The following is a 126,105-nucleotide window of genomic DNA, read 5'->3' as shown; positions in this document are numbered from 1 at the left end:
TCCAGAGATATGATATGTTTGTGAGTGACTTGGTCCAGTTTATACACCAATACATTTCTTTAAAAAGGCGTTTAATCCTTATAATTCTTTAAAATTGAAGATAGGGAATCTATTTTTCACACTCATTACCTCTATCTAATAAATTTGGTAACGTCGGTGTTATTATTGTCGTCATCTTGTTTACATTGGTTACGAAAAAAAAATTCTCTAATTTTTGTGCTCTTTTCACATTTCCTGACCGGTGTGAGAAAAATATTTCTCCTCACCAGTGAAAAATCTGTTCTCGGCAAATGATTAGTCGAAATTTGATTATGACTTCTAAATGTTTTGTTTTCTTCTGAATTTTCCTATTGTGAAGTCATGAAAAAAGGCGACAATGCCTGATGACGTCGCATATAAAGAACACAAGTTTCTGAAAATCTTTGAAAAAGAAGGATAAAAATCATTAGAGAAACAGATTCCTACACTATAACTCGTGTATTACGATATTTCTCCACTCTCTACAGTTAAATTTTAGTTATTTAAAGAGCTCGGCAAGCCTCGCGCTTTAAGGATGTACTTAGGTGAGGTTAGGTGAAAATTAAGAAATCAAGAAATTAAAATTGATACTATAAGCTGGTAGAGCATCAATTAAGGATAAACATAAGCTAAAAATATTGATAGGTCATGGACCTCCTTTTCGAGATATTTGAGATTTAAAATATGGCGGGAAAAGGCTGACTCGGACTTTTACCTTATATTTGCATTGGCATTATTAGGTCTCAAAACAAAAGAAAGAAAATTAAGAATCTTCTAAAATTTTGGTAAATAACCTTTCATGAGCTATTAAGTCTTATATGAAAAAATAAATGGGTGTTATTACGGGGCGCCGAATGGGACTCTTGTGGTTTTGTACTCAAAATTCAATTTTGTACGGACAAAAGTGACTTTTGTTCAACAAAAATAAGTTCAGTTTAACAAAATTTGTATCATACTACAAATTTAAAATTTTGTCATACAAAATTATATATCAGCGGACAAAAGTCACTTTTGTCATGACAAAATTCATTTTTGTTACACAGACTTGGATTTTGTTACCTAATTTGAAAATTGGGCGACAAAAGTCAATTTTGTATTCAAATTAGTTTAGTTTGGTTTCTGTGAACTAATTTGCATACAAAATTGACAAAAATTAATTTTGTCTCAACAAAATTGACAAAATTGACTTTTGTCTCAACAAAATTGACAAAATTGAATTTTGTCTGAACAAAATTGAATTTTGTCTGAACAAAATTGACAAAATTGACTTTTGTCTGAACAAAATTGACAAAATTGACTTTTGTCTGAACAAAATTGACAAAATTGACTTTTGTCTGAAGAAAATTGACTTTTGTCTCAACAAAATTGACAAAATTGAATTTTGTCTCAACAAAATTGATTTTTGTCTCACGAAAGTCAATTTTGTCACATAAAAGTCAATTTTGTTGTTACAAAATTGAATTTTGTCGTCACAAAAATGAATTTTGTCGTCACAAAATTGACTTTTGTCTCAACAAAATTGACAAAATTGACTTTTGTCTCAACAAAATTGACAAAATTGACTTTTGTCTCAACAAAATTAACAAAATTGACTTTTGTCTCAACAAAATTAACAAAATTGACTTTTGTCTCAACAAAATTGATTTTTGTCTCAACAAAATTGACAGAATTGACTTTTGTCTCAACAAAATTAACAAAATTGACTTTTGTCTCAACAAAATTGACAAAATTGAATTTTGTCTCACAAAATTGAATTTTGTCTCACAAAATTGAATTTTGTCTCACAAAATTGAATTTTGTCTCACAAAATTGAATTTTGTCTCACAAAAGTCAATTTTGTCTCACAAAAGTTAATTTTGTCTCACAAAAGTCAATTTTGTCTCACAAAATTGAATCTTACCTCACACAATTGACTTTTGTGATTTAATTTCCATATCAGGTAACAAAAGTCAATTTTGTATGCAAATATGTTTATATTTGCATACCTTTTAGACAAAATTGACTTTTGTCATGACAAATATGAATTTTGTCATGACAAAAATGAATTTTGTCTACACAAATGAATTTTGTCATGACAAAAATGAATTTTGTCTACACAAATGAATTTTGTCATCACAAAATTGAAGTTCTCACAAAACAAGTCTGTAGCACATAGTTTTGTAAGACAAAAATGATTTTGTTATGACAGAATTGAATTTTGTACAAAACCACAAGAGTCCCATTCGGCGCCCCGTAGTTATGGGGCAAAATATTTTACATTGTATTGTATGGAAAAACACCAAGGAGGCCGAACATTTGACACAAATTCCAAAACCTCACCTTAGTACATCCTTAAATAATAAAATTTAACTGTCTCGAGTGGAGAAATATCGTAATACACTTGTTGCTGCGTAGGAATCTATATGTCTATCGAAAAATAACCAACGTCAAGATCAACTACTGGAAGTTCTCTCGACCAATCATATCAACGTATTCCCTAGTATGCAAATCATATAAGAATTATTCACTTTTAAAGTTTCGGGCTTATGCTCACTGATGTATTAGGAAAATTGCACTTTTTGTAATTTTAATAACTTATGAACCCTTCCACAATTGGTTTTCAAAATATAATATGTTGTTACTGATGACATAATTTAGGTCAAGTTCAATATTGACGATTTTCACTTTTAACGTTCAGTAGTTAGGTTCCTTGATCAATTTGAAAATTGTATTATATGATTTTTCTCGTGCAATCATTTACGAACCACTTGACCAATGCTTTAAAACTTTTTATATGTCTATAGTTCAGTAGTTTTTCCAGTCTCTGGGTCCTTAATGCTCTTTAACTAAACACTTGCTTTATAACTATTTTGATCTGAGCGTCACTGATGAGTCTTATGTAGACGAAACGCGCGCCTGGCGTTTTAAACTATAATCCTTTCAGAACTATTGTCACCATGGATCGATGACGCTGCTGGTGGACGTTTCTTCTCCGAGGGTATCACAAGCCCAGTAGTCAGCTTTATGGTGTTGACATGAATATTAATTATATGGTCAATTTTATAAATTTCCTAATACAAAACTTGAATTTTTCGAAAAACTAGGGATTTTTTTTATCCCAGGCATAGATTACCTTGGCTGTATTTGGCACAACTTTTGTCAATTTTAGGTCCTAAATGCTCTTTTCTTCAACTTTGTACATGTTTGGATTCATACTTATTTTTATTTGAGAGTCACTGGTCTTGTGTAGACGAAACGCGCTGCTGGCGTATTAAATGGTATTCTTGGTACCTTGTAATCCTTTGATAACTATTTGATGTGGTTTTGTAATTGTTTGATTTTTTTATTTTGACCAAACTACTTTGAACAAAAAACTATTAATAATCCGATTTTAATGTCGTGTGTTTTTTTATGTACGGCTGCGTGTTGCTATTTAATAATTAAGAGTTAAAGTTAATGTAACAGTTTGAGCAAACATTCAACTTATGATTCGATTTCAAGACAGGGTTCAAGCAAAAGATATAAGCACCCTTTCGAATTATAATTTGGTTTGAAGTATGATTTCTGGTCAGAGTTTTTTTAAGGAAGAATAATCGTGTCCTTTTGTCTGTATTATTTTAAGATAAATACTTGATGTCAATTTGACGTTTTACTGTTAACCATCTCCAGTATATGGAAGAAGCGTATCGATAAAAACTTTTCTTATATCACATAGCGATATTGTCTAATATCAATTGTAAATATGCAGACATTCCTTCGGAAAATGTTGTTTTCGGCAACGAAAAATTAAGAAAATACTAACTTTAAAACTTATTGTTCAAATATAAACAACAATTGAGTCTAAATATACAGTCAGAAGTTAGTTAGAAGCTAAAGTTTATGTCCGTGTTAAATTTGAAGTGCTGTGTTTTTCTTATATACATAAATAAACAAATGCTTTTAGTTCTTATATATCAATGCGATACTTTTAAAATATCATAGCGGTGTTTTTGTTATATCAATATTTGTACTTATTAGTATTAATATTAGACTGCTGTACCCATATTTTGACAATTTTACCTATTATGTCTGTTTTGTTCACGCATCGTTGTAAATATGACAGAATGTGTTGAGACCAAGTTCAATCCCAGTACCGAGTCAGAAATATGACAGTTGTTATCCATTCGTTTGGTGTGTTCTATCATTTGATTTTACCATTTGATAAGGGACTTTCTGTTTTGTATTTTCCTCGCAGTTCAGTATTTTTGTGATTTTACTTCTTAGTAGTATTGTATGTAAATAAGCAGTTTTAAGACCATTGCTTAAATTCGAATTGTTTTTTGGTAACATCTTACAAAGGAGTAGGTTCAGTAGGACCCCTTTTTGGTCCCAAAATATAGCAGTTTTAGAAAATTGTGAAAATGTAATCGTTAAGCTATATATTGGAAAGTAGAATGATTCTGCTACATAAATATGGGTACTAACATCATTAATTCATGCTAATTCACTGAAATCTTCACAATTTCAGCATTTTAGTTAAATTTTAGACGGTTTCCGTCTTAAATAAAAGTGTCCGCATTCGTGTTCACTCATAATATTTAAATGTAAGTTGTATTTGATGATAATACATAATATATATAAAGGTTGAGGATGAAGACGGATGCGACCACTTTCATTTTTGACAAAAACAACTGAAAAGGAATGATTTTTGGCAAAATTGATAAATCTTTCATATTTAAGCTTGAATCGGAGTCATTTTAATGACTTAATCAGTTAAAATCTCTCACATAAACTAATTGAATCAATTGAAATAGACACTAAAAAGTGTCTAAAATATTTCGTTAGATGAACTTGAAAATTGAGGCCAAAATCGGCCCTTATCGGACCTACTCCTTTCTCAATTGGTTTTGGAAGCAAAACTAATCAAATAAGGGTTTAATAAACAATGTCGTAATCAAATAGCTAAGTATCAAAATGATTGTTCACATATATAACATTTAGCAAATTTTATAATGAACGCACCGAAATATTATATATCCGATATGCTCGCAACGCACGCATGGAAGACTTTCTTTATTGATAACAATGAAACTAACTTGTGACAAAGATGAGTCATACTGTCCTCGATCAGATTGATTCGACAAAATCTGACCTGTACTTTTGAATCTCCTTTTTAGATACAAATTAGACCGTTGGTTTTCCTGTTTGAATGGTTTAACACTAGTAATGTTTTTGTTCCTATATAGCGTGGTGTTCGCTGTGAGCCAAGGCTCCGTGTTTAAGGCCCTACTTTGATCTATAATGGTTTACTTTAAACAAATTATTACTTTGATGAAAAGTTGTTTCATTCGAACTCATGCACCATCTTCTTATATCTTTAAATCTTTAAAAATTTCCCCTTATAAATAAGTACTTTTCAGTCCTCCAACTAAACGATCTAAATTTATAAATATAGAAAAGACATATACACATTTCTAACGTTAAAAGACATTTACATCTTATTTATTTGTGTTCTTAACACTTTTTTGTAGTACTCATTGAAGAAATAAATTTATAACAAGCGATACGGATTGTTATTTTGCATTAAGAAATGTTCGCGTATTTATACGATCGGTTACTAGTCAAAAACGAAAGTCAAATCTCTACGGCAACAATACATCGGAATGCCCTCACGGTCATCGGATGTACAAGAGCGTCCACACGGCGAGCTGATAATGTTCATAGAAATCTCGATTTCCCAACGGGAAAAGTCTTTGATATAAAAAAGAACTGTTTTCCTTCTCAATATTTTTTTCTATGTTAATAAGAAATACATTTTCTGTTTGACAAGATTTTTGATTTTCGTTGTATCTGAAGTTGTCCAATTTATAGTCTGAGGCTACTCAGTTGGTATCTTCAAAGTTCGGGACATCAGCATTAATTTTGTACATTTTAATTTGTTTGGATTATTTATTTTACCATTTTAATATTCGTTGTAATTTGGAGCTGTATTGGATTGGATTGTTTGAATGAATGTTTCTTTTAAGTAATGATATTTTTTGTCTATTTCGATATGACCAAGGCGGATAGGCTATAGCAGTGTGACCAGTATATTAGAATCTAATAGGTCGGTACACTATTTGCAACCGCATTTAAATTCCGCCATTGCATCATCACTTCAAATAGAATTAGTCGGTTAAACCATGTGATTGAAAACAATAGACTGAACAGGTTGTTAACACTTTCAACTATAACAATAGGGTCAAGCAACATTTTCGAAATGATAAGTTCTAAGCTTTAATTTTGTTACAGTTACGTGATATTGATCCTAAAACATTAAACTGGCCATGATCTAAGTTTGTGAATTATGTTTGCAGTTTTCTTGACATGCATTGTGACGTGTCATCGTATTCATTTTATATTAGAAAACTATAGCAGTTATATTAGAAAAGTATCGCATTCATAAATTTTTGATATTAAAAAATCATCGCTATGATATAAGACAAATATCGCATTGACATAATAAGATATAGCAGTATCTTTGACTTATAGGTGATTTTGGCTTACCAAACAATTGAATTCATCTCAATTGCATTCCACTGAATTTGCTACATGATATTTATAGAATGTGTACATCTACAAATGATAAATCGTGCATTTATGTTTCATTTATTCAACAATTCAATTCAATCTGCCTTTCTTCGTATAAATGCTAACATTCGTCTGAAATTTCCCACAATGCAACTCGTTGATATAAGACAATATCGCTCGTTGATATAAAAAAAGTTTTGATCGAATCGCTTCTTCCATAGACTGATCTCATTGACTTAGTCTTTATACATTATAAGACATTTGCGGGACAGAACCCGGACCCCCTAAAAACTAAAAAAAACTAAAATAATAATATCTACGCACGATATTGGTGTCACTTTGGAAATATAGGTTAGAAGGCGGGTTATTCAAATTCAAGCTCTTATCCTATACCATAAATATCCATGTTATGCATATCATTCGAAAGGAAATAACCCATAGAAAACAATAACATAGATGATTTTATGCTTTGTCTATTTTTTAATGAAAAACTTTGCTCATTTCGATGCCTTTAACGTCATTTCAAGGGTGTCCCGCTGTTACAATTTTGTTTTATGTGCGTCTTTGAAATCCCAGTGCGGATTCATTAGTAAGTAGAATGGTTTAAAATTTTACAACCTTTTTGTATACATTTAACGTTAAATGAAGTAAAAGAAGTTTTTAACTGTAAGAGAAGGAAGATCGTCAGAAGAGTTTAAATAAAAAAGAGAAAAAATGTCCCATCTAGCTGCTCAACCCGTAAAAAAACTTCCTGTCTTCACTTTCATAAGATATAATCGACGAAAATGGATTTTAATAATATTAGAAAAATTATACATGTCCCAAAGAAGCTATCTGAAGTCATCATTATGTAACTGCGGTCTTTTTTAAAAAACATCGTCATTTTTCCCGTGTCCAATAAAATGTCCCGATGGACAAAATAACACAAAGAATAATTGAGAGGCTTTTTATCAAACGAAATTCTACTACATCTCAAATTTTGAACACCTGTTAACTGATATGAATGGAAAATACATTTAATTTCCTTTAAAATGATATGATATGTACATTTGTTTGAGTTGCTGGTAGAAAATTCCAAACGATCTAAGATGTCCAATGACATGTCTCCGTAACCGTAATTTGACGTTCGCGTTATAATAACGTTAAACTGTATACGACTTTTCTTGCATATTTGGCATAACATAGTTGCATGAAATGGTCTGATCTATATAAAAAAAAGTTCCCGTTTGATATGCATTAAAATATAGATCTGCATTGTTTCAAGGATATAAGATGTCGAAATATTTAACTCGGATACTTCATACAGACAAGGCCCCGGAGCTACATGTATAACAAAGAGATAACTTACTAATGACCACACTCCCACTTTATAAAAGCAAGATACATTGAAAAACAAAATGCGATCAAAAGTGAGATCTATTTAATAATCCTCCTCAAACAGATATTATCTGTAATTCCTAGCGTTGCTATTAAAAGATTCGAAGCTATACACACGAATGAAAATTCTCACAAAAATCTTATGAGAAAAAAAACTCCTTAGTCGTGAACATTTAAGTAAAACGTGCAATAATTTTTTTTGTCGCATCGACTCATCTTACAAAAAGTTTTATCAGAGAAATTATTTTATGTCATAAACATTTCAGTATAGCTATTACGATCATTTTTTTTTATCTACTGAGTAGAACAACTCCTAGTCATCTACCTAGCAATATGTGTATGAAAAATAAGGTTATTACATTTAGAAGTAGTGTGACAGAATGAATTTTATTTTCTCGAATCTCCAACAGAATTGCCTGGTACATAGGCATGTGATGAAACTAGTATTTTGAAATTGAAACTTTTCTTTTACAAAGAACGAAAGAGAGCGAGAGAGAGAGAGAGAGAGAGTAGTTGTCCGACATATATGATGGATGGCACACAAACATATAGGAGCTAGATCTAAGGTATTAATTTACAGACACTCCCAACTCTTTCGAGAGAAAAAATTCAACCAATCAATCTGGTGTGTGCAGATTATTTTTTTGTGTGTGTAAAGTAGACCTTTTTTATCTTTGCAGAACGCCACAAAACTTACTGGCTCGAATATTGATTTTTACATCACGATGACCGTGAGGGCATTCGATGTATTGTTGCCATAGAGGTTTGACTTTCGTCTTTGACTGGTAACCGATCGCATAAATACGCTGATATCATCGAGTGCAAAATAACATTTTCTATTTCTTGTTATAAATTCATTTCTTCAATGAATACTCATAAGAACAGAAATTAATTATACGAAAATATTTTGTCGTTAGAAATATTTGTATGCATTAGAATATATGCACACGTACAGAAAAATTGTGTTAACGCATGTGGAAGAATATCGCAAGAATGTTTTGTGGGAAAATATGAATGATTACTCAAATCCAATCTATTGGAAAAATCGAATTGTTATAGAAGAGTGTCCACCATGCACTTGTACTACACTTTTATTAGAATCGTAGAATAGAATGATATACAATAGATAGACAATAATAGTGCATTGACTTGACATATCAACGATATAAGGATGAGGCTTAGAAACGGGGAAATGCGAGGCTGTGCCGAGCATTTCCCCCGTTTCGGACCGAATCCTTATATCGTTGATATGTCAAGTCAATGCACTATTATTGTCTTTATACTACAATCTAAAAAAAAACATTTTTAATTGTTGTTTATTGTGTTAATGTTATTTATTTGATTTAAATATTGGGAAAAATCCCCCTTTTAAAAGGCCTCATATCACACAGACGGAGAAATATAAAACACGATGAAATGTACATCATTACCGCAATCAATGATGAACGAATTCGTTGCAGACTAAAATATCAACAATAAACATAAAACATAATGATTTATAGGTTGCAAACAAAAAAATATTAATAAGTGAAATATGTTTTCCCAAAAATTGCAAAAGAAACAAGTTTGATTCGTTAAATGCATAATAAAATTGAGAATGGAAATGGGGAATGTGTCAAAGAGACAACAACCCGACCAAATAAAAAACAACAGCAGAGGGTCACCAACAGGTCTTCAATGTAGCGAGAAATTCCCGCACCCGGAGGCGTCCTTCAGCTGGCCCCTAAACAAATATATACTAGTCCAGTGATAATGAACGCCATACTAATTTCGAAATTGTACACAAGAAACTAAAATTAAAATAATACAAGACTAACAAAGGCCAGAGGCTCCTGACTTGGGACAGGCGCAAAAATGCGGCGGGGTTAAACATGTTTGTGAGATCTCAACCCTCCCCCTATACCTCTAACCAATGTAGAAAAGTAAACGCATAACTATACGCACATTAAAATTCAGTTCAAGAGAAGTCCGAGTCTGATGTTATATCGTTGTTTACATTGGAAACAAGAACAGGTTGAAGAGGTCGTATGAATAATTAAATATAATTTCGACAATTTCTATTTATGAGGAAAAGTGATATCAGGTCAGTGACCGTATATGGCATAGAAATATACAGTCAACGCATTTTGACTGCTCAAATAGAACGAGTGCAGTATAAATGAAAATAATACATACATGTAACTGCTAAATAAAAATATTATGATAATATAATATGTAACAACAAAATAGAGTATACTGATTTGTATCACATCAATATAATAGATAATAAAGCAGTGAGGTTGAATTCCCTGTCATTTATCAATCATCCACGCACGAACTTGTCTCAGAAAAAAAAACATATCTCTGTACATGTTCCAGACCATATGAATATTTGGACCGTACGCGTACGGTCCGGACAGTATACGTATGCTCGTACGGTCCGACCATACGCGTACGGTCGGACCGTATGAGTATACGCATATGGTCCAGTAAGAGCTGACCATACATGTTGTTGGATCATATGGGTTAAATTTAAACAAACATTTATTTTTAGTTTTATAAATTGTTATCATTGCAATTAGATGGATAAAATGAACAATTGAAATTAAATATTTGTTTAATTGTATATCTGAATCCTATTTTGGTATTCTCGCCCAAGGTGACACTTGCTACCACAAGTAATGTAATATATTTTACAATTACATGTTTGCAGGTCATTCATGTTCCTTTGCATTTGCATTTTTTTGTAAAGTTTCTTATATTCTAAAACAATTGTCCTCCCACATTATGTTTACTTCCGATATCGTCAATTTAATGATTCAATTAATGTATTACTGATCGACATGCTAAACACATGATAGTAACAGATTTAATTAGCGTGAATTTTTTAAATAGTTAAAAAATAAGGTTTTTATTTCAATTACAATTGAACTTTTCCATATTAATTTGAGAGTTAAGTTATGTTGATCTGTTACATGCATTTGTAACTTATAAACTTAAGCTACTTCTTAATCATATTAATCAGACCGTACGCGTACGGTCCGACCGTATGAGTATTTTGAAAAAGTACGCATACGGTCCAGACCGTACGCGTACGGTCCAAATACTCATACGGTCTGGAACATACATAAACCTCAGTTTCAGGTATACAAATGTGATCTTTTTTTCTGAGACAAGTGCTTGTGACCATCCACAAGAACTTGCGGTCATCCGATGTTCAGTACTTCTGTACTTTGATTATTCTTGTTAAAACAATTTTAAAAACGAAACCAAAAAGATTGAAACCGAAAACATAAAAATAATCAGTTTGGAAACGGTTTTAAAAAAATTGTCAAAGAAGATGTATCTTGTAAACCGATACTCATTTATATGTTAAACATGGAAGCGCTGAACCAAAAATAATGTAAAGTAAAGTTGAAGTGAATGAAAAAATACTGATCCATGTGAACATGCACATAGAGCAGTTACTTAAAAAATCACATCTAGTCAAATAAAAATAATTGTATTATAGTAATCTGTGAGGTAGGTATTGGTCTGTGTAAGAGTTTGCCATACTTTGCAAAATTCTATAATTTCAAACATTATCAAAAAAGTATTGATCACCGACCCTGTTTTTGAAGCTTAGGTTTGTGAAAAAATGTCAGATGAAAGGATAGCTGGTAAAATATGTTTCCGAAAGCAAAAACAAAACAATAATACATAATCTCCGTTCTCATTTTCATAATAAAGTAGAGGATGCGGCCGTATAAGACCAATTGATAATTTCTATATGCAATCAACAAAGAGCAAAACCATACCTTATAGTCAGCTATAAAAGATCCCGAAATGACAAATGTAAAACAATAAAAAACGAGAAAACTAACGGCCTGATTTATGTACGAAATGTGAAAATTCCTACATAACATGAATTTTCTTAATTTTTGTGCCTGGGAAAACAATCCTGATTTAAAAATTGTAATCAATGACAACATTTTTTCTTTTAAAAAAATATTTAAGACCCCAACAAACTTCAATCATTGAAAATTTGCAACGGCAGCATAAGAGCACGTATTTCTTTTGCAAACTTGATGCACATCTTATAATTTTTTTTGTGAGAGATTTTTGAAAATATGCTATTTATAACATTTTCCATAAAATCGGGATTGATGTTAAGATTGTGGACTTACTTATACGTTAAAATAAATAATATGAATTATAATGTAAGTATAAGTCACTGTTTAAGAAAATTAAAAATAAAACCAAATTCTGGGACTATTATATTAACGTTAGTAGAATAGTCCCAGGATTAAAATGGTGATAAAATAAGATTTTGAAAAGAAAAATAGCTGGCGATATGCTACCTACATCTTTCACATAATCAAAGACAAATCAAGAAGCATTTGAACATTAACGTAAATTGAGGGAGCGAAATTATCAAATTACAACAAACATATATAAACGTGTATTTGGCGGAAAAGAGACAGAAACAAGAAACGAAATATTTACAATTTTACTAGCAATGATAGGAGACGTCTTCTGGCAGAGAAAACATTGCCTGATTTTAAGAAATAGAAGAAACTGATAATATACACAAATAGTAAAAAAAGAGAAGAAAACAAGACATCGAAGGTTATAAGAAAAGACAGCCAATAAAATATGTTGTATAAGCACGCTCGTCCTAAGAGTAAAGTGGTTAGCCTCAGATTTGTCCTGCATTTGTTTCACTCATAGTATCAAACTAAGTTTTAAAGTTTTAAAACATTTTGAAGATAAAAAAAAAAAAACGTCAAAAAATATACAACACAGACTTTTTCGTTCATTTTGTAACATGAATTAGGCAGTTAGTTTTTTGTCTGAATTGTTTCACTTGTCATTTCGGGACCTTTTATAGCAGACTATGCGGTATGGGCTTTGCTCATTGTTGAAGGCCGTACAGTGACCTATAGCTGTTAATTTCTGTGTCAATTTGGTCTCTTGTGGAGAGTTGTCTCATTGGCAATCATACCACAATCTTCTTTTTATATATTTAAATCATTTTTACAAGACATCAAATTGTTATTTTGTGTTATTGTTGCATGCATTTAAAATTTTGTTTTAATTCAATGGAATTTTGCATTTGTACCGGCTTGAAAAATTAAAACCATATAAAGAAGCAACTTTACTTTAAGCGGCTTTTTCACATGAGTAGAATAAAAGTTCAACGTTTGAAACTTTCCGTGGAACAACGTCAAAATCGTCGTTTTATTAGGAACGTCGTGTAACGCTAAGTACCAATACCGTGCGTAACGTCAGATATAATAATAGGATACACATATTAAGATAAATATAGACAAGTGTGAACATGGTAATTGAAGCTCTGAATCGTTTCTAGTATAGTATAAGTGTGACTTTATTTAACTGGCTACAAAAGCGGTGTACAAAAGATCTGCTATCATAACGGAAAGGTCTTAAAAGCAATGAGTTTTATGTATGATATGTTCGTTGTAGCATTTTTCTATAATCACTTGGTGTGCATTATTTTCACGATTTGCTAATGTTCTCGATGTATTAAGACCCATATGTTCAATATTCGTATTATTTTTCTACTTACGGAATTGAAGATAAGTTTGTTGCCAGTATGTGAAAACAAAACGACAAATGGAAACGCAAATGGATCGAAACAATCATTTTATGAGTCCTAGACAAATAAGCCACATGACCTAGTTATCAATGTATGACTTAGCAGCTTAGTCCAAATGGTCAATCAAGTAATACATAGAAATACACAGAATGCTTTAAAAGCAGTAAGAGAACTTAGACCTTGCTAGATTTTACTAAGTATTTACGGAGGCATCTGACTATATGATAATGAACTTCCACAAATATGGAAGGAGATTCAGAACGACATATTTTGTTTGTCATAATTATGATAGCAACGCATGCAAATTTTAAAACATGAATTACTAATATCAAACATTTGTTGACATATTTGTTTTCTTTTATAGTGATTAAACTGCTTTTAAAGCATTCTGTGTATATAACACAATCACTATTATGTTGAATGATGTACCACTAGCGTTTTATGTCTGGGTTGTTTTTGTTCGCACGTTGTTGTCAATATAAAGGTTTTTTTTATGAGACTGTCATACAATTGAAACCCTATTGTCTACATAATGAAATGCCTGTAATAAGTCAGGAATCTGACAGTTGTTTTCCATTCTTTTGTTGTGTTTGAGCTTTTGATTTGGTCATTTGATGAGGTTAATACAACGTATTCAATATTTAAAAAGAACACTCCAAGGGTGACTGGGGAATATGGTCACTACAGGTTTACTTCCGACAACAGTAAGACTCTTTGTATAGTTGGGCGTCCGTTTGGCTGTGCGGGATGTACAAGTACCCACCACGTCCGGTCAGAATTGGGACGTTACATCTGATGCCTCGTGTAGATAGATGGTAACACCCTCTGCACGTTTAAAACCCTTTTAACAACTCTGTAAGGGGTCCGGATGGGGCCTATTGCAAACAAAATTTCTGTCCCTTTCCAATATAGCATCATTTCAGTGGAAGTTCTCGTCTTGAAAATGCTAGCACTACTTACAACTGGATGTTAAGCAATCAACAATCAATCAATCAATGAAAAGTACCCCGTTTTCAATGAAAAATATGATACTGTATTGCATTTCCTGCATATATACCGGTTTAATTTGGCTCTTTCGAATTAGTTCGACTATTTCCATATTGTCTAGCCTAAGCCTAAACATAATCTAGGTCCAAGGTTTATCCAAATTTATAGATTTGAGCCTTTTTGGTGATTGTAATTATTTTAAGTTATAGTGAGCGATTACTAATATATTGCATGATCAGCCTATTCACTTATAAATTTTCTAGAACCAATGCTTATAGAGTTTAAAGATATGTCATATTTACTGTGGGCCTGTTTAAAGTTTGCCAGGTGTGGTGAGGGTTAAGCAGTTTAAATATGCTATACCCCGTCACATTTATTATCTGCCTGTACCAAGCTTTAGGAACTTGTAACCAGTGGATGGTATTAACTAGAGAAAAGATAGGGACAAACGGAATATCTTTTATACATTATTTAAAACGTGTACAAAGAGGCTGGAATATTTTTTCATATACCTTTTTTATTGATTGTCAATCACTAAAAATGGTGTTTTGGGGTTGGGCGAATTATTTCTGTTCTATGACTTCAATTTAAACGTTCATACTTTGTCCTGCCGGGACTTTTATAGCTTACTATACGGCATTTTGGATACTGGTGGATAGTTTTTCAACATTTAATTGTTTTTTAATATAGCATTCATATTACACCGACTCGGAGCATGATCCCTTTATTCATGAAAAATGTAATATCTGTCATACGATCTTAAACATATAAAAACCACAAGACAAAATTTATTTTTTCTGTTTTCATTATAACTATACGTATAAGGATCACAAAATAAATCAACTCTTTCATTAGTCAGTGTTCATAGAAAAATGTCCTTCGATCTTTTTGGAGGCATCCGTGTCGACGTTAAAACCCTGAAATATAAGAACAATATAATTAGAGATTCTATTACCAACAGCCCTTGCCCCGAAATCATACTCTCAGTTGCATTAAAAATTAAATCATTATGTATTAAAGGCCAACATCACATTGAAAGCTGGATATCCAGTATTGCTTTTATGAATATACCTTTACATATCTAAAAAATTACTGAAAATAGTGCTAATCCGAATGTATATAAATTAAATCTTATTTAAATAAAACGGGCATTCATACAAATTAGGTTACTAAGTTTATGTATTGCAAACCAACTAGACTTGAGGAAAATAATAATCAGTTTGATAGATTTTATTTCCAGCTGTTGAAGACTGTATGTACCTCCCGACTTTTTTCAGTTGTGGCGACGCTGCCTCACTGACGTACACCATTTCATATAAATTTACTAACGCCCTTGACTTCGTTAAAGTAATCTATCAAGATCTATCAATATTCAAACTTACTTTTTACTGTTTAGTTGTTTGGTAAATTATTTGACAATCGAGTGTATTCCTCATTTTGTCCTCGCCTTTTCTTTATGTAGATGGTCAGCACAATTGCAGCAAGCATCACTGCTCCTACTGCAACCGTTGATACAACTATAATTGTCGTGCTACTCTGTCCGTTGGATCCACCGTTATTCTGGGTATCAGGTACCTCATTGCCTAATTGTTGGTATTTAAGATCAGCCTTTTGAAACGCCGTAAGCTTGGAGTCTGAACCTTTCAACGATAACAACTTGATTGTTGCTGACTCCATATCGGTCATTTTTACCATGGCACTTGTTAAATCGTAAGGTTTGATTAGAGGCCTCTTCATGAAGGGTGGTCGAATGGCTTCTCTAGTCTCAAAGACTGTATCTTTTCGATGAACGCTGCAGTAATAAATGTCAATATTTTCATCAACTGTTGCTAGATATTTCGAAAATGTCTTCGGACATTTTTCTGCGAACTGATTTGTTTTGTCAGAGACATTTTTAGGACTAGGTCCAGCAAGAGGATTCCCAGACATGGAACTAAAAAGGCCACCAAATGTAACGGCCTTCAGTCTGTTGTCTGAAACATCATTACCATAGCACAGATTTAGATCTACCCCCAAGGTAACTTCAGAAAATCCACATGGACAATAATTTCCACCAGTTACTGGATTTTTTTGGTAGGACGGGTTCCACATTCCTCCGAACAGAAATCCTGCAGATTGTGGTGGTTTTCCTTGTGGAACATTTGGAGAACACCAGTAGACGGAATATTCAATTTCTGTATATTCGTTGATATTTTTATGGTTCAAGAACGAACAAGACAAACTTTTAACTTTCATGTCACGACAAAGTGCACCGTAAGATTTTCTCGCTTTCCAAAGACGAACTGTCCTAAAACCGGCAGGACAAGAATATTGGTTTGTGCGTGGATTAACAAAGCTGAAATGATCACACAAGTGACCTTCGCCCTCTTCACAGGTTTGAAAAAATCCCCCGAATGAGAAGGAATCGCTTTTCAATCCGCATGTCCCGTCATCTATATTTGCTTTGCTATTGAAGTTGATTGCCTTTGGATCGGTACAGCCATACACGCAATTATGTTTATAATAATCAGAGGACGACAACAATGCGAGATTCTCTACTTTAAATACTGTTGTTGGTGACATTTCTGGGAGCGTGTATGGGTTGATAAAATCAAAGAGAGATTTCCCACTCCTATCTATAGCAACCAAATTAGATTCTAGTCCCTTTTCCCAGTTCTCCATACTAAATTGTCCCATATTAAATACAGGTCCTCCATATGTGGTAACCTTTGAGTATTGTAAACTGGTCATGTACTTTTCGGTGTCTGTTGCTGATTTTGAATTGTTTTGTGTAAAACTTCTACCTTCTGCTCCCTTCTTGAAAAAGAAGTTATTGAAAGATTGTCCGGCTTGAAAGTTCATGCTACTTCTATCAGATGCAGACCCAGTGGAAGATTCGCTTGATTTTATAATATAATCATTTTTCACTAGTAATCCACCTACCAATACCTCCGACAAAACATGTGTCCCGTAGTCGCGAGTCAACAGTTCTGATTCAAAGGTTGCCATTTGATCTTGCTTAGTGTCTAACATGGCCGCTATTTTCTGTAACCGTCTACGAAAAACAGGGTCAAGAGGAGCATCTTCTTTTAATGTAATTCGGTAACGTGGGAAACTAGCAGTAACGCGTACCAGTGTTGAATTCGTTTCAAGTTGCTTATTTACTGAAAACTGAGCGTCATTAGAATATGAACCACTTATCTGCGATTTTTCGAACAGAGTTGAATCACTGGCGCAAAATTGCTTGTTGACAGATGCTGCCGTTGCACTTGTAAATGAATTGTGGGTACTAAAAGTATCTGCAAAAATACTGATTTCGCTAGTTTTGACTGGCTCAACAGTAAATCCATCTGGAATCAGAAATTTACGGTCTGCAGTTGTTTGGCATTCATTGTAAGAAATATCAAGTACTCGATATTGCTCAGTGTTCTGTAAATTGTCCCAGCCAACTCCAGGAAGAACTTCAAAAAGTTGCTTGGTGTCAGGAAGTGTTTTCAAACATTCCTCTGGACTCTTTTTGACACCAGCTACTACGGATACACAAACAATGGCAATCAAAGCTAAGCTATGACTTTCCATTATTGTTTTGAATTGAGAAATAAACTAGAATGGAGAGTGATTTGTTTATATATATATCTAGCTCGTTATCTTTGCTTTGATAATAAGATTTAATATACGGATACCTCAAGGTACATTATTTGATAAACGAATGGGCTATGTAATTTCCCATGGATTGTACGAACTTTCGATTCAGATTTGAAGTACATGGGTCTTCCGAGAAAAAACGACAAGGACGTCATATGAGATATCTGCCTATAGATAATTATAGATCAAATTCCAAAATTTCAGTCATTCGATGATGTTGATCTTGTATAATACTATTAATAGTTAATACAAACTATCTATGAGAGGGGTACTATTGGATAATTGCACATAATGGTGAATATTTTCCAACTGATACAATATTATATGCCACGAGCTTGTTAGTTCTGAAGATATTCTATTTGGCTGAGAAAATAATCACTATCAAATTTGCAATAATTTATCTTTGCATTGTAAGACATCACCTTAACTCCGATGGTTGACTTGTGCAAAAAGTTGTATAATATACACTATACAAGTCCTTGACTGGGGTTAATAAATATGGTCACCCAGGCTTTCCCCATCCGACAGTAAAACGATGAGTTCGTTTCGTCGTGGGATATATATTGAATTCGATGACCTTTGAAGGGAGAGGGTCACGTTCTATGCACATAAAAAAGAAATTTTCAACATTTTATTAGGAGTGAGTATAGTGGTCTTTTGCATGATAAATATGTTTCCCTTGTTTTTTTTAGATGACTTTACCCTGTCTTCCATTCCTGAGTTCCGGTCGACCCACTTGCAGCATCTACCTCACAGATTTACTGTGTATTTGTTATTGTCCTAAATATGTATAAAATATTTGCAACTGTACTTTTTGCAATCAACAACAACATAAAATTATAAAAAAAAAAAACAATGTTGCGTCCTAATCCATTGTCAAGAAATAGTGCCCTTAAGTGTTATACTGTTGAATACACCACATTTGTTTTCATTAACTTTACCAACGCAACGCATTACTTGCAATGGGTCAAAATGTAACAATAAAAGGGGAGTGACACAATCGTTTCATTGCCAATACGACAACTATGGTAAAAATGTAACAATAAAGGGGGAGTGACACAATCGTATCATTGCCAATACGACAACTATCCACCTAAATGACGCGATCAGTGTTTAGTTCTTGTGAAATTTAAAGTTAAGTCTTTTCGTGGTTTTTGGTATTTTTTTGCCTTGGCATTGTCAGTATGTTTTCGACGTATGAGTTTGAATATCACCTTTGTATCTTTTGCCTCTCTTTTATGCTGATATTGTGAATTGATGCACTAACAAGATGGGTGAATTGATGCACTAACAAGATGAGAAATTACTGGGTTTTAATTTAGTTTCAAAAAATCATTTATTGACTTGTTTCATAGACAGACATTTTGTCTTGCAGCCATTGTTTTCTTTTTCAAAATGTAAATCCTAATAGTCATGTTAGTGTGTAACTGCATTTTGGCGTGCTATCAACATAATTATACTCAGATATATTTGAATTTTATCTTTCAAAAGTATTAAAGAACCTTAGCCAATATGATTTTAAATGTGTTGCCAAAGTTGTTTAGTGCAAATAGCAGCTCAGGTCGTTGAAAAAGCCATGATTTTATATTCATATATACATTTTTTTCAACAATTGAATTATATGAAACTCTTTAATAGCCATTGCTATCATCAGCTAGAACTAACGTGAACATGTCAGGAGTTATCGTATATATAATGTAACTCCGCCAGGATCCGTATGAAGGATGTCATAGGATACATCTTAGTACATGTGACAGTTGCATAAAATGTGAATTTCTGGACGGAAAATTTAGTAGTGATAAATGATAAACATGCAGTCTATATATATACAATCTGTAGTTATATAAATATTATGATAATATATAATGACCCTTTATTGAAAGTTTATATCTTCAAGGTTTCAGAAGTCACAACTTTTTAACCCTGCTGAAGCGTAGGTTTTAAAGTCTTGATTGGTTGATTCTTTATCCAATCATATATACAATTTAGGCGAGAGACATTAAAAAAAAAGATTTTATGTCACAACTTTAATGCACCCACCTAGCATACGGTTATATTAACAACATTCAGAGGGCTAACGTCTGTATTTTCTGTTTTGCTTGATCTTACGGTGCAATATCCGTTAAATCAACGCCAATCACGTCGAATGAATACACATACATTTTTAGAGTAAGAGTAAAACAAAATGCGTTTTTTCTGTTCTTGATCTAAGCAAAGTGTATATGACACAAGTAAATCAAATCCAATTATTAAGATAAATTATTGTACTGCTTTGAAAAATATTCTATCAATTAAACACAAGAGTGCTTTTGCACGATAGCTCTCCTTAGAATAAAAGCTGGAAAGAATGAAAGAAAAAAATCCAGAAGAGGACATGTTTTAACTGTTACTCTATTATTGAAGACTATTTGTATAAAGCTTTATATTACAGAAGTGCAAAGACATGTATGCTTCATACTTTGTATACCTAATGTCTATCATATGTCCAGTGTTCTTAGTCTCATTCTCATGGTTCAGTGACTGTTTGAAATAAATTGTTTTGTCATGTGATATACTCTCTTATTCTGAGAAACAGGATAACTATGATATATGGTATATGAATTCCTTGCCGAATCTACATGTCTGTCAGGGAGAGTTTACCTGACCTCGACCTCATTTCATAAATCAGTGATCAAAGTCAAAGTTATGTAGTCAAGTCCGTATCTCAGATTCTATAAGCAATGAAAGTTTAACATGTCTACCTGGAAGGTTTCATATAACCTTGACCTTGGTTTATTTGACAATGTTTAGGTTTTTTTTTGTGGTTTGGTCTGTTTCGCATACACTATAAGCAATTACAGTAAATAAAGATAATTATTGTAATGAAATTTATCTTTTATGTTTCAATGGACAATGTTTATTTTTTGTGATTTGGTCTATTTTTCATACACTACATGCAATTGGGATAATTAAAGATAATTATTGTACTGAAATTTATTTTTAAAGTTTCATCTGACGATGACCATGACGTTCATGGTTCATTGGTCAATTTTAAAATTTTATGATTTGGTCTATTTTTCTTACACTTTAAGCAATTTTGCCACTATTAATTCAGTATGGAATGATTGTAAGGTGTACATGTCCATATTGCAGGGTTCTTCTGACTTTTATTGCATTCTCATGGTTCGTTAAACAATGATAATTTTTTTTATTTGTTTTGTTTATTTCTCGGTTAATCATTTTTGGTGTATAGAACGATTGGAAGGTATTACATGTCAAAAGTGTGTATAACTGTATAACTACATGTATAATATTTATTTAAAATTTGTTAAAAACAATGTCAATATCTGTACCTTCAAGGGAAACTACTACAGCGTTAATAGTTATCAAAGGTACCAGGATTATAATTTAATACTCCAGACGCGCGTTTTGTCTACATAAGACTCATCAGTGACGCTCATATCAAAATATTTATAAATCCAAACAAGTACAAAGTTGTAGAGCATTGAGGACCAAAATTTCCAAAAAGTTGTGCCAAATACGGCTAAGGTAATCTATTCCTGGGATAAGAAAATCCTTAGTTTTTCGAAATATTCAAAGTTTTGTAACAGAAAATTTATGAAAATGACGCTATAATTGATATTCATGTCAACACCGGAGTGCTGACTACTTAGCTGGTGATACCCTCGGGGACGAAACGTCCACCAGCAGTGGCATAGACCCAGTGTTGTAAATGGTAGGATAATTATTCACTCGACATTCAGAATAAATGTATTCAAAGGATCAGTAATTTTCGTGTATAGTGTTTTAATTGGGATTTTGTAAACAACATATCAGTAAATTTTAGGATAGAAAAAAAACGTCAAAGACACCAGTCTTGTGATGTACGCCTGACGCACATTTCGTCAACTAAAGAATCATCAGTGATGTGCGCATGCAGAAAATATTAAAAGGTCAAATTAAGTACATAGCGGTCCCAAAAATTCCGAAAGGTTTTTCCAAATACAGCCAATATAAAAAAGAAGATGTGGTATGGTTGCCAATGAGACAACTGTCCACAAGAGACCAAAATGACACAGACATTAACAACTATAGGAGGTAATATATATACATGGAATAGGAAAATCGAAAACAATTTGAAGTTTTGTAAGCTGTTACTATATACATGTAAATTTGACCACCGTATGTGTAATATGGTTACAACTTCCAAACCAAATCTGTGTATCTATCATGATAGATTTGTCTAACGCATGGATCAAAATAAGATATATATATATCATTGTATTGAGACGGTCATCCATGTTTTTATGTTTTAAAGATCATAAGACCATTCTTTTTAACTTTCAATTCTTGAAATAAGGTTTAAATTACAATTTTCTAATTTTTATGCCTTAAACGGTTGTAAAAGTTCGGATTTTTGGTTAAAATTTAGTTTTTGAAAATTCGCAATAAGCTTATAAATTTTCGAATTCCAACAAGGATTTTTTTCTTGTATCAGTTTTCAAGATTATAAGACCTTCCTTATTAACTATTAATTTTTGAAATGTGGTTATGATTACAATTTCCTAAAAGGTTATAAAAAGTGTGGATTTTGGGTAAAATCCAGTTTTTGAAAAATTCAAATGAAGATTTTTTTTCAAATTCAAACATGCATTTTTTTTTCTTGTATCAGTTTTTAAGATCATAAGACCTTCCAATTAACTATAAATTAATGAAATATGGTTCTACTTTTTTTTTTATCTTTATTCAATTCTTCAACATATATATACAACAGATATATTACATATTACACAAAATTATCACAAAGCAATGTTTTAAGTATAATCACATATATATAATCAGCACAATAATTAGAAATTAAATGTTATGACACCTTCGGTTTCTTGTACCAGAATATTATTTTTTAAAAAGTGTTTCTCAAAAACATTTCTCATACATTTTGCATCACACAAATATTCATACAGGTAAGTTATATAATGTTTTACAGTGTATTTAAATAGTCTAATAAGATCAACATTACTGTTTAAATTTTTAAGTAAATTCCTTCTTCTGAAGATACAATATCTCGCTACAGATAACATGAAATTGACAAAACTTACATTTACGCCTTTGATAGATCCAAATAAACCAAACATAAATACCTCTTCATACACTAAATTATCAATTTTGTCAGAATCAACATTATCAAATAAAACTGACAACTTCTGTTGCATAAACAGATGAAATTCTACTAATTCAGAACATAATAGAAATAAATGAGTGATATTTTCTACTTCCTTTTCACATACATCACATACATTGTAATTTATAAGTTTCATAGTCATAAGTTTAGAATTTGTGAAAATACAATAATGTGCTATTTTGAAATCTAGATCCATTAAAATAGATGGTTTCCAATAGAAATTAACGTTTTTCCATACTTTACAAAGATCATTCTCTTCAATCTCAAAAACTTCTGTCCACTTTTTATAGCAAATAGGATGCTGACATAGTTTACTAGTAAGTAACAAATACAGTTCTTTTGTCGAACACATAGAAAACTCTGACAATTTATCTTTGAAAATGACATTAATATTTATAGAGCGAGAAACATTTCTCCTATGAATATTTTTATGAATAATTTCTGTCCATTCTTTAGGCAATACAACTTTTAAAGTATTATATCTTTTTACAATACTGTTAATATCACAATGATTAGTTACATTTTGTATCATCTCAAATATGGTTCTACTTACAATTTTTTAATTTTTACTACCTAAAAGGTTGTGGGAAGTGTGGATTTTTTAGGTTATACCATGTATACTGAGGTGGCGCTGAAATTTATCATCATTCTGCAAAACAAGTATTAAATTCTTTGCAATTTGACAATTATTTATACTAAATATTATGAATTGTAATTGATTTATTGTTTTATATTTTATTCATATGAGATTTTTTTATTTAAAGGTGGAGGTATTTTTTCTATTGAAAATGTGAAGAATTACCTCCCTTTACTGATTGTATGATAAAAAAAAATGTTGACATGGATTTCTTAATTAAACATGAAAACATGTTAAAAAGTGTTATTTCTTTATTTTCTATGCCATTTTGAAGCATTCTAATTACATGAACCTGAGCAGCGTACTCCCTTAAACTTTAATTTTCATTCATGAAATTATCACAATACTAGTAACTGATTTCCATTCATGCATTTCATTTTATTTATTTATTTTTAAGCAATTTATCAATATTTAGGACTTTATTTGACGTAAATATGTAACACGAGACATATCATATGATTGTATTTGATTATTTCAGATCAAAGTCTAACACAATATTATTAATTAAGATGTGATATTGTGTCCTAGCTTCTGACCAGTACACCGTTTGAGCAAGGACAACAGAACCTATATAGTTGCGTTATGGCGGAAATCAGGAAATCTAAATTACAGAAGACATAAGAGATACACCAAAACCAACAATCAACAATCAATATTTATAAAATGAAAAATTACAAGTCCCATCTTAAACTCGACTCTTATTATTTGAACAAAAAGTATACGCTTTCTGGTTTTCCTTCGAACGCATATTATGTTATGTATGTTAGTACTAACATTTATCTTTTAGGTTTTTTTTTTTTTGTGTTTTACTCCGAGCTCTAGAGGATTCCGTAATGCGATTAGAAAGCAGGAATTATATATTTGACTTTTATGTACATGTATAACGCACCCCGATAGGAAGAAAAAGAGAACTGTGGTAAACTGAATGTGAATATAATTGAAAATAAAAAAAGATGGGATATGAAAAAAAAACAACAACCAAATAATACAATCAACCCAACACAATAAATGTGGACATTATATAGAAACACTAACAACCCTTCATAAGTGTTTTATTTTTACTTTGGCCAGGTGCATATGTACATGTTATAGGTTAGAAAGTAAGTTTTGTGTGTATTAAATCCTAGACAATGCATATAAATTAACATATGTCTCAATCCGTGGAACAAAAAGCACAACAATAGATGATGAGTATAATGGTTGATGGCTGTTTATGTCTATGGCAAATTTTATGCATATTCAGGACAATAACATGTTAACGTGATATAAATATGAACCCTACTTTATATTAGACCGACATTCTGAACCGGATTTTATAAGGTAACAGACCACGTTAAGAAATGTCACATTTTCTGACTCAAGGTCATCACGCGTTTGCTCAGCCATTTTTGAATCTTTTGTTTGGACCGGCAGAGGATCAAACTCGTGACCACCCGCAGTCGAGACAGGACGCTACCACGAGATTACCGATGTGGTTTACAATAAGTAGACTACAATACCGTATCAAAGAAAGGTCACAAATATTTTCCCCACGATAACACTTTTTATATGTATTACTATGGATAGTAACCTATATATAGCAGTTTGTTATATAAGATTAGGTATATGCGCTCACATATACACGAGATGCACTGAAATCTATTTTGTTTGGTTTAAGGCCATCTGAACTGAGTAACCTGGATGAATTATTTCCATAACTTAACTAAGTTGTCGTATTTCTGCCAAGTCCTCTGAGTCCCTTAAACATGAGGCTTCCATACTTGACACGATCGCTTGCTATCGTGTGTAGTTGACCAAATTGTACCGCCATTTTGATTCGACCATTTTGATTGTAGTTATTGATAGTATTATTCAGTATATGTCTTATAACACCTTGCAAACATAACTCCTTTGAGATTATTTTCCATGCAGCTCTCATACTTGGTCGGATAGTTTGCCGTCATGCATGATAGTTGACCATATTATACCACAATACTTTTACGGGAGTAATGGGACTTCCAATTTTTTATTTTAATATTGTCATATGGGTAAGGTGGTTTGCCGTCGTAAATAAATGACCACTACTGTTATTTTGAATTGAACATTTTAATTACAGTTGTTTGGGATTTATACCATATTTTGACTGTTGTACCACAAAAACATATTGTGACACACAATTCCTCACTTAAATAGCACGCGGGCATTTCGCTATACGACGTAGCTATCTTCTTTGTATTATTGGTATAGCAATTTTTTATCAGCTGGACACTTCATTACAATTCATGACATCTTAATTTTGGGAGAAATCCGTTTGCACCAAAAAGGCTTCATTTAGCACCATAGCCAATTTTCGTCAATGCTACATTTGAACCAATATTTAGAATGAAGTATATAATAGTATAATTTGAGCCAAAATAAAGTATACATTAGCACTAATTTAAGAAGACATTTTCTGTCAGCATCACAACCAACTTGAAACCGCGATGCCATTCAAAGTATCATTTACCACAACAAATAGAATTGAGCATGGAAACAGGGAATATGTCAAAGAGACAACAACCCGACCAAAGACCAGAAAACAGCTCTAGTCTACTCATGGGTCTGCAACACAGCGAGAAAACACCTCACCCAAAGGCGGGCTTCAGCTGGTCAATACACAAAAATGTGTACTATTTCAGAGAAACTAAACCTCACAGTCAACTCCGAAATATATAAATGATCAAAAAAAAAAAAAAAAAAAAAAAACAACATACAGACTAACAAAGGCCAGAGGATTGGGACAGGCACAATAATGCGGCGGGGTTAAACATGTTTTGTGAGATCTCAACCATCCCATATACCTCTATCCAATATAGAATAAACAAACAAACAACAAAACTTACAGTCAAACTCAGTTTAAAAGTCCGGTGTTGGAAAAGGTAACAGAAGAAACTAAGAAAAATGTCATTATGACAATGATATATAATACACAAATTAACAAAGGACTGCTACTTAAAATCTTCATCATTAATTGTTACGATTCAAACTTCATAAAACTTTCATGAAACTCTTTTGACTTTTTGACTGAGTTTTGTCTAATACATTTAAAAAAATGTCTTTCTAGGTTTCCCTCTTCAATATGAAACATCTCCGAACCTATGTTCTTATACTTTTTTTTTTATTGTATACAGTTACTCAAACTTTCACTATTTTTTAAAGCAACACTTGTACCATTTATTATAGTATTTTTTATGAATTATACTTCTAAGGTACTGGCCTGAATTTATGTATGATTATTATTTATGATAGATTAAATTTATGTACAGATGAACTGGAGCAAATGAGTTCCGTATTTTGCCGCCGCATTTATTACATTTTACCTGTCGGGTTAGATAAGTCTAAGAGACGATGTCGCATGAGTAATAAGCCTGATAACTTATCCTAATCATTTTAGTTTATTTTTAATTTTCAACTTAAGCCGGAAGAAAATGTAGTATATGATTATGATAATCTGACCATGTACCTTGAAAATTAAGTACACGTTCACTTGTCCGAGAGCTCAAATAACAAAGGTGTTGCATAAAACATTAGTGTAACTATATACAGATCTTAATCGTGAACCTGTGTCTTCCTTGTGGAAAAATATATAGAAAGACTGAATTGTTGCCAGCTCTATCTCAATATAATGTCAAATGTCTCTCCGTAATCTTATTGCAAATTGCCACTGGTTTGAAAACTTATCGATTTGAATCGTTCTTTAACCTTAAAAACAAATCAACTGAATGTTCTTGCATTTAATTGTATTTTAGTCCTGTCATGTAATGTTGTCATTTTAGTGCTACATTCAACACTGTCATAAAAGCCCGAGGTTTGGCTAGCCACATTTCGTAAAATGTCCTGTACCAAGTCAAGAAAATGGCAGTTGTTATCTTATTGTTCGTTTCTGTTTTTTGTTGCACTTCAGTGTTTCTGTTGTTTCGTTGTTTTCCTCTAATAGTTGACGTATTTCCCTCGGTGTGAGTTTGTAACCCGGATTTGTTTTTCTCTCAATCGATTTATGACTTTCGAACAGCGGTATACTACTGTTGCATTTATATAGGAGGGGCATTTCAAAATCAAAAGCCTTTTTTCGCCTTTGATGCATAACATCGTGAAATATTAAACATGTTCCAATTACAATAACATTTCTAAACAATTATGTTTCACCAAATACAAACGAATAGAAAAAAAAATGAATTTTCTGAATTTACAAAAAAACATTTGAACATAATTATATGAATTTCTTCAGTTAGGCAGAAACTAGTGCAGATTTACTCTATATCTCTAATGATTTTAGAAGAAAAAAACCCGTCTTTGTTGACCTCTTGATATCCATGATGGTAAAAAAAATGAAAGCTGCATGTATACCATGACACATTTTTTATAAAACAAAATGATGATCATCAAACAGTAGGTTGCACGAATGTATGTCTACGTCGTCGTAAATATCATTTATAAATATTAATTTAAAATTGACCTCTTTCTCGTATCTTATTCAACAGTGGCCTTTAACCATGGACTATATCTTTAGTAAGATCATGATATTTAACTATTCTCTAACTTTTGTTATGTAAATTCTCTTAATCACTTTTATTTAACATTTAACATTTAGCGTTTTGAAATGATGTTAGAATAAATGTAAACAACTTTGTGAAATATTTTTACAGTGACTCATAATATAAAAAGATTTGATTGCCAATGAGAAAACTCTCCACAAGAGACCAAATGACACAGAAGTTAACAACTATAGGTCACCGTACGGCCTTTAACAATGAGCAAAACCCATATCGCGTATTCAGCTATAAAAGGCCCCGAAACGACAATGTAAAACTATTTAAACGAGAAAACTAACGGCCTTACTTATGTACAAAAAGCCAATTTGTCTGGCGGGGTGTTGATTATTTTAAATATTACATATGTTTTATTGTATATATATTGTTCAACTAATAATCAATATTTGACTTTTAAAAGATATTTATTCTTTATTTATTATTTGTTATTCATGATGATACTTTATTATTTGTTATTCATGATGATACTTTATTATTTGTTATTCATGATGATACTTTATTATTTGTTATTCATGATGATACTTGATTCATAATATTTACAAGTGACAAACTGCTGTAACGATTACCTGCAATGTGATTATGTTATAACAAAAACCATGATTTGATAACGTATTTAATCTGAAGTTCATCATTTTGCTGTAAAACTTTTTTGTGAAGTAACAGCGTTGACCGAAGCGAAGCACTCTTTAAAAGGATTCATAGTAACAATGTGATCATGTCAAACCTTTACAACCATTTGAAACTGTAAAAACGTATCAAAGTATTTAGGAAATTCCAGGTTAAATCAATTTTGTTTTGTATTGTTTTACATATAAATATGAATTGTTTTAACACAAGAGTCACATGAGACTTATGCAGTAATGGCTGTTAAATTGTTTTAACACAAGAGTTACAGGAGGCTTATGCAGTAAAGGCTGTTGAATTGTTTTAACACAAGAGTTACAGGAGGCTTATGCAGTAATGGCTGTTGAATTGTTTTAACACAAGAGTCACAGGAGACTTATGCAGTAATGGCTGTTGAATTGCACGTTCCTGTGAAGTAGCATTTCAGCATATGGCGTACATATCTACATGATCATTGGATTGACCAATATGGAGATATTTTATATATGTGTCGTTACAGCAGCCTCGTTTCCTTGTCTTAATTAATTTTGACATCACTGGATGCAACTTTTTCCCCGATTATATTGGCGGTCTTAGTATTTTCTTCAACTTTCTGTTTTGGTATCTTCTACCCCTTTCTTCATGGAAAATACAGACCACGACAACATTTCGAGGACAAAAATTTCCATTCTAACATCAAATTAACCATATTGTATTAATTTGCTTTCTCAATATCTCCAAATATGCTCTTTTTTTCATTTCAACAGTGAACAATGATCAACAGTAATAGTTTATGCATTTTTAACTTAATTAGTGTTAAATCAATTTATATATAAGAATTTTATAAATGGCATCGATGAAATATATGCGAAGCTACATACTTTAATTTCCAAGTACTAATTCATGATATTGTAGCACATCAACTCCAAAATAGGTCGTCCGATTTTTCGGAAATTTTTAGGTAGATAAATGTTGTTCTGCTAATTAATTTTGCAATACCATTAGACGAACACGTGATATGAAGCATCCATCCATAACACATAATCAGTTCATGCACAATAAAAACCAACAAAAAGCAAAGGAACAACGCTTTTATTGCTGTTTTTTTTTTCATCTCAAAGACACACTGATACCTTCAACACGAAACAAAAAACACTTGTACATCTATCTTCTATTACAAACAAAAATTGCGAGACTGACCCAAGTTAAAGCTTTTTATTACAGTATTTTGACCTCAAAAATGGTTGCACATAAGTTATTATAACTCTCCTAGTCTTTGGTTCACAAACCAAAATGCAACTATTCAAATTTGAACTTATTTTAAGTAGTAACTGTTTTAAAGAACAACATTATTTAATAACAGAATACGGATGAAAGGTTTACACTAAACTTATTATATACTATCCTCGACTCGACACATATTTAAAAATGACATTCATCCGATCATACACATCAAAAATGAGTTAATTAGGATCTGGTACCCGGAACTCATAGTCAATGTAATCTAAATATGCTGGTCTCAGTGTTGTCTCGCGGCTTCCTGTTGGTCTCGATGTTGTCCCACGGCTTCTTGTTGGTTTTGATGTTGTCTCGCGGCTTCCTGTTGGTCTCAGTGTTGTTGAAGATTCCGTAGTTGATATTGTTGTCATTTCCACCCTGTGATGCGTTGTTCCCAAGTTTTCGTCTACTGTCCTCGATAGCTCTGATATTGGCGGAGAAGTATGTAATAATATAGGAGGTAGAAGGGATGGTAAGGACCTTGTATTCCTAGAGTAGAAAATTGAAATGTATACATTATCTTTATGATGGTTTGATTTATTACGAATATTAAAAATAAATATATATAACATTAAATTATTTGTTTTCTTTCTTTTTGTTTGTTTGCTTTTGTTTTTCTTGTTTTTTTTTTGTTCTTTCGTGATGTTTTTTTTTGTCTCTTTAAAATGATAATAATTACACCTTTTAATAAATATATATATGATGGAAATGCGACTCGGGATTACATGGAATATGATTTGGAATAAAATGATAGACTTTACAAAACCTTATAAAATAATGTTTTCTGTTTACTAGATTAAAAAAATCAGAACGAGAGGCTTATCCAATTTGTTAATCAACAATAGAGGCTCTGTCAAGGCAGACTTCCCAATTAAGCAGTTCCAACAACTTGAAATAGGTATAGACCTGTCGCTTTATATACCATATCAGTCAAAGTACGAATGCAAGCTTTAAAAAGTTTCATTTTCTGTCGTTTAGAAATGTGTTATATGGAAGCAATCGTAATAAGCACAGCCCTATTCTGTGGTAATCGAAGAGCAGGAAGGATGCCAAAAATCAACGTCATCAATACGTCTTTCGAGTTGTTTCATCAAATTTTACCAGACTGAATGATTAATTATTGTTCCACATTTGAGATAAACTATGTTATGCCATGTGGACAAATCGCGGGGGTACTTACGGGTATTCACAGAAAGGTTTCTGAAATCCATGCTTGCTGTGACACATGTTAGGCTTAATGCCATGTGGACATATCAAAGTTCGCGGGGGGGGGGGGTACTTTCGGGTGATTACAGAAATGTTTCTTGAATCCATGCTTACAGTGGCACACGTCAGGCTTAATGCCATGTGGACATATCAAAGTTCGCGGGGGTACTTACGGGTGATCACAGAAAGGTTTCTTGAATCCATGCTTGCAGTGACACATGTTAGGCTTAATGCACGTTCCACCATACTGACATGGTCGATCACAAATAGCTGAAATTAATTTTTTTTTAAATATCGAGAAATATATATTCAAAATATCATAGTGTACGCTAAAAGTCAGCATATGACATCTCTGGGAATTATGTTCCTGTTTTTATTTTTTAAACATAGATGTTATGCATTACAAAAATGTAACTAATTTCATTGTACTAAAAGCAATCAAAAACAAACAACCATAAAGAATTAAAGTTAAAGGAAATGTCCTGAATAATCAATAATTCCCGCTTTGACTTTGAAAAAAAAATCTATGATCTACATCACCATTAAGGAAGTATACATACGTGATTGGCAGCGTGACCCCCGGTACCCGGGCAGACAGGAACACAGGTAAGGAGAAATACAGGTTCCACCATTTAGACAAGGAAGTATGCAGTAAGCTACAAAAATACAGACGTATGTTCATTAGACTAAACTTCTTTGTAATAGTAATTTTCTACTACATTTTTAAACAAAATACTTTGATGAGAAAATCTCAATTTGAAGTTTACAATTATCACAATTATCATGCCAACCATTTGTAAGTAGACCTAGTTTGGGTCATTGTTTTAAGTTCTATTTTTACTAAAGATGACACGAACTGTGACATGAGCAATGCTGAATTTGTTGTCGTGTTAAGAAGTGTTTATGCACATTTAATGCAAATAAAACATCTCAGTTCTCTCGTTCTCCAATATATTCCTTTCAACTTTATCAGCTGCTAACTTAAAAAATGGTATTTAGCTTATTTCAAATGCAAATAAACACCGAAATATTTTACCCAGAAACCGTTCGGACGGCATGCATGCGCCAGGCTCAGTAACATATTTCTTACCTCTCTCACAGTATTTCCCTCCAAATCCAGCCGGACATTTACAACCATATAATCCAAGACACATGCCACCATTGTAACAACCTCCTTTGCATGGTACTGAAACAAACGAAAAGTGTCTATAACCCTCCTGTTTGTTATACATATATACATGTATGTGTAAACACACTTTTCATTATTTTTTCTTCTGTTTAAGAAGAATAAATACGAAGAACCCGAAGTATACACGTCAGCAGGAGTGCATCCCCTGTTGAAAGTTACAACACAAGTTTATGTCTAATGTTAGCTATTGAGAAAAAATTGAAAACAGCACGTTTAATAATTTCTTGCGTCCGAGGCGCGTTTCTGGATTTACCTTCATCAGGAACGCTCAAAGCCAAACATTTGAAATCCGAAGATGTATAAGTACCGAAACCGTTGAAGAGCTTTATGTCAAAAATACATTAAATAAATAGCCAAATTCATCTAAAGCCAACTTTGCCTGAGGGAGTTGAAACCTTAGTTTCTTAAAAATTTAAAAACGGACAATTTCAGTAAAGTTTGTTAAATCATGTCAGTACTGACTACTGAGCTGATGATACCCTCGGGGACTGATAGTCCACCAGCAGAGGTATCGACCCAGTGATGTATAAAATTGAAAACAACATGTTTAATAATTTCTTAGGCAATAATAAGTTCGAAAAATGACAATAAAACACTGTTACAACTTGGATTATACAGTAAGTCATGCCAAATCTGCTTCCAACGTACATGCGATTTGATCCTTTTGCAAAAATCAAAAATCACAATAATAAATGCACGCAGTACTTCTTTGAATTCATAGTAATGCAAGTATGGACATTGGAATAACAATAATTGAGATTTTTTTGGACAAAAAGATTAATAAATTTGTGAAACTTTTTGATTTTAGTGTTAACATAATAACTGGATTCAAACATTTTTATTCATTTTCGTTAGCCTGCATATTTTTTTTCTGTACATGTACCCTTCTTTGCGAAATAAAATTTATTATTCAACAATACATTCATGCATAGCAACAATCTCTTAAAATGAACAGTACAACAGATAGACGACACGACACCACTAACGACTCATTCGAAAAAAAATATAGGCATACAAATAAAGATAAACAACAACAATAGACAACGCAATGAATATGCAGATTTTCACAAAGAATAAAGAACGTAAAAACTATCGTTGAATGCTGAGTTTTACCATAACTGAACCCCTATTGTGTTGACTATAAATCGCTAAAGTTTAAGTTTAATTTGTTCACAATCATAGTATGTTAATATGAGACAGGCATTACCTGTAAATGGGGACGAAGTCTGTATGAATTATTTTTTTGTAACTAAATATTTGTTAAAAAAAAGAAACGGAAATACCGTAACGTTTCCGATTTTGGTTCTGTTGTTAGGGATTTTAGTTGTGACGTTATTTAAATTATGACGTCATATGCAATGTAAACAAAGAAACGCTATCATCAGGTAACGTTTTTTTCATATCAAGGAATGAAATTGGTATTGCGCGTTCCTTCCTATTTTATACTAGACTGATAAATATATATTTTACTCAAAGTTTCATACAAACGAGACCGGAAAAGGAAGTACATTGTACATTTCTGCGCAGGTCCGGGATTTCAAAACACGACATAAAAAAATTGAACGATTTTGAGTTCATTAGTACAATGAAAAATTTGGGAAATTTTCCCGATTTTTTTTTTTTTTTATTGAATTTTCTACTGTTATTGGGGACTTCGTCCCCATATAAATTAATCCGCCATTCAATCTAAGTACAATAGGTGACCAGTTTAATTATGTAATTAAGAGGTTACTTACAAGAGCATGCAATGTTTCCATCCCAGGATCCAGACTCAGTACATGTTAGCACTGGTGGAATTTTGACAGGAAGTATTCCTGGTCGACACCGGAAACGGATCTGATCGCCGTAGAAATAAGAAGAGCCTTGCACGCGAACTACATTCACCATATCAGTTATTCTAGGTTTTCCACAAAATGCTCCTATAAAAAAGGTATATTTTTATAAGTCATTGGAAGATAAGCCTAAAGACAAAATTGAATATTTTTTTTTTCTACATATGTTATTTATGTTGCATTTCTATATTTTGTTTGATAATTCAGCTTACATCGCACTAATTTTAATAGTAAACATTTATATTGACGCTTCCAAATGTAAAAACTAATAATGTAAGTCGCATGAAACTTCAAACGAGTTTTTCTTTTAATATTCAACAAATTGACAAATACACTATGGAGACAATATTCTTACGTCTACAGTAACCAGTTGGTTGAACCCATGACTGATCAGAGGAACAAACAGCAGACATATTCCCTACACTCTGATATCCTGTTGAACACTGGATATCTACTGAGCTCCCTGAAGGTACTGGTATCCCAACTACTTTGCTATGAGTAATTACTTGCACTGAAGGGCATACTTCCAGAATAGTTTGTGATATCGCTGGAATATGATGGACTATAATTGAATAATAATTTGAATATAAATAATCACCATCGGTCAAGTATAAAAATATCTACATCTCTAAATATTTCGTTAAACTTCGTTAAATCTCCCTGCCCATCTTTCGCCCCTCTTTTAGATACCTGGACATAACGATTCGATTTTTCAGAATGTAGGTCTCTTAGTTTCGTTGAATACAGTCTGATTTGTGTTTAGTGTGTGTATCCATTAATTATGACTCGTGTTGTGGTGTAGATTCAGTGTGACTGTGAACCATGCTGCTTGCTTAAGAATTAAATGCTTCTTTTTGTAACTTCATTGGGATGTAAAAGCGTTGACCGAAGTACATTTTGTATGAAGCGCGGAAGCAATTCAACACTTATAATTACATTTATTTAGCTAGGATCATGAAAATACAATTTTAATCAAGTTTTTATTCAAATTACCTGTGCACTTTATTGTGGGACCTCGTGTCATCATGAATGATGAATTTTATTGTGTAATGAAGTTGCTTAAGGAATAATGTGAGACTGCAGTGTAGCCAATCAGAATTACGTATTATAATGAAACATATATCTAATGTTATTATATAGAAATAAAGGAATTATTTAAAAAAAAAATGTGCGATTCATTTTTTTGAAATAATGAATCATCTGCTTTATTTCTACATACTATTACTCAGATTCCATAATATAAAAATAAAGGGATGTGGTACGATTGCCAATGAGACAACTATCCACCAAAGTATAAATGAAGTGGATGTACGCATTTATATGCAATCGAACGGCCTTAATCAATGAGAAAAACCCATACTGGTTATAAAATGTTTGGAAACGTTGCAACGTTTTTGTTTGTTTGTTGTATTTCTATAAAGATTCGTTAATTCATAAAATGTGTGATTTTAAATTTATAACTTGATATAATATAGATTTATATTCGATTCATACGGGTTATTTAGTTTGAACTTTCAACTCACCTGTAGGAATCGGTGTACATGTTGGAGCGTTGGCACTCCATGTTCCATTGGTCTGACATATGCTAAAGGACTGCCCTTGTAGTCTATACCCTCTTTCACACTCAAACTGCAGTGTATCAGCTAAATGATATGTGCGGTTCTGGATACCTTGTATCTTTAGCGCATGGTCGTGTATTTGTAAAGGTCCACAAGCTACATCTGTGTTTAGAGTTGACAAATTATTTTATATGAATGAATTCTCAAAAATAATAATTTCAAATAAAATTGGTAAAACCCATCAATTTATTGCTTTAATTCAACAGCAATGAAAATAGTCTGTCTGCTGAATAATGAACTTGGTTATTCAAACGACGTTTTGCTGTAGAAACTTATTTCAGGGTTTTGAAAACTCCATGCACTTGTTCAAACACTAAGAGTGTTTGCCGCTCAATTGTCTCAAATTAATACGATTTAGTGTCACAGGTGAGGCTAGTAACTAGTTTATTGTGCAAACGCATTTTTTGATATAAGTTTATTTGTTCTGAAAGTGTAAATAAGGATGTTTTTTTTTCATGAAAAATACTGAGACTTTTCAACTGTGTGATTTCTGCTCTTGGATTTTTTTTTTCTATCCTCTTCCTTCACCAACCAAAACATATAAATTTTATGCATCGTTTCCAAAATAAAACCTCCCTTAATTCCATAAGTTTTATATAGGTGCCTGTCCTAAGTCCGGAGCCTGTAAATCAGTGGTGATCGTTTGTATTTGTTTTTCTGTCATTATTTTGTCCATAAATTAGTCTCGTTTTTAATGTTTTACATACGTCTTTTCGGGGCCCTGAATCTGTCTATTCTGCATTGGCTCATTATTGAAAGCAGAACAGTGACCTATTGTTGTTAATTTCTGTGTCATTTTTTTCTTGTAAAGAGTAGTCTGACTAACAATCATACCACATCTTCTTATGTTTATATTATCTCTTAACAAAACTAGTTCATATACTTACATACACACTGAGGTGAAGTTCCACTCCAGTAACCACTTTCTAGACAGTCACTTTTAACACTTCCAACTAAAATATGACCTTCTGGACATACGTATCTGACAGTTTCTCCTATAGCATAGTTCCCGCCACCAACAATGTTCACATTTCCGGAAAGAATTGGTTCTCCACATGTGGTATGCTCACATATTGGAATGTCACCATCCCACAATCCTCTTCTATTGCAGTGAATCGTTGATTGGCCAACTAACGAAAACATATTGTCACATGTATATGTAGCATTTGATTGGTATGTGGTTGATCCAAACTGAACATTTCCATTTAAGACTTCGACAGGTCTTCCACAGTCGACAGGACGACAAACAGGGTTTCCTGTGGACGTCCATCTGCCATTTTCTTCGCACATTGCTATAGGATCACCGTTAATTATGTATCCATCATTGCAGACGTAGTTGACCGTTGACCCATAGGTCAAGCCTGTAACTGTAGTCGTGGAGAAAGGAATCACAGGAGGTGATCCACATGATATAAGCTCGCATGATGGCAAATCACCAAGCCATTTACCATTTAAACCACAAATCAATGTCTCAGTACCAGCAATACTATAACCGGTACTACAGTGATATATTATTGTTGACCGATATGTAAAATCGGTTCCCAATCTTATGGCATTGTTCAGATCAGGTGGAACCTCGCAGCTGATAGCATTACAAACTGGAGGGTATCCACTCCATTTCCCATTAGATGAACACGTTCTTGTTGAGTCACCAGCAATAGTATACCCATTTTGACAAATGTATGTAACAATGTTTCCAAAAGTATAAACATTTCCGTTGATATCAGCAAATGGAACAAAATCCGGTACTCCACAGTTAACAGAAGTACACGACGGAGCAGATTTATCCCAATTTCCGGATTCTAAACATATAAGCTTATCATCACCTTGAAGTTCATATCCGGGATTACATTCATAGTCAGCTTCGTTATTATAAGTGACATCTTTATAATTAACGTTTCCATTTAAAATGTTAGTTGGTTCAGGGCAGGTCACTATAACACACGATACAGGATCTCCTTCCCACCTACCTGTTTCGGAACAACGAAGAGTGCTACCACTATTTGCAATATAGCCACTGGTACACGTAAAGCTTATTACATAATTGTAAGAAAATGAAGCATCCGATGAGTTCCATTGCCCATTGGGTATCTGTTGTGGTACGTTGCAAGTGATTTGATTACAGAATGGTTGTCTTCCAGACCATCCACCACCTTGTACACATGTGCGTATGTTATCTCCTGTGAGTGTAAATCCAATATTGCATACGTAGGAAATAGTGTTTCCATACGTATAATTATTTCCCTGAATAAATCCATAAGCCAAACGTTCTGGAGGTGGGCAAATGATATTATCACACGTTGGCATCACGGACGAGCTCCAAGTACTTGAAGATAAGCATGTCATCTCAGAAGTACCATTTAATGTGAAACCTTCATTGCACGAAAATGTAACTACGTCATTCAAGCTCAATCCGGTTGCAACCATGTGACCATTGGTAAGAGTACCTAATGGCGGACACTGCATTTTGTAGCATTCTAAGAAAGATACGGACCATACACCCTCGCTTGTGCATATTGATGTTATTGATTTGCCTGATACACTTGTATATCCTTCTATGCACTCTAATAAAACAGTGGATCGGAATGAAAATGAAGAATCAGTCAAAACAGATATTGTTGCTTTATTTATTTCCTTTGGTGGACCACATTTTACAATAGAACATGAAGGCGCAATACCAGACCATTGACCGTGAGCAGTACACTGTCTTTCAACTTCATCTGCTGTTATATAGCCTTCATCGCATTGATACTGTATTTTATCACCAAAAACATTTTCGTTTGTACTGTTGATGATCGTCCCATGACTAACAGGAGAAGGCCTCTCACATCTCACTGGTATACAAATTGGATCGGTGCCTGACCACATCAGTTGATGAAGACAAAGTCGGAATGGTATGCCTTGCAATATGAATCCCTCAGCACAATAATATTTTATATTCTGTCCTATGACATATGAATTTCCTACAATTGAACCATGTTGTATTGGAGTCGGTGGTGGGCACCTTAGTTGGACACAGTGTGGTTCTTCCCCTGACCAAAATGCAGTATTTAGACATATTCTTGTAGGGTCTCCTGTTAGTTCATAGGTTTGTTCGCAGCTATAAACGGCACGGCCACCCACTGTAAACGAGTTCACTGAAACTAATCCATGTGAAATTTGCGGTAATCTTTCACATTCTATTATCTCACAATATGGCACTGTTCCAGACCACGCACCTGTCGATTGACAAGTCAAAATCGGATTGCCTACTATCTGATAACCCTCATTGCACGTAAATGTTAAATTTGATTTGTAAACATTGTCCCCTTTGATTTTACCATTTACTATTTCAAAACTACCAGGACATCTAACTATCAAACAAATTGGCCATGTTCCAGACCATGAACCGTCTGCTAAACATCTTCGGCGATTTGAACCGATAAGATCATATCCTTCATTGCAAACAAAATCAACGGTATCGCCATACAAAAAACCTGTTTGTGCCATGCTTCCATTTGTAAACACTTCATCCGTCAAATCATCACATTCGACTGTAACACATATTGGAAGACTATTGATCCATGAACCGTCTTGGTGACACTCCAGTTTGTTATTGCCGATCATGTTATATCCTGTGTTGCATTCATATGTTGCTATTTTGCCATTAATGCCAACTGTTCCATGTGACAGATTAGGTGCCCTTTTGCACATAATGCATACAGGATCTGAACCTGTCCAACTACCATTAGCCAGGCACAGTCTTTCAGATTCACCAAACATAACATAGCCTTCATCACAAGAGATAGTTACATTGCTAGCATATTCATTATTATTTGAAGATATTGATGCATGTAATAATTGTAAAGCATCGCAATGTATTAATTCACACGAAGGTAGCGGTTCATCCCATTGCCCAGATTCAAGACAAATTATTATTGCAGATCCTTGTAATTCATATCCAGTATCACATTGATATGTAATGTTTTTTTGATAAGTATATTCATTCCCCAATACCCTTCCGTTGGGAATAACATTAGGAGGTGGGCTACATTCAATTTTAGTACAATTAGGTGTAATTCCTGACCATACACCGGAGGCTAAACACACCAATGTTGGCTGTCCTACTATCTTGTAACCTTCATTGCAAGTGAAAATTAAACTAGAATTATATGCATTGTAACCCTCCACTCTGCCGTTTTCAATATATGACTTAGCAGGGCATGTAACTGTGGTACAAACAGGCCATGTTCCAGACCACGATCCATCGTCTAGACACTGACGTTGATAAGGGCCTATACGGTCATATCCTTCGTTACATGTAAAGATAGCAGTATCATTATAAAAATAACCTGTCTGTGATATAATTCCGTTTGCAAAATCTTCAGTTGACAGATCATCGCATTCAATAGCAACACAAATTGGAAGATCGTTGATCCATGATCCGTCCATTTGACACTCCAGCCTTTTATTCCCAAATAAAGTATATCCAATGTCGCATTCATATGTAGCAATTTCATTGTTAATATTAACAAGTCCATTCTGCAATTCCGGAGGTTCATTGCATTTAACACAAACTGGATTTGGACCGGTCCAACTCCCGTTAGCCAAACACAATCGTTCAAGCGGACCAAAGAGAACATGTCCTTTCCTGCAAGAGTAAGTTATCCGTGTATCGTATTCATTTTTAAATGTAGATGTTAAACCATGAGCAATTCTTGGACGAGAACATCGGACTATTTCACAGACAGGAATGGGTTTGTTCCATTCTCCAGTATGAAGACATGTTCTGTTTTCTGATCCTGACAAATTATATCCAATATCACAAGTGTACGATACTGTTTCCCCATATGTAAAACTTTCGCCAATCATGCGACCGTTTGATATCACCCGTGTTGGAGTTTCACATTCCTTGATATCACAGGATGGATATTGACCTGACCATTCTCCTGACTGTGTACATGTAAGTTCACTATTTCCATTTAATTGAAAACCCATGTTACATTTAAATGATGCAACAGAGTTATATGTCAGCCCTGTGGTTGATAAAAACCCGTCTGTAATAGTTGGTGGTTCTTGACACCTGATTTCCTCGCAGGATGGTTGTAAACCACTCCATGTCAGGTTATTCATACATCGCCTTACATCATCATCACCGACAAGTCTGTAACCATCATTACAAAGGTATAGAGCTACAGACTGGATATCCAAATCTTTATATGAAACTTCACCTTTATCTAATGGTGGTGGAGGGGCACATGTTTTAGCAACGCATTCCGGTGTTTTTCCTGACCAATGTCCGTCTGACTGACAAATCCGAGTGTTATTGCCCTCGAATGCATAGCCAGGGTAGCATGAATAAGTAGCTATACTGCCAAACGTCTGACCAGTTGTTTCTACCTTTCCATTTTCTGGGTCATATAAAACTGCACAAACGATAGAATTACAAGTTGGTGGTTTCACAGACCAAACGCCATTCGGTTGACACATTCCAATAGTTTCTCCCTCTATTTGAAATCCATAATTACAGAAAAATGTGACAACGCTTCCTACCGTAAATCCCGTTGTGTTGAAGCTTCCCTGATTGGGACTTGTTGGGATTGGACAATTGATAGGCGTACATCTCGGTGCTAAACCGGACCAGACACCATTTGACTGGCATATTCGTATATTGTCACCTTCCATGGTAAATCCGATTTTACAGGAATATGTTGCTACTCCACGAAATGTGAGATTATTTGCTTCAATGTTTCCACCATTCGGTTGCGATAACGGAGAACATATAACAGGACTACATTCTGGAGCCGAGCCAGTCCACGAACCATTTGTCTGGCAAAGTCGGGTGTTTTCACCTTCCATGAAATAACCTTCGTTACATGAATATTGTGTAATGCCATTAACTGTCATATTATTTGTGTAAAAATTGCCATTATTTAATGATGTCAAATTCAGACAGGTAATAAGACCACATGTTGGGGACGTTCCAGACCAAGTTCCATCTGATTGGCACTCTCTCTCACTATTTCCATCTATCTTATATCCAGCATTGCATGAGTAAGTAGCAGTCCTCAAGAATGACTGACCTGTTGTAGAAATAATCCCATTATCTAGTGCTTCTAAAACTGGACATGAGACAGGTACACATGTCGGTGCCTTACTGGACCAGAATCCCTGTGGTTGGCACACTCTCATATTTTCTCCTTCCATTAAATATCCTTCATTACAGGAGTATGTTGCAATACCACTGACCGTTAGGTTAGTTGTAGACACATTTCCTCCTGCTGGTGTTTTCAGAGATGGACAAGTTGTAAGACTGCAATTTGGTGTTAAACCTGACCAAGTCCCATTTGACTGACATATTCGTAAACTGTCCCCTTCGATGGTATATTCATGGCTGCAAGAGTAAGTAGCATTATTACGGTACGTTTGACCTGTGGTAGAAAGCTGTCCGTTTTTTGGTGCCGTTAAAATAGGACATGAGATTAGGGCACAGGTTGGTTCACTGCCTGACCATGCCCCATCTGGCTGACAGAGTCTTATATTATCGCCTTCAATAAAATAACCTTCATCACACACGTATGTCGCAGCACCATTTACAGTTGAACGTGTGATAGAAACACTTCCTCCTTCTATGGTCAAGGATGGACATGTAACCAGTCTACAGTTTGGTGAATTTCCGGACCAAGTTCCATCTGATTGGCATACTCTTATACTGCCACCGACCAACGAATATCCATCACTGCATGAGTATGTAGCAATATTGCGGAATGTTAGACCCAGTGTATTGACATTACCGTTATCTGGTGATTCTAAAACTGGACATGAAACAGAGACACACGACGGAGCTTTACTGGACCAAAAGCCCTCTGGTTTGCATACTCTTATATTTTCACCTTCTATCAAATACCCTTCAAGACAGGAATATGTTGCAATGTTGCCAACCGTTAGATTAGTTGAAGAAACACTTCCTCCTTCTGGGGATTCCAAAGATGGACAAGTTGCAAGACTGCAAATTGGCGAAGAACCTGACCAAGTTCCATTTGACCGACATATTCTTAATCTTTCTCCATCGATTGTATATCCATCGTTGCATGAGTATGTTGCATTATTACGGTACGTTAGACCTGTAGTAGAGAGCTGCCCGTTATTTGGTGCCGTTAAAAGAGGACATGAGATTGGAACACATGTAGATGCACTGCTTGACCATACCCCATCTTGCTGACATACTCTTATATTATTGCCTTCAATCAAATACCCTTCTTCACACAAATATGTCGCGACACCATTTACAGTTAAACTTGTGATAGAAATACTTCCTCCTTCTATAATGGTTAAGGATGGACATGTTACAAGTCTACAGTTTGGTGAAGTACCGGACCAAGTTCCATCTGATTGGCATACTCTTATACTTCCACCGACCATAGAATATCCATCACTGCATGAGTATGTAGCAATATTGCGGAATGTTTGACCGAATGTATTGACATTGCCGTTATCTGGTACTTTTAAAACTGGACATGAAACAGGGTCACATGTCGGTGCCTTATTAGACCAGACCCCGTTTTGCTGACACACGCTTAGAGTTTCTCCCTTAATTAAATAGCCATTATTACATGCATACGTTGCAACACCTTTCACCATCAAACTGGTTATTGAAATACTTCCTCCATCTGGTTCGACTAAGTTGGGACAGTTAACAAGTCTACATGTTTGAGAGGAACCGGACCAAATTCCATCTGATTGGCACATTCTGATCATACTTTTCCCTTTAATAGTATATCCATCGTTGCATAAATATGTAGCATTGCTACCGAAGATGTTGCCCGTATTAATGATATGTCCATTTTCTGGATCCGTTAACGTAGGACACGAAACAGGGACACAGCTTGGCGCTTTGCTGGACCATGATCCATCTGGTTGACAAACTCTGTCACTTTCTCCTTCCATAATATATCCAACATCGCATTCATATTTTGCAATACTAGGATACGTCTGGCTAGAAATGGAAATTCGGCCGTCTTCAGGGGATGATAGATTAGGACATAACACGGGATCGCATGTTGGTACTTTACCTGACCAAAATCCCTCTGGTTGGCAAACTCTGATGTTTTCTCCATCCATTGTGTACCCATCATTGCATGAATATGTAGCCACACTGCGAAATGTCTGTCCAGTTGTAGAAATTTGTCCACCTGTTTGAGCGGTTAGATTTGGACAATGCACTATCTGGCAAGTAGTTTCCAATGATGACCATTTCCCATCTCCCTGACACTGAATTGTAGATTTGCCATCAATGTTATATCCATGTTCACATTTGTATGTTACTACATCCTCGTAATAGAAGCTTGATTCTGTGTAATCGCCATGGTCGATGTTAGGAGGTATATCGCATTCTAATTTTGAACAAGTTGGTAAAGTAGATGACCATAATCCAGTCGCCATACATATTCTTTCTGGATCTCCTATTAAGTTGTAGCCTGTGTCACAGGTATAAGTCGCAGTATTCTTGAATATAAAACTTGTGCTAACAACATTGCCATGCTCAATTCTATCTGGTTGTCCACAAGAAACTGGAAAACAGCGAGGAGGGCTGCCGCTCCAAGTGCCATTGGCTAAACATTCTCTCGTTCTTCCACCATTAAGGTTGAAACCTGGCTCACATTGATAGTTAACAATGCTTCCGTAAGTTGTAGTAGCAGCATTCGCTATAGCATTTGGAGGAGAATCAGTCGGTCCACATTCAACTGGGTCACAATCAGGTGGTGCTGGATCCCAGAAACCACTTTCTATACATTCTAAAACATTTCTTCCATTTATAATGTACCCGCTTTCACAGGCATACTCTGCTATCGACAGATAATTTAATGACTCATATGTCCGTAGAGCATTAGGCACTGTTGGTGGTCTTTGGCATGTGATTATTGTACACCGAGGAAGGTTGTTCTCCCATTCGCCGGACGGTAAACAATGTAATTTTCCTTTCTGGTTCAGAGTTTCTGTCGATAATTTATAACCATAATCACATGTGTACGTCACTTCAAATCCAACTGAATAGGAATCAAGGTCTTCATTAATCCAACTATCTACTACGGAAGGTGGGGATTTGCAAGTCTGAGTGTCACAAGTTGGCATATTTTTATCCCATGTACCATCTTCCTGGCACGTGACAGAATCGTGGTCCGTAAACAAACGATATCCTGTGGTACAAGTAAACGACACAACGTCTCCCTGCTGATATGACTGCTTGTCTGTAGAGACAACTCTGGTATTTTCGGACAATATTGGAAGGACACATCTTATTTCTACAAGAAGGTATAGAAAAGAAAAAAATATATTCAAACTATTTAAAGTAGAATATCATATAAAACGAATTTGAAAATGAAGTGCGATGCTAGTGTCATAAAACAAATATCAATTGTACAACATTTTAATAATATTTTCAATAATATTTCATTTTATTCATAGTCTTTTCTTTTCGGGTTTCTATTAATATTTTTAACTATGATCATGCACAAGAAAAATATATCTTATCTTAGTGCATATTGTTATGCAATAAATTTTCAAATCAAGTATTAATGAAAATTGGTAAGATGACCTGCTATTTGTCATGCCTTGGTAAAGACTTTAACGAAATATTTTGACAGTTCATTTTCGTATGTCGGTTCTGTTTATCAAAGAATGATGCAACTTATTTCAACCTTTTACTGAATGTTATTCTTCAACGAATAAAACAATGATAAACATTTTAAATCACATTTATAAAATAGTCCTTTTCTATGTACTAGTATGTTGGCGTTTGTTTTTGTTGTAGTTCAGTGTTTCTGTTGTTTCCTTTTGTTTACATCTTATAGTTGCTGCGTTTCCCTCGGTTTCAATTTGTTACCCGGATTTGTTTTCAATCAATCAATTTATGACTTTTGAACTGCGGTATACTACTGTTGCTTCTATTCATATGGTTTAAAAAAAAAATATCACCATAGAAAGGTGTGGTACTCTAGATTTCTGCTAATTTCCGTTGTGTACACTGCTAGTGTACATGTATATAAAAACAAATAAAATATTGGTCATACCTTCACACGTTGGCGCTGAACCTTCCCATTCACCTTTTTCAGTACAATATCTGGTGGTATTTCCAAACAGCCTGTATCCAGATTTACATTCGTACCTTACTCTGTTATCAAAACTATATGTGCTCCCTTTGATGTATCCGTTACGAATCACTCCGGGAAATCCACAATCTACACCTAAAATAGTAAAAAAGAGTACGATCTTGACAATCGCATATCAAAATTGAATCAGCTACTATTGTTTGCTGAGGAACATTAGTATTCCATTTTCTTTCATTTGAGATCTCTTTATTTCAATTCCTTTATCTCGAATTCATTTTTTTATTAAACATCTGCTGTAAGACGTTTGTTGCAACCGATTGTATTCGTGTTTACATCTTACGACTGATGAATATAAGTTGATCAGGGTTTTCCTGTTATTTTTTTAAGGTTAGTATATATAGAGCACATACGTAAACATACTGGTTCCACTTTTTCCCATTGACTGGTTACGAGACATCGCCTGGAAGATGGTCCATCTAGATCGTATCCTCTGGGACAGGTATAACTGACAGTATCATTGTTCTTTGTACCAGCATATTTTACAGTACTGTACAAAGGTTTAGATGGGATAGGGCAGTCTAGGGAAAAAAGAAGATTGCATTGATTTCATATTTCTTAATGCATACGGTTTATTTAGACTGCTTTTATAATTTATAAAATTGAGAATGGACAATCTAGATTTTCATGTATTTGATAGATAGTAAATATCTATTAACAATGTGTATAATTATGTTATTTAAAAAAAAGATTTACGGCGTTTGAGTTCTTAGTGACATCTGCATTGAATTCCACGATACAATTCATAATATCGCGAGGTGGACCAGGCAGTGGCAGGGTAGAAAATCCAGAAAATATTTAGGAAACAAACATAAAATTTAATATGGCGTACAATTTCTACTGTGATAACTCATTAATAAGTGAAATAAACACACTTCAATATCTGTCAATTTCCGTGTTTTCTGTTCAAGGTTGGTAGTTTACTCTGAGAACTTGGACAGTTGTTTCATTGACAAATTAGTGATCATCGAGGACTAATCGGTAATAATACTTTCAGATTTAACACCAATGTATTTTTTAATAATCTTAAACGGAATGTTATGGATAGATATTATTGTTATATATACATGTCCACTAACGAAGTTCTACAATCTATCGATACCTACAGTATGACATTGCACAAGGTCATATTTTATTCTGACCGTTTATGACGGCTTTTTACAAAATTGATTGGATGTGTACTGATTGAAAAATAGTCTCAGATAAATATCTTTTAACTATTTGTTATTGGCTTTAATTTGGTGCCATTTATTACGAGTACTCTCAGATTTTCACTTTGTGATTTGTTTGTTTAGGTTGTGAAGGAAGTATAAATTCCCTGCCAGGTCTGTGTTTTTGTTAGTCGTTTAACTGTCGGTCTGACGAGTTTAACCCTTTTCAACTGATTTTTATTTGTTTTTATGTTTTGGTTTCATACAACCACCCAAGCTTAGGGCTGGCTTTGTCGCCAGCAATAATATTAAACGCCGCCACATTCTGTATGTACCTTTTCAAAGTCAGGAGACTGCAATTTTAAAAAGTGGTTGTCGTTTTGTTGCTATACTTTTTACAGTTTTGCTTTGAATCAGGCTGTTTATTTTTCTCCTTCAAATTATTTTACATTTTTCATTGCATGACCTTTTATAGCATACCACGTAAGCGGCATGGGTTTTATTCGTTGTTGAAGACTGTACGATGATATTTAGTTATTAACGGCTTCGTCAGGTGGTCGTTATGTCATTGACAATTATATCAAATCTTTTGATTTTTACATTTATCAATATGTACGAACGTTGTATGTTTGTTACGGATATTGCAACCAGTAATAATAAAACCACCCGACCAATACTTGAAAAGATACATCTATTTAATGCATGAAAACTTTAGATATTTGAATATTTTTTAAATCGGTATGAATATTGATTTTATTATCAATAGACAGATTATTGTTATAAACGTAGGTTCATTAACTGTACATTGTTCGACAACTGTGTTTACTGATAGATCAGTACAATGCACATTAAGCCTTTATCGTGGATGTCTTTATTCAAACCTGTTAGTACTGTATGATATGTACCTTACTCCTCTATTTTAGATGTCCCTTTTTTTTTTATTATTCGAGCGTCACTGATGAGTCTTTTGTATACGAAACGCGCGTCTGGCGTAAGTATAAAATTTCAATCCTGGTATCTATGATGAGTTTATGTACAACCACTGGGTCGATGCAACTGTTGGTTGAGTTTTAATTCCCCGAAGGTATCACCCGCCCAGGAGTCAGCAATTTTGTGTTGACTTGAGTTATCATTGATATATTCATAATTATTAATTAACTATTAACAGAACTTTTGAAATACTAAGACTTTTGTACCTCAGGAATAGATCACTTAAACTGTAATTTGTAAAACTTTGAGGAATTTTTGTTCCTCAACGCTCTTTAACTTCGTACTTTATTTGGCCTTTTTAATATATATTTATTTGAGCGTCACTGATGAGTCTTTTGTCAACGAAACGCGCGTCTGGCGTTAATATAAATCTCAATCCTGATAGCTTGGTGAGTTTATTTATTTTAAATCTGTTAGTACTGTATGATCGGTACCTTCCCCTTTGTGTTAGATGTTTTTTGTTGGATAATTGCGTTTACTGATAGATCAGTACAATGTACTCTATGCCATTATGTTAGATGTCTTTGTTCTAAACCTGTTAGTACTGTATGATCTTTACCTCACCCCTTTGTGTAAGATGTTTTTGTTCTATAACTGCGTTTATTGATAGATCGATACCTTCCCTTTTGTGTTAGATGTTTTTGTTGGATAATTGCGTTTATAAATAGATCGGTACCTTTCCCTTTATGTTAGATGTTTTTGTTGGATAGCTGTTAGTACTGTATAATCGGCACCTTCCCCTTTTGATGTTTTTGTTCGATAACTGCGTTTACTGAAATTGGTACCTTATGCCTTTTTGTTAGATGTTGTGTGTTTGTTTGAAAGCTGCGAGTACCGTTACATATAGATCGGTAGCTTATGGCTATGTAATAAAATTGAGAAAGGGAATGGGGAATGTGTCAAAGCGACAACAACCCGACCATAGAGCAGACAACAGCCGAAGGCCACCAATGGGTCTTCAATGTAGCGAGAAACTCCCGCACCCGTAGGTGTCCTTCAGCTGGCCCATAAAAATATGTATACTAGTACAGTGATAATGGACGTCATACTAAACTCCGAATTATACACAAGAAACTAAAATTAAAAATCATACAAGACTAACAAAGGCCAGAGGCTCCTGACTTGGGACAGGCGCAAAATTGCGGCGGGGTTAAACATGTTTATGAGATCTCAACCCTCCCCCTATACCTCTAGCCAATGTAGAAAAGTAAACGTATAACAATACGCACAATAAAATTCAGTTCAACGGAAGTCCGAGTCTGATGTCAGAAGATGTAACCAAAGAAAATAAACAAAATGACAATAATACATAAATAACAACAGACTACTAGCAGTTAACTGACATGCCAGCTCCAGACTTCAATTAAACTGATTGAAAGATTATGATTTCATCATATGAATATCAGGCACGATCCTTCCCGTTAGGGGTTTAGTATCATACCATCATAACATATATGAGAAGAACATAACCCGTGTCATGCCAACAACTGGTTTTTGAATAAATGTGTTTAGTTCCGATGCAAAGACCCTATAAGTGAATCAATATTAACGCCAAAATATGCAATCTTTAATGACCTGACAATAGTATCGTAACTAAATTCCGTCTTAATAAGTCTATTTAAAGGTTTTGTCAGTTTCTGAGGTGAATACTGACATTTTTGTGCTTTATAAAATATATTTCCATAACAAATTGGATGTGAAATACCTGAACGTATAAGAGGTCTGCATGTTGAGCTATATTTACGAATGATGTCCTTATATCGATGATAAAATTTAGAAAATAGGTTGTTTGTTTAGCGCATGTTTGATAACTGCGAGTTCTGGTAGATCGGTAGCCTATTTCTTTATGCCTTTATGGAAAATGTCTTTTTTTTTCGTACTATTTGCCAATAAGTCAAGCTGGGGCCTGTAATAACTTAGGATAAAGTATGGGTTTGGTCATTGTTGAAAGCCGTACGATGACCGTAGTTGTTTACGTCGTTGTCCTTTAGTTTCTGATGGATTCATGCTTTTCTTTTCTATAACACATTTGTAATACTTATATGTAATATGAGCCAAGTATTGCTTATACCAACATTCATTCCAGCTTTTAAATCATCATTAATGTTATGATACATCCTGGATATATATTTTACTAACTTATACAGACTAAGCTTGCTTTATCTTGATGTTAATTTCTATGGCATTTGGCCTCCAACAATCAGCAAATCTCATACAACATAGCAAGCTATAAAAACCCGGATATAATACATGCATAGTTGTTATGTAATCGGTTGATTGGTTTGTAACAGTCTAGTTGATATTATTTAACAGTGTTATCATTTGTGTTTATTCCCTAGCATTTTGGGGACAAAACAATCAGTATGTGATATATTTGTACCTAAAAGATGATGTGTCTTATCATATTTGATAACTTTTTTAACAGTTTATTTCTTGGCAGAGTTTCAATGGGTTATTGTTGACTAAATGTCGATTATCTTTATAGTTCACAAGTACTATAAAGTAAAATTACAAAAATTCTGAACTCCTAGGAAAATTCAAAACGGAAAGTCCCTAATTAAATGGCAAAATCAAATAATAAAACACATCAAACGAATGGACAACAACTGTCATATTCCTGACTTGGTACAGGCATTCTCAAATGTAAAAAATGATCGATTGAACCTGGTACTAGATGTACAATATACTGCGAAATTGGGATAAAAACTCTAATTTGGCATTAAAATTAGAAAGATCATATCATAGGGAACATGTGTACTAAGTTTCAAGTTGATTGGACTTCAACTTCATCAAAAACTACCTTGACGAAAACTTTAACCTGAAGAGGGACAGAGGGACGAAGAGACGCACATACCAGAAAACATAATGCTCTTTACTATCGTAGATGGTGCATAACAATAAGGAGATTTTGTCAATGAGATACTTACTATCCTCTAGTTCAAATGACGAACATGTCTGTTAAATATAAATGCAAAATATTGTAACCGTTTTACAGGATTATAATTAGAACTCACTAAGCGCTGAACTTTTTTGATTGATTTTTTCAATTTATGAATACCAAAAATGGTACTATAGTACTTAATGTTACTGAAAAATAATCAAAAGTTAAACTGAAATGAAAAACATACACTGTTTTTATCTGTTCTTTTTTGCTTGTAAACATGTTTGTTTGTTATGTTATGTTATGTTATTTAGTTTGTTTTGTTTTTGTTTTTTGAAGGTAGGGAGTTTGATTATTATTTCTATTTTACATTGTACTGAAAATTTATTCATTGCATATGATTACGAGATGCCGACTGGAAAACAACTGCCATATTACAGGCATTTTACGAAAAACGTGATGGGTAAATCATGGTTTGAAAGCTAGCTCAACTTCCCACTTGTATGACAGTTGTATGTAGTTCCGTTATATTCACAAAAGTGTGCGAGTATCCCAAACAGACATAAAAATCTAACGTAAAAATAATAATGTTTGTTACTTAGGTCAACTGCATACATTTGTATTACTAAAACCTCTGTATAAGTTCTTGACTGAATGGAATTCACGATATGTAACACTTTACCTTTGGACGCTCATGGTTGATTTCAAATTAAAACAAAGTCTTCGACGAGTATTTTAAAGGATGACCGGCTAGGTAAGGATAAGCACCCAGATTCAACAAAGTTTATAAACGGTTTTCTGCACTCTTCTCTTTAAAATATGTTTATCTAGTAATATTATAGAGAAAAGAGTTGTTTACCGAAGTTGAAATTTGATGACTAAAATAAATATATAAATACAGTTAAATAAATGGTGAATATATATGTACATTGGACAAAGATGAAGGGGTTTAACGCAAGAACAATAAAGTGAAACTACCTAAATTTGAACTTGATCTCAATTTTGTGTTAATAACTAAGCATTGTGTATAAGATTCGTAACATTTGGTTGAAGCAAACTAAAGTTAGAGAATGGAAACAAAAAATACAGTATTTTTTCCATTTGTAAAGGAGCATAACTCTAGAACGATATAAATGATGCCACCAAAATTCAAACTTAAGCGGAAACCAATTTTAAGACGTACGTACGGGCGAAAAAAACGGACATGGGTAAAACTTAACTCAGCTACTGGTGTTTTTTCTATTTTCTTTTGTTTAAGGCTGATAAATAAATAAATATCCATATCTAAATACTTACCTATAAGATTGTTCTCGATTCAGAAGCATTAATAAAGCAATTCTAATTTACATTTTTAAATTCACCTTATTATGGCATCCATTATTGCACCATGCATAAGTATTTTGCCAAGAAAATCAAAATAATGTAGTTGAAATACCTTCTGTTCATTCCTGATTGGTGGAGAAATGTGTATATTGCATAATAATATGTTCAAAAACATGTCATAATTTTACATTAATTTCTTTTTTTAAATGGAAAACATATAATAAATTATATGCATGCATTTTTGATTTACCATTTTATTAAGCATTTCTATAACTAAAGCATAAATAAGCAATACTAGTTTTAGGTAATCTCAAAGCTAGAATGTAACTGCTTGCAGCTGTCCTAATGCCATACAAAGTGAATACACGCTGGGTCTATCCATACCCATATCCTATACCTTGACAAAATCCCGAGGGATTCGGCTGTAAATCTCCATGAAGCCCTGATTGTACGTCAGGCCACGCTATGATGTCACCTAAGTTCTTATCACATGTGACTATCATGGTTTCTATCTCCGATTGGGTAAGTTCTTTAGACCACACATTAAGGTTTGTAAGGAGTCCTACAAATGATTCCGTTGGACTAAGGGTACCACCTTTATCCTGTTCCTGTCCTATCATAACCTTTCCACCACCTGTAAATATACATTCAAATATTCTGACTTGGTTTTGGTCAGCTAGGCATTGTGCTTTTATAAAGGCTTGTATATTCACATCAAATACTATTGACTATAGTTAACTTTTATTTTCTAAGCGGAGGTAGTGTTCGTACTTGTCTTATTGACACTCATACCACATCTTCTGATATCTTTTATAAACATTTTCTTTATGAGCCATTATTTAAAATTTGCGATATTGGACAAAGCAAATTTACAATTTAAAAAAAAAATGTTACTTGTACATGTAATTTATTGGAAGGGAAATGACTGAAATGCGTCCACCATATACCAAACGTTTGTCAACTGTTTGCACTAGGTACTTTCGTTGAGGCTATTTACCTTTTATTGTTTCTCCTGCAGCTAAATTATACCCCTCGTCCCATAGAAATGCATTTTTGTAAATTTTCCAAGCTCCCTTTTCTGTAGACCACGTGACTAACACATGATGCCATGTTCCATCGTTCACCTTCACATCGGTGTTTATCTTTTTGTTATTAACATAAATTACAAATCTGAAGCGAGAAAATGACGGAAGTGATTGTACAATTCAGCAATTATTTAATAGTAAAAAAAACCCCAAAAAACTACTAAATTACCAAAATTCAATATGGAATGTCTTTTAAAACATGGCAAAATCAAAAGCACAAACACATCTAACGAATGGAAAATAGTGTTCATATTCCTGACTTGGCATATCCTCATGTAGAAAATGATGGATTAAACCTTTAAGTTTAATAGATCTTTATTGTTTATAACTGACAACAGGTTGTCCAGAAAATCTTATTGTGATGTATTTCCTATTGCCAATTGGTAATGGTGATGAAAATTTAAATAAAGGCAACAGTAGTATACCGCTGTTCAAAACTCATGTATCCATGGACAAAAAACAAAATCGGGGTAACAAACTAAAACCGAGGGAAATGCATTAAATATAACAACGACACAACACTAAAATGTAACACACACAGAAACTGACCAAGCATCAGACAAAATCCCACGAGAATAACAAATATAACATCAAAACCAAATACATGAATTTGGGATAGACAAGTACCGTGATACGTCTTATCGCAATGTGAATTTACAGTTTTAAATTAGAGTTTAAAATCTCAATATCATAAATATTTGTTTGAGTCCTAGCACGTTATAACGAATTAACGTATATGTGGAGTAAGTCTTTTTTCTTTTATCCCTATATTTCCACTGGAGAAGGATCGTGGATTTTTTAGATTTGTTTAGAATTTGCAGATATTGAGTTCAAACTATGCAGACCATTTAATCATTATATTGATTACTTAATTTTGACAAGAATTATTTAACAGCAAAACATATGAAAAAAATAGGGGAGATACAACCGTATAAAAAAACGTTCTGTAAAAAAATCGAGTTTGGCTTTTAAATTAAAAAGATCATATCACAGGGAACATGTGTACTAAGTTTCAAGTTGATCGGACTTCAACTTCATTTAGAGCTACCTTGACCAAAAACTTTAACCAAAAACTTTAACCTGAATATTGCACTACCATTTTCTATGCTCAGTGGACCGTATATCTGGGTCATAAATCTAACTTGGCATTAACATTAGAAAGATCTTACATGTATCATAGGAAACATGTGTACTAAGTTCTTTAACTTCATCAAAAACTACCTTGACTAAAACGTTAACCTGAAGCGGGACAGACAGACGAACGGACGGACAGACCAGAAAACATAATAGTTATCACCATCCTCATCAAAAGTGGAAATATAATACTATAAGATTCCCACGATGTGATGGTGACACACATAGTTTTATAAGGGTCTGGATGGGGGGGGGGGGGGGGGGGGGGTCCGTTATTCTGTAAACATTTAATTTTCACCCCTTTCTTCTCTAATCTTCATTTTTTTGCCTGTTATTCTCTAATCTTCATTTCTTAAGGGCATTATTCTTTAATCATTTAACCCCATCCAAACACTCTTTTATGATGCAAACATGGATGACGATACAGCACTTTATCCTTATTATTACTATTATGGAACGCTCCCCGCTCTTACCTTCCTGGTGTGTCGTGGAAGCATACGGAAGAAATTAATGATATAAACTGAATAGTAACAATATATTACTATGTTTTATACTATTTATCTGTATTAATAGTGCAAATGAAAGATTTGTTTTTGGAGAAATGAAATTCCAATTGGCGCTGTCTATGGAAGAAGCATATCGATAAAAACTTTTCTTATATCACATAGCGATATTGTCTAATATCAATTGTAAATATGCAGACAATCCATGCGGAAAATTTTGTTTTCGGCAACAAAAAATTAAGAAAATACTAATTTTAAAACTTATTGTTCAAATATAAACAACAATTGAGTCTAAATATACATGCAGAAGTTAGTTAGAAGCTTACGGTTATGTCACTGTAAAATTTGAAGTGCTGTGTTTTTCTTATATACATAAATAAACAATGCGATACTTTTAAAATATCAATGCGATACTTTTAAAATATCATAGCGGTGTTTTTGTTATATCAATATTAGTACCGATTAGTATTAATATTAGACTGTTGTACCCATATTTTGACAATTTTACCTATTATGTCTGTTTTGTTCACGCATCGTTGTAAATATGACAGAATTTGATGAGACTGTCATACACGTGAAAGGTGAAGTGCTATAAAACCAGGTTCAATCAACCATTTTCAAAATTTGAAAATGCCAGTACCGAGTCAGAAATATGACAGTTGTTATCCATTCGTTTGGTGTGTTTTATCATTTGATTATACCATTTGATAAGGGACTTTCTGATTTGAATTTTCCTCGGATTTCAGTATTTTTTTTAATTTTACTTCTTAGTAGTATTGTATGTAAATAAACAGTTTTAAGACCATTGCTTAAATTCAAATTGTTTTTGGTAACATCTTACAAATTTCTCAATTGGTTTTGGAATCAAATCTAATCAAATAAGAGTAATAAACAATGCCGTAATCAAATAATCAAATAGCTAAGTATCAAAATGATTAACCTGTACTTTTGAATCTCCTTCTTTTTTTTTTTTTAAATAAGACCGTTGGTTTCCCTGTTTGAATGGTTTAACACTACCAATGTTCTTGTTCCTATATAGCGTGGTGTTCGCTGTGAGCCAAGGCTCCGTGTTTAAGACCTACTTTGATCTATAATGGTTTACTTTAAACAAATTATTACTTTCAAGTTTGATGGAAAGTTGTCTCATTCGAACTCATGCACCATCTTCTTATATCTATAAATCTTTAAAATTTCCCCTTATAAATAACTGCTTTCCATTCCTCCAACTGAGCAATCTAAATATATGAATATAGAAAAGATATATAGATATAGGAAGATGTGGTGTGAGTGCCAATGAGACAACTCTCCATTCAAATAACAATTAAAAAAAAAGTAAACCATGATCATAGGTCAATGTACGGCCTTTAACACGGAGCCTTGGCTCACACCGAACAACAAGCTATAAAGGGCCCCAAAATTACTAGTGTAAAACCATTCAAACGGGAAAACCAACGGTCTAATCTATATAAAAAAAAACGAGAAACGAGAAACTCGTATATATTACATAAACAAACGACAACTACTGTACATCAGATTCCTGACTTTGGACAGGTACAAACATTTGCAGCGGGATTAAACGTTTTAATGGATCCAAACCTTCTCCCTTTTTCTGAAACAATAGCATAACATCACAACATAGAAAAACACACGACAAAATATGAATTGGCAGACTTAACTCCATCAAAAAACGTAAATTTATACACAATGAACGAATGAACGAATATACACATTTCTAACGTCAAAGGACATTTACATCTTATTTATTTGTGTTCTAAACATTTTTTTTAGTACTCCGAGGGCATTGAAGAAATGAATTTATAACAAGCGATACGGATTGTTATTTTGCACTAAGAAAAGTTCGCGTATTTATACGATCGGTTACTAGCCAAAAACGAAAGTTAAATCTCTGTGGCAACAATACATCGGAATACCCTCACGGTCATCGCGATGTAAAAGAGCGTCCAGGCGGCGAGCTGATTATGTTCATAGAGATATCGATTTACCAGCGGGGAAAAGTCTTTGATATCCAAAAAGAACTGTCTTCCTTCTCAATATCTTTTGCTATGTTAATAATAAATTTATTTTCTGTTTGACAAGATTTTTGATTTTCGTTGTATCTGAAAATTGGCGTAGCAAACAATTGAATTCATCTCAATTGCATTCCACTGAATTTGCTACATGATATTTATAGAATGTGTACATCTACAAATGATAAAACGTGCATTTATGTTTCATTTATTCAATAATTCAATTTTCTCGTTTAAATACACCTTGCTTGTTATTACATAAAATAACTCATGAAAATTATACACCAGACGTATGTCATGTTAAATGTCACCCTGTTTTAAGAGTCATTACTTTATACCGAGAAATCTGCCTTTCTTCGTACAAATGCTAACATTCGTCTGAAATTTCCCACAATGCAACTCGTTGATATAAGACAATATCGCTCGTTGGGTATAAGAAAAGCTTTTATCGAATCGCTTCTTCCATAGACTGGCTAATATAACGCACAAGAACTGCAAGTTATAGATCAATAATGATATCCCTGCTACAAGTATTCGTTAGAATGGAAATTAATAATTATAATCAGAAGTGAGAATGCATCACAGATGAATGGAAACACGTACACACGTTAACCAGTAAAGAGTGTAATAGAAATTAATAATGTGATTTTAATAATTGATAGTGCATTGTTTTACTCACCCATCATAATTCGTTATTGTCAATGCGTTATCAAATTCTCCTACAGAATAGGAGAAAGGTGTACCCTGGTTTATCTCATCAGCTGTCCTGATCCAAAAACCAATAGAAAAGGCTGACATCTCTCTGCCCATTTTAAATGTTGAATAATTTATTGTCCCCGAACTAGGGAAGTCAAGCAAATATTTGCTGTCAAGTTCTGAAATTCAAAACCGCATGTTTATGTATCTTTATTTTACCTCGTTAATTTTCACCGGATTTGCTTAAAAGTTTTCAATCTTCAACTACTGGTAGTTAATTTTAATATAATGTCAATTAATAATGTTAGAATTTAAAATAAACTCAATGAAATGATACAAACAAGAAAAAGTTGCTAATGTCAATAATTAAAGTTTATTTCTACATTTGATTTTTTGTGTGTGTGTTTTTTCAATCTTTTTATCTTGTAAGTACCTGTTTCACAGAGTCTTCCAGAAAATGTTTGAGGACAAATGCATTCGAATGAATTAATGCGATCCACACATGTAGCACCTTGGAAACAGGGCAACGAAGCACATTCGTCAATTTCATTCAGACACTGTTTTCCTGTGTACCCTGGCATGCATACACAGCTACAAAGAAAATTAAGTGTATAGATTAAAACATTATAGCTACGAAATCAGTAAATGTGTTATATATCGTAAAACGCATTATATATTAAAATAATGATAATTTCTTGCTTTTCAATACTTTAAGGTATTAATACTTTATAATTTCTTATTAAACAGAATTATGTGTGATATGAATCTTTTGATGTATACCTGAATCCTGCTACTTCATCAACACAGGTACCATCATTCCGACAAGGTCCTGATGAACAGTCATCATTGTTGATCTCACAGTTTACACCAGAGTATCCATTGGAACATTGACAGTTGTATCCCTGTAACGTATTTACACATATACCTTCATGCTGACATTGTGCGTTCTTACAGTCGTCTTTTAGCCGTTCACATCTTGGACCTGACAAAAAGCATGGGTGTCGGCACTTAGTAATTTAGATAAAGAAAATATTAAACTGTTAAACAAGTAGGTAAACATATCTTGAACCACTGAAAACGATTCTTATGAAAACATTCGTTAATTTTAAAAATACCCATTATGTAAAAAAAAAAAAGAGCGAAAAAAACAAAAACACATGACTGCTTTCCTAAATACAAATCAAACTGAATCGTTCATTGTAGACAAAATTAGAAGTTGTAGCTCTATATATCTACATATTTTTCCGTTCACGAACCTCTTTTTGATTGATAAGCTTGGTTTATCAAATTTAAACGTCAAGTATACTCTTGAAATGGAAAACCTCCATTATATAAAGCATAATGAGACAAAATCTTTTAAACATATTGAAAACAATTAAAACATTAAAAATAGTAATACCTTCATACTCTGGAAGACATGAACAGTTATAGTTATTGACACCATCTACACATGTCCCGTTGTTTACACACGGTTGTCCTAAACATTCGTCAATATTTACTTCACACTTTTTGCCTTAAAACAAAATATATATTCATATTATTCTAGGATGACGTGTTTAACCATAAAGTTATACAAAAAAGAAATTATACCTCTCGAATTATTGAATACAAATTGAACAGTTTTTTCTTATTGAAAGCACATTTTTTCAATATATATACATCAAACATTATTTCAAGTAATTCGGGAAAAATGTATTTTAGATATTTACTCATCGCTTTGTATTGCTTTACAGCAGATTTCAGTCAGTATGTAGCTAATGGTAATATCTTTGGTTAGCTTGCTTGTTAGCTGAACCGTGAAGTCATTGTTAGGTTAGGTATACTACCCTCCTTTTAAAGTAGCTTAGTCCTACAGAGAGATAGATTTTTTATCTGTTGGGCTAGTCTACTATTAAAGGAGGGAAGTTTACCTTACCTAACAACGACTTCACGGTTCAGCTAACAAGCAAGCTAACCAAAGATATTACCATTAGCAACATACTGACTGAAATCTGCTGTAAAGGTTACATTTTTGTATATATATATATAGTTTTGTATCTGTAAATCATTCATTCAAGGGGTCAGGAGCTTGAAATTTAATTTGATAATTAAGCAAAGGACAGAAACTTACCATGGACACCCCCTTTTCTGAATGGAGGTGTATTATGCTGTAGCTGATAGGAATAGAAAATAGACAAAATGTCAACGTTACCTTAGTGTCAAAGTTCCTATAGCAAGCAAATTCTGTATAAGTCACTGTTAAAATAAACTACAAATGAACTAGTCGGTAACTGTAAAATTATCAAAAGTCGATCCATATAATACGCTTAAGTACCTGTAAATCCATCTACACATTTACATGAGTAATCCACTTTAAGGTCTACACAACTGCCTCCATTGAAACATGGATCAGATTCACATTCGTCCAGTTCTTTCTCGCAATATGCACCTAAGAAAAAGTAAAATAACAAAAAAAAACTGAACTCCGAGGAAAATTCAAAACGGAAAGTGCCTAATCAAATTGCAAAGTCAAATGATAAAACACATCAAACGAATGGACAACAACTATCATATTTCTGACTTAGTACAGGCATTTTCAAATGTAGAAAACAGTAAATTGAACAACATGGTTTTATAGGTGCTAAACCTCTCACTTTTATGACAGTCGCATCAGATTAGATAGTTGGATTAAAACCAAGTCCCCATTTTCAGAACAGTGTTCGTTCTAAAACTTTGATGTATTTGGCATTTTATTTAGTACTTATATTTAATGTGTGTGAAATCGAGCTATGATTTATCTATTTCGAAACTTAACGACGTGCAAAACGTTAATACATATTGGGCCACACTTAAAAAAAATAGGTTTGCCCAAACCCTGCCCAACATTGAGACAGTGGGTAGGTAGGTAGGCATTTTCTTTTCTTTTTTTTTGGCATAGAGAAATTTAAGTATCAGATGTTTATTAGTCTTTATGCCTATCTGAATAAAAAAAAATATTTTCACATCAGGGCAATAAAAGATTTTGAGTAGGCAGCTATTTTCTGGATAGGTAGGGTTAGGGCAAACAAACATATTCTTTTTTATGGCCTGGTATGTTTGTCAAACATATATCAGACTGAATATATAGATGGATTGCATTCATATTTACCCGTATAACCTAGAGCACAAATACACCTTATTCCAAATCCTCCTTGGCTTCTACATGTTGCTCCATTTTTACACGGTTTGGCAAAACATTCATCAAAGTCTACTTCAACTGGAATATCTGACTGGTAATCAGTGTAAGAACCTTTACAAAATTGAATATAAACAAAAATTAAAACACTACAGCTCGGAATAGATGACTACATCAAACCACCAATGGCTACATAAAACCACTAGACAGCCTGACTACGTCTAATCATTAGACATTGTGGATATCTTTAACAATTAGACAGTGCGACTACCTTTTACCATTATACAGTGTGACAACCTTTTACTAATAGACAATGTGATTATTTTTTACCATTATACAGTGTAACTACGTCATTATTAGACTGTGAGATTACCTTTCACATTAGACAGTGTAAGAAATTGTTCTCTATGCTGCAAGATGTTAATTTCTTACCAACTTTTGTATATCTATAACACTTCTTATACTAAGTATTAACTAAAAAATAAAACCTGAACTATCAAGACTTTTTTAATCATATGCTTGTGTAATGTCCATTTTTAGGTATTTAAAACAGAAAGAACAAGAAAGTCGCCTACAATAATGTTTGTTATCATATTTACCTTGGCACTCGGACACATCAGTACTTGCAATATCTAATGTATTGCCTTCACCAGGACAGTCCAAACAGAATGTTTTCCCTGCATCGAACTGGTATGTTCCTTTTGGGCAAGGTAAACAGGGTTCTAACCCTGTCTTAGATGCATATCCTGAGCTACATTCAGCTGAAAAAAGTTTTTTTTTCATCAAATAATCTATAGATTTATGGTACATGGACAATGAAACATTTCATGTTAATGCTTTAACAGTATTATCTATTCTAATACATGTGATGACTACTGCAAAATTAGCCATATAAAGTCTCTGTTTATGTTAAGGTTCATTAAATGGTACAATTCTGTTTTCCTTTCTGGAATCATTTTCGAAAACTGCATGGTAAACTTTTGTATTTGCATTACAAAATATTGAAATGCACGGATACGATTTTTCTACATATCTAATATATTAACGATTCTAAAAATCATGTATTAATTTAAACAGATTATTGTATAATATATTTTTGATATCATTACATATACCAACTAAAAAAAGGCAACAGTGCGTTGTTCAAAAGTCATAAATCGGTTTAAAGAAAACAAATCCGGATTACAAACTAAAACCAAGGGAAACACATTAACGGAATAACAGAAAAACTGAAGTGCAACAAAAACAAACGCCAACACACATAAAAACGTCCTATTTGATAACAACTGCCATGTTCCTGACCTAGAACAGGGAGTATTAAGAAAAAAATTGTGTTGAGTCTAGTTTATGGCTAGCCAAACCTCCTGCTTATATGGTAAAGTTAAAATACAGCAATAGATGTCAAATATATTGTGCAGAGAATGAAAGAGGTATTCTATTATTAGCGTTGCCATATGTTACTTCAATAAAAACCACATTACTGCCGTATTAATGATATACTTTAATTTGAAGAAAGGTATATATTTAGGTTTGATATTTTATTTTTTTTATACAAACTTAAATTGACATTTTGAATCAGAGTGTTGCTTTTTATATATTTTTTTAACTTGACAATGTCAAATGACCCTATGTACCGTCTTTCAATGTAATTGTTTTACTTTGGATAGATTTATTTAAGCAAGATATATTTTTCTTATTGAATGTTCCTACTCCTGAACCAGTAGAAGCCATATACTAGAAGTTTCCACTACCAAATATCAAACACAATTATGTTGTTGTTGTGGTTTCCCTCGGTTTTAGTTTTTAACATGGAATTTTTTCTCCAAATCGATTTATGACTTTTTAACAGCGGTATACTACTATTGCCTTTATTAACATTATCTCATATAATCCTTGGCTAGCAGATGACAAATACTGTCTTAACCATAAGTTACGTAAATTAATCTTTGAAACATATACGACTTCTACGGGTTAAGCAATAGTTAACTGATAGGATGTTATCATACTGTTTTACCTCTACACATGCTTAGTCTTCTGGTACCCCTTCTTAATGTTGTGGTACTTCTAGGACAATTATTGCATGTTGTCTGCCCATAAAGGTTTTGGTATGAGCCCTTTGGACATGTTGTACATTGCTCTATACCGTCATTAGAGAATGTTCCAGGGAGACATTGAGCTAAAAAAAACATGAATAAATTATCAAATAAATGATATAATCAATGAGGAAATCAGTTCTAAATATGTTGCATTCTTATTGAAAAATATATTTTTATTCGTTCCTATCAATGTGTCAAAAATATCAAAGAAAATCTTAAAGTTGCACTCAAACAATCATTCATTCTAATAAAATTGAGAATGAAAATAGGGAATGTTGTCAAAGAGACAACAACCCGACCAAATGGCAGATCTAGACAACAGTCGAAGGTCACTAATGTGTCTTCAACGCAGCGAGAAAATCCCACACCCTGTATAAGTATACTATGAGTTACAATTTATGACAAAAATCAGCAAACACCCATCAAAACAACATCTGATACACAAATTTAATAATACTTTTAGATATTTGTATGACATTTTAGCTCTCAATAATGACGACTTCAGTATGTATACTAAAGAAATTTATCCTGTTAAACTTACTTTTAAATAAAGCTAATACTAACTATGACCACTGCCCTTTCCTCGTTCTTGATATCTATATCATTAACGGAAAGGTTAATACTAAAATTTATGATAAAAGAGATGATTTTTCATTTCCTATCGTTAATCATCCATTTTTAGATGGTGACGTTCCCTTGTCTCCATCTTACGGTGTTTATATATCTCAACTTGAACGATTCGCTCGTGTATGTAACAATGTTTTAGATTTTAACGAGAGAAATTTATGTATTACTGAAAAATTATTACACCAAGGTTTTCGATATCACAAACTAGTCAAAACATTTAATAAATTTTATCATCGGTCGGGTATAAGGAGATCATTCGTAAATATAGATCAACATGTAGACTTCTCATACGTTCAGGTATTTCTCATCCAATTTTTATGGAAATATTCTTACAAAGCACAAAAATGTCAGTATTCACCTCAGAAGCTAACAAAACCTTATAATAGACTTATTAAGAAGGGATAATATCATATAGTTACAATACTGTTGTCAGGTCATTAAAGATTGCATATTTTGGCGTTAATATTGATTCACTTATAGGGTCTTTGCATCTGAACTGAACACATTTATTTAAAAAAAACAGTTGTTGGCATGACACGGGTTATGTTCTTCTCATATATGTTATGATGGTATGATACTAAACCCCTAACGGGAAGAATTGTGCCTGATATTCATATGATGAAGACATAATCTTTCAATCAGTTTAATTGAAGTCTGGAGCTGGCATGTTAGTTAACTGCTAGTAGTATGTTGTTATTCATGTATTATTGTCATTTTGTTTATTTTCTTTGGTTACATCTTCTGCCATCAGACTTGGACTTCTCTTGAACTGAATTTTAATGTGCGCATTTTTATGCGTTTACTTTTCTACATTGGCTAGAGGTATAGGGGGATGATTGAGATCTCATAAACATGTTTAACCCCGCCGAATTTTTCCGCCTGTCCCAAGTCAGGAGCCTCTGGCCTTTAAATTTGTTAGTCTTGTATTATTCTTAATTTTAGTTTCTTGAGTACAATTTGGAGTTCAGTATGGCGTTCATTATCACTGAACTAGTATATATATTTGTTTAGGGGCCAGCTGAAGGACGCCCCCGGGTGCGGGAATTTCTCGCTGCATTGAAGACCTGTTGGTGACCTTCTGCTGTTGTCTGTTCTATTGTCGGGTTGTTATCTCTTTGAACCATTCCCAATTTCCATTCTCAATTGTATTGACAATGATTTATAATACGTCTAATATCGTTTCAAAATGGTAATACAAAACAGCTGTTCTATACTAAAAAGCTGGGTTGTTTTGTCATGTTCCATTTGGAAAGAAAGGTATATAATATTTTCTGGTATTTTCGTTCTTGCCAATACTATTGTTTCTTTAATAATTTGGACAGAGAGTGTATTATTGACTTTGAATTCATTTATCAGTATCTTACCTTTACAGTCATCTTTACTTCTGGAGTTACTGCGATGTGTCGATGTTAAATTAGGACATAAATGACAAGTGTATTGTCCTTCCTCCGGTTGATATGATCCTCCAAGACAATTCTCACATTTCTGTCGTAGTACATTGAAAAATGTACCACCAGGACATCTAACTGAAAACATAATATGAAGATTTTTCATCAGTTTATTCTATATTATGTTTTTATTTTTTGTTTTAAATAGATCAAATTTAAGGCAGAATGGTTCTTAACAATGGAAAATGTACTATTCTGAATCAGATCATTAAAATCTTTGAAATTTAAAATGTGAAAATAGGGATAATTCTTAAACAATCCCATAATCGAAGTGCACACTGTATGTGTTAAAAATTATAAAATTGTTACTATTTTCTTTTATCTTTTAACTATTTTGGCAGAAGAAATGACAAATTAAAAGTTCTTCAACATTTCATATAAGCAAATCAGGATCATGATTGCCATATATGATCTAAATGTGACACACTTCGAGTTGCTGATGTTTATACACATTTGGTGGTGTCAGATTATAGGAAAAGAAGAACGGGATGTAGGTGACGTAATATGGAACCTATCCGCCGTCATCTAGCTGTGAAACAAATATTCCATTTCGGTCAAACGACTCGTGATGACGTCCGTAACATTTTTGTTTAAACCTCACCACTTGGAACCATTGGTTTTAGCCTCTATCAAGAAAATCAATCTAGAAAAGCAAGCTCTGGAATATAGTATTAACTGGGATGTATATAATCCATAGTCTGCCGATACTGGAACGTTGCTTCATAGAAATTGTCTCAATTGGTAACGTTAAGCATGATAAAATCGTATAATTAAGCACATAACGGCTTACAAAATGTCATAAGAAACAAAGTGACAATCAAACAGTTTTCATAGTTACAGAAAGTTGTTCACTGAACAAGTAAATCGACCATGTTGTCCGAAACTAAAATCTGTATTATAAGTACAACATAAAAGAAGCCTTTAGGAGTTTGGGAAAAGTAACTTTAAAATTTTCTAAATCTAAGAAATTGAATGATTTCTATACTTCTGTTTCAATATATTTATGTGACTATCTTTCGAAAAAATAACACACTTGTCGCTGTGTACAAAAATTCTGTATTGATGCCAAAATTAAATAATATGTTAGTCAAAACAAGAATGTGTCCCTAGTACACGGATGTCCCATTCTCACTAACATTTTCTATGTTGAGTGGACCGTGAAAATGGGGTAAAAACTCTAATTTGGCTTTAAAAGTAGAAAGATCATATCACAGGGAACATGTGTACTAAGTTTCAAGTTGATTGGACTTCAACTTCATCAAAAACTTTAACCTGAAGTAGGACGACAGACGTACGGACAAACGGATGAACGGACGGACGAACAGACCAGAAAACATAATGTCCATAAATGGGGCATAAAACATAACAACTCGTTGTTGTATACGTATCTATACCATCGTCCTAAATCTTATATTGCTAGGCGGTCTTGTTTTTATTCTCAAGAGAACATACTGGTACTTCCAGAATCAAGAGTTGTGCGCACGAAAATCGGTATGTCTATCGTTTTATTCTGTTCTATTGTTTTTAAAACTTAACCATCTGAATAATACTTACTGCAAGACGTGTTAATCAGTATACTGCCTTTCTCACATTCCAACTTATGTTTTTCAGAATCATAGGAGATGTTAGAAAACTGCATTTTTGCATTTTTCATCTTTAAATCCCATGTTCCTTGTTGTGCCTCTATTTGTACAGTGTCAACCACTTGTTCCATCGAACTTTCTAATTTGTCTAGTTTCTTAGTGGGACTTTTGTCCTTATTTGGTTTCTTCATTTTACCTGTATAATATAACTAAGTAAGTTGCCTTCTAGACAGGGTTACTGAAATCCTTTAATTAGTCTTCATTTATGAAAGGTTAATCTAACTTTATCCTTCATTGAAAATATTCAATTAAAATTTCGGAAATACCGAACTTTTCCGAATAATGCAATCAAAATTTCAAAATAAAAGCAGTAGGAAGCAATTTGAAGACTTAATGAGCGGAACAAATAAAAACCCTCTCCCAAAAATCAAACAAATCCGAAATGAATAGAAGTATACGAAAAAAAATTAAAAAATGAAGAGACAATAAAAATTTACAAAGTTTATCAAACTTAATTTTCTTTAAGGAATTTCGCTTGTCATGTTTTGAAATTTTTTGTCAGATTTTCGGAATCCTCTATTTTATCCATTTGAATGCCTTAAAAAAAGCCCATTGACCCCCATTTTTCTTTTTATAAATCTTTTGCATGTATGATTATAAACCATCTGTAAAAGTCTTATAAAATCTTTGTTATTAAATCTTTATTATTAAAATTTGTTATTTTTTAATAGTTTTTGGGAACTTAAACTTACACCAAAATTTCAATGGCTAATATCTCAAAAACAAGCACATTGACCTATATATATATTTTTTTGCTCTTTTGGTTCCTTAAAGATATATTACATGTAAATTATTTTTAATTCAGAAACTAGGTCCGTTTATATTGTTACTTCAGATGCTAAATCCGTTTTGTCGAATTGAAATTAAAGGAAAAATTGCAAAAACATTAATCCTTATTCGCTCCCCGAAATACGAGAGATGTAAATGAAAGAATGTAACAAAAACTGCATGACATATATTATACCTTTCACTGTAAATGTAAAAGTTATCGAATAACTCTTCTTCTTTCTTTTCTTCTGTGGATTTGTTGCTCTCTTCAAACGTGTAAACTCGTTAACATTTCGTCTATTTCTATGATTAAACACCAACTTTATTTTATTGAAATCTATAAAAAAAAAAAAAAAAAAATTAAAATGCTCTTTGACTTTTCATTGGTAAAAACAATTGGAACAAAACCTCCCTGCAGCATGTATTAAAGACATTACTGAGCATGTGGTTATCCCTTTCTTGAAAACCAATAACTTTTATCAACCTACCAAACCTACAATATTTGAAAACAATATGAAATAAGAAGAAGTACTATGATTACTAACCAGAAAACTGTCTAATTTCAAACATTTGCCTTTCAAATAATCATGTTAACACCTTCTACGAAAAGCGGCAATATGATAAAAGATTATGAAATGCCTGATACCAGTTATTAGTAATATGTGTTTAAATAATTGAGATTTTAAAAATTATATACCTTCGTCTTCCTCTTCGCAAGATGTCTGTATATTTTCTACTTCACAAACTACATTTTCGTCGCATATGGCAGCTATCTGCAACATATGAAATGTTCTTGTTAAAATACCTTCTTTCTTTTATCACGATATTTACAATTATTACATCTATATCAATCTAACAAATTTATGTATAGTGATATCAGATGTCTGAAAGCTAAAAGCTCAAGGAGCCTGACTAGTTTTTATCAATTTTAACATGAAAAGCATATAGACAAAACCAGCCAAGTTTGTTGTTTTGAATTGTCAAAATAATGATTGTACGTGGTTTGAAGCACCTTTCAATTTTGTATTAATCATCCAATATCTATATTGAAGCCTTTGTTCTAAAAATAACCCTCAACATATTTGGAAACACTTTAAAATTCGCAGGCCAATTCAAATGAACTTGGGATAGCGAGGATTATTGTGGGCATTAAACTTTTAATACTTTGGGACATAAACACACAATAACACGAAATAGATCCGCCCAGTTTCCGTATTTAGGTAAATATTGGTTAAACAGATTATATCATTTTATACCAAATAATTTTAATAGATATAGGAAGATGTGGTGTGAGTGCCAATGAGACAACTCTCCATACAAATAACAATTTAAAAAGTAAACCATTATAGGTTAAAGTACGGCCATATCTGTTTCAATATGATGGCCGTAATATAGACAAAATTCATTCAATCAATATCACACTTGTATGTGATCTGCAACCTCGAAAACAAAAGCACCAGATATCACAAGAGTTGATAGTTCAAAGATTTATTATTTCGTACAGTCTGTATATTATACTCAGTTCACTATATATCATTTGTTCCATTTAGACATACCTGTTCTTTTACTTTCTGTTGAAATATACTTTCCATTTCATTGACGAGAATTTCTTTGCCGCACGGAATTGATCCAATATAAGTCACTGAAGCAGGCTGTGCCACGCTGTTGGAAGACGTCTCAACTAAAACATTGTAGAACACGATTTAATTAAAGAAAAGGACAGAAAAAAGGTATATTGTAAACTCATATTTGTTCTAGAAACTTATAAAACATAGAGAACATCTGGTATGATTGCCAATGAGACAAACTTTCACCAAATTTCAAATGACAAGTGTTTATTAACAATGCTATAATATCTGTTCCTATTTAAAACAATATTCCAAGATATTTATTTCATTCCAGAATGTTCTACTGTTGAAACTATTCCATTACACGTGTTCATAAATATCCCTAACTAGACTTATTTGCTTATGTAAAATATTCATTAACCCCACCCCACCCCTTCTCCCATTTCAATACTAGCAGATATGAAATATGATAGAATTCATCATCCAAGTGCATTGTGATCCGTTTTATTGTGAATGACATTAATATTACAACCATCAACGTTATTACCATAAATATAATTATACATGTATTACCAGAACAGTCAGGTATAGGTAATTTGTCCTCTGGTCTCCATTTTTGATCATATGCACAGAAATAGCCGTCAGCAGGTTGTATAGCAAAAGCATACCCTTCCAAACAGTTCACACTACAGTGGACACCTTCGTCTGTATCAAAACACTCTCGTTCACCATTGACAGGGACTGGTGGATACTGACATGGGTGGGCTGAAAAAAAATTAAGGCTATTTACATGGGTAGGCAGACAAAGATAAAACAAGGCTACTGACAATGGTGGTCTGAAAAAATAAAACAAAGGTATTGACATGGGTAGGATGAAAAAAAAAGATAAACATAAGGCTACTTAAATTAATTATAATCCTGGTACCTTTGATCACTATTTACACCACTGGGTCGATTCCACTGCTGGTGGACGTTTCGTCCCCGAGGGTATCACCAGCCCAGTAGTCAACACTTAGGTGTTGACATGAATATCAATAATGTGGTCATTTTTATAAATTTCCTGTTTAAAAAACTTTGAATTTTTCTAAAAACTAAGGATTTTCTTATCCCAGGCATAGATTACCTTAGCCGTATTTGGCAAAACTTTTTGGAATTTTGGATCCTCAATGCTCTTCAACTTTGTACTTGTTTGGCTTTATAAATATTTTGATATGAGCGTCACTGATGATGAGTCTTATGTAGACGAAACGCGTGTCTGGCGTTCTAAATTATAATCCTGGTACCTTTGATAACTATTTATGATATTCGATAGAGACTGTATGTAAAAGATAACATTCTAATAAATGAAGAATTCTTCATTAGAGAAATATTGATACATTAAATATATGGGAAAACATTAATGTTAAACATGTTAAACTGTGTCAAAAATATAACAGAAATAACAAGAATTACAGTGGCGGATCCAGGGGGGGTTCCGGGGGTGCGCACCCCCCCCTTTATTTTTGCCGATCAATGCATTTGTATCGGGACATATGTTTTGCACCCCCCCCCCTTTGCCCTGGGTGCCCTGGGTTAGCACCCCCCCCCTTTCGAAAATTCCTGCATCCGCCCCTGAATTAAAAAAATACATATTTTCGAAGTGTTTATAAAATCATATTTCAAAAGAAGTTTTTAAAAATATAGGATTGATTAACATACATATAGAAAATTTGAGAAATGAGTATCATAAATAATTCTTTTTCAGTGCGTGAGTGTCGATTTACTCCTTTGAATTTCAAAACTTTCTTTTATTCCATCTTACAATATTTCTGTTGATTTTTAGATTATTAGTTTTAAAGATATTTTTAGTACCTCGACTGAAAAATAACAAGTCTAAAGAAAAGAATTGAGGGGAAAATATTTTTTTCTACTTACGTAACACATTGACTTTGATCACACATGTGTTGTTGTTACCGTTTTTGTCAAACGCCGTGTAAATAACCTCGGTCTCTCCTTGTGGAAACAAACCCGGGGCAATGTTCCTCTCCACTCTCGTAACAGTTCCAGAATTATCGCTGAATTCTGGTTCATCCCACGTGACATTGGCATATTGTTCGGACGTAATATATGGGAAAGGTGAGACACACCGGTCTGCCATAGGTGGCGTAACATCTGTAGAAATAATAAAACAATATAAGTTAAATCATTTGAAATATTAATATGTAGCAAAGAAAATGTTGATACCACTTACCCAAATGGACCTCTCAATTGAATGAGGGATGTATAATTAAGCAGCTAAGTAAGGTTGGAATTTTTTCTTTCGGGGAGAGGTGGATTCATTGCTTTATTAATTGAAGGTGCTACAGTCTCCATAGATTGCACATTGCAAGGGAAACATTTTGCACCTTTTTAAAATTGAATTTGCCTTAATTTGTTTTACAAATTAATTTGTTTTACAAATTAAAGTCCAAATTTCCGCCCTTGAAGCAAAGTCGTTATACTTTGCAGAGCTTTCAATGCACATTTATTAGTTGTTTTTCATCCTGAATACAAATGAAATGTTTGTCACTGGACGATAAACAAGCAGCCATCGTCATACAATATACTATAGTAGTCAGACCATAAATATAAAAAATATCTTATAACGCAATCGCCAACATCGCTTATCTTAGTTCAGTTAAGAATAGCAGAAAAAAACTATTACATGTATTTACCTTTAAGACATTTATTTGTAAATTACGGACTATTGTAATGGCTGCAAATATGTTTAATCTTTTCCGTACCTTTAACGTGTACAGTGAATTTACATTTAATCTTATTCCCACTGAGATCTTCTGCTATATATTTGACCTTTGTAAAACCAATAGGAAATCGTTTTGGTGGTTCAATGGCGGGAACAACGATTACAATCGGTCTTATTCCAGAGTTGTCAAGAGCAACTGGTGGTTGCCAAACAACCTCTGCACTAATGTCGTCTGGATCGGCGTCTATTTCCACGTCAGGTGGACACTTCATAATTGGTGGACTTGTGTCTGCAAAAAGAAGGTACACGTAGTCAGAAGGAAACAGATGAACCTTAATATGAAAAAAGAAAGTGCAAGAATATTTACTGTAGCAGGTTTATCGAAAGTGTGTCCTTAATTCATTCGGTCATGGTAGACAATCACATGACTTGAAGTTTGTATAAAGTCTAAGCTACAGTAATACACGATCCAACAGGAATGGTTTTCATCAAGTAAATGCAGTTGAAGAATCAAATAATAGAATCGGGATAGTAACCAACATTATTTTTTTTTCTTTAAACATAACGATTCCTGAATTGTTTTGAATATCCGACATGCAGTTAATCCGACTGATGGTAAAATACCTTGATACTTCGGAAAACATTAAGCGCTCGGTTCGGTTGGAATGTTGAATACGGGTACTACTGCTATCAGAGCATAATGATATCATATTTCTATATTTTAATTACATTGTTGTCTTTCTAGAATTAACGTGAGGTTTTTGGGAGGGGAGTTATCGAATTTGCTCTAAGGAGGTAAAAAGATCCTACGCCACTTGTGGCATCCGTCGAGTTACTGCTCTGTATATGATAAATCACAGCCGAAGGAGGGGCTTCGTGAGCATACCGAGTGTCATAAATATTTAAAATGACCTAGAGCAATTCATGATGGCGTTTGTAAAACTCCCGAAAGTATGACTTCGTTTTTACCAATAAGAACCATTGGTTCACAAGCTACCGTGTGATCGACAATCAATTAAAAAGACAATCATGGTAGGAAAGCAAGCGTTTGAATATTAAGTGATGCTGTAATATTGTTATACAGAACTAGAAAGTACAAAAGATTTGGTATTCTTTCAATATGTAGTAAGTATGGAGTAAATATTATAAGCTTAAAAAGTTATACTCAATTGCATCTCGGCGGTTGTACAATTGCTTAAACTCACTCTCGGCGAGGTAACGTGCACAAAGAAAAAAATACACAGAATAAAATTAATTTCGTTTGCAAACGAAGTTCTTCAGTTTATAAAATTCTTTGACATATACAAATATACCTTCACAGTGAGTCATTTCTCCGTGTGCTGACGGAACCCACATTCCATCTGGTGTACATTGCTTAATAGGAGGACCAACAACAGAGTATCCATGGTAACAAGTTATCTGACACGTAGTTCCGAATTGGACGTTTTCTTTAGTACAAGCTGAAGGATATACTTTTCCATCTTTTATAAAGGGCAAAGGTCTGCATGTTATTTCTGTAAATAATAAGAAGAAAATAAACAATACAGTTGTAACACATGTAATTATTTAATTTGCAATATTTTGACATATATTTTTTTTAATTTTCGTCTTTATTTTAGTCTTCTTTTTTTTTAAATACCTCTGCATCTTGTATTGATACCAGTCCAAGCAGCGATAGCAAGACATTCTCTCTTCCTCGAACCCACCAACTTATATCCAGTATCGCATGTAAAACGACATACTGTTGAAAATGAAAACCCATCTTTATCACAAATCATATTTCCATTTTTTGGTTTAGGTAGGGCTGGGCAGGTTTTCACTAAAATGAAAGAATATATATTACAATCAAACATACTTTATGTGTTAATTGACATTCTTACAATAAAAAAATAAATGGGAAATGTGTCCTTGTCCCAATGGCATATCATATAAAGTTATAAAGGGACATAACTGTAGAATGTTAAAAGCGACGCTTCCCAAATTTGTATTTCATCGGAATTTTGTGGTAATTTAAAGTATTATGTATAAGTTTCATAAAATTTGGTTGAGTTAAACTTATTAGTTGGAAAAGGGAAACGAAATTCAGCATTTTTTCCATTTTTAAATGTGCATAACTCTAGAAACTATTAAAGTGACGCCGCCAAAATTCAAACTTATAAAAATGTTAACGTTTCATAACATTTGGATTTAATAGGCAAACTGAAGTTAGAGAACGGAAAACAACTTTGGGGCGTCCAGACGGACAAAAGTAAAACGTAATGCCTCCTCCGCTATGGTGAGGGCATGACAATTAAATACTAACTTATACACTCTGTTTGTCTGCCACTCCATGATCCTCCTTCCTGACAAATTCTCAGACTGCTGCCTTTTAGATAATAACCAGGCTTACACCGGATACCACACGCAGCATTGAAAACGTTGTCGCATTTATCATTCACAAAATATCCATTCCTTGGAGCTCTTAATGCTGGACACCGCATCGCTGTAAAATAACAGTGGAAATTATTTGTTCATCACAGTGTTATCTCAAACATAAAACAAATTCATTATTAGACAGAATATATTAAAAAAAATATGTGAAAGCTTCAAATTAAATACAAATAGTATGTCAGATGATGCATTTCGTAACTAATGTGTATATATCCATTGATAGTCCTATTTTAAACATATCGTTATCAAATTACCCTACTTCATCACATTTTGAAACTTTTTCTGTGCGAGTAGCTTCACAAATATATAATCGTTTATTTGTTAATTATGATTTTATTTCTTATATTTGATTTCCCCTAAACATTCTCTTTGGACTCGGTGGATGCTTGTCCCATTAAGGCAAATAGAACTAGATAAAAATAATAATATAATAAAGATCAATAAAGCTTGTTATCCAAATGATTATCAAAGCATTGTAAGCAATTTGTTTGGTATTTATAACTCAATAACCTGAACTTCACGAAAAGGTATATCGTACATTTATTGCATTTTTATAACTTTATACCCACCTACACATCCAGTGTTATTAAAATCTCTAAATCCCTTCTTGCAGGCACATTGTGAATAATTAACAGCTCCCTTAAATGTTGTGTGGTTTTCATCCGGGCATCTAGTACACGTACTTACATCTCCAGGACTAGGTCGAGCTTTATATGTTCCTGGCGGACATGCTGGAAGGATACAACAATATGGATATTAAGGTATGACTAAATTTTAAAAATAACGAGAGTAAAATTTTCAAAATATTGCAGTTCATGAAATTTGTCCTCTGAATCAGTTAAGATTGTTGGTGATGGAAATATAACTTATATAGTAATACTAGTAATCGTTTGTCATTTGGTCTTTGGTGGGTAGTTGTCTCATTAGCAATCATACGACATTGGCTTATGTCAAGACAAATTCAGAACAAAAACTATAACTAACTAGTCTTTAAAGTGATACACTGTTAATGTTATCTGCAAGTTAGATAGGCATATGATGGAAGTTTAAAAGAAAATATAAGGTACTAAGTAATATCATACAGTTTTATAGATATCAAAACGGATGCGATTCGATTGAAATTTTAAGAAAGACTTACGTTTGCATGATTCTCTAAGACCGGTGCCATAGTAACCTGATCCACAGATACACTCGTATGTTCCTGTATAGGTCCCACATTTACAGGTGGCCTTCTTGTCACAACAATCAAATCCTTTAAAACATAGCCCACTGCACTTATCTTCTGGCTGAACAATAAAGTCACCGCGACCTAAATCTGAATAAAAAGTTAAAACAAGTAGTTTTTAAATTGAATATGATCGAAACCTCTTCAGGAACTTTCTGTGCATTTACTTTGTACATTGAAATAGTACATCTTGACTGAGATTATTATTTAATATTTATTTCAGACCTTTATAAATGTTTAAGAGTTATCTTGTGGCAGTCAAATATTTTTCTTTCAACATGACAATACTAGTATCGTCATTGTTTATAGATACATATTGTACAATTATCATAATTACCTTCATGTAACGCTCTTCTTGCCAACGATTCGAATTCTTCAAAACTATCAAGAATGAAACTCGTTTCATTTTTTGGTTCAGATGACATATCCCATAATTCATCTCTGTTGCCGTTGGCAATGCCCACTGTGAATATCTTAACTCCACTTTCTCTGATTTTTCTTGCATCAGGTCTAGGATCACCACCATTTGAAAATCCATCTGTTATCAGAAAAATGGCCTTGCTTGCATCTGGTCTTGCAGCCTTTAAGACTTCCTAATGAAATAAGCATATTAAGAAAACAAATCGCATAAATTTGTCAAAATGGGAACTTTTCCCGTATTTAAAACATGTAATCTACTGAGTATAACTAGCGGTAATGTTGAAAAAGACAAATATTTTTATACATGTTCTTCTTACATTGTTTAGTCTTATTGTAAAAAAAAACTCCTCTTGTCTGTGTGTGACCCTTTAGAGCGTACACATTTCTCGTTAAGTAGTAGAAATAATACTATAGAAGGATAGTAATACTTGCCAAAATAATACTGGACAGTACTACATACCATTTATACCATTAAAGGAGTCCCGGACATTAGCTATTAGTTTCATGTTCACCGATATAACTCAAATTTTCCATATTCGATTCTTTATAACATACTAAACGTCTAGTATATCTAATATATCTAATTACTAGTAACCATCGAGGTGAAAAAGACTGTCGACCGTCATATAACTCGATATAAAAATAAATATAAATAGATAACAAACACGTGCAATTGGATTTTTCTGGGTCTTTTTGATTTAATATAAAATGTTTAAACAATACGTTAATCATCGTTTTTACCTGTGTACGAATGATTTTAGTGGATCGAATCAGCCAACCAAATAATTTAACCCTGTTTTGTTTTCAATATTGACATTCTTTTCCTTATAATAGCTGAACACGCCTAGTTTATGCGTATCCCATGCATCTCAATAGCTAAAGAGTTAGATTGAAGGTAACATAATTACGGATTAAATTTACTTTCAAGTGAATGATTTATCAGCAAAGTTTCTTAGCTTCTTTTGACAAAGTTGAAGCAATTTAAACTTCCTGAACTCAACATTAGACTCCTCTGAAAAAAACGTCCAAGAACAAATACAGCGAAACTGCTTTGCTAATGTACAAAAGTTAGAGACTTTGACAGTCACTGAGATAATTATCGACTAAAAACCGAACAACATATACCAGCGACCAGATGAACCCCACTTTATATGTTCAACAATAAGGAAAGGATAAATTGTACTTAGGTATGTCGTGAAGGCCCTACCCTGGTTATGATATACCTATATCCTCAATTTCCTTCAAAGACGACCGAACTAACAAAGTTAAATATTATGAACTTTGACCTGATTTGATTTTGATATGAAGTTTAAGATTTTATAAAATTGAGACAAAAGATACAAAAGTACAAAATATAAGACTGAGCCTAACGAACCCCACCAAAAAACAGAGATGATCTCATGTGCTCCTTATATATAATAAAATAAAAAATCAAGACCTTTGGTTGTTTTTATTCTAGAAAGTCATGTTCAAGAAGATCATTCACCTAAACACGTGCCTTCACTAATTCTGCATGAATCTATTTTGTAAGTTGATATCTAAGTTATTTTCCCAGTAAATTTTAGACTTTCTCGTTTTGATCCATGTTTGTTGAACAATGATCTTACTGATTTTTATAATTCGTGGACTATGCATCTATGGTGTTTGTCTATTATTTCTCACTTTTGTAATTAAAAATCTCATAATTTGAATTAATAACATTTATAAATTCCTATGTTATCACTTATTTATTCATCAGGGATACATTATATGCTCTGTAAGAAATTGTTGAATTAATTGGCACATATTGAAGTAATCTTAGTCAATTACTCTGAAGATAAGATTACAATGTTGACAGACGAGAGGCATGTTTTCAAGATCTCGCGATTAGACAAACTATTTTCATTTATATGTTTGAGATTCTCGTACAATTTCATAAGATTGAAATCAGTTTAATGACATTTGTAGATTTTAATTCTCATACTATGTTTATGTATATTTTTTTTTTGCGATTTTCGTGCCATTTCATAAAGTTGAAATCAGTATACATGTATGCGATGCATGTTTAGACTTCAAAACTCAAATGGGTTTTTTATTTGCCAGGGAAATGAGTAAACAGTTACTTTTAACTATAAACAGTAATTTTGTTAATCATATTGTCAAATACAAATATAAAAGGGTGAATATTTCACATTAATTAGACCTCTGACATATGTATATGTGGTATATACATATATATTGTGTCTTTCAAGATGCTAAAACTTTTCATTGTTGTCTAATCTAATAACTTAATTCAAGACAGATTTTGTTCAAGAATTTAGACGTTCAGAATGAATCACAGAGGTGAGGTACATAACCTGTAACCGTCTATGTGCATTTAAAAAACACAAATCAAGCCACCCACTATTCTTCCTAAACTGCTATAGTAGAAGGGGACGACTATTTAATTATTCGGGGAGGGAGAGGAGGGAAATATGATTTTTTGAAGATTGACCATTGAGGTTCATGCTAATTCACGTTTTCTTTGTATTTTTTTGTACACAACTGTTTCCTGATGCACACTTTTCATTTTCTAGTAGGTTTATGTCATGTCATTTATTTTTAGCTCTTATACTAGGCCAGGTTTAAATTTTCAAAATCCCACTTGTCCCTCCAGAAAATCAATGGTCGTTCCCTAATTAATTTAAGCTTACCTTGGCTTCCCGGAATGCACCTAGGGTGTAGGTACCGCCTCCTCTATATCTTATATTAGGTAAGTCATCGTCTATCAAGGTACATTTGTGTTTTTCCTGCGGTTGTGGTGTTATATAATCTATTTGTCTGAGAACAAACCTCCGTGAGGAAAACGTTATCACAGCTATCTTTGTATGATTATTGTCCACTACAAAATCAGCTAATAGTTTCCGAACAAATTTTAATTCATTTCCAAAATTACTTTTTCCTACACTAGCCGAACTATCGACCAAGAAAATGAGATCAACCTTCGTTTCTGATGTTTTGCGAAGTAGATGTATATGTTTCTTCAACGCAGATCCTAACACTTCCACTTTGTCCTTCGACGTTTGGTCAACGACTTTGTGTGAAGTTCTGAACTCTAATAATCTAGTTTCATGGCCCTCAGAATGACCATAACTAACTGTCCAATGGAATAGTAAAATAAACAGTAGAAAACGACATTGGTTTATAAATTCCCAGTTCATGTCTGTAAACTCTATTAGAAATGGACTTTATCAATCAACAATTTGTTTTGATAACAGGGAAATATGATCCCTATAAACACATTGACGTCACTTTCCCACTGACAATGTTGAAGTTTTTGCGATTTTTAACCCATTATTTAATACCCATTAAAATTCACATATGATTCTCTTCAAATCTTAGACATAAAAATGTACGTTAAACTTTCAATAAAAACGCGTAAACAAAGTTAATCTTATTTTCCAAAAGTTTTGAATAAAAGTGAGAAATGCTTCTTATCTAAGAAATCCTAAATCAGTTATATGTGCGCATAACTTAAAGGATTTATTTTACTTTGATCAAATGCATTCTACATTTTATTTTAAAATGAAAAGCATAGGCATGCAGTGTATTTTAACTTCCAAAATGTCAGCAAACTAAAAAGTTAATATATTGTGGTTTGGACATGGGGTTAAAAAAAATGGTATAATTTATCTGTCGGTAAAACTAAGTTTAGATCTGTAATATATAGCAGCTGTTTGTCATTAACTATTTTCTGTTTTCACTAAATAATAATGATATCCTTATTATTCCGGAATTCCTTCATTTCAACTTTTAATTAACAGCCAATTAAAGAAACTCCTTTTATGTAAATCAAATCAAATCAAATCAAATATTTTATTATAGTCTCACCTCTCTACATGTACAATACAAACATGAATACAATATATACAACATGTATGACAGTCAATCGAAAAGGGGCTGTTATGGTATTTGCTTGTTGGAATTGAACACAAAAAAGATGAATTCTCAAACCTGTGTATGCCTGTATATTCAATTATAATGTATATAACTATGTAACATCAGTGCATATATGAATTTAACTAACTAACTGGTGTTATTCGGACTACACAGCAAGCCAAATTAACGTAATTGACCACATATGCCAAGTTTACAATTCAGTTTGGGGTAATGATGAACAATAGACATGCATGTGCAAAAAGTGATCTGAATTTATACATCTCTGTATAAGAAATTATTAGGCAAACCAATCTTTTAAGATAGACAGAATGTTGTGACATAAAGTCCAATTATGAATTATTCATGCATTTATATTCAACAACAGCATTGTTTGAGGAGATTGTCTGAAAAGTAATTTGGGTAATTTAACATCCTCTGTTTGGTAGGCACAACAATTTTACATTGCGACAATCGACCTATAGATCCTTACAAAGGGCTTTTACAAATTATGCATTATTAATAGTCTAATGAACCTCAATCACACTGAACTGAGTGTGAATAGTAAAGACAAAAGTCATGTACACTAGCTTTGTTGTCGTTAAATGTATGCAATTGTTCGTTTCAAATTAGATGACATATGGCAAGTATAAATATTCGGTGATACTACCAAAAAAAAGATGTGATATGCAAGCCAATGAGACAGCTCTCCACAAGAGACCAAATAACACAGAAATTAACACTTAAAGGCCACCGTACGACCTTAAGCAATGAGAAAAGCCTGTTTTTGTGATGTCACGATCGAGGAAAAGGGGACGAGATTGTACCTACTACAATTAGAACATAACTGTGGTCATCTTTGGCATAGATATTCCATAACGGTCAATGGTCTTGTTAACATCTATTTTCTGTAAAACCTTCAAAGGATGATCCTTCTGTCAAAAACATAACATTTGCAGTCCAAAAAGCAGTTTTTGCTAGAATGTAAAATTAAGAATAGAAATGGGGAATGTGTCAAAGAGACAACAACCCGATCATAGATCAGACAACAGTCTGAGTGTTGCTACATAAAGGAAAAAAATTAAACAGACTGAACTGTATCTGAAGTTAAGAAGCTAAATAAGATGAGTATTACAATTCAATTACATTTCCCACAATATAGACACTTTAAGACAATTCAAAATTGTACATTGTACCTATCCCATTGAATAATACAGATATATTCATAATAGGTCTGTTTAATGTGTTGATTTTCATGCAAAATCGGCAGTGACGATTGATTGAAAACTTAACTTAAAGAGTCGATTTCAATTTAAAAGACCTACCTGATGAGTTCAGAAACTAGAGGCCCTAACGAGCCTGTGTCGCTCAGCTTGGTCTATGTGCATATTAACAAAAGACACACATTATAGACAAAAAATTTATTCATGACACAATTTTCTGTTTTGTGATAGTGACTTGTTTTAAGATCTTACTTTACTTAACATACTTGCTGTTATCTCTATCTATAATGAACTTGGCCCAGTAGTTTCAGAGGAAAAGATTTTGAAAAAAGTTTACAAAATTAACGAAAAATTGACTTCAAAGGGCAATAACTCCAGAAGAGTCAATTGAAAATTTTGATCATGTTGACATACTTGAAGAGCTTACTTTACAACTGCAATTTTCCTTGAAATTACCAATTCAGGGCCAGCAACTCAACAAGCTGTGTTTTATGCGTCTGAAAATTGAACGGTACAGAGATACTGACCTGATGAACAATATTACTTTTTCAGATTTGTTCTATATGCTTTAGTTGCAGATATATATATGCCAAAACCTGCATTTTTATCCCAATGTTTAAAAATTGCATTTTTATCCCAATGTTCAAAAACTGCATTATATCCCAATGATGATTTAGGCCAAGTTTGGTGTTATTTTGCCGGGTAGTTTCAGAGGAGAAGATTTTTGAAAGTTAACGAACGACGACGGACACCAAGTAATGAAAAAAGCTCACTTGGCACTTTTGGGCCATGTGAGCTTGAAAAAAAAACATGCTATTAATTTCAGTCAGCTTTACGAAGATTTTAAGTCATTGAACAGAAATTACTGTAAACGCATAGTTTGTGCAGATTCGTATTTCATTTCTTGAGTTATTTACCGGTTAGGTCATATCCTTCTAGTATGTCATGCACAATAAAACAAAACATTTCACAAAATCAAATAGGACACATATGAGGAAACAAACTACAAGCTCATGACTTGGGATAAGCACACTAATAATTTGGAGGTGTTTAATATGTTTGAAGGCGCCATCTGTCACCTTAACCGGGGACAGTGTTGTAACGACACAACGCAAGAATAAACCATGCATACGCAATATAAACGATTAACGAATATGAGAAACAACCAGCAAAAGTGTTTGAACATCCAAAATAACCTCTATCGCTTACAGTTCACGAGTTTCATTGTTTGTTCGTCTGGTACATTGCTTTAAAAACAACCACTAACTTTTACATAATTCAGACTATAGCGCTACCTTAACTTTTAATATATGATGTAGCTGATGCCTTTAATTATTCACACAATAAACTAATAAAATAAATGATATAATCCTAAATGATGACAGTATTAATGAGTTTCTCCAGTAGGCGTAACCCGTACAAAAGTATGTCCTGTATGAGTTTCTGGCTGTTTCCTGTTTGTATTATAGTTATCAATGCGATGTGACCTATCGGTTGGTGGATTGTTAACAGGGGGCATTTCCGGTCCGTCGAATGGGGTATCTACTCCTGTAGTCACTGGTTCCCTGTTCGAGTTTTCATTGTCGCTATAATTTTGCGATTCTACGTCGTTGTCATGGTAAACATCACTATAACCACCTAGTGTTCCAGCCATTGACTCGATTTCTCTGATCATTTGTGTTGTCTATGGAAACGAAAATGTTTAGTTAGTTACACAAAAACTCATATATAATACATGTCTGAACAATTTCTTTGATATAAATCAGGGGCGGATCCAGCCATTTTAAAAGGGGGTTCCTAACCCAGGCGTGACAAAGAGGGGGTCCAATTACATGTCCCCATTCTAATGCATTGATCTTCCAAAAAAAGGCCACACCTGGATCCGCCACTGTAAATAATTAAAAAGATTGTATGAAGTTCTGAACAGATACAACAAATGGAAGTTTTGAACGACCTTGTATGTATGTGCCTGTCCCAAGTCAGGAACCTGTAATGCAGTGGTTGTCGTTTGTTTATGTGTTATATATTTGTTTTTCGTTCATTTTTAGCTCACCTGGCCTAAAAGGCCATGTGAGCTTTTCTCATCACTTGGCGTCCGTCGTCGTCGTCGTCGTCGTCGTCGTCGTCGTCGTTAACAATTTTTCAAACATCTTCTCCTCTGAAACTACTGAATGGATTTGAATGAAACTTAAAATGATTGTTCCTTAGATTATCCTGCACAAAGTGTGTGTTTCGATTTTTGATCCGTCAAAAAACATGGCCGCCGTTACTTAAAATAGAACATAGGGGTCAAATGCAGTTTTTGGCTTATATCTCAAAAACGGAAGCATTTAGAGCAAATCTGACATGGGGTAAAAATGTTCATTAGGTCAAGATCTATCAGCCCAGAAATTTTCAGATGAATCAAACAAACCATTGTTGGGTTGCTGCCACTTAATTGGTAATTTTAAGGAAATTTTGCAGTTTTTGGTCATTATCTTGAATATTATTATAGATGAAGATAAACTGTACACAGCAAAAATGATCAGCAAAGTAAGATCTACAAATAGGTTAATATGACCAAAATTGTCAATTGACCCCTTAAGGAGTAAATGTCCTTTAATGACAATTTTTCACAATTTTTTCATCATATTTGCTAACTTTAAAAAATCTTCTCCTCTGAAACTACTGAATGGATTTGGATGAAACTTAGCATGATACTTCCTTAGATTATCCTGCACAAAGTGTGTGCTTCGATTTTTGATCCGTCAAAAAACATGGCCGCCCTTACTTTAAATAGAACATAGGGGGTCAAATGCAGTTTTTGGCTTATATCTCAAAAACGAAAGCATTTAGAGCAAATCTGACATGGGGTAAAAATGTTCATTAGGTCAAGATCTATCAGCCCTGAAATTTTCATACGAATCAAACAAACCATTGTTGGGTTGCTGCCACTTAATTGGTAATTTTAAGGAAATTTTGCAGTTTTTGGTCATTATCTTGAATACCATTATAGATAAAGATAAACTGTAAACAGCAAAAATGATCAGCAAAGTAAGATCTACAAATAGGTTAATATGACCAAAATTGTCAATTGACCCCTTAAGGGGTTATTGTCCTTTAATGACAATTTTTTCACAATTTGTTCATCATATTTGCTAACTTTAAAACATCTTCTCCTCTAAAACTCCAGCATTTAGAGCAAATAAGACTAGAAGTTAAAATATTTATTAGGTCAAGGTCTACCTGTCCTGACATTTTCAATTTGCAATTTGCAAAAAAATTAATTTGTTGTGCTACTTCCAAAAAATAGAAAATATTCAATATGTTCAATAAGGCATTGTTTACCAGGTGAGCGATTCAGGCTCTTGAGAGCCTCTTGTTTTATATAAATAGGCCGTTAGTTTTCTCGTTTGAATTGTTTTACATTGTCATTTCGGGGCCTGACTATTCGGTATGGGCTTTGCTCATTGTTGAAGACCGTACGGTGACCTATAGTTGTTAATTTCTGTGTCATTTTGGTCTCTTGTGGACGGTTGTCTCATTGGCAATCATATCCCATCTTCTTTTTTTATATTGACTGGCTATACAGCCCTTGAACGCTGGGCCCTGGCTTGCGCCTTTTTGGGCATTAAATAATTTTATTTTTCCATATGGTAATTGACATAATTTAGAATCTGAACAGATTTTCAACAACTATTGCTTTTAGTATTGGTTTATTTTTTAGATTTCCTGCTGTCTCTTTTAGGCTTACATCCGCTTTTAAAAGTAACGATACCAATACATGAACGCGACTCGTGTGCGTCATACTACAGAACGTATGAAGACAGGACATAATCAAGGAAGCTGACACGCATTTTTATTTTCATTTTATCTCGTTTGAATGTCACAGTAAAGATGTAAGACAGGTTTTATTCATGGTAATTGTTTAATTTTTTTGTAGAAAACTATTGAACAAATGAAACCTAAGGTGAAACCAATATTTTGTAAATATTCATATTCCTAATCAATGTTATTTTTTTTAATTTGATATACATAAGCAATGCCAAATCAGCGCAATATATCGCTGTACGATATCCTTTCAGAACGATTTAGTTACAATGTCTTTGTCACCAAATTATTGTAGATTCGACTTTGTTCATACATACCCAGACGTAAAAAGCTGTTCCAAGTGGACTCACGGTCTTGATGAAATCCAAGGAATACTGGTCGGTATATTTCTTGGCATCAAGGGCGAATTCAAGTGGACACATTGTAGGATCAAATCTTGCCATCTTATTTTGGATAGAGTCATTGTCCATTTTCCATAAAATACCTTGAGTAGTCGACCAATCCTAAATAGAAGAAAAAGTTTGTTACAGGGCATTTCATACGCAAAAACACATATATATCTTGACAATGTCCTTTTTAAGAATTGAAACCAACGAAAAATTTGAGGACGTACGTAGTATTCCTAATCTCATATACAGTGCTGCACATAACCATCAAATTGTATAATCCTTATTCAAAACTAAATTTTTATCTTCATGCTCACATTTTTTTAAAGTTATTTCTTTCTATCTCTTTTCACACTTCTAGGTTTTCCGTCTTTTCTTATCGATTTGTGATTTGACAGAGTGAATATAATATAATATATTAAAAAAAAGTGTTCCAAGTACTGATATAACAAATATCCTACTATAATGACGAGGTCTGATTTGTTGGCAGAGATAACGTATAAACAATGACGAATCAATCATACCATTCGAAAGCGCCTGCATGGGTTTGCCTCATGTTTTTTGTGGATTCATGTTGCTCAAACTTTAGCTTTCTGTTTTGTGTTTAGTGATTTGATGCTTTTTTATGTTTTTACCTTTGGTGATTTTTTTTTCGATTGAAAGTTTTTATTTGAGACCTTGGTAACATCTCACAATTTTAGTCCTTTAAGTACGCTTAATATACTAATACTTATGCATATTTTGTGGATGGATAGAATTCCATTTCCTTTGTTTATTCTTTTATATTACAATTATTACTTTTTATAGACCAGCTAGAACATCTTACCTCTACAACAAATGACGGAAATCCCAGTAAGAACAGTGTTGCCATTAACGAATGTTTTACAGGATAATCTAACCTCTACAACAAATGACGGGAATCCCAGTAAGACCAGTGTTGCCATTAACGAATGTTTAACAGAATAAATCTTACCTCTACAACAAATGACGGGAATCCAAGTAAGACCAGTGTTGCCATTAACGAATGTTTTACAGGTTTCGGTGGGTTGGCATACTTTCTACCTTCCCCTATAGCCTTGCCGTCAGCTTCCATGATAGTCTCTCTAATTCTATGTATCATCTTAAGTCTGTTTAGTAATCGCTTTGCATGCATCACTTCAAACTGAAGTGACCCATCAACGTCAGCAATCTGAGCCAAGGCAATCCCTCTCTCTACATCTTGTATGTTTCTAGATTCATAGGCATCAAGAAGTACTAGAAAGTGAAGATTACAAAAATATTTAAAATGTACATATTTTTCTATATGAATATACAGTATTTTTTAAATACCGATCTTAATGTTCTGGTCCAACGTCACTAATATTTCATTAAATAGACAATTTTGAGCGCCAACTTGTATATTTTCGTAAATAATTAAATAAGTTTGCCAATACAAAACCGACCAAGCTCGGAAATTAAATTGAAAATGGAAATTGCGAATGTGTCAAAGAAACAACAACCCAGCCAAAAGAGCAGAAACATCCGACGGCCACCAATGGGTCTTCAATGCAACAAGAGAGGGAAAAAAAACCAACACCCGGAGTCCGGATTCAGCTGGCACCTTATCAAAATATGTACTAGTTCTACCCGACCTGGTCAAACTACCGATTTGACAATTTTATGTTTACTGCTTTTGGCGAGCGTGAATGTGAAAGTCTCTGATATAAGCCATCGTCTATTACAATTTATAGCAGGAACTACATGGACATATCTTATTTTATAAAAATTGTAAAAAGAGTGTCTTACAAAAACACAGCGAAATCCAAGACATAAAAAAATGTGATAGCAAATACATTGTAACTTCAAAGATTCTTTCCTTTAAAATGGTTGTTAAAGATTTGTAACTTACCTTGCCTTGCTTCAAGTTTCTTGGCCATCCGTTTGACATTTATCAACATAGAGTCGTCGATATCTGGATTCTGATCTTCGTATTTGTATATTAAATTGTTCAGAACTTCCGGGTCTTTATAGTATTCTGCCTCCCTCATTTTCTTTCTCATATACTCTTTTCGTTTTTCTAAAGTTATTAAAATGTGTTTTCATTGTACTGATTTATTGTATATTGTTTATTTTAGTCCTATTGAATAGTCATTGCATATGTTGATTGTACCCAATCTAAGAAGGTCATTTATAGTTTATGTGTGGTTTTGTTAATTTTGCTCAAAATAGTTTTGATGATCATAGTATGTTTTGCCCAAAGCTTTAGTTTTCATATGTATACATATGAAAGGCAACACTAGAAAAACATATCCAGTTTGGTTACAAAATTAGGAATTTCCAGTTTGGCTACAAAATTAGGAATTTCCAGTTTGGCTACAAAATTATGAATTTCCAGTTTGGCTACAAAATTAGGAATTTCCAGTTTGGCTACAAAATTAGGAATTTCCAGATTGGCTACAAAATTAGGAATTTCCAGTTGCTCAAGTACCACATCCCACCCAAGCTGACAGAACCTTTCGCTTTGCTGCCGGTTGTGACTTCACTTTATAAAATCCTCAAAATTTTATCTATTTTGCCAAAAAATTGCCAGATTTCCTTTACACGTACATTGATGCTGATCATTCATTTTTTCCATTTTAAGGAAGAACCAATTTACTCGCAGTTTAAGTTTTCGTTTCGTTACTCAACAACATCCACATCAAACATCCATGTCAAATCTTCCTTACTTTTGTATGAAACAACAGCCAGGCGATACCAATTGCTAAAGGGGGAAACGAACAGATTTAAACGATATATACATGTGTCGCTACACAATATAGATCAAGCTGTAAATGGTGCAGTAACAAAAACAGGTGTGCATAATTTATACAAAAACTATCAACGATCTTCATATTTGTCAAATAACAAAAAAACATGCTTATAAATACATGTATGTGGCGAGGTAAGATTTGAAATCTCGATTTTTTTATGGGGGGTCATTGAATATAATGAGTATTGGTTGAAAAAAAGTCATCTGTTAATCTCAAACTTTTTGCGAAATTACAAAAATGTAACAGTTTGCATCTTCTTAATTGTATTTTATCATAATTAATAGTTTACCTGTTATATCATCTTGGTCTAGATCTGGTGTTTTTGAGTAAAGAGGAAAGTCCTCCTCCATCATATTCTCCTGAGAATTTTCCTCTGTGGTGGTAGTTATAAAATACTTGTTAATTGTTTTGATCAAGTTTCCATCATTTCTCTGAAATACGTTCACCGCACAGTAATTGATATCTGGTACTGTAACTTTGAACAAAACCTCGTCATCAACAATGACTTTTTCAATGGCACTTGTTTTCTGTGGTCCATTTCCTTGATTTGTATCTAAATAAGCCACTAAATCATATGGGGATTCAGGATAAGGAAGGTACACTTCTTTTTCCGTTGCCTCTATTGTCTCAATGGGAATGATATGTTTCCCATGCCAAAATCCTTTATTGTCACCAATTGCTGAACGTGGAGAGAAAACACTATCGCCAATACTGCCCGTTGACTGAATTAATGAAGTATATACAGTGTACAGTTTTGTTATATCATTGTCCTTATGTGTGTAAACAGAAAAGAAATATTCTCCGGCAACAGGTAATATATAATGAACACTTTCTATTCCATGTTCATTTTTTATAATCAAATTCACCCGCTTCATGGCCTCCGGATCATTTGAGTGCATTTCATACATTAAAGAATCACCCATTTCGGAACAGAAATGTATTTTGCCCCTTCCCTTACCAGCGGTAGCAATTCCATTTTCTTTATCCAGAACTCTAATACCCAAGCTTTTTGCCAAAACCGCTTCACCCAGCATAGTCTGACTAAGAATCGGAAACGGTTCGTCGTTCGGCTTCTTACATCTGCACCGAATGAGATAATTCAATAGATTAGACTTGCCTGGTTCTGTTGTCTTCCCGTACAGTTTCATTGCGTAATAACCATCTTTAGGTAGCCTTAAATTTAAAATGTACTCTCCATCATGCCAACGTAGTGTAGAATATTGAGACAATGTCCCTTCTTCCAATATTCTGTGTTTTAACCTCACATTTAAATTTAAATTCTTTTGACCCTGGAATTTTAGCTCCAATTGTCCAGTGTCTGTACTAATTTTAGACAATTTATGGCTTATTGGTTTTAAACCAAACTTGTCTGATTGTTTGTTCTGACCCCATCCAAGTTCCGGGTGATCCGGAAGCGGGATCTCTATTCTTGGCGGCATCGGACTGTATACTATATAAGAACAGATTAGGTCAAATTCTCTCACTGCTCGAAACAAAGGATTCTTAGCAAAAAGATCTAATCTGAATTGTCCATATACAGGAATATTGATATCTATCTCTAGAATGTCACCTTTAACCTCCCATTCGACACAATGTTCTAATGATCCGTCGTCGTCTTCTTTACAAAATGCTGTCGACTTTGATCGATAAAAGTTATATCTGAACCCTAGTTTTGCTGCCCAACGCCGTGGAAGCTTTAAATCTAAGGACACTTTCCCTTGTTTTGTTTTATGTTTGCACTGCACGTTGTGTTTTCCTTCGAACCCAATTCCGAGTTCATATAGTCTTTCTCTGACATATACTCTCTTCTCAAATTCAAGGAACGGTAGTTGTTTTTCGGCAAGTTGCCAGTCTTCATCGTCTGGTAAATGTGTCCAAAGAAGGTCATGTGGATCAGTCAGGAAATAACAGTCATCGGCATCTTCAGTATGTTTCATTTGCTTGAATTTTTTTATATCTAATTTCTTTCTTTTTACCTTTGGTTTGACTGTTTCACTTTTATTTTGTTCGGAATGTTCTTTGTTGCTTTTGATATCACCATTTTCCAGTTTATCTGTCATCCGGTTGTCCTCGGGACCTTTGTCAGGTACCATTTCTTTTCCATTTACAAGGAAAGGTACAGGAGATTTAACATCCGTTTCGTCGTCTGTGTTTTTAGCATAACTATTCTTCTTATTTTGAGCAATCTTTTTCGCCTCGCCTGAGTTCAATTCAACACAAGTAGATGCCCAAAACAAATCTACCAGGCGCCATTCACCATCAATTAAAACTGCATTCCATTGAGCCTTTGTTCTTCTTTTGTTGATTTTTTCTCCAATCTTAAACGCTGAGCTTTTTGCAATACCGTCAATGATAACACATGGTACGTCAGCCAACCTGGAATCACACTTACTTTAGAATTCGGAAATTGTCAAAAACTTCAGAAATAAAGATATCAAAGAACCTAATAAATACACGTTCAAGATTTAACATGTTTTTCATGACTTGTTCCTGTAACAGTAATTAAAATGCTAGTAGACAGTTTTGTTACAATACCGCAAATTTTATTTAGTAAAGTTGATACTGACATAGATTTGGAAATTTTGTACGAACGAACCCTGAACCAGCCAGACATTATAACATAGATGTACTTCCAATTATGGTTTTGACAAAGAATCTCATTCTTAATAATTTTTTTAACGATATTACACCTCTTTGTCATATATAATTCGGTTACATTAGAATTGTAAGAAGACCACCGAGAGTATAATCAAACAACTGAAATATAGTATAGGAAGAATACTTACTGACATAAAACATAGAAAAGGTTGGCATAGTTTCCCATGTCACACTGAATTTTAGAGAAGTATTCCAACGGTGAGTTAGGTGGCGGGTTGAAGTCAATGGGTAAACTTTTTATATTGTATGAAGTGATCCACTTGTATATAGAGCGAACTTTCCACAGATCCTCCCATGTATCGTCATCTGTTAGATATTTTACCAGATCCCAATAAGACTTCAGCAATAATTCATTTGGTGCCTGTTTACAAACAAAAATATGTTGCTTAATTAATGTCTCATGTTGAATTGAATATCATAGATTATAAAATAGATTAAAAAAGGTTGATTAATGTTACCGAAAAGGTGAGTAGGATAACCTTGTCCTTTTGACAATCTTTTTCGGGTTCATATGACTCTTAGTGTTCAATGCCGATTTCATCTGAGTTTTTAGAGTTTGATGTTTGGCTTTACTCATCTGAAATGTATTCTTTCGGGTTTGTTTTTTTCGGTAAAGGTGATGCCGATAAATTCTATTGGTGTAGACAATCGAATATCTAAAAAAACGAATAAGTGATCATTACTTTATGGCATACGGGCAACTCGAGGGATTTTTCACTTTGTTAAAGCGATCAGATCAATCTCGTTTAAAAAAAAATTGTAAAGGTTCATCCCTCAACAAATGGTTTTGATTTATGCATAAATAAGCCGTTCAAGTAGAACCCATTGCAGTCATAGTTAGATCGTGATGCATCCATGCATTATTTTATAATGTATGCATTTCCCTAAAAAGAGTTAAATTGAATGGTGATTTTTGTGTTGAGCATATATGGAATTGGTATTTGTATAGTAAATAAAGTATGCTCGGTGTCTTACATTAATTGCATGCTCATCAATTATGGTGAAATTCAGATCTTCAATTAATTCTTCCTTGGTTGACTTTGGAGGTGACGGTGGTGGTGGTTCGCCTCGTTTTAATTTCTTCTTGGGTTTTGGTTTGGTACCAATCAACTGGAGGAAAATAAAACTTCAATAGAATCAAAATGTATTTATAGAATCATATTCAAAACAGTGTAGATGTGGCCATTGATTGACGACCTTAAATTATCCCACTGACTGGGGCAGATTATGTGAACGTTTGTCTGTAACGACCGCTGCTCACTATTTACTTGTTAAAGACACTTAAACTGTGGGGTCACAAAAGGTTCTCAACACTTAAATGAAGAAATTAGAAAAACTAATCTGGAATAACACGATGTTTTGATTTATATCAATAATATAAATCAAAACATAGAGTTATTCCTAATGAACTTTTCGAATATTTTAATATCAAAGGAGTTAAGAACCTTTGGTGACCCCACAGTTTAAATTCTATAATAAGTAAGTGGTGAGCAGTTGTCGTTACAGACACACGTTCACCTAATCTGTCCCAGTCAATGGGATAATTTAAGGTCGTCAATCAATGGCCACAGCTACACTGTTTTGAATATGATTCTATTCTATTCCCAGTGTGTCAGTTTTTTAAATACTAGTATGCATGTTATCCATTATATTCTATTTAAAAAAAAAGATCATTGAATAATCATCTGAGCTAATGATACAGTCATGTATTTTTTATCGCTGTGTTGAAGATCTGTTAATGACCTTAGCTTGTTGTCTTTTTTTTGCTCTTTGATCGTTTTTTTTTTTTTTTTTTATCTTTGACACATTCCGGTTTCCATTATTAATTTTATTGAACATTTTGCTGAATCCTAGCTATGACCTCCTATATTTTCAGAAAGTATAAATCATCGTTAGTTTGAAATATGATCAAATGAAAAGATATGTGTAATGTTAGGGAGCGGTTATCTTTTTAACACAACTCCAGCGAGGTGACCAGATATCTTTTCGAGTCGATCTAAGTATAAAAGTGTATATAAAGCTTAGAAATAAGATAAAGTATGATCATAAATACCTTCGTCGTATTTGGTTTAGAATTCCCCACATGCTTCTTCATGATACCATCTTTTGGTTTGGTTTTATCCTCCTTTATTTTCCTGATCCCGCCATTTTGTGCCCTTGCATTTGTCTTATTTAGTATCTGCTTATTTCTGCCATGCTGTGGTTTGGTTACAAATTTGACTTTATTTTTGATGACTTGTTTAGATTTATTATTAGGAGATGATGATGAACTCCCCATTATTCCAATTGAAAGTTAAGTCACACATTAGTTACATAACTACACTCGATTTAACACAAAAAACGAAACGGTTTGTCTATTAATAATTGAATATATTTATTAGAATGCACTATTGCTCTTGTAACCTGATTAAAAGATTAAAGATTAATCGGTTAAGATGGAATTTGTATATTTCATATGTGCTATAGGTTTATAATATAAACGGCTTAAGATTGGCCTATTTTCATTTATTTATTTCAAAACAACCCCAGAATATATATACTGCATAGCATGTTCTAATTTTGATATTATCACGTACATCTGATAAATGAATTTTCTTCAGATTTTCCTGGTTTGAATTAAAACTTGAAGGACATAACATGTTAATGTCTTACATAAAAAAGAAGATGTGGTATGATTGCCAATGAGACAAATCTTCACAAGGGACAAGATCACAGAGAAATGAACAAATAAGGTTACCGTACGGCCTTCCACAACGAGCAAAGCCCATACTGCATATAGTCAGCTAAAAAGCCCCCCAATTAACAAATGTATTTAACAATTCAAACGAGAAAACTAACGTTCTAATGTTTGTAATGAACGGACAACAAATATGTAACATAGCAACAAACGACAACCAATGATTAACAGGCTCCTGACTTGGAAAAGGCGCATACAGACAGAATGCGGCGGGGTTAAACATGTAAGCGGGCGCCCAATCCTCCTCTTTACTGGGACAGTGGTGTAACAAAACTACAATAGAACAAACTACATGTATAAAATCAATTGAACAATGATTTACTCATCAGATCTGAGAGTACTCACAGTTACTGACATCAAGTTCAATGCCAATAACAACTGAAATACGCATTGTTTAAATATTGTGAAATAAACTGGAAAATCTTTTCTAATGTCACATTTTCACATTGCAAACTTTCCACATCTTAGTTGATTTTCGTTCGACTTTCGGCACTTTAACGCAGTGCTTGTTTTGGGTTAAAATTCTTAACACTTTTTGAATTGAGCACCACTGAAGTGAAATTTTTGTGAACATTCCCATCTGATGAATCACAAATAGAACAGTTTGAAAATTTTAAAACATTGAGTTTTTTGTACTGCAAATCAAAAAGTTAAGCTTCTTAATTCAGACTTTATGGAACTTAATTAAAGTATTTTGATTTACATGATAAAACACTTTTTCTGTCATTGTTTACATTCTATTCATAATGATGAATATAAAGTTTGTAGTAATTTGAAACTATCGATACTGGAGGTTTACAAAAACTAGAATTACTTTTAATATGAATATAATTTATTATACCACATTTGTTCTTCTTCGCATCTTGGTCTTGAGAAAATAAGACAACAGCCATGTTCGGTGAGAATCGGGAATCTAATGATATGTGGTTGTGAAAGTGCCATGACCTGGTCCCGGGACCTGGTATGACAAATAAACGTCGTTAAAGAACAACTGTTCTGTACCCTACATGTTTAACCAGTGTCAGTCACATTTTCCCGCACTTCAATACATGTCCTGTACGTCGACATATTTTTAAGACGGTAAGTATGCATGAAATATTTGCAACTTGACATTCAGCAAACAATTGTCACTCGATCAATTCAATATGTCGCAACAGTTAAATTGTTATAATATTTTAGAGAGGAAAGTGTTTTAAACAGTTCTCTGTTGACAGAACCAAAAACACACAACATGAAAAGGGAAGGGGTTATAGAGGAAGGCTTGCCTATAGAGTTTGAGTATTCTATGTTAATTTGTTTAAAAAGGTTGTCAATAATTAGGAAGCTACTGATTTTAGGGATCCTAATGGTAAATTTAAAATCGTCATGGTAAGGCTTTTTATAGTTAAAAAATAAGATAATCATTTTTGGGGAATATTTACTCAAATAAGCTTATATAATATAGTATTGTTTAATGTTTTTATTTTTTTTCAAGAAAGCTATTCCAGTATTCAATCTTTAAATGTATTTGTCTCTCCTTATTTAGAAGAGGACCGAAGCAGTGAAACAAACACGAAAACAGCAGGTCATTAAATATTACTTATTTTGGCTTTAATATTGATTCACTTATAGGGTCTTTTAATCGGAGTTAAACACATTTATTCTAAAACCAGTTGTTGGCATGACACGGGTTATGATCTTCTCATACATGTTATGATGTTATGATACTAAACCCTCTAACTCGTGCTTGATATTCATATGATGAAGACATAATCTTGCAATCAGTTTAATTGAGGTCTGGAGTTGTCATGTCAGTAACTGCTAGTAGTCCTTTGTTAATTTATGTATTATTATCATTTTGTTTAGTTTCTCTTTTACCTGTTCTGACATCGGACTCGGAAATCTCTTAAACTGAGTTTAACTGTGCGTATTGTTGTGTGTTTGTTTTTTCTGTATTGGCTTGGGGTATAGGATGGAGGGTTGAGATCTCAAACTAGAGGCTCTTAAGAGCCTGTGTCGCTCACCTTGGTCTATGTGCATACATGTATTAAACAAAGGACACAGATGGATTCATGACAAAATAATGTGTTTTGATGATGGTGATGTGTTTGTAGATCTTACTTTACTGAACATTCTTGCTACTTACAATTTTCTCTATCTATAATAAACTATGCCCTTTAGTTACACAGAGGAAACTATTTTGTAAAAATTTACAAAAATTTATAAAATTAATGAAAATTGTTAAAAATTGACTATAAAGGGCCATTACTCTTTGAGGGGGTCAACTGACCAATTAGGTCATGCTGACTTATTTGTAGATCTTACTTTGCTGAACATTATTGCTGTTGACAGTTTATCTCTATCTATACTAATATTCAAGATAATAACCAAAAACAGCAAAATTTCTTTAAAAATTACAAAGTGTGGGGCAGCAACCCAACAACCCATTGTCCAAGTCATCTGAAAATTTCAGAGCAGATAAATATTGACCAGATAAACAATTTAACCGTTTCAGATTTGCTCTAAATGCTTTGGTTTCAGAGTTATAAGCCAAAATCTACATTTTACCCCTATGTTCTATTTTTAGCCATGGCGGCCATCTTGGTTGGTTGGCCGGGTCACCGGACACATTTTTTAAGCTAGATACTCTAATGATGATTGTGGCTAAGTTTGGTAAAATTTGGCCTAGTAGAGTCAGAGGAGAAGATTTTTGTAAAAGTTAACAGACGACGCCGGACGACGACGACGACGGACGACGGACGCAAAGTGATGAGAAAAGATCACTTGGCCCTTCGGGCCAGGTGAGCTAAAAATATGTTTAACCCCGGCGCCTTTTTGCGCCTGTTCCAATTCAGGAGCCTCTGGCCTTTGTTATTCTTGTGTGATTTTTAATTTTAGTTTCTTGTGTATAATTCAAAGTTTAGTATGACTTCCATTATCATTGGGCCAGTTGAAGGACTCCTCCGTGTGCGGGAGTTTCGCGCCGCATTTAAGACCCATTGGTGGCCTTCGGCTGTTGTCTGCTCTATGGTCGAGTTGTTGACTCTTTGACACATTCCACATTTCTCAATTTAATGAAGAGAGCAAAACACTAATAGCAGTGTCTACCATTATATGTTTAGTTCTATACTACACTTATGTAGTAGGATAAGGTCGACAAGTGACTTAAGAGTTTACGTTTTGTTCTTTTTTGTGGTAGTAAACCACTATACCATTTTGAGATTTAATCGCTCGCATACATGTTTAACACTGTCATACTGTATATTTGCCTGTTTCAAAAGTTGTCGTTGGTTGTCGTGTAAATTTGTTTTCCATTTTATTGTTTGTTTTCTTTCAAAATCATGCTGTTGGTTTTTTGTCGTGTGTTTGTTTAGCTCTTGTTGAAGGCCTTATGGTATAGTTTGCTACTTCCACATCTGAAGGTCTCTCATGGATGGTTGTCTTATTTGATATCATACCAAATTCATAATTCTGTTATAGACCATTTTACAAAGGCTTCAAAGAAACACAAATCTGAACAAAAATGAAAACTAACCTTAATGAGGTACTAGTAATCGTTTTCGGTAAAAAAAATATATATTTCAAAGATGATATAATGACACATTCATCGTTATTGTACATTCTAAGGCAGCAACCATTTTATTTTCTGGGGGGAGGGGGGGCTATGGATTTTTTTGGAAAAAAAAGTTTGTTTCCAGTTTTGTTTCCAGTTCCCCCCCCCCCCCCCCCCAGAAAATCAAATGGTTGCTGCCTAAATGGGAAAATATAAGCAATCAGTTCTGGAATTCAAATCTTTACATATCCGTACCTATTTAAACGAGAACTTTTACAATTCAAATAAATCTACACACATGCCAAAGCAAAACTGCATGAAAAAAATACTAAGTTGAAAATTGTTCAAACAGTTTGAAAATTATTATTTCTTTTTGGCGAGTTTTCTTTGAACTTTTTGTTGATTTTTTTAAAACGTCAATTTGTGTAAATGATAATTTTAAGATTATTTCATTTTGTGTATGATCTTTCACATTTGTGTTACAGAGGCAAACATTTAAAATTTCGAACTTTTGTTTAATACATATTCATGTACAATTTACTTTAAAATAGAGATCAGTGGTACAACAACCAAACAATACAGTAACGTTAACACAATAGACATCCAGCATTTTATCGTGTGGTTTTCTATGTTGTGATGTTATGCTATTGCTTCAGAAAAAGGGACAAGGTTTGGTATCATTAAAACGTTTAATCCCGCTGCAAATGTTTGCAACTGTCCTAAGTCAGGAATCTGATGTACAGTAGTGGTCGTTTGTTTATGTAATTTATACGTGTTTCTCGTTTTTCATATAGATTAGACCATCGGTTTACCCGTTTGAATGGTTTTACACTAGTAATTTTGGAGCCCTTTATAGCTTTTTGTTCGGTGTGAGCTAAGGCTCCGTGTTGAAGGCCGTACATTGACCTATAATGGTTTACTTTTATAAATTGTTACTCGGATGGAGAGTTGTCTCATTGGCACTCACACCACATCTTCCTATATCTATTCAACACTTTTTAGCTCTGAATCGACGAAACTCTAGACAAGTAAAACGAATGAATCATTGAGTCGGAAACTTTATCCACTCGAGATAAACTCATGAATACGTGTATTCCCCTATCGGTTGGTTTTATCCATAGTAATGAGAAAGTATAACAGAAAATATTATTTTGAAAGTAATTGCCATATTATTTCTAGAATGCAGTCCTGTTTCCTGTTTCAGTTGCAATTACAAAAATCATTGTATATCTCTTCATCTCTCTTCTCTTTCTCTCTGTAATCAATCAGTTATGTTTTGCAGATATAGTCGAAGGTTGCTACATCTTATTTACGTATTCTCTATATTTCCTTTTATACTTTTAAATCAGTTCCAATTGACTCTTCTGCAAAAAGTTGATAGTAAGCCTGAGACTATAAACACTACATTCTCATTTTAAAATTATAAATCATATTTTTGTTTTAACACAATTATTGACATCCAGGAAACAGATGTTTATATTTATATTTAAATTTCAGTTCAACTAATCGATAACAACAGATGAGAAAAGTAAATGGAAATTACTGAGAATGTTTTACTTCTTGCAGGTTATCTTGCTTTATACCGTTATTGAGATAGTATAAACCTGTAACAAAGTCTAAACACTAGTTGTCCAAAGAAGTGAAACACTGTTATTTAGCCTTGATACTGGTTGCCCAAAGCTTTTCAATGGCACCTTTGTCTTCTTTACGTCTGTTGAAAATTCCTTTATAACCTTTTTTATTAACAACTTCCGGGTCAGGTTCTGGACTGTCTTCATGGTCGAGTGCATCAAGAGGATCGAAATCATAAACATATTTATTGTAGGGATTTTCGGATACAGGATTTTTGCCATGGTAACCTCCACCGAGAAGCTGTTTCGGCTTTCCAGTGTTCTCTGGAATACTTAAATGTCCATCAATAGAGTTTCTGTCGTCCTCGTCATTGTCGTTTGTATGTTTCTTTTTATAATTTGACAAATATGAACTTATTTTGTCATCTTCTTCCTCTTCGGTTTTTGGTTTGAATGATTTCACATTCTTAGCAATGAAATTTGTCTTAGGTTTCTTAACATCATTATCCTGTACCACTTCTTCTACTGGTACTTTTTCAATGAGTTTTGCACCTGGTACATTCTTATCTTTTTGTGTAACTTCTGTTGTTTTTTTGTTATTTTTAGCAACTTCAACCTGGTTATTTGCCTTTTTCGGTACTGGTTTAGCAGTATTATTGTTTTTGTCTTGGCTTTTATTTTTCTGTTTGGAATCGGTGCTTTGAATAGTTTCATTTGCTTTCGTGTTAACCTTTGGATTTGACCTTTTACCGTTAATTTTGTTGTCCGATTCTAATGGTCGTTTTTGAGGGGGCTGCTGTTGATTCTTTGCAGCCTGTTTTTTCTGGTCTTTGACCTTTGGTGGAGATTGTGGCGGAACAGGAGATTCCATAAATAATGATTCAAGTGTAACAAGTGTCGGTTTTTCTTTTTTGCTTTTTGATGGAGCTGGAGATTCCGCTTGTGGAACAATTTTTACTGGTTTTTCTATTTCAGTTTTAGCCCGATTGTGTTCAGGGACCATTTTATCAACACCCAGAGTTCCGGCGTTTGATTCTATTTCTTTTATCATATTTTCAGCCTAAAATTAGAATAAAACTACATTTTATATGTCAACGATGTGGACTAAAATGTAAGCATATCAAAATGTAAAAAAAAAATCTTTAAGAATATAGAATATGTTATACCCTAAGCGGAAGTTTGCAACAAGTGACGTTATAAAAGTTGAAACGGGCTAGGAAATACATTATCAAATTATCTTATACACAAAAAGAAGAGAATATCAAGGGTCAATAAAATGAAACTACCAGTCATTACACCGACGTGCTTCAATAAGTTTATGAATGAATGTCATATCATACTTAACCATTAGGACTCAAACCTTTTCAAACGACATGAAAAATATCACCTACCCAAATAAACACAGAAGCCGCTTCATGACTTTCGGAATGTATCTGTTCGGCTGTATATGGTTCTATTACTTTTTTGGCCTCCACCGCAAGAGTTAAGTTGACATCTTTAGGGTCAAACTTTGACATTTGTGTCAAGAAAGACTTCTCACCGTGTAGTCCTAATATCTTTTGACAATTTTTCCACGTCTGAAAATGATATAAATCAACTATTCATGTTTTGAATTTATCTCTAGCTTTTTTTATTAAATTTTGACATGTTTCAAATTTAACTGACGTATACAGATGTTAGCTAACTATAAAACAAATGGTTGAACATCCTATCATTCTCTATAAAAGATAGCTGATGGATTAATTGACATTATGGACGTCTTCACTCCATAAAATTGGTGGCTTCGAATCTTATATAGATACATATTATACCACCAAAGATCAATAGTTTGAGATAATGTTGTAATTGATTCAGGCTGCGTTAGACACCCAACTTCGTATGTTCATGTTCAAGCCACATTAGTTTCGGCTTGCTTAGAGAAACGAGGAGGATCATATAGTCTTCATGAATTTAAAATGTACGTCTATTACATGTACTGTTTTCAGATTGATTGCCAGAGAGGTATTTACTCGTTACAGAGAAGGAGATAAAAAGAGAAGATCGAGCTCTTTATGTGAAATGATTGACAACAAATGTGAATAGAACTGACATTATTTAGTGCGGTCTGTCATACTGATTTCTGAAAAGGTGGAAAGAGACGTACATTTTTAAAGAGGATTTAGCGGATTAAAACGACATATTAAGAGCATACCTTAACTTCAGAAGGATCATATCCCATCAACATCAAAGCTGCCATGATAGTTTGATGGACACCGTTAGGTGGCGTATTATACTGTCTTATTTCACCAACTACCCTATTGTCTGTATTTCTGGCCATGTCTTGCATAGTTCGCATTGCAGCTAGTCTATCTCTTAGTCGTTTTGCATGTATCAACTGTTGGTCGAATGATCTATCTTCATTAATAGCTGATGCCACTACTATGGCTCGGTCAAGATTGGTCAGCTCTCTGGCTTTAAAAGCTCGAAGTAAATCTGTAGTAAGTATAAGATTTATTATGTAAAATTAACCGATATTTTCTGGAAATTTTTAGATCGTAAGTCCTTTGTGAAGAACATTGTACTGGATAAACAGATGGGTAATATTTGTCATGCGTCAAAACATAACAAGTACATCAAGTCTGGGAAGATGTTTAAACAGTACAAATTTTTAACTCTTTTATAAGGATTTTTTTATGACGACATATTTTAATGAACCTTAATACTGCACCCGTTAAAAACACGTTCTCGTGTTATTGTTTTTAAACTTCTGTAACACAAATGTTCCAGAGGAGGTCTACCACTTTCAATTTTATAACCTATAGTGATTATCAAACCTCGTTCCATTAATTAACTGGTACATAAATAGGTTTTTCCTTTGACAATGTTTGCCTTTTATTGCTTACATCCACTTTATTTCAATTTTGGTAGATAGTTGTCTCATTGGCAATCATAACATAAATCCTTATTTTTATATATATTTACTTAAAATGGTACTCATCAGTATTTGTTTTTAAAAGGAAAAATAGAAATGCACTTACCTTAAATTTTGCATTTGTTAAATATTAAACAAGAATATCAAATACACAAAATAAAATTGATTTCTCTCTGAAAATTTTAAATGCTCACTTTACAACTTTACTATATATCGATTTTATCTAATTGCTACGTTTTACTTTTAGATTAAAATATGAAATATTATTACATTGAAGGACATAAAGTTTAAATGCCTTAAATAATAAAAAATCTGTCAATTTTAAATATTTGTTCACATAGTATATAAATTGGTCTTATTATTTAATTTCTACGTTGTAAATATCATATGAAAACATTGTATAGTCCGTTTGACTTCTATAAATCTTAAAAAAATAATTCTTAAAATTTCATTTTTAAAGATAAATATTTTTTTTCTTCATTTTTGTTAATGTATGATATATACGAACTCTGACTATGAATATCATAATTTTAAACCTATAATCAAGAAAGTTACTCATTAGGTCTCTATGTTACTTCAATTTATTTTAATATGAAATACTCAATGGAGTACGTATGAGTAGTGTAACAGCCTTCCATTCAAAACAAAAACATTAGACATGTGCTCTTAACCTGTTTTATTGTACCATGTGACTTTACTCATTTAAATAACTCTGGTTATGTGTGCATGCTTTTGTATTTCTCATTGAATACAGAAAACTCAGTAATCACATGACCAGAGTTATTTAAATGAGTAAAGTCACATGGTACAATAAAACAGGTTTAGAGCACATGTCTAATGTTTTTGTTTTGAATGGAAGGCTATTACACTACTCATACGTACTCCATTGAGTATTTTATATTAAAATAAATTGAAGTAACATAGAGACCTAATGAGTAACTTTTTTTATTATAGGTTTAAAATTATGATATGCATAGTCAGAGTTCGTATATATCATACATTAACATACATGAAGAAAAAAAGTATTTATCTTTAAAAATGAAATTTTAAGAATTATTTTTTGAAGATTTACAGAAGTCAAACGGACTAGACCACGCGAACTATATTTCAATACTATAGTAAGTAGCACAGACAAGGAATATTTTTTATACATGTAAGATAACACGTGAAAAATGTCAGGTATACATATAGTTCACACGAATACACAGCGGAAAATCTAGTGACATAAAACATAATGTATGTGAAGTTAGCAGCCGGTTCGTTATTCGATATTCAATATCCAACCGGCTGCTAGCAGTCGTTTGGATATTCAAAATTTAGTTGAAAATCATAAAAACAAAAATACTAAATAACATTAAAGTAGGATTTTAATAGTAAAGAGGACTGAAAAGATACGTAGGAAATCGTTTCATGACACTTCTAACTGCCGTAAATTCTCGTTGTTCTCGAATGTAAATTTAACCCTTTTCTAACTGGCATATTTGTCTTTATGTAATATAGATTTTTGTCAATAAAGGAACTTCAAAGATGTACTTTTATATATGATATTTCTTAAAACAAAAAGTAAAACCGATCACGCTAGAAACATTTTGGAATATGAATAGAAATATTTATGGAAAGCCCAAAAAAGAAATATGTAGTGAAAATCTACCTGAGACCGCTAAAATGAGGGTGAGACCGCTTAAATGAGGGTGAGACCCCCCTGGTCTTTCAATGTCACCAAAATTCAACTAAATCATAGACTCTGTATATATAAAGGTTGTATCAGACGGATCATCTTCGATATCTACGGAGAGCATAGATTTTCACTTTTTAGCTAAAAATTGTCAAAATTTTAGGACAAAGGGCACAGGGCAATGGTGAGAGCCCCCTGTCCCACAATCTTTCTAATATTATGCAGACATTTAGTAGATGAAAAGTGACAATCTAAGCCTTCCGTAGATATCGAAGATGATATTATTCTGGGAAATCCTTTTTATACAATCTTTATATATACAGATAAAATTGAGAATGGAAATGGGGAATGTGCCAAAGAGACAACAACCCGACCATAGAAAAAAACAACAGCAGAAGGTCACCAACAGGTCTTCAATGTAGCGAGAAATTCCCGCACCCGGAGGCATCCTTCAGCTGGCCCCTAAACAAAATGAAATATATACTAGTTCAGTGATAATGAACGCCATACTAATTTCCAAATTGTACACAAGAAACAAAAATTAAAATAAAACAAGACTAACAAAGGCCAGAGTCTATATACTCGTATAATTTTATGTATATTGAAAGAACAGGGAGGTCTGATCGTCATTTAAGCGGTCTCTGGTAGGTTTACACTATATATTTCTGTTTTTGAGCTTAACATATTTATTTCTATTTATAGTTCTATATGTTTCTATCTAGTGATCGGTTTCTGTTTTTGCTTTAAGAAATATTAGATATAAAACAACATTTTTGGCGTCGTTTTATTGATAAAACATATATATCATAAAGACAAATATGCAACTTAATTTAAGCATTGATAAGGGTAACGAGAGTTTAAGACAACTCGAAGGGATCATAATAAGATTTCCTATGTATCTTTTCGCTCCTTTCAACTAAAAAAATCTTGCTTTTAATGTTATCACATATTATAATTTTTTATGATTTTCAAATAAATTTGAATATCCAACAGACTGCTAGCAGCCGGTTGGATATTGAATATCGAATAACGAATAACGAACCGGCTGCTAACTTCACATCCATTAAAACATATGCCTTCGCTGCAATCACTTAGCTGGAAAACTACTTTGTGGAAATTTCAGAAAATTGCACAATGCTCAATACTGTGTAGAACCCTTTGGAATCTGCTCTCTGGTCGGGTTGTTGTCTCTTTGACACATTCCCTATTTCTATTCTCAATTTTATTTAGTTTTTGTGTACATGATTTTTAATTTTAAATATATTATATTTTATCAATATTCAATAAAAGAAGGATAATTTATAATTTGTTTTAAGTGTCAGTTTAACAAGTTTCAAATGCAGTTTTTTTAATAAATAAACAAAACCTGAGGTAGAGGATTTACTATTCCTTCGTTCTCACCGGTTCATAACTATACATACCATACTTTGCTTCCAGCTTTCTGATCTTTTTCTTACTATTTCTTAACAGATCATCATCCTTTTCAGGTTTGTTGTATTGATACTCTGACAAAGCCTGTCGTATTAATTGTGGATTGTTTGATTTTAGAGCTTCCGTTAACATTTGGGCAGCTTCTATCCTTTTATCAACTGTAAACATGCATTAGCTTATATATTTTTTAAAATCGATTTGGTCAACAATTTTTGCAAAAAACAATATGAGAAAGCTATTATTATCTGAACGAAAGGTTTTTTTATAATAATGATATGGGAATACACCATCTCATAAGTCAATAAATGGTTGCTTCATTTTTAAAATGCATAAACACCTATCTTAATCACCGATCCTAAATACATAAACTAAACTATTTAAATAAAATACAACACAAGATCGATGGGTATCTATCTATATCTTTACCAAATAAAACACAATGCAACGACCTCTTCAAATCTTGAACATGTCACTTTTCGGAAATCATGATCAGTTAGTAAAGTTCCTCAATAAATTCATAAAATGTCTTACTCGTAAACACAAATAAGAACCGGTCTGAAAAAATATTGTACTAAATACTGTTTACTTAACCATTTATAAACCACTTATAATTCACCGGAATATCAACCTTGCGAGTGTATACCCCATACGTATTTAAAACCGTATGTTAACACTTTCCTTAATTGTTTGAAAAGTTACAAGTATAATACTAGATTAAAGAACTAAAAAGTCATCATGACGGACAAATGGTACACACAGTAACGGAAATGTCTTAAAATTATCTCATTTCTTTTATAGTTTATCTATTACTGATAGTTTTACCTTAAAGATTTGGTTTTTTTTTCTACATGGACTTAAAATTACTTCCTTAATATACTACCCTGGAAATATTTTTTTTTACGCAGAACGGTTATGATAACGTGGAAAAACATAATAGTCAAAGCTAGTTGTATTTTTTTTTTTTTTTTTTATTGTTTTGTCATAAATTTGGACGTTGGTTTTTTCGTTTGTTGTTGTTGGTTTTTTTTCCTATATGTTTTGGCATGCCTTTTATAGATGTATACAGAGGTTTTTTTTATGCAGATAAAAATATGTATATACCATGGGTACATATGTTAAAGAATTCTAGATTACTATTACACTTTGATAATAATATGATTTCATCTCACCATCAACAAAGTTTTTGAGACGACTATCATTTATATGACGTTCCAGATCCGAAACGTCTGTTCCGGCATTTTCTCTTTCTTCTTTTATAATCTGCAAAACTTCTTTAGCGTCTTCTTCTAACTCTTCCTCTTTGTCATTCCGTGTGATGATATATCTGCTGACTAAACGTAGAAACTTGTTCTCCTGTTGGAAAATATTAAAGATATAATCACCAAGGTCTTCCAAGGTCACCTTATAAATGTCAATACCTTTCTCTGTATATCTTTGTATAGATTGAGAATTCTGAGGTTCAGATCTGTCAGCTTTCTGGAGAAAGGCTGTGAGTATGTCGATACCTCTTGGTACGGGAATAGATATTTCAGTGTCAGTCGTAACTATTGATTCTGCTTTAACTTCTTTTGTATGCTTCCAGAAGTTTTTGCTGTTTTCCAATGTTTTATTGTTTAATGTTCCAACTTCTATGTGTCTACCATGAGAATTTATAAGGAAGGCGTACGCATTGTTTAACTTTTCTGGTTCATCTTTCTTAATTGCATAGACATTAAATGCATATTCTCCGCGCACTGGAACATCAATAGCGAATGCCTGTTTTTGATTCTTTCTATATTGATTCACTCGCATTCGAGGAACGGCTGACGGATCATTTGAATGAAGCTCGCCTACTAAATCAACATCTGACTTTGTCATAAAATCTATATGTGTGTGTCCATCTTTTGCTATGATGTAGCCATTTTCATGCATATTTGCTGCAATTCCTAAACGTTCGATGGTAGGATGTGGACCAAGATTATCTTGGGCGATGTTCGGTAAGCATTGTACCTGTCCTTTTTTCATGGAGCAATGTATTAGATAGTTAAGAACATTCTCTTGTTCCATTGACTCTGTGTTTCTTGTAAAGAACTTTAGTCCGTATATTCCCTGGTGTGGCAATCTTGTTCGAACAATATATTTTCCTTGATTCCAATAAAGCATAGCGTATTTTGACATGTTGGCACTGTCCACAAACGGATTGAGTAATTTCATTTCTAATCTAAGTTCCTGTCGTCCTTCGATTTCAATGTCTAGTATTCCTGTTGCTGTGTAAATACTTGATTCCTCGTGTGTAATGGGAACTAATCCTAATCGTCTGGACACTTTGTTCGGTCCCCAGCCTAGTTTTGGATAGTCAGGTAAAGGTAGACATTCCTTTGCTAAATGTGTGGACAAAACTACAAATGAACATATTAAATCAAATTTTTCTAACCCTTCAGTTCCAGGGTCGCATGCGAATACATTGACACGAAACTTGCCAAGAACCGGAATATTAAACATAAAGTGAATACTTTCGTCATGTCGTTCAAACATAATGAAATGATGGAGAATTTTATCAAGTTTCCTGGCTGTGTCACCCTCAGGAATTGTTCTAATAAAGTTGTGCTTAAAATGATAGTTTTGGCCTCTTACTTGTGGAAAATGGAGTTTAAATTCAGCTTGTCCTTCAACTACTTTTACCAATATATTATTTTGTGGATATGTTACTCCCATTTCTCTGGATCTCTCTCGGACGTACAATCTTTTGAAAAATTCAACTTTTGACATATTGTCCTTTAGTAACTGCCATTTGTCTTCATCGGGATAGTGTGTCCATATTAAGTCTTCTGCATTTGTGAAGAAATATTCTTCGTCGGCATCATCATCATGACCAATTCTTTGTATAGACCTTGTACTAAGTGATTCGTCATCTTCACCCGAGTTAAGATTTACACACCATTTAGCCCAGAAAATATCAACAAGACGCCATTCGTTTTGCACAAACACAGCATTCCATTGTGCTTTCAATTCTGGAGTTTCTGGTTCTCCAAGATCGTAGTCTTCATTCTTTGTTATTCCATCGATAACTTTACATGGAACTTCTGCCATTCTTTAAACAAAGCATATTTTTAGTACTGTATTATATGAGTAAAGTTTGATTTTCAAATAATTTAAGCTTTTATGACTTATAATTACTATTGGATGCAACCTTACAATTGTTTTTAAACATCTGAAACATATACAAGCATACAATATAATACGCTATAAGATATATATCCCCTTTGGTGTCATTGATCTGTTCAATGTTTAAACTTTTCAATACACTCATCTTCGTCTAAAGTGTTCTAAAGTTATTTGTTAAATGGTCTTTCTTTCGTCTTTCTTATTCGGATATTAATACGAAAATGTGGTATGAAGTGTCAATAAGACAACTCTCTACAACATCGAGTATATAACATCGACAATCGTTCCGAAACATCGGTGTGTATCATATACTATGGTGATGATTGCGGATTCTGTATTCCAATAAAAGTGATTTACCTTTTGGACAGCTATGACGCAATTGAGAGACATTTAACATGTTTTTTTTTCTTCTTCTTCGTTCTTTTTGCGGGTCAGATTCATGAAGAATAAATAAAATTTAGGTTTTTTTAGCAGAAAATGGACAGAATGATATCATAATGAATTCAGATATGTCATTTCTCTCAACTTTGAGTTGTTCTTGGTTTGTTTTAAATTTTACAGAATACATTTTTTTTTTGTTGTTGATAAAGATGCAACACGTTTAGTGATATTTTTATTTTATCAAATATAATTTTTAGGGCGTGTATATATATATGTTGGGTTGTACTTACGTGCATAAGATATAGAAAAGATTAGCAAGGTTTCCCATATCACATTGTATTTTACTGAAGTATTCTAACGGTGTATCTGGTACTGGTGTTGTAGCTATTTCCATAGTCTGTACATCATAGGATGTTATCCATCTATAGATCGCCCTCACTCGAACTAAGTCGTCAAACACGTCATCACCAGTTAAATACTGGACAAGTTCCCAGAACGTTCCTTCTAACAATGACTTGGGTGCCTGATTTCACATAAAAATAAAAATAAAAATCCTGGTCGTTATCAATTGCAAATTTCTGGATAAGTGTCATCAAATCAGTGGGTTCAGTTGCATACTAATGAATACTCTTTCAATGGAAAAATAACAGTGAAACCATTACGAAATTCATTCAAATTATTCTAGGTATGTAATTTTATGTCCCATAAATTGCTCTGATTTTATTTTTAACTGTGACTAAGGATTTGTACAGAAAGACTTTACAAATTCTTGGACAATCAAAGTTGTGTCATCAATATTTAATTCGATTGAGGACAAATTTATTTAGATGCAACAAAGAATAAAAAAAACACTTCATGAATTTCCTGACTAAGGACAAGCACATAGTAATATGAGGGTGATATTTAGAGTTTTTGGTTGTAATTGTGGTTTTGTGTTAGGATACTTTAGAATCGTCTAATTATTTGAGAGTTTGTCTTTCGCTTTGAATGACCGACTACTCTTGCAATCATGACGCTTAAAGTTATTGATGTGATTTTTATTGTAAAAATTGGGGTTTAGGAATGATACGAGCGATTAGGAGACTGTGAAGTTGCGTACTATACGAATAAATACGTCGTAACTACAATCCCCTTCCCTTTAATAAATGTGACCTACCAAATAAGACTATTTACCGGAGGTGTTATCTCATAAGCAACACGACAGGTGCCACATGTGGAGCGGGATCTGCTTACCCTTCCGGAGCACCTGAGACCACCCCTAGTTTTTGTTTCTTTTCGTTTTGTTTAATCTTTAGTGTTCTAAGTTGTGTCATGTGTACTATTGTTTGTCTGTTCGTCCTTTTCATTTTTAGCCATGGCGTTGTCAGTTAATTTTCGATATATGAGTTTGACTGTCCCTCTGGTATCTTTCGTCCCTCTTTTTTGATCATACGACTGAACAATTTTTTTAATAGTTATCATTGAAGAACACATGCCTTTTGTCAAGATGTTCTGTGCTTTGAAATGCTTCCTGTTTCTTTTGAATGATTGTGGGTTTTTTTTTCATGAACTTACCGTTAGCGCGTGTCGATCAACAACATCAAAGTTGATGCCATGAAGAAACACCTGCTTCGTCTGCTTCTGTGGAATTGGTTCTGGAATTTCCCCTTTCTTCAGAGATTTTTTCCATGCCCCTGGTCTTTCATCTATCTGATGAAATACAATTTTAAAGTATATATGTATAAACGTGTGTACGATTTTGATCGTATTATTTTGATTCGGATTGTCTATTTGCAAATTCCGAATGTACTCTGTCATAAGAGATCCATGTGTCCAAGCTATGCCTTTGGGAGAGACATAAATGTTCATTGAAAATGAAAAGCTAGTATAGATAGCAATTGTAACTGTGTGTAATGTATTTAATCCGTAAGTTTTTTTAATAATCTTTTAAGTTCAGGTAAAACTTTTGATATCAATATTTTGTTTTTAAAACGCATGTTCAACGCATGTTCAACTGTTCATGCTTTGAATGAGTAGCGTCCCAGTGTGTCCGGTTTAGAACAAATGCTACAATTGTCAAAGAGAAACCACTTGTGTAAAAATGTGTGTAGTAACACAACAAATCGGTCATTGCCAACAAGGTATTATGTTTTCCAAATGTTTCATGAACAATCTCACTTACTTAATAAACGAAACGGCCAAGTTTTGCTAAGGCCAAACTTGCCAGAGGGAGTTGAAAACTTAATTAGTTTCCTAATAATTTCAGAATTACGAATGGTTTTATAATTATGTCAGTACTGAAGTAGTGACTACTGAGCTGATGATACCCTCAGAAACATATAGTCCACCAGCAGAGGTATCACCCAGTTCTGTAAAATATGAAACCAATATGTTATTAATTCATGGTCTATCCTTTATATGTATTTACCTTTGCTGCATAGCTTGATACAGTTTTATCATCACCATCATTTGTGTTGGCCTTCTCTGGCGATCTTTCATCTTCATTCGTCTCAGCATGCGTTGGGAGTTTTGGTCTTTCATTGGCTTTGGATTTATTTGCATCATTTGATATTTTGCCTTTGACAGTTTTATTCTGACGAATACTTTCATTGATTTGCCTAGCATTTGTCTCCCTTGGGGCAGTTCCGCTAGTGGTTTCTACTGGCTGAGCGACATTATTAGCCGCGTTCTCTGTTACACCTTGTGAACCTTTAGACTCATTAGCGCCCATGTTCCTAGCGATATCTAAAAATTGTCATATGCAATAGTTCATAGAATCTTACGTCAGATGCAAACAAATATGTTACTGATATTTTTAATGCCAACATATTATAATACCCCTTTGTTATCTAGAACAAATTTGGTTCGAAACAAATATTTTGTATTTGTATGTGTGAAATCAGTGTTTCTGAAACATGGTAATAAACACACTATTCAGTCCGCTTTTACCTTAATATACTCGACCACGGCCACCTGTATTTTGGCCATCTGATGAGTTAAGCTTTTTTCAACTGATTTTTATAGTTCGTTCTTATGTTGTACTGTTATACCACTGTCCCAGGTTAGGGGAGGGTTGGGATCCCGCTAACATGTTTAACCCCGCCACATTACTTATGTATGTGCCTGTCCCGAGTCAGGAGCCTGTAATTCAGTGGTTGTCGTTTGTTTATGTGTTACATATTTGTTTTTCGTTCATTTTTTTTTTTTTACATAAATAAGGCCGTTAGTTTTCTCGTTTGAATTATTTTACATTGTCTTATCGGGACCTTTTATAGCTGACTATGCGGTATGGGCTTTGCTCATTGTTGAAGGCCGTACGATGACCTATAGTTGTTAATGTCTGTGTCATTTTGGTCTTTTGTGGATAGTTGTCTCATTGGCAATAATACCACATCTTCTTTTTTATATTCATTAACAAAGGTGTGTTCATTACAAAAAAATGCTCCATTTGATGAGTTAAGCCTTTTTCAACTGATTTTAGTAGTTCGTTCTCATGTTGTACTATTATACCACTGTCCCAGGTTAGAGGGAGTGTTGGGATCCCGCAAACATGTTTAACCCCGCCACATAATTTATGCATGTGCCTGTCCCAAGTCAGGAGCCTGTAATTCAGTGGTTGTCGTTTGTTTTTGTGTTATATATTTGTTTTCGTTCATTTTCTTATATAAATAAGGCCGTTTGTTTTCTCGTTTGAATTTTTTTACATTGCCATATCGGGGCCTTTTATAGTTGAATATGCGGTATGGGTCTTGCTCATTGTTGAAGGCCGTACGGTGACCTATAGTTGTTAATGTCTGTGTCATTTTGGTCTCTTGTGGACAATTGTCTCATTGGCAATCATACCACATCTTCTGTTTTATATTCAACAGAGTTGTGTGGAAGAACGACTGAAATCGACACTACATGAATATTATGATCATAATTATGAATTGGTTGATCGATACAATGTGAGGGTGTACCAATACACTGGCGGAATCTTTTTGTCGTCTTAGATCTGTAGATACCAGTAAAGTCGTATGATCAGAACTTTTTCAGACAAGTATAAATGCTCACGGTAGATGATGCGTACATGCCAGGATACTCTTACCCTCTTAACGCATCTAGTCTTGATCCTTTTTTAGTTAATGCAATTCTCGCAATTTTTTGTCAGTACCAAGTCAGGAATTTGACAGTTGTTATCCATTCGTTTGGTGTGTTTGAGCTGCCATTTCATTATGGACTTTTGCTCCATACATTATTTGGAGTAAGATGAAAAATTGGTTTTGTATTAACTTACCGTTTATCAATGAATTTCACAAATTATGAATTTCAAACGAGTATCCATTTTGTTTTTTCTATCTGAACAACGCTAGTGTTATAAGATTTAACTCTCCGATGAGGGTTAAGCGTTGAAAAACATACCCTAATTCTTTTGTGTTATTAATTCGTAGCTAATATTTAGCCGTTAAATTCAAAGTGCATTTAACGGAGATTAGTGGAACAATCAATATTTATTTTTACATTCCTAAATTTTTCATATTCATAATACTTAAAACGTATGGTCGATTTAACGTATGTTTGAAAATTAAAATTTAATCAAAACAATCCATCAAAGTGATTTTATTTGAGATTTTATCGCTGCTTTGAAGACCCATTGGTGGACTTTGGCTGTTTTCTGCTCTTTGATTGGGATGTTGTCTCTTTGACACATTCCCTATTTCAATTCTCAGTTTTTGATACTATATTAAAAAAAATGTAACTTTTTTTTCTGGTATGGACATGAATGATAATCATCTAGTGTCGCAAAACTATCGACGAATACAAAGCTATCAACCTGTAACGACCTTTGCCCATAATCAAATTACATTAAAAAATGTTAAAGTTGCCAAAATGTATACACGTATATGCTTTTAGAATCATCTTTGATCGTTTATAAATTATGGAAAATGAAAGTTCATCTTAAAACATTTGCCAATTACTATTTACTCTTGAATATTATATCACACGTATTTGAATTCATTCCTATATTACATTTTTTTCTTTTCGATAATTGATGATGATTATTTTCAAAAGGCATACGGTATAGTAAAAACACTACGCTGTTTTTCCATATAGCAAGTAAATTAATAATTTCAAGGGTTTCTTTTCGAAAAATCATTTCATATTAAAATAAGAATGTTAGAAGTTGATTTTTAAAAGAAGAGGTATAACAAGAGTCAAAAACTTATATTGTAAGTATAGTAAATTCCACATGGCTTTCAAAATTATGGTATCATCAGAACACTTTTGGTGCAAAACAGTCACTTGCCACTTTTTTACATTTTATTTCTTCAAAAGTAAAACAATTTTCAAACATCATATTTGAAAAACGAAGAAGGTTATAGAAAAATCGGAGCTACAACACATTAAACTTCCCAATTTCATATTTCAAGAATAAATGTCTCCTGAATGATGCATGATACCAACATATTTGAAAAACTAAAAGGCTTATAGAAAGGTCAAAGCTAATGTACTAGTAACTGAAAATTACTAAAAGTAATGCGAACAACCAATCAAGGAATCAGCGCTATGCACGAGCACCACGAATTTCCTTAATTTAAAAGGGTTTTCTATATTTTACAGCGACACATTTTATTAGAGAATATCCGGGGTTTTTTTCATGCCGGTACTCAAATATTGAGATACTTAGCTGGCGGTACTCTCGGGGACAAACAGTTCACAATCAGGTATTAAAGTAGTGGTTTAGTAACCAATTAAACACATTTTACTGCACCAGATGTACATTTAGAGGTCTCTTCGGTGACGGCAAAACAAATTATGAAACCAAAACCTATGTATATATAATCTGCTCTTGCTGCTATTTCGTATGCCCTAAACTGTGATGATGGACAAAAGTCAAGATGTTACGTATTAATTTCTCACCAGTGACACACCATCTTCCCCGTTTTCGACATTTACACATCTCAACTCCTACATAATGCTCGTTTATTTTGACATACGAACTTGTTTTACAGGGGAATGAACCTTCGACAAAAACTGCTTAACAGAGTTATTAGAAAGAAACTACATTATTTTAACGGTCACAATCACGAATTGGTTGACCGCACAGATGTGTCTTTGTCTCAATACATTATTAGATACATGTTTCGCGGTCTTGGGTCTTTAGAAATCAGAATCTGCCACTGAACCAATTGTTTCTCATTCCCGATATATGCAATATTGACCGATTTTCAGACAAAGCAGGAATTGCGTTCCCTGTAGATGTACCCTGTCTCGCTCTTTTTGGAGATGATGCGATTCTCTTTTATTATTGTCTTAATTGAGTCACTCTAATGGTTGTTTAAAAATAATCAAGATTAATGAAATCGATAACCGAAATTGTTCTTTTTAAATCCGAAAACTGGACATTGAATTTGAAAATGCGTTTTTAATAGTAGTAATTTTGTAAATTAAAAAATAAAAAACCTAGGTTTGAAATGCAAAATTTAATACTTTTATCAGCTGAGAATTCGAGATTAAGAGAAAATTTAAGATGTAAAAGGTTGATGCTAATTATGTTTTATATTTTTATAGTGATAAAGATGATACTACAATGTTGACTGCTTTACCCCTAAGATATTTTTACCTATCACGTCTGGGGTTTTTTTTGTTCACACATCGTTTTCAATATAACGGAATTTTATGCGACTGCCTCACAAGTGGGATATTAAGCTAGCTATAAAACTAGGTTTAATTCACCATTTTCTGCATAAGAAAATGCATGTTCCAAGTCAGGAATATGAATTGTTGTTGTTCGTTTGATGTGTTTGACCCTATAAGTTTGCCATTTGATTAGGGACTTTCTGTTTTGAATTTTCTATGTTCATGAAAAGCTTCATTTGTAGCTATAAAACCTTCAGCTGTTTAAATGTCATGCCTGTTATTTTACACATAGATTTTACGTAAAACACTGTCTGGTAAAATCTGAACTAGCGTAGATTGATATTTATGAAACTGAGTCAGATTGCCTTATATCTTTTTTGCGTCCTATAGGTTTTTCGACAATTTCATTTTGAAAAATAAAACAACATTCCAATCTACCATCGGACGTTGATATTCGAGATGAAGACCATAATTCGTGTTATTTACAGAATAAATCCATTTATCCTACGACATTTACGGCTACAAGTAAAGTATAGTTTGGAATAATCTTAAAGATGTCGTTTTAAATTATGCCGGGACGTGATCTTATAAAGCCGACTATACGGTATCGATGAATGTCGTTCTTAACCTATAGTTTCATACATCCATGTCATTTGAACCCTGGTAGATAGCTTTCTTATTGACAATCATCTACTTATTTTTATATCAGTATATAAGTAACATTTCATTACATATAAAATTATTGCTTATTGTTTCTTATATATATAAAAAGATGCCAATGAGACAACTCTTCACGAGAGCCAAAATGACACAGAAATTAACAGTTATAGATCAAGTATGTTGACCTGTTTGAAAGGTTTTTTTAAGGCACACAATAAACAATTCAACCACTGAACAAAATAAATAAATTGAAGAAAAAACAATAGAGGGTGAGCACAAATAAACTGCAGTTGTTGTAATATTGTTACGATAAGAGCAAGAATATACAAAAAGGGGAAAAGATAAATTTTAGAAAATGAACATTATATTTTTATGCTATACATAAAAAAAAAAATCACAAGCGCATTCAATTGTATTCCACATCACGAGGCTCGTCACAAATTTTCTTCAGTTTTTCCACCATTTCATAGTGATTTCTTTTCACCATTCGTCGTCAGAATCATCCCATTCCTCACTTTCAAAGATAATTGTTCCGTTTGTCTCAGTAGAATATTCCGGTAGCATTGCCTTTCGTGGAGCAACTCTCTTTGAGATGACTGATTTTCCTGACATGCATCGCTCTACATTTCCTTGTTGATATTCCATAATACCTATGATTCCTTTGACCTACAAAACAGAAACCAATCATAAAAACAAAGGGAAATTTTGTTTGAATATACATGTTATAGTCAGTACAAATGGGGGAAGCTATGAATTTTTTTCTGACTCACAATTCAATAATTTTAACATTTTAGTTAAGATTGTCTAACTCATCCTTTCCCCCTCGATATTATTGAGCCTTATGCAATTGATAACAAAGGTAAGACAATGCACATTCATAATTAAAAAAAGCAATAATCATATATCACACACAATGTTAGCTAAAATAAAATAAATTATCATTACATTGCAGAAATGGCAGTTACAGAAAAAGACTTTCCTGAAAAGCGAGCTGATCCGGTAGATATAAGATTCCCATGTAATTTCGATGGAGAAACATATCAGCCTAAACTTAGCCATACAGTGAATTAGTTGTAAAATAGAACAAAATAAGATTTACAATACAGTATATGTCAACATGATCGTAAACAGAAAAATATGTCGTATAACTACCCAAAGAAATACTGTTGCTGCTCCTTTACTGACATCTCGGACCTGCCAGGCTTTGTATGGTTCTAATATTGTCTTCACGGCATTCAGGATGGTATTGCTTACTGATCTATAGTCAAACTGTTCCATTCTTTTCTTAAGGTTGTCTTTTCCTGATTTAAACAGTAATGATTTGCAGGTCCTCCAATCCTATTTAAACATACACAATAAGAATGAAAGTACGAGATATATTATTTGGGATATAAAAAAAAGAATAAACATAAAAAAATATTATTATTTACATTTGTAAATAGTTTTTACTCAAAACGAAGTTTAATAATAAAAAAAAATGTAAAATAAAAGATATTTAATTTTATCTATCAGTGTAAAGGAGGCGGAATGAAAGGATCTGTTTTTTTGCCATTGAGATGTGAACATAGTAAAAGTCTCCGATTCTTTCTAAATTATGATAATTTTCATTATTTTGTTGACAACTAAATAAGGCTACATACGTTACCTTCACTTCCTCTAGTCCATAGCCTAACAAAAGAGAGGCCGCTACAAGAGTCTGGTGAACAACATTTGGTGGTGTCTGGTACATTTTCAGCTCGGCTAAGGATCTTTGATCAATTTTGGACACTATTTTAGAAATTTTATCTATTTTGTAAATCCGAGAAAGAATTCTAGTTGCTACAACAATCTTTGAGTTAAGAGGTTGATTAAGCCCTGATTTCTTTGCTTGTTCCACCGCATCTTCTAACATACTTTCTTTCCTTGACTGACAAGCTTTGTCCAGATCTAAAGATAGATTATAATGTCCAGCTTCAATTACTGATATTAATTGTACAACTAAAACATAATTGTTCTTAACCAATTTGCTCCGTTGATTTGGTTAATAGATATCTTTGATAAATATTAAAGGTATACTGTTTTTGGTATCATTTTTCCTGGTTTTAATGTATTATATTATAAAGCAGAATGCAGACTAAAAAGTTTCTATAATGTTCGTTTTTGCTTTAAAATAGTTAAATTCTTGGTATTGTACTAATTCGTATCTTTCTGTACTATTTATGAAGTTGTTGTATGAAACAAGTAAGTTAGGTGCTTAAATATTGCTCTCAGTGACTGTATAAATCTTCGATGCAGTGTCGGTTATAACTGTGTTGTTTGTACTTATGCTTTTGGTTATTTTAAATAACATTAAAGCAGAGCTTAGATATTCTTGTAATGAGTTTTAAATAGTCGTTTTGGGAATTTGATGTGCTGAGGGAAGGTCTTTAGTGGTCCGTATTAAAGGCATTCCCAACGTTTGAAAATACTCGGTGATTATTAAAAGCTTAATTAAAATATATACTATAGACCGAAACGTCGGGTGATGTGTTGATAGCATACATGCATTTTCAGAGTAAAAAAAATGGCATATAATTTATTTATCATGTGGATATGGTAAAGTTAATAATTTACATTTTTGAGCTTGAAGAAACATGATCATCTGATTGGCTTCCAATGAAAGTGGATCGGTTGTTGATGGTCTAGTGACGTCATATACCTTCATACATGTTACTAATTTATCCAGATCTTTCTGACTGATGGCTTTTTCAATGTTCTTTGTTAATGTTCCCTTTGTAGCTGAAAATGAATCCATGAAGTTTGAGAAATGAATAAGAAGTCTCATTACTTTACAGTCAAATTAATTAATATATATATTTATATCACACACTACTATTTTAAAATAAAATCTGTGAAATTAAAAATAATAAAATCCATAGCCTGTTCCATATATACTTGTTTGTTCATAGTTAAATGCTGACCTGTTATATGCAACTCTATAGGTAAAAGATAAAAATCGACCCTATAATATCGTACGACCATTCGATTTGATTGACAGAATAATTATTTTCCGCCTATCTAAGGCCAGATTATATTTTTGCAGCTCTTACTAATGGGCCAATTTATTCATTTCTAAACTCCTCCTGCCCACACCCCTCCCAACCATGAAAATCTGATGTGTCCTCAACGTGTTTTTGGAATTTGTTTTGAAAAAAAACGTACACTGAACTATTACATCAAAATGCATCAAAATCATATATCATGGGTGAATTTAAATTGTGTAAATGTACATTTTCTGAAAGTTATTTTACAACCGCAGATCTGTGGTAAGAAGTATTGAAAGGAATAATAGACCGAGGATCAAATCAATTTATACATTTTGCTACCTGTCTAGAACGTATGTGGTTATTAATTCATGACAAAAAAATCCCTATCTGTATTTCTCTCAGCAATGAGCTAACACTGACAAATGACTGTCAGCACAAGTTTGAGAGGAATTACATGCTAGAGAATGATCAATTGTTTATTGCAGAAAACAGATAGCTACACACAACAGACTTTAGCAAGAATTTATCCCGACAATCAATGTGAAGAAGGGAGACAGTGATACATTAAGAGAATCCCAAAGGAACATTTAGATACATTTTCATATTAATTTGCTGGGAAGAATGTACCCTCAGTGCAATTAATTGTTATGGACTACCTTACAATTTCGATGAACAAACAGACAGAAAGAGTATAGTGAAATTGATCACAGATATTTTTTTTCAAGAATAAATACGACATAACTGTCAAAATAAAGTATACATCTCAATTTTTATAATCCTACTTTCCATATTTTTTTTTTTTATATTTGCATGTTTTATACAAACCTTTAACTCTCACTTCGCTGTCTTCTGTTACAGGTCTATTGTACAAGTTATTTGAATCATCTTCTTCGTCGTCGTCAAACAAAGCATTCACGTCCATGGATTCCCAGTCATTTTGGTCAATAGCAGGATTAAATTTTCTGACAATATAATACCTGGCTATGGTAGTCAAATCTTCCTCTGAATGTGTTTTGAATATATCCAGCGTAAACTCGCCTGGAAGCTTTAAATGAACAGCCAATTCGTTTTCCTGTTTGACAACTCTGGCAACTTTACTTAGCTGATTTGGAAGAACATTACTACTCCGTAAGGATGTTGATATTTCTCTGATGTCTGTTATGGCGGGAATTGTAATGACAGGTTCCTGTGTTACAATAGTCTCGTGCTTTATTGACGTATGCTTACTTTGGATAGTTTCTTTTAGCATGGAAGGAAATGGATGACCTGATGACTTTACTAGACAACTATATATAGGCTTAATTTTATGTTCTGGGTTTTTTCCAATCAAATTAAAGGAATATAATCCCGCAATAGGCATGTCCAGCTGATATATCCAATTTCCATCTCCATCAATACATTTTTGACAAGTCATCATCTTGGATGATTTATCATCGGTACTACACAATTCTTGGTAAAGTTTGACACCGGAGCCTGTTTTAAATTTCAGCTTTGCTATTCCTTCGTTTGCAACTATCTGCCCACTTTCTTTTTCATCTTCACTAACGAACTCTTGATCAGTTTTCTCATTGCTCATATTGTTTTGATTTTCTCCTGTTACATTCTTTTGATATTTTCCATTAACACCAACCTCTTCAGTATGTCTAAACTTAGCTGCGACCATTGCAATTGTATTTGTATCGATATCACCATCGATTTGATTTGCTCTTCCTTTATCATTTTGACCATTATCTTTTTTCTTTTGTTCACCAACATTTAAACTTAGATGACCTTTATTAGTGTCTATTCCCCTCTCATGTACACTTGGTACAGTAACATCAATATCTGTAGAACTTTCTTGAACACCTAAGTGGTCACCCAATATTGCTGGTAAAGGCTGTACTTCTTTATCTTTCAACGTTTTACCATTTATAAGAAAAGTAAGTATATTTTTGAGAACACTGTCTTCTTGTTCGTATTTCAACTTTCCAAATATTTTCAAAGCAAATTCTCCATCAAATGGAACTTTGACTAGTATTATATATTTTCCTTTTTCAAACCTTCCCGTTGTAAATCGACTGAGCTTAGCGTCACTCATTGCTTTGCACTTTAGTTGATGATTTATAAAGTGGAGACTTTTCGTTGGGACTACGATTTCGACTTCACCTCTTACGGTCTCTATGATTGATTCACAGGGGATTGGTGTTACTCCTTCCTGAAGCATATATGCATTTGAACCCCAACCTAACCGAGGACAATCAGGATACTCATCTACTTTTATTTCAGCTGTTCGTAGACATTTAATTCCGTATGAACAGAGAAGATTGTAGAGCTTATCTGTGACTATATCTTTCCCGTATATATCCAAGCGGTAAGTACCCGGAAATGGAACCCTCACAGTATAGCATAATTTGTTTTTAGAATGTTCAAACATTACAAAATGTCGTAAACTCTTCCCCTCAGAACTGTGTTCAGACTTTATTAATACTAAATTATGCGAAAACCTGTACTGATGACTTTTACCTTCTGGTAGAGTAAAATCCATACTGATTGGAGTATTTTTCGCCAGTAACATGCACGCATCTGATTTTGTGTTAGTTTTCATTCCCATTACAAAGAAGTGTTCTCGAACATATGGAGAATTCTGCCATTGTTTTACAGTCCACCTATTTTCCTGTAATTGCCATTCCGGGTCGTCTGGGAAATGAGTGTTAATGAATTCTTTTGGATCTGTTAAAAAATAGAATTCATTAACAGGCCTATTGGGTTTGCCAGCGTCTGCCCTTTTGATCTTTCCTTTTGCATCGACTGAAATCTTGTCGTCATAATCACCTTCATCAATACACGAGTATGACCAATAAGGATCAATCAGACGCCATTGGCCTTTGATGTAGACAGCATTCCATCTAGATTCTAGTAGTTCTCTATCGGGTTCATCGCCAATAACATATAACATGTTCTTTGTCATACCATTAATGATAACACAGGGAATATTCGCTATTCTAGATGAAAAGAAAGAAATATAAGTATATCATAAAATATTTGGTTAACGAAGACTTCGACAAAAGGGGCATTTGATTGTACCTTTGAAGGTATATATAATGTTATGGCAAAAGAAAACGCAATTGAACCACAGTTTCTGTAGCATTTTGCCAGTTATTATATTGAGGGCTTTTTAATTCCCTTTTCCAATTTATGACGGTGATATATGTTTGGTTTACTGAAAGTTAAAATTAACTATTTTTAAGGCTTCTTTAAAAGTACGTGGTTTGTAAGAAGTATGTTTATGTAAATCTTTAACCGATTCGTCTTCCTATTTTCTAAGAGAATTTAACCGTAACAAAGAAACAATTGGTTTGAATGTGACTCAATTGACACTTTAAAAACTATTACTGGCATAGAGCATAAAACAGATGGCAGTGGTCTCCAAAATCTTGCTGAATGTTCATTAGATAATCAATAGGTGACTGTTCTGGTGGCAGCATATCAATTTCTATACTTTCTGTATCAAATGACGTCATCCATCTAAATATAGCACGAACCCTCAGTACCTCGTCTATATATTCAAATGATTTCTTTACTATGATATGTTCCACAATGTCCCAAAACGTTTCCATCAAAAGATCTGGGGATACCTTTAAAAATAGTGTTTCGTATTAATTTCGAATCTCGATACAAAAACAATGCTACTAAAATCAATCTTTCAAACCAAAATGAAACAAAACAGCTAAGGCATATAGTATTGATAATGTAAGAGCTTTTCATGACAATAGCCAGAAGCGCAGTTCAGTTCAACGGTTAACAGGTGTTATTTAAACGTCAAGTGCGCTTCTTGCACGTCAAAACTCAGAATGTTTGTTTGAACAAGAATTGACAGTTTTCCTACAAAACCTCGTTAGGACCCCTGGACGGACTCTCCGGCTTTCTTCACCAATAAAAACTGACAACTACTATTAAAGCAATGGTGATAAAAGTGGGGTTTAAACACAAAAATATCAAAAAATAATAATCTGTTCTTACACATTTGTTAATAAGTTACTTACATTCAAAGCTTTATGATCAATGTTTGTGAAATCTTTATTTTGCAAAAGCTGTTGTTTTGACATTGTGGTGGGTACGGGCGGTGGTACTTCTTCAGATCTGTATGTACCACGATCATGGTGGAAAACATCTGCTAACTAACAAAGATAAAAACAATCATGATTTTCTGCTGTAAGTCAAATTTTCTTGGAACGGATGAAAAATCCACAGTTTGGTAGTTGCTATTGTTTTTTACGTATGTGTCTTTGGTGCATTAAAATTCTGTAATTATATTTTCAATAACCTTAGTTTGAAATTCATTGAGGTTAATGAAACATAAGCTAGTCACGGTCTGAGTGTTTTACCTCCTAACATACGCGAAGCGGGATAAAGGATTGTGTCAAATCTATATCGTTTTTAAAATATTGACAAACATGATGCAACTTAAAACTATGAACCTTTATTGCAGTGTGTCTACTGTCTCCAACTACCCTATAATGTTAACCGATGTCAGTTATTATGAAATGTCTGGGCACCTAATTAAATACTTCATCAACAGACGATTCGTGTATTCGGGTTTCTTTTCCATTACAATGCTGTTTAGCAACATTTAAAAACATTATGTCTTAATATTTCACGGTTATCGTCTCCATATAAATGTTCATCGTCTTTAGCAAATTTGGTGTAACTTTGACCTACATTTGCCGCTTGATCGATTTAAATTTTACGTTTTTATGGTCTTTTACGTATCACAAAAAAAAGTTTGGGGGAACATGTCCTTATTTTCCGAATCAGGACTGATCTGCCAATTCAACTTGCTGGGAATAACAAAGAAAACAAACATTGATATAGCATGAGTTATAACATACCTTTTTAGATTATACACAATTTTTGGAGGGGGTTAATGTTGCTACGTCTAGCTTTTGCAAAATATGTTATGAATCTTTGTTTTCATTTTTTTTTTACCATATCTAAAATTCGTTTGGAATATTTAGTTTTTTTTTCAGGTACACTTTAGTGTTTGGTTTATCCGTTCTCGTTTTTTATATAGATCAGATCGTTGGTTTTCTCGTTTGAATGGCTTTACACTAGTAATTTCGGGGCCCTTTATAGCTTGTTGTTCGGTGTGAGCCAAGGCTCCGAGTTGAAGGCCGTACATTGAAACCTATAATTTACTTTTATAAATTGTTATTTGAATGGAGAGTTGTCTCATAAATTTTTTGATTTTATAAGATTTTGATAGTTTACAAAACTCTGTTATTTAAGCAAGATTTTGTTTTGCTAATTTTATCACTTTTATTGCATTTAAGAATTGAATGCTTCTTTTTGTAAATTTATTGGGGTGTAAAAGCGTTGACCGAAGTACATTTTGTATGAAGCGCGGAAGCGCTTCATTCTAAAAATGTACGCACGGTCAACGCTTTTACAACCCTATAAAGTTACAAAAAGAAGCATTCAATACTTATAATTACATTTTTTTAGCTATGATCAAGAAAAAACGAATTTTATATTGTTTTTATTTAATTCACCTGTGCACTTTATTGTGGGACCACGTGTTATCATGAATGAAAAGTTTTATTGAGTGATACAATTGCTTACGGAATAACACGTGATGTGCTGTTAGCTAATCAGAATAAAGTATTATAATGAAACATACATCTAATGTAATTATATCAATATGATATGAAATTTAAATGCATGTAAAATTTTGGTAGTCGACATATAAGGGAATAAAGGGAATAATGTATTAACTATAAAAGTAAATGTTGCAATTTTAAGATTTTGATTGTTTACAAAACTCTGTTGTTTATAAGCAGGATTTTGTTTTGCTAAAATTATCACTTTTATTTCATATCAATATGATATTATAAATGCATGTTAAATTCTAGTATGCGATATATAAGGGAATAATGAATTAACTATAAAAGTAAGTGTTGCAATTTTTGTAAATAGATTTTTTAAAGTTCGGTAAGAAAGTCTACAAAGTAAATCAATGACAATAATACTCACTCGATATGCACTTGTCGATTGAGGCCTTTTACCTCCTATATTTCCCATTTTGAACCGAGGATCTGTTCTATAACACTTTCATAGTGAAATGTGTTTCTTCTTTCGTCAAAAACACGTTAATGCAAGGGTATAGTTTTGAAATAAGACATAAACGGTTATGACACGAGTCTAACATAAATATTGTGACTAAATTAGATATAAATAATGTCAATAGTATTAGCCTATATTTCGCTATAATTGTGGAGGTGAACGTAAGTTAAGCATTTTATCTCTTATTGTTAGAGCAGGTGTCAATAAAATGACATATCAGAATTGGTATTGATATTAAAGATTGTCAAATATTCTTCCAAAATTATAAGATACTGATCTTTATACATTCTGGCAGTCATCTATCAGCAGATAATTTGTCAGTCTTCCTTCAAATTTGATTTATAATTAACATACAATTTCCCAGGAATATCTCATTTCTACTGTGCTGGGAGAGATCATTCTAATTATTGCTTGAACGATATATGTTCATCAAACATGAAGTTTCAAAATATTAAACCTAATATTTAAGGTTTCGAAATTTTGCATATTTTGACATTAATGAAAGGCATATTATAAAAATATTATTGGTAACATTTTATATCTTATGAACATATATTCTCAATAAATATGAATGAGAGTTCACAATAAAAGCACAATTAAACGTGGTTTTAGTGCCGATGAAAACTCTATACCAAAGACACGACGACGGTGTAAAAAGTTAAAGGGCACAGCACGGCAATGACAACCAGTAAACTTCATGTTCATGACAGGAACATAAGAGGTGGGGCAGAGTTGTTTGTGACTTCTGGACCATCCCTATGTCTTTTATAGTGTTGTAGAAACACAACATAAGCAAGATGAAAACAAAAATCAGTTTGAAAAGGATTTACTCATTAACTTAACAACATAACACAAACTAATTGCTAGATATACTTACTGCAGGTGTGATGAAATGATTGAAGCTGTTAATTTTCTCCTTGGTAATATTTATGTACGTTTCGGCAACAAAGGTTATCGACAAGTTGCAGGTATCCCTATATGCACTAAGTGCGCCCTTTTAATAGCAGACTTGTTTTGTACTGTTATGAATCACAGTTTATGACCAAACTCAGTAAAGACCCGTCGAAATTGCATTTAATTGATAAATTCAACAACACTTACCGTTATCTTTAAATTTAAACGGAGACAACTGTCCTTTCCCAGATTTAGATATTTCGGTCTTAAACGGGAAACTCCACACCAAAATTAACGACAAAAGGGATCATTTTTCGTTCCCTATTGTTAATTATCCATTTTTAGATGATAGTATTCCTTTGGCACCATCTTACGGTGTTTATATTTCACAGCTCGTTCGGTATGACCGTGTCTGTTGTGACGTTTTTTTTATTTTAACAAACGTAATCTAGTACTGGTAAACT

At 33.2% G+C, this 126,105-nt stretch overlaps 5 protein-coding genes across 6 annotated transcripts; all 5 read right to left on the bottom strand.

Annotated features, from left to right (window-relative positions):
- Positions 1 to 15,275: 15,275 nt before the first annotated feature.
- On the bottom strand, positions 15,276 to 18,079 carry LOC139498760 (macrophage-expressed gene 1 protein-like). Its single transcript, XM_071287300.1, has 2 exons — positions 15,871 to 18,079; positions 15,276 to 15,405 (listed from the first exon to the last, which is right to left on the bottom strand). The coding sequence occupies exon 1, from the start codon at positions 18,044 to 18,046 to the stop codon at positions 15,881 to 15,883; it is 2,166 nt and encodes a 721-aa protein (XP_071143401.1). The 5' UTR covers positions 18,047 to 18,079; the 3' UTR covers positions 15,276 to 15,405; positions 15,871 to 15,880.
- Positions 18,080 to 30,157: 12,078 nt separating this feature from the next.
- On the bottom strand, positions 30,158 to 79,675 carry LOC139498744 (sushi, von Willebrand factor type A, EGF and pentraxin domain-containing protein 1-like). Of its 2 annotated transcripts, none has more exons than XM_071287283.1 (35): positions 78,914 to 79,675; positions 76,159 to 76,414; positions 75,735 to 75,911; positions 75,166 to 75,327; positions 74,469 to 74,648; positions 73,806 to 73,985; positions 73,480 to 73,680; positions 72,207 to 72,455; positions 71,359 to 71,595; positions 70,018 to 70,209; positions 69,433 to 69,557; positions 68,574 to 68,649; positions 68,073 to 68,213; positions 67,020 to 67,244; positions 65,382 to 65,543; positions 63,309 to 63,470; positions 61,894 to 62,055; positions 61,268 to 61,408; positions 60,455 to 60,568; positions 59,540 to 59,653; positions 58,921 to 59,122; positions 58,574 to 58,731; positions 58,124 to 58,319; positions 53,693 to 53,865; positions 53,093 to 53,329; positions 46,704 to 46,871; positions 46,255 to 46,428; positions 37,093 to 45,486; positions 36,110 to 36,307; positions 34,942 to 35,148; positions 34,491 to 34,673; positions 32,656 to 32,751; positions 32,126 to 32,221; positions 31,739 to 31,835; positions 30,158 to 30,848 (listed from the first exon to the last, which is right to left on the bottom strand). In XM_071287283.1, exons 1-35 carry the CDS (start codon positions 79,418 to 79,420, stop codon positions 30,545 to 30,547), a joined length of 14,646 nt encoding a protein of 4,881 aa, XP_071143384.1. In that variant the 5' UTR covers positions 79,421 to 79,675; the 3' UTR covers positions 30,158 to 30,544. The 2 variants fall into 2 exon arrangements, with proteins under 2 accessions (XP_071143384.1, XP_071143392.1); XM_071287291.1 differs by having other exon boundaries at positions 34,942 to 35,133.
- Positions 79,676 to 82,650: 2,975 nt separating this feature from the next.
- Positions 82,651 to 93,279, bottom strand: LOC139495667 (uncharacterized). The gene is made up of 8 exons (XM_071284026.1): positions 93,055 to 93,279; positions 91,977 to 92,111; positions 91,130 to 91,362; positions 88,633 to 90,719; positions 87,443 to 87,610; positions 86,528 to 86,808; positions 85,486 to 85,671; positions 82,651 to 83,042 (listed from the first exon to the last, which is right to left on the bottom strand). Exons 1-8 carry the CDS (start codon positions 93,277 to 93,279, stop codon positions 82,746 to 82,748), a joined length of 3,612 nt encoding a protein of 1,203 aa, XP_071140127.1. The 3' UTR covers positions 82,651 to 82,745.
- A 5,140-nt stretch (positions 93,280 to 98,419) lies between these two features.
- On the bottom strand, positions 98,420 to 112,750 carry LOC139516679 (uncharacterized). Its single transcript, XM_071306909.1, has 9 exons — positions 112,639 to 112,750; positions 110,791 to 111,107; positions 109,938 to 110,072; positions 108,674 to 108,906; positions 106,028 to 107,928; positions 104,849 to 105,016; positions 101,033 to 101,313; positions 100,233 to 100,418; positions 98,420 to 99,901 (listed from the first exon to the last, which is right to left on the bottom strand). Exons 2-9 carry the CDS (start codon positions 111,091 to 111,093, stop codon positions 98,921 to 98,923), a joined length of 4,188 nt encoding a protein of 1,395 aa, XP_071163010.1. The 5' UTR covers positions 111,094 to 111,107; positions 112,639 to 112,750; the 3' UTR covers positions 98,420 to 98,920.
- A 3,249-nt stretch (positions 112,751 to 115,999) lies between these two features.
- On the bottom strand, positions 116,000 to 125,817 carry LOC139516671 (uncharacterized). The gene is made up of 8 exons (XM_071306898.1): positions 125,625 to 125,817; positions 122,671 to 122,805; positions 122,021 to 122,262; positions 119,474 to 121,629; positions 118,236 to 118,400; positions 117,289 to 117,569; positions 116,796 to 116,981; positions 116,000 to 116,309 (listed from the first exon to the last, which is right to left on the bottom strand). Exons 2-8 carry the CDS (start codon positions 122,731 to 122,733, stop codon positions 116,124 to 116,126), a joined length of 3,279 nt encoding a protein of 1,092 aa, XP_071162999.1. The 5' UTR covers positions 122,734 to 122,805; positions 125,625 to 125,817; the 3' UTR covers positions 116,000 to 116,123.
- Positions 125,818 to 126,105: the final 288 nt, after the last annotated feature.

The sequence above is a fragment of the Mytilus edulis genome, chromosome 1 (genome assembly GCF_963676685.1).
Source record: "Mytilus edulis chromosome 1, xbMytEdul2.2, whole genome shotgun sequence".
Lineage (NCBI taxonomy): Eukaryota > Metazoa > Mollusca > Bivalvia > Mytilida > Mytilidae > Mytilus > Mytilus edulis.
This window is presented reverse-complemented; position numbering and strand designations above follow the sequence as displayed.

What these genes read in the sequence shown, in the direction of transcription:
- LOC139516671 (XM_071306898.1), bottom strand. Translation starts at nt 122,733, where the DNA reads ATGTCAAAACAACAGCTTTTGCAAAATAAAGATTTCACAAACATTGAT. An exon ending in CTGTTTTATGCTCTATGCCA is followed by an intron (nt 121,630 to 122,020) that starts GTAATAGTTTTT and finishes CTTTTCATCTAG; the next exon opens with AATAGCGAATATTCCCTGTG. An exon ending in GTTTCTTCAAGCTCAAAAAT is followed by an intron (nt 117,570 to 118,235) that starts GTAAATTATTAA and finishes ATCTATCTTTAG; the next exon opens with ATCTGGACAAAGCTTGTCAG.
- LOC139498744 (XM_071287283.1), bottom strand. Translation starts at nt 79,420, where the DNA reads ATGAACTGGGAATTTATAAACCAATGTCGTTTTCTACTGTTTATTTTA. An exon ending in ATGTACACCGATTCCTACAG is followed by an intron (nt 35,149 to 36,109) that starts GTGAGTTGAAAG and finishes ATTCAATTATAG; the next exon opens with TCCATCATATTCCAGCGATA. An exon ending in AAACCTTTCTGTGATCACCC is followed by an intron (nt 30,849 to 31,738) that starts GTAAGTACCCCC and finishes TTTCTACTCTAG; the next exon opens with GAATACAAGGTCCTTACCAT.
- LOC139495667 (XM_071284026.1), bottom strand. Translation starts at nt 93,279, where the DNA reads ATGGGGAGTTCATCATCATCTCCTAATAATAAATCTAAACAAGTCATC. An exon ending in AGACCAAGATGATATAACAG is followed by an intron (nt 87,611 to 88,632) that starts GTAAACTATTAA and finishes TAATAACTTTAG; the next exon opens with AAAAACGAAAAGAGTATATG. An exon ending in GAAACTTGAAGCAAGGCAAG is followed by an intron (nt 86,809 to 87,442) that starts GTAAGTTACAAA and finishes TTCACTTTCTAG; the next exon opens with TACTTCTTGATGCCTATGAA.
- LOC139498760 (XM_071287300.1), bottom strand. Translation starts at nt 18,046, where the DNA reads ATGGAAAGTCATAGCTTAGCTTTGATTGCCATTGTTTGTGTATCCGTA.
- LOC139516679 (XM_071306909.1), bottom strand. Translation starts at nt 111,093, where the DNA reads ATGGGCGCTAATGAGTCTAAAGGTTCACAAGGTGTAACAGAGAACGCG. An exon ending in CTTTTCTATATCTTATGCAC is followed by an intron (nt 107,929 to 108,673) that starts GTAAGTACAACC and finishes CTTTGTTTAAAG; the next exon opens with AATGGCAGAAGTTCCATGTA. An exon ending in CGGCTTCTGTGTTTATTTGG is followed by an intron (nt 99,902 to 100,232) that starts GTAGGTGATATT and finishes TTCTAATTTTAG; the next exon opens with GCTGAAAATATGATAAAAGA.